This window comes from Trichosurus vulpecula, chromosome 5, assembly GCF_011100635.1.
Source record: "Trichosurus vulpecula isolate mTriVul1 chromosome 5, mTriVul1.pri, whole genome shotgun sequence".
Classification (NCBI taxonomy): Eukaryota; Metazoa; Chordata; class Mammalia; order Diprotodontia; family Phalangeridae; genus Trichosurus; species Trichosurus vulpecula.
In genome coordinates this window covers 284,185,865-284,306,162 of record NC_050577.1, presented here as the reverse complement: position 1 = coordinate 284,306,162, position 120,298 = coordinate 284,185,865, and the positions used below count along the sequence as shown (strand labels likewise).

Sequence of the window (120,298 nt, the reverse complement as noted above, 5' to 3'; positions counted from 1 at the left end):
TCATTCACTTAGTTCAGGGGAAAAAAGCAACACCTTGAACTTCAGAGAAAACACAAATAGAAATTACAAGCAGAAATTATATAAACAGAGCAGAATAACAAATCTTCAGATAGGCTTCTAGCTGTCTGTCCAAGACATTACATACCTAGTTACAAGAGAGAGAAGCACCAACATCTGGGTTTTTCAAAGCCAGGGGGCTCCAATGGCTACCCAGAGTCTCCACACCAACACTCTTCCAATGAGTGAGCCCCTCAAACAAAACTTCTCCTCCTGCAGTTCTGAGAGTTCTAGCTTAATGGCTACCCTCTAGAGAATATTTACCCTTTTTCGGGGCCCAAAGGCTTCAAACTTCTCAAGGCTTTTTATACCTCTTGTGACCTAATTAGCAAAAGAGTGTGGGCCTTCCTACAAACAAATGCAAGCCTCACTCAAAGGCATTTGATTGCCTTAGTGCTGAGAAGCACTCCAAAAGAAAAAACAGCAAGAAGTCCCACTTTGTTTGCCCTTACAGATGTGGGGTTTGAAAAACAGATAGGAGGACAGTGATGAAAATAATGGGGTAATTGGACCACAGATAAAGACCATTTCTTTGGCAGTACCCATGTATGGGCTCCAGTGAGGAAAACTATCCCTTCCTGCCACAGGAACAAACTTATCCTGTAGAACTTCCTTGTACAGACAGAACTATCCTGTAGTGACTCCCACAGTCACTGTATACAACTCAGAGATCACACTATAGATGTCAACTCCCAAGGCTATCTTGTACAAACAGGATGGTCATGACCACTAGTTGACTTACTGATGTAGCAAAAGCACATCCCTTAGAATTTTCACACACACATATCCCCTCCCCAAGGATTTCCAGTAGTGAATTCGGGGTATGATGCCTGCACCCAAGGTACAGAAATTGTATGTTCCTTTAAGAACTGACCACTCCTTGATTCCTTCCCACACCACCTAATTAGCACAGTTGGCACACCATGCTCTGAGCTTTCCACATAAACACATTTTTTGCCTAACTTGTCTAGGTTGTGAGTTCCCTAAGGAGCTCAGCCTACTTTATAGCATCACAATAGTTTTGCCACTTGACTTGAAGATGGGTTGAGTATGTGAATTCTTTCCAGATGACACTGCCTCACATGCTGATATTTGGGAGGTCCGTGCTCTGTATTGGTGATTAAGGTGGGACTTTTTTTTTTTAACTGTTTTCCCTTTTGGAGCACTGAGGTAATCAAGTGCCTTTGATGAGTCTGGTTTTTGTTTCTTTGATTAAATCAGGAGTTTTTGATGACCTACTTATCTCAAGGGAAAGCCGTTAATATAGGTTTGAGTCACATGGCTGTGACACCTGAAAAAGCATCACATGGTTTTGAGTCACATGGTTGTGATGCCCTTTGACCTTGAACAGGGTATATAAACTCAGGGATTAGAGTTTTGTTTGGGGCTCTCATTCACTGGAAGAGTGTTGGTGTAGAGACTGTGGGTAGCTGTTGTTAAAGAGTCCCCCGGCTTTGAAGAAAACCCAGATGTTGGTGCTTCTCTTTTTGGTAACTATGCATGTAATGCCTTGATCAGATAAAGCCTGTCTGTTGAATTGTGTTATTTGCTCTGTTGATATTTTCTGTTTGTAATTTCTATTTGTATTTGCTCTGAAGTTCAGGGTGCTGGCTTTTCCCCCTGAACCAAGTGAATGTATGTTTAACGTATGCTTATTTTAATGTATTAATTAATTTATTATTTACATATGAATAATATGAATATAAACAAGAAAGAAAAATCATAAGGGACTCAATAAGGCTAAACTGCTTAAATTCTCACATGGGAAGATGATACTTGTAACTCCTAATAATGATGAAGTTCTTAGGAGTTACAGAACTCTAGTTCTGTACCTCACAGAGTAATCATGACCAACTGTTCCCACAGGCCCTGTGGGAACACCAACTCTAGACCTAAAAGTGATTATGTCATGGTCCAGCCCAGTACACTGGCCTTTGATTGGCCAATCCTATTCTTTTCAGGACCCAAGAGCCCTTTGCCAGAAGCATGGCCACCACCAAAGAATCAGTGTACATATTTTCTCTGTCACACCGCCGAAGGTTCTCTCACATGCCAGCTATGAATCCTGGGGCTCATCTCTTTGGAAAGACTTGGCAGGAACCCCATTCCCTAGGGGGAATTCCATCTTTTCAGAGAAAATGGTATAGTGACTCTCCACATTGAGGAACTTGCAACTACATGACCCACAATACCGTGCCAAAGGATCCACTCAGCCTAGTTCCTATGGACAGAGACTTCCAAACACATGGCCTCTTCAAGGGCCCAAAGTAAGAGTCTAAATATACAGGATAACCTTTAGCTGACTACAGGGCTCTAGTCTATTCTGGAGTCCACTTGAAAGAGGCATATTTTTAGTTGATTTAGTAAATAATTGGAACATCAGGATACCCAGGTGGGGAATGTGGTTTCTCCAAACCCGTTTTTGTACATCCCCAACCTATAGCCTAGAGCAGGTGCACGTGGAATTGATTTGAGCCTCAATCCTTTCCCAATATGCCTGAACCTCTCATAGAAACCCAAATTGTTAAAAGTGCCGTCATTTTTGTTTTTCAGCAGTTTAGGGAGATCCCAAAAGAACGCAGGTCGACACCTCCAGTCTTACAGAACTGCAGGGTGTTACGAGTTTAACTGACTTGGCAAAGGGTCACACAGTCAGTAACTACAAGAATCAAGATTTCAACCTCTGTCTCTGGGACTCTGCTGCCACAAGAGTAGCTTTCTAAGACCCAGAGGATACAGGAAGGAAGGGACCGGATTTACGATCCCACTTTGCCTTGCGAGACTTTCCTCCCTGCTAGACAAGATGGCGGCTCCCACGTTACGGATGTTCTGTCAGGGGCGGCGATTCAGCGTAGGCAAATGGCTTGAGCCCCGGTCCTCAGGTCAGCGTGAGAGCCACTCAGGGGCGCAGGACCTACTAATGACGCAAAGAAAGCGAGGTTTGTTCAAGGAGATTTTCCCAGCAAAGGGAGTTGACCTGGAGCTGCCGGAGCTTTTGGCCAGCGGAGCGAAGGCTAACACCGCACAAACTGTGTACTGTGGGTTCGACCCCACGGCCGACTCGCTGCACGTGGGGCACCTCCTGACCGTGCTAGGGCTGCTACAGTTCCAGCGCGCGGGTCACCACGTGATCGCTGTAGTTGGCGGTGCCACCGCGCGCCTCGGGGACCCCAGCGGCCGCACCAAAGAGCGCGAGGCGCTGAGCGCAGAGCGCGTTCGGGAGAACGCACGAGCCCTGCGGGATTCACTCGAGCGGCTCTCCGTGCACCACCAGCGTTTTTTCCACGATGGGCGGACCTGGGGCACCTTCACAGTCCTGGACAACGCTGCGTGGTACTCACAGCAGCAGCTAGTGGACTTCCTGGCCGCCGTGGGCGGCTGTTTCCGCATGGGGACGCTGTTGAGCCGTCACAGTGTGCAGTCTCGACTCAAGAGCCCGGAGGGCATGAGCTTGGCCGAATTCTTCTACCAGGTCCTCCAGGCTTACGACTTCTACTACTTGCACCAACGCTACGGGTGCCGCATCCAGCTGGGAGGTTCTGACCAGCTGGGCAACATAGTGTCTGGATACGAATTCATCCACAAGTATGGGCCTCCAATGCTGCAGGTTTCTTTTGGCTCTGTGTGGGAGGTGGGTTGGGCAGAGGCAGCTCAGGCTTAACAGGTTTAAAAACTTTCCCTGTCTCCTTTGAGCCTCGTAAGGATGTAGATGCAAGTATTATCTCCATTTTGCAGGTGAGGAAACTGAGGCCTACAGAGGTTAAGTGACTTGCCCAAAAAATGACTATGGAGTGTCGGAGGCAGTACTCAAACCCACATCTTCTGATTCCAAGACAAGTGCTTTCATACCATACAATGCTGCCTCTGGTAGGTAAAAGGTTTGAGATTAGGAGGATTCCCCAACCTCGGTTTAGATTAGGAAATAAGCGTGATTTAATGTAATTCAATTAAGCCTGTATATTGTGCTTGTGTTAGGCAGTAAAGGACAAGTGGAAAAAATAGTTGTGTCCTTCCTTCCCCTTGCACTGCCTCCAAGTCATTTTTTTTTTGGTTTGTTTTTGGCAGGGCAATTGGGGTTAAGTGACTTGCCCAAGGTCATACAGCTAGTACATGTGTCAAGGGTCTGAGGCCATATTTGAATTCAGGTCCTCCTTACTGCTCTACTCACTGTGCCACCTAGCTGCCCCCACCTCCAAGTCACTGAGGTTGTGTTTGGGCCTAGATAAGTAAATTCGAGGAGGGAAAAAAAGATTGGGGAATTAGCCTCTGAAGAAGAGGGAGACCCTTGAGGGAGGGAGGTGATGAAAAAATACATTTTAAGCATGCGTCATAACCCACAAAAGGTGCTGAAGTGAGAGACAAAATGGTGAGTTTAGGGAATAGTGGATCTGTTTTTCTGGAACATAGTTTGTTAAGCAGAATACTGTGAAGTAAATCTGAAAAAATAGGTTCAAACCAAGCTGTGGAAACCTTTTAAAGTACCAGACTGAGGGGTTTATATTTTATTCCAGAGCCATTGAAATATTTTGGGCAGAGGAGTGACATAATGGAATACCTCCTGCAGAAAAATTATTTTGGCAGCTGTGCTCTAGATGAACGGGAGACGACCAAGACTACAAGCAGACCAGTTGGGCTATTGCAATGGTCTGTCCAGTCTTGGTGCTGAGAGCTTGAACTGGGATGGTGGTGGTGGCTATTTGAATAGAGAAAAAGGTATGGAAGCTAGAAAAGGTGAGGAAGTAGAATCAGTAAGATGTGGCAACTTATTAGCAGTTAGGAGAAGGAAGAGCCAGGATGTTTCTAAAGTTGTGAACCTGCATATCAGGAGGTAATGCTGGTATCTTCTACTGAAAAAGGGAAGTTTGGAGGAGGGGCAGGTTTAAGGGAGAAAATTATGAATTCCGTACAGTTTGAGATGCTGATGGGACAGCTAGGTGGAGATGTCCAGTAGGCAGTTGATGACGTAGGGCAGGATGTCAAAGGAGACATTAGGGCTGGCTAGATATATAAATTTGTGAGTCATCTTCATTTTGTTGTTCAGTCCTGTCTGACTCTTCATGACCCCATTTGGAGTTTTCTTGGCAAAAATAGTAGAGTGATTTTGCCATTTCCATCTCCTCAGAAACTAAAGCAAAAGAAAGGATTTTTATTTTTTTATTGAGGGGATTTGTTCTGTGAAGTTTGGATTCAGTTGCACTTGAGGACCTAGAGGGACACGTGGCCTCGAGGCTGCAGGTTCCCCTCAGTAGTGGTCCAGAGAATGCATTGGCAGATAGGGTAAATGGATGTTCCCTATATATGGCTTCCTGGGCCATATATATAGGAAAGGGAGATGCCCCGATGGTCAGTAATTCCTGCTTCCACCCAAACTATTCCAGTGCTCAAGATAGTAAGCAGCTAAATGTGCAATGAGTGGCAATATTGACAGGTTATCAAAAAATGAAGTAGTTTCTCCTAAGCTGAAAAGAGACTGCATGGTGCAGTGGAAAGAACTTTGGAGCAGAAATTAGGAGATTTGGTACAATATCCTCTGTAACTTGCTTTGCAACCCCGCCCCCATCTGTAAAATTGGAGGATTAAATTACATGATATGTAAGGTCCCTTCCAATTCTTTTAATTCTCTGGGACTCAGAAATTATTGGTGTACCACTTCAAGAAACACAGAAAAAAATATTCTCTATCTAAATCTAAGAAGGGCTACAGGTGTGCTACAGAGCAAAATTATGCCAGAATTAAAGTCAACATGTCTGGCAACTTATATTTCCCTTGACCAGGAACCTTTACTTAAATTTGGCACAGGGTTGCCAATTTGAAGAAAGATTAAAAGAAAAACATTACTCTGATATTTCTTATTTGTTTTGATGACTGTCCTCACTGAACAGAGCAGGAGTCTAAATGATTTCTTACCATGTAGAAAAAGATTACTGTTCTTTTAATGGAGCGCCTTATATGTTTAGATACTTTGGAATTAGATACTCTTTACTCTTCGGATGATCTTTATATTATAAACATTATAAACATTTTTCTTTTTTTTCTTTTTTTCTTTTTTTTTTTGCAGGGGGGAAGGCAGGGCAATTGGGGTAAAGTGACTTGCCCAAGGTCACACAGCTAGTAAATGTGTCAAGTGTCTGAGGTCAGTTTTGAACTCAGGTCCTCCTGACTCCAGGGCTGGTGCTCTACTCACTGCACCACCTAGCTGCCCCTGCACATTATATTTCTAATGATCTTAAGTGGTGTTAAAATATATTTCACAAAGCATAATCGATTTTAATTTTAGAAACATGCTATGCAGTACTTTTAAGAAATGGAAAGGTCGGGAGCAGCTAAGTGGGCCCTGGAGTCAGGAGGACCTGAGTTCAAATCCGGCCTCAGACACTTGACACATGTACTCCCTGTGTGACCTTGGGCAAGTCACTTAACCCCAATTGTCCTGCCCCCCCCCCCCAAAAAAGAAATGGAAAGGTATTAGAAAATCAAAATGTCCACTTAAAATACTGATAGCACTGCTTCTACTACCTACCTCTTAAGGTTTGTTAATAAGGAAAACGCTTTTGTAAACCTTAAAGGACCATAAACATGAGCTATATTTTTTAAAAGGATTTTGAGGTACAAAGGTTTCACAACAGATCATTGGCCTCTTGATAGTAGAGCAGTTGAAGAACTCATACAAGTGCTAGTTGAATAGATAAGTATGGAGGCAGTGTGGAAAGGATGCCATACTAGTAGTTGAGATCTGAGTCCTAGTTTCAGGTCTGTGGCAAAGTTAATCATCAACTTATGTGTGCACCTTTCCAGCTCTAAATAGCTTAAGAGGTGGAATATAAATTGTATGTATTTGCTTATCGCCCTGATTAGTTTTGGTGCTGCTTATGTTTCTAATGTGGCTTTTGGAAGGTATTTCCAATTAAATGAGAAACATAACACTGTTCTTCATAAATAGGGTGACTGGAGAAGATGTATTCGGAATCACTGTTCCTCTGATTACTAGCACAACTGGAGCTAAACTGGGAAAATCTGCTGGCAATGCTGTTTGGCTAAACAGAGACAAAACTTCTCCCTTTGAATTTTATCAGTTTTTTGTCAGACAGCCTGATGACTGTATAGAAAGGTAAGTGGTGGTTTTTGAAAGTTATAATTTGCTACAGAAAAATTACATATCCAAGGTTTAGAAGCCTGTAATTATCAGCTAACTTTTTTTAGCATTAAGTTCCTTTTTCTATATTTAGTCTGTTTCATGTAGTAACTGAATTTCTTTAATCTAAAATGCTTAAGTAAACTTGTATGATTCTCTTATTAATTAGCAGTTATCCCAGAGTATGTCTATTAGACTCAGTGGTTAAAAAAAATCTTTTGCAGCCTCTATTTAAATTGCTGCCCTGTGTATATAAAAATTTACCGCAAGGGTTTTCATGTGTGTATAATGTATGTGTTTATATGTATGATATACATAATATCTCTATTGTTGCAAGTTTTTTCAGTATGACTGGCAACATCCACAGTTTAATTGCATTCATGGTACAATAATGTGATATTTTTCCTACTTATTTTATTTAGAATATTATTAAATATATTAAATAAATATTAAATATATAATATTGTTATAAAGATTTTGTTTATAAGGTGGTACAGTGTGCTGGGCCTGGAGTCAGGAAGGCTTATCTTCCTCAGTTCAGGTCTGACCTCAGACTAGCTATGTGACTAGTTGTGTGACCCTGTTTGCCTCAGTTTCCCTCATCTGAAAAATGGGCTGGAAAAGGAAATGGCAAGCCACTCCCATACCTTTGCCAAGAAAACCCAGTTGGACACAGCTGAAAATTACTTAAACAACAACATTCTTAATTTTGATTATTTTCTTTTGAAAAAGTGTAAGTGTACTTGATACTGCTTTAAGTATGAATGTATTAACATCAACTTCCATAAGCTAATCATTCTCATACAGAGAGTGATTCAGGAAATAGAGACAATAATAAAACCATAAGAACTGTGGAGAGGTTTCCATAAAGAATCTGTGGAGACTGCTTTCAGTTATAGCAATAAACAGTACATTTTATCCACAAACATACATCTATTGCACTGATAACCAAATCTGTTACCATATAATTGAGTTTGAAAATATACAAAAATTTGTTTGTTCTTACATGCCCATATTAACACCTAATCTTAAAAAGTGCACAGTAAAAACAGCTTAAGGGAATTCCTATAAGATCCATGGTATTGTGTATTGTTTTGCATTTTATTGTTGACATCAAATTCTGTATTCACCTTACTGCTTACAAATACATTCTAATTTTTTCAGAGCCATATACATCACTGATTTGCTACTAGGTCTAACAATACTTCAGTTTTGATTTTTTTTTTTTTCCAAAAGGCTGACTCCAGAAATGGACAAGGATTTTCAGCACTTGCAGTTCTGGGCAGCAGCAGCATCAGAAAGGACAGTCACATGACTGACCCAACTATTTGTAAACTATCTACTAAACTGGGGCTGTCTAAAATGCGGCCTGCCTACAAGCATAGAAATTTACATAAATGCTTTAGTAAGCCAAGCTAAGGCAGAGCTCTCACTAAAATGGCAAATCAAAAGGTTGGACAGCCCTGGACTAAACTGTTGACTTTTGTTCTAAAAAGAATTGCCCTTACTAGACCTCTTTAGTGTATCAATTTCTTCCCTTTGTTTAGATAAGGTTTCATTCATTCTGCAAAGGTAATCACTCATCATTACTGAGCTGGTCCTCATACCTCTTCTTAGTAGTTGTCAATTCATCCTGCAGTCTGCTAATGTTCTGACTGGCTACTTTGGTAGCATGATTTAAAAATATCTGTTATGAACTATTATAGTGTTGGACTTACTATTTTTAATACTATGGAAAAGAAAAATTTGCAAATTAGTCTGGAAAACAGTTTTTTGAAAGCAATTTACAACTATACCCAAAAAAGTCTTTAAACTATGCCTGCCCTTTGACCTGGCAATACCATTTCTAAGCCTATGCCCCAGAGAGACTAAATAAAGAGGAAAGGGGCCTATAATATACAAAAATATTTACAGCACTTTTTTTTAATAGTTCCACAGAACTGGAAGCTAAGAGGGTGTCCATCGTTTGGTGAACATATTAGGAATGTAACGATAACTATCTTGACATAAGAAGTGTTGGAAGGACAATTTCACTGAAACCTTAGAAGACTTGTATGAATAAAGGAGAGTGAAGTGACCAGAACAAAAACAATTTATATGATATCAACTGCATTGTAAAAAAGTAAAATTTTGAAAAACTTGAGAACTCACTTCATTGCAGTGACCATAATACAAGAGAACTGGTACCACTGATTTCTCCTGACAGAGAGGTGTTCCACGGCCTCTAGGTGCAGAATAAGACCCCAGTGTTTTTGTACATAGTGGATGCAGAAGTTTACTTTGTTTAACTATGCATGTTATATGATGTTTTTTTCTCTCATTGAGAAAGAGGGAAAGAAATTGATTTTTGTTCATTTTTAAAAATTAACATTAAAATATCATTAAAATAACATTAAAACTATCACAAGATTGCATTACAAAACAAAAAACCTTTTTAAAAAAAGCTATCTGAAACCTAAGTATAATTATTTTGATTTATGGATGGTTAGATCTGGAGTGCTAGATTTAGAATCAGAGGACCAGGGTTCCACCCCAAGCGGCTGTGTAACTTTGAGTAAATCTCCCTCTCTGGGACAGGAGTTTGAATTTTGAAGTCTCTTCTGACTCTTCATCTATGAATCTATCACCTGCCCAATGTGGGATAGATTTTCTAGACATCTTGCCTTCTATCAGAATTACCATTAAATCTGTGGGATAGTGACTTTTTCTTTGTCATCACATACTTCCAAATTTTCATTCTATTTAAGATTATTAGTTTTATAGCAGCTGACATTAGGAAAGAAGGTCTGAGTGCCAGTAGCTATACTAGTTATTTGAAATAAAAGGTTTTAAAAAGAGGAAAATATTTTACATTTTGATGAAGATGTGAAAATCTTACAGGTTTACCTGGACTTCTAACAATAGTTTTGGCACATAGCTTTGAATGGAAAAATGAGTTTCAATGTAAAGATCTTTTTCCAGTCTTATTCTCCAGTCTTGGTAATTAATGCCATGACACTTTCTCCATAGAAAAGTTAGTTGTTTTTACTAGTCTTCTTGCTGTTGTAGCTTCAAGACATATGCTGCACTGTAGAGAACCAGCTGCCAGGCCCCACAGAAATACTTTGCGTATTTTCCGTTGATTAATTCAGTTCTCTAGCAGCAAATGCTGTTGGCATTTTTTTGGTTTTGATTACACTTTTCCTTTGCATTCTTTAGTTCCATATTCTGGGAAGGCTTGAATGATCCCTGAAATGCTTGACTTCCCCACATCAAGTCACTGCTACAGAATTTCTAGTTATGTGTGTTCTTTCAAACTTACTTTAAAGCCTTCAGCATGCTTATTTTCAAAAACAATAGAATTAAATACCCAACAAGAGAGCAGTGAGGTTTATGTATGTGTCATGAAATTGTGTTCAACTGACAAAGAACTAATTGATGGTAGGGAAACTATCTGAGTCCAGTTTTATTGGTCAAGATTAGGTGTTTGAGTGATCCCCTTGTCAGTAGAAAGAGACAAGCATGAAACTTAAGTTATTGTCTCATGTATTTCTCACACCACTGTAATTCTATTACATTCATATGCCAAGTGTTGTTTTTTTTTCCCACTCATTTCCCAAATGACAAGCAGTTTGTTTCCAGTCTTTTGTTGCTATGAGTAGTTTTGTACATATTGGACCTTTATTTCTATTTTGGGTTTTTTTAAAATCAGATCATAAAGTTCTAAAGCTCAAATATTTCACAAAGGCTTTCTAAAATTTTGCTTGATGAAAGTTGTCTTTTAAGGGTCCACATGATTCTGGTCCTTTATAGTTAGACATAGTATCTTGCTCAAAACATTAGAGATTTCTTTGTAGCTTGATATCTGAAGTATAAGGAAGCTGGAAAATATTATGGAAATGTCATGAAAAATACAGAATATCTTACTACTTTTTTTCTCTGAGGTACCTTAAACTCTTCACTTTTCTACCCCTTCCGGAGATTGAACATATAATGCAGATGCATACCAAAGCACCAGAAAAATGGGGACCTCAGATACGACTTGCATCAGAAGTAACAAAGTTTGTTCATGGCCAAGAAGGATTAGAATCTGCCAAAAGGTAATCTTTTCAAAACATCAATACCCAATATAATTATGTAGGAAACCTCAGCCAACCTGGAAGATTGAAGCCACATCAAATTTTAGAAACACCTACATAAAGTAGGACAAGTTTCCTTTTCATTTGAAGACAGGACAAAATACACTTCTTTTAATGAAAAGTCAGAAGAATTGAACTGACTGGCGCTAACAAGCTGTGTGACCTGGACATTTTAAGAATATTACTCAGTTATAAAGTGAGAGTATTGGGTTAAATAATTCCTAAGATCTCTTCCATGTAGAAAACTTTGACTGTTAAAATTGCTGTAGGGCCAGAATGCAAGTTTTATCATTGCAACATTTATTAAAATGTTTGGATAACTTAAAATGTATGTTTTTCAGGTGTACACAAGCCCTTTATCATTGCAGTATAGATGCACTAGAGAATATGTCTGATGAAGAGTTAAAAGAGCTATTTAAAGAAGCTCCATTCTCTGAATTGGTTCTTGATCCTGGAACAAGTGTATTAGATACATGTCGCAAAGCACATGCCATTCCAGATGGCCCAAGAGGGTAAGCTATGTCCAAAGATATAATTCACATCATGATTTTTAGTTAAGCTGGGTTATACTTTGTTATACCTTTACCTCAAAAAAAGTCCTATGCTGAGGCCTCATCCCCAGATCTCTAAAACTGTCAGGAGGATCTGGTAGATTATACCATCTTGGCACTGCTTTCTCAAGATTTTACCTAGTTAAGTGGAGGGAGAAGTTCATCATCAGTAGATCGGCCAGTTGACCATGTCAACCTCATAAAACAAAGAAAAATACAAAATAGCCAATAGTCCCTTCCATTTTTGCATGATGGGACCAGAAGAGGGAAAAATCCTAGTTTTAAGACTGCTGATAAACATCAGCTTAGCTTTTGGTATTTTAAATCAGATCCGTGTTCAGTCAAAATAGGATTTATTCAATTCTTCTGTGCCAGGCACTTTGCCATAAGCAGATAGTCAAACCTATTGAAGGGACTGAGATTAATATTAATATTCTTTAAGTAAATAAACCTAGAAAATGAGGAAATTAATGCAAGGGAAGTTCATACATGAGAAGAGTTCATACTCGGAGTCAAAGAAGAGTTAGCAGAGTTGGTTTTATTGTGTGTCCAAAGGCAAGAAGAAACATCATTTTATGGGACATTTGGTTTTTCATTGCAGTGCTCATCACTGCAATGTTGTAAAAAGCACCACAAAAATAATTTCAGCAATGTGCCAGCATCTGTTGTAGATAATATAGTACAGAAATAACATGAAGGACCAAATAACTATAGGACCATCCAAACTAAATTAACTTATACTTACTTTACTACTGTATGGCTTTAGCACAAAGGTGGGAATAGGCAAAGATAGTGAAAAATACTTTGGAAAGTGTGATTCAAGAAGCAGGAAAGAGACCACAAAGAATCATTCTGATGTATTGTGTACACTTTCTAGAACTAGAAGTTAATGGGTATGATAAATGCTGATTAACATCACAAAATTTAAATGATTTTTGATAGTAAATTGCTCATTTGTCATTTGATAGGAATATCAAATAGTTTTGATAGGAAATTATTCATTTGTAACTTGAGTCATTCTTCTGATACAGCCTTTCACCAGTTTGTTAGACCAAAGATCAGAATTAATACAAAGTCAGAAGAATGAAAATAAAAGGACAATATGGCATACAAAGAAAATAATTCCAACCTGTTACTGATACCAGAATGTCAGAAATGGATGGAAAAAAGGAATTTACATTTTGATAGAGAATTTTAACAACTACAAATGTTACTGCCAAAGGAGATCAAAAACACTATAAACTGCGCTGGTAAACACTTGCAAAGCAAGGAAGTAATTACAGGAGTAAAATTAATCAGATTTGGTGACTGAATGAGCAAAAGACGGTGAAGAGGCAAAGAATATTCTGAGGTTTGTGGCATAGCTAACCAGAATGACGAAAGTATAGAAAACAAGAGAAATCAGAAAATTATTTTATTAAAGAGGAGGAAAGTTCTGTTTTGAACATGTTGAATTTGAAATGTCTAGGTGATCCAGGTAGCAACACTGGAAATAGTATTAGGGCTTGGGAGAGAGAGAGATCAGAAATTGAGATCCCTGGTAACTTTAGTAACATCTTCAGGTCTTTTTTTCTCCCCCTCTAGTGAAATAGCACTGAGAATATTTACTGTATGAACTTACTGTATTTATCTCATCTCTTTTTTCTTGTGCTTAACTTTGGAAACATGCTAATTGAACAATATTGCATGCAGGAGTCAAAAGACGGTGATTGAAGCCTAATTTTTATCCCCTTTGATAAATACTTCAAAACCAGCATGAATGTTATTATAGTATAGTAACAGGTGAAGATAGTTATAATGGTAAAAGTTAGAATTTTAACCCAGGTGTCCGGACTGTCAGGTGCTGCATTTTCTCTTCTACGCTACAGAGGAGACCAAAAAAAAAAAGAAAAAGAAAAGCAAGTGGCATTTCTTCCTACTGTAATGGCTTATTTAAGTGTCCTTTAGGGAAACAAGTGAAATAAGGGCACAACTCTAAGCTGGAGACCTATTAAATATGTAAATATGTCTAAGAGATCTATATTTATATTTGAAATACATCATCTTTTTATACATTTCTGTTTTCAGGTACCAGATGATCACAGACGGAGGAGTCAGTATAAACCACAAGCAAGTAACTAATCCAGAAAGTGTTCTGGTTGTTGGACAACATATCCTTAAAAATGGACTTTCACTACTCAAGATAGGAAAAAGGAATTTCTACATTATAAAGTGGCTTCAACTGTGACTAGGAGAAAAAACAACCTAGCTGATAATAAAAATTTTATTCAAGCAGTCTAAAGATGAGTTGGCTTCAGCATCGTTATTCTTTGAGTAAGTCAGAAGAAAAAATAATTTGATATACTACAATTCTCAGTTTACATATATTGATAAATATTTTATTTCTGTGGAAAAAAACAATTTATAGCAATCTGAGGAAGAGTAATATTATTTACATCAAGAGTAGCAGTGTCAGTGAATTCTATTATTTACTATTTTACCTTTCCTTTCCTGTGCAGACTGCGATGAAGGAAAAGCAAATATAAAGAATTGTTGTTACTCTTTCTAAGATTTCAACCTCAGGGAGAAAAAAATTTTGAAACCAAAAAACCAGTCTGTCATCTTCCTCTTTATGAAGGGGTACACTAATATTTAGAAGGGGTTAATTATATCAATCATAATATTTACTAATGGGCTTTTCAGTTACTGGAGAGAAAAGTTAACATGTTGAATGTCATAAATAATCTGCCTTGAAGACTTAAGAGATTACAGAAGTTTATTGAATAAAGAAATAAACAGTTCCATCATTTTTACTTAAGCCTGTCTTCTCAACAAGTAAAGAATTTTATAATTCAGTTAATTTGAAGTTCAGAGAATCATTCAGAGGTGTTATGAGTCTTAGGATGACTCGTATTATACTAGCCTACTTAGTTTTTATATTTTCAGAAACTTTTGAAAATACATTATTATTTAGACTCACCCTATTTTTTGTCTCAGGCTAATTATTCAAATATAACGGATCTAATTTTGGTAGTAAGAATAAAGTGCCCACGAATGCAGATTACAATTTTTTTTTAAACAATCTTTGATTAAATAAAAAATTTCAGTAGAGGTCAAGTCACTTGACCAGGGTCACACAAGTAGTATCAAAGCCAGAATTTGAACCTAGAGCTTAAGATTCCAAAATAATAATGTTGCTATATATTCGTGGCTAACAATAAGTTAAACTGGGGTTTTGATTAACAAGTACCCAAGGATTAAGACAATGATCTCAATAACTTTTAAACATAACTAAGGAAAGAGTATTTGGGTTTGGGAATCAGTCAAGGGACCTAAATTTGCCACCAAAGTTTTGTGAATTTTTTTTTGTGAATTTGAACAAGTCACTGAACTAGGGTCACCTGTAAAATGAGGGAGGAGCTGCAATAGATGATCTCAATGGTTCCCTCCAGTTCTAAGATTTTATGATTAATACATACCACACTCATTCTTAAATAATGATCAAGAGTAGCACTATAAGAAAACTTCTGCCTCTCAAATTCATTTTTCAAGTCAAGGCCAAAAACCTTGCAACAAATTTAGATGTGACCATAAGCAGCTTTTATAACCCTTCCCTTTGAGAATGAACTTAAAACAAATTTCAGAAGTACTCATTTGTTGACTTAAAGTGCACACTAGTGATTTTATTTATAATAAAAACAGACATTAAGAGAAAGCTAGAATTTTAACCCAGGTGCTTCATTTAACCTTGGTGTTTCATTTGAATGTTTATCACCACCAAATGTAACACTTTCACGCAACACTTAGGAGAAACAGATTATAATCTGTCACTACTACTACTGGTAGCCCCTGATAGCAGGGTTGGGAAGTGAGGCAATGAGAGATTATTAAGTTTCAATTTTAATTGAACATTTAATTGAATATTCCTTGACATATGGAACAAGAGATAAGGGATTTTATATATGTGTGACTTTCCTCAAAACAGGAGGACTAGATATCAAGGTCACATATTTAGAACACTATTAGGCGTGACTGAAATAGTTATTACTAAAATGTTGCCCGAAGCCTTTTGTCTGATACGATGCAAACGTTTCCTAATTTCAGACCTTTTAAGGGTTTCAAGAATTTGATATGTATTTTCAAGCTTAAATTTAGGAACTTCTCTTAGCAGTTATTAGCAAAGAAGATAGATGCTTATATTCAATACTTCCATCTTCTTTCCCTCCCCTCATTTGGGGGAAAAAAAAAAAGGTGATACTTTTCCCCTTGAACACCTTCCCCTCCACCTCCCATGTCATCAAATACATCATATAATTATTTTTAGAAACAGTTCTGCTATTGTTTATTTCACTCAGTTCTTAAAGAACAGAGAGGAATATTTTTGAAGGTAAAATTGTGAATCTTTGAAAAGCCAAAATTTAATATTCACACATTTTTTAAAGAAATGGGACTTAAGCACTTGCATTCCAGAATTGAAAGAGCTCTGTACTCACATATACCCTAGACACATTCCTTAGCATAACTTTTTCCTTTTAGCTTTATTGTTAGCTAATCGAAAGAGAATTAACCATTGGAAAATGAAGTTGAGAAGCTGAAAGACAGTACTTTGAAGAAATGTGGACTCTAAAACTCTATGGCAAACTTAGCAACTTGCATGCCTATCAGAGCCAGATCAACTGATACAGGCAAAGCACATGCTTTATACTCAAACAAAATAGTTTGTTGCTATTTCTTCTCAAAGGCTATGTATGGTAGTTGCTTGAAACTACTTAAGTATTATACAGCTTATAGGCAAACTGGTTTCAGAAACATGGCACTACTAGAACATATATATGTATATACATACATATATATATACATATATATGTATATACATACATATATATATACATATATATGTATATATACATACACACACACATACATACATGGAATATTTCAGGGAACCAGCTATTTATATTTAATATGTGGATTTAATTTGTGTTTCTTCTGCAAAACATTTTTGTCTCAAAACTTTTCACAGCAGATTTACATAGTTAATAGACAAGAATTCATAAATGACACTACAGTGAAGTTTGCAATAATTATTACAAGTCATCAGCATCTTCACCTCTATAAATGCCTGGTACATTTCTTCACCAAAGATGTGTTTCTCGAATTTCAGCAATTATCTGACTGGCTCGCTGTAAGGCCTGCATAATTAAAGAAAAGGAGAAAATAAAATTAAAGCTTTAAAAACACTTCTTTAATTTCTTAAAGTAGGGAGCTGCTAGGTTATATAGGTTTAGTGATATGTTTAGTGGTCCTCAAATAGTAGAGTGAATGTCAGAGCAGCTTGAGAAAGACCTTAGCGTCCAGTACCTTATCTTGCCAGGTCTGATCGTTTGTCCGTTTGCCAAATGTACCAAATGTACCTTTGCCTAAAAGACTTTTAAGGAGAAGTCATACAAGGCAAGCACTCACATGGAGGTCAGAAGAAACACACAAGGACACTCTGAAGAACTTTGGAATCAATGTTGAGACATGGGTGAGACACTGGCGTGGTGTTTTCACATCAAAGGCACCATGCTCTGAGCAAAGCAGAATTTCAGTAGCTCAAAAGAGACATGAGATGCACAAATTCAGAGACCTCTGCACTCCAAATGTTCATACAGACTATTTGTCTATAGACTTTGATAGAGCCTTCTGAGCTCATGTTGGTCTGATTAGCACAGAAAGATACATTCTACCTTGACCCTGATATAGGGATGTCATTATGGTCCTCTTTAAACACAAAGGACAACCACCACCTCAAAAACACCAAAACAAAGAAAGCATCAACCTCACTTAACAAGTCCAAACTAACTGAATAAAGCTTTCTATATGGACCTAGCTAGGCTGGCTCTGGAACTGCAAACATACATTTTGTAGAGATTCATCATCACCATGTGGGGCACAAGGTAATGAGTTCTTCAGATCCCAAAGTGAGTTGATCCATGGAAGTGTGTTTCAATCACTATGTTTCAAACACAATCCCACCATAATGCCCCAATCTACCCCTTCCTTCCCACATGCAAGATTCTAATATCTCTCTTTTTGTACCAGGATCAGAGAAAAATAATTACCCCTTCCATTTCACAGAGCTGGCCAATGAGTTTCACTCACCAACTTCCTCCTCTTGGATAAGAAGTGATTTGTCAGTATTGAAATTCACCAGCTTTGCCAACTACATATTAATGAAACCAACTGAATAATTACTATTATTTACAAGTCCATCCTATCATCACGGGGAAAGCTCTAAAAGTTTTTTATTTTTTTTTTTTTGGCTTGTTGGTTTTTAAGAATGAGAAACTAAATGCTTTTTGGGGAAAAAACTGATAGAAAATTTTGAAAGTCTTTGAAATGTTTTAATCTCTATGTGATCTTTGCTGTTAAAGATCTCTGTATCACTTATATGAACTCTACTAAAAAATCTTCCAAATGAATTTCACTGGGTTTAAAATTAATTTATTAAAAATATTAAAGATGCAACACCTTATTAGTTTTCAAGAACAAATGACTGACCTCATGGAAGAGGGAAATTTACTAGACAAATTCCAATAGAAACAATTGCTGAATGGAATTACTTTGGACCTATGTATATTGGTGAGGCATCTTTTTCAACTATGATAGCCACTGAAACTACGTATCAAAATGGTTTAAAGTTGTTTCAAAATTAATTAGGCATATTGTAGTTTTGCAAACTGACATTACCTTTTTTGATCCTCAAGCCTATGAAGTATATTTTTATCCTTATTTGTACAAATGAGAAAAAGGGATGAAAATATAGATACACTAGGGTGGATACTAAATTTTTTCATTTTTTTATCTGATCCTCTTCCTCAAGTTTACAATTCCAGAGTCATCCTCTATTTTGCCCTATTCAGCTAATCTGTTGGCAAATAATGTCAACAGTATCTATGATAGCTCTACCTTAGTTGAGAGGTGTATGCTCCATGTGGTCCCCTCTAGACTACTCTCCAGTTTCCTTCAAAACTTTTTAGCCAAGACCCACATTCTGTATGAGGTCTTTTCTCATTTTTCACAGCTGCTAGTACCTTTTCCCTCCCCCAATCACCTTGTGTTTGTTCCTGTAAACCCACTGAAGGCAGGAATTTTTATTTTTGTCTTTGTATCTCCAGTGCCTAGACTTGTCAAGTGGCTATATGACAGATTCTTGAAATAATGAGCAAATACTGCCTTTGAATCAAATAACAAAGTACTCTGAGTATAAAGCAAATGCCAGGCAAATGAGACCAACTTGTAGAAACGCTAAGTTATGACTAAATAATTTCTCTAAATAAATTATCAAAATAGCTCAAATAGGAAAAATTGGTAAAAACTAAAAGCTGGCTGGTTTGTACCTTTAACATATCAGCTGCTTCTTTTCTTCGCTGTGCCATATCCTCAGATTCAGTTAGAAGATCATCCAGTAACAGTGATTTGTACAGCTGTCCTACTAACTCACTCTGAAGAGTATCCTTCACGTGATTGACTAAAAAATGCATTACTGCCTTTGGCACACTGAAAATAATGAAAGTTAGTGAAATGTTGGCATTGTTGCCATTTTTTAACCTTAATTTGAGCTTAATTCCAAGTGTTTAGAAAATAGCATACATATTTATGAAGCAATTCTTTAAGCGCTCTGGCCATTTTATTATTTAACTGACCTCTACAAGATTCCTTTAGAGCCATATGCATTCATTCAGCTCTAAGAAATAATTAGGAAGACGAATAGGATTTGTATATGACTTAAGGGATTGTATGGCAATTTTCCAATTCACTGTTTCTTTTATTTGCCTTATTTATTAATGTTTCTTCTTATTCACTCCCAACTGACTCTGATTTACTCATTTGCTTAAATTACAAGTGACCCTGATTTTAACAGGAGAAATATGTAGAACTCAGATCAGTTTAGAGCAGAGGTGTCAAATACGTGGTCCACAACATGGCATGAGTACATTGCAACCCAAACGTAACTGGGAAATATTTAACGATATAAAAATACAATGAAACAAATAATACTATATTTTAAAACTAAGTCAATAATTGGTGAATGAATAAATAAATAAAACTAAGTCAACCTTAAGTAATTCTTATGGATGGATTAGTGGCCCGCATTTCTATTTGTTTGGCACTACTGGTTTAGAAAATTAACATCACCAGAAAGAAAACAAATTTTTTGACTTTATTGTTTTGTAGTACCTACTCTTCTAAAGTTAAGTAGTACCAAAGAAGTAAAAATCAATTCCATTAGTAAGGTTTTAGACTATATGGATTTCATATCCTTGATACTAAGGGCTCTTCTCCATTAATATTAATTATATTACACATTAATATATTAATATTTAGCATACAAGTCAAGCAGTAAAATGTTCCTTTTTTAGTCACATCAAGGGAATTCTAAATTCATAATTATTAGTTGGAATAGAAAAATGAAAGCATTCATCATGGATAGTAGCTTATTTTAATACTAACCTGTCTTGTATATTCTTCCTGACAATAAGAAAATATGATTTGATAAGTCTTTCAATAACCTCACAATCTCGTTGTTCCCGGGCAGACAGTTTACGTGCAACTGGCACAGGCTACAAGGAAAAAGTAGAATTTTAACTTTTTGCCTGATCTCACCTTTTTTAACACTATTCTAAAAGGTCTAAACCTTTTTTTCTAAACAGTTTTGAACCAATAATTTTAAACTTTTTAAAACTAAAATATCAGCTTTTAATTTTTAAGTTTTTTACTAAAATAATTATTTTGTCTTGTATTTGGACTTAATTAAGAATTTTTTTTTAGTAAATTTGTCCATGTGTACTAATGTCTGCCCAGTCCCAATATCCTCACCACATCCAATAAATTCACAGCATGGCCTTTTTGTGGACTGGCTGGCATAATGGGAATTGGTTTGGATTTTTCTTCAGCTAACAGTTCTTCAGCTTTTGAGGTTTTCAGCATTCCTCTCCAGTTGCCTGTTGTTGGTTCTTGAGCACCATCGCCTATACCACCTACAGGTACCATCTGAAAAAAAAATGTGAACACACATACAAAACATCTCACACTCATTAATAAAGGTTATTAAGTAGGCATTAACATTCACTGGCCATCAAATAGAACTCTGCATATCCAAGTCCCAAACATTTTCATTTATCAGACTTTTTATGGAGGCCAGAAAAAACTGGCAGCAGCTCACAACTGTGTAAATAAAGTACTATACATCTGGAATCCGTTTGATCTGACATAGTTCAAAAAAGATTTTATCACAGTGTTTCCAAAATTACAGGGAATCTATCAGTCTCATTCATGGTCCTTAACTTTTAATCCTTAACACTTCAGCATTTGTCAACTCTACAAAAATTGCCAAATCTTACTAAGGGAGATAACAAGGGATAAGTATAATATGAGCAGGAAGACAAATACTCATTATATTACAAAGAGCAACAAGAAAACTACAACTTGATCTTGAATTCTGTGTTAATGCTAACCCATGATAACTTCCTTGGATCTTCTTATGACTACCAGACTGTCCTCCCCAAACCACAAAATTTCCAAGAAAGGGGTAATAAAGCTATTTAACACTTATATTTTCATCAGAAGTCCTAGAGGATTGAATTTTCATAGAATAGAAGAGCAAACAAATGAAATAAACCAATGTACATTCTTACGGTTGCAACTTACATTGAATTTTCCTGTCAACTCAAAGGGAAGAACCATACAAATCACACCTTGGAGGCAGTTCTGCTAGTTATCTAAAATTATACCTAAGGCTTTTCTACGTAGAGTTAACCTGCAAACCGACTGTGACCAGTCCTGTTGCCTTTCTGTGATTTCTTTTCCTTCCAAGGCTGCCTACCCCAAATGTTCATTTTTAATATGATTTTAATATGATTATATATAAAACAATGAGTTTTATTTTGTTCTGAGTAGCTGTTTGTTTCTTTGGGGAGGGGGAAGAGAGTCAACAGAAATATGTCATGAAGCCATATCTCTCAAAGATAGTCCTAGACCCTGTTGAACTAAATTCAACAACAGTGGTAAAGATCAATGACAGCTATATTTGACACAAACAATTTTGCATTTAATATTTCTTAATTTCCACCAAGAGGCTCAACTTTTCAAAAGAAGCAGGCAACAAGCTTCTATTTCCTAAAGCACTAGTTAATATTTATTTAGTAAAATAGCACCTGTCACAAAGGAGCTTAGTCTAAAGAGAAGACAAGGACATGCAAGTAACAAATTGTGTTGAACACAGTGAGATAAATATGGTTGCCATGGAATCATGACATTCATCAACATTTATATTAGAAGACGGCTTGGCATAGCGTAAAGGAAACTACGCTAGGAATAACAAGAGATGAATGATACACTTAGTTTTACTGTTAACTATGGACCTTGAATAAGTTACTTAACTTTTAAGAATATCCATTTTTTCATCAATGGAGTGAGAATAACCACCTGTCTTGCTTAAACAATAAAAATACTGAAATCACAAAATCATCTAAATTTTAGACCTGCAAGGGCCTTTAGTAAAAGGTCACATAGTCCAAACTCCCTCTTTTCAAATTTGAGAAAACTGAAGTCTAGGAGTTAAGTGACTCCATTATAATAAGCAGTAAGTAAATGTAGGCAACACATAAAATTGATTAAAAATTATTTTAAAACTTTTCCATAGCTTTTCTTAAGTTAAATACAAATTTTTAAGAAAAATCAAACATTTAAAAACATAAACCAGAGGATATGAGCTTTTAAGTAGCTAAGTTTGGATATTTAAGTCTTTTTTTCTTCTCTAGATCCCACTTTCAGAATGTTGGGAAGTAGTCCACTCTTCTCAAAGCCTACCTTCTTTCTCCCACTGAGAAAACTCATAGAAGAAAAGACCAGGGGCAAGACTTCCTCTTGGTACTCTGCTCCAGAGTAATGAAACATCAATCAGACACTTAGCACTGTGTATCACTTAGCTGCTCCATCACTCAATTAACCATGGAGTGAACTGCCCCAAGTTAAAAGTTTTTTAAAACCCTCTCAGTAATTAAATTACAAGGCTTACTCCTCAATCTCGCTCACCCCAAAATGTACAATCAATTGATGCGTATTGCTTTTTCTACCTCCACAATATCTCCCTTCTTCACTGCTCACATAAAACCAACTAGGTTCAGGCCCTCATTTCTTCACTCCCTTCCACAAGTTTCCTCATCTCAATCCATTCTTTACACAGATGTCCAAGTGATTTTCCTTAAACACAAGTTTGGCCATGTCACTTCTCGACTCAAACTCCTGTAGTTCTCTATTGCCTCTAGAATCAAATATAAACTGTTCTATTTGGCTTTAAAAAAAAGTCTCCTTTCTACAATTATGAATACAAAGATCTCCCTACATAAAGAACAAAAAGAAGACCACATCTAAAACTGTGTCTCCACTATATATAGGTTGGGATTTTGGGGGTGGAAGAACAATTCAAATTAAACACAGATCCAACACTGCTCCTATTTGTATGAGTCCTGATATAACATTACTCCCCTTTCAGCACTCTGTAATCGAACCAAACTGGCCCTGCTTTTTCTTTATACACCATCAACCTCTAAGTCTTTGCATTGGCTACCTGTCTGTGATATACTGCCCCCTCATGTCTACCTTATAAAATACTTTACTTCTTGAAGGAAGACTCAAATCAATTACTGCCTTCTTACACAAAGCCTCTTCTTATCCCAATTGTTATTGTCTTTCCTCCCCAATATTGTCTTTGATAAGTTCCTTAAGGACAGGGTTTATTTCATTTTTTTTTCTTTTTACCTCTAGCTCCTAGCACAGTAATAAATAATTGCTTGCTGATTGATTGGATGACAAAAAGATGTCTTAACAGCAGAAACAATTAGAAAGGAGATGTACATGCCCGAGACAATTCATGAACTAAATACTACACCAAAAACACAAACAATCACAACATGTAGCTCTAGCGTCCAAAAGTTTTTCTACCTTACTATAGAAATGTCTGTTGTTAAGTGGAAACTCACTAACAATAAGAAGGTAGATAAGATATTAGTGGGTAAGCCATTATTTTCTAATGAGTCTAACATAATAAAGATGTACAAAATATTAAAATCATTTTTAATTGCTTAATTTAGAATTTTAGAAAGTTCTGATTTAAACCACAATAAAATTGCTAATATTGGCTACGTTTTTCAAAAAGGTAGACAACAGGAGTTTGTGACTAACTTAACAACACAATAAAAAGCAACACGTATAGATGTCATTGTATGAACAGATTATTTTTAGGAAGGTGGCTTTGAAAATGTAAAAAAGATTTCAATGAGAACCAAAAGCTACCAAACATTTCCATTCTGAGGCAGGAGACTCACATGTTTAGTTTCTCTTCTGTTTTCCTGCATTAACTGTTAAGAGACATGTTAAACATCCAATTTAACAAGTGAGATTAATAGATTAAATCAACAGATTAAAATTCAAAAACTTAAGGACAAATACATCTTTTATTTATATTATGGACATGTATTTTATTGCAAGCAAGAGTAAGCATGTAAACAAGGAAACCTGCAGAAACTGGTTAGAGTAAAAAATTTCAAAAATTCCTTGTATTAATCAATACTAACTCTAGGTAAACCTATCTTATGTGTAACATTTTATTGCCACGTTATTATGATGAACTGTTTTGAAGGCGATTACTATGTACTAAATGGGAATATGCATGCGTGCTTAGATTAAGAATCAGAACAGACCTTGCCATCAGCCTCAGCAGAAGCAGCAGTAGAAGGCTCCTGGGAGGCAGGTGCCAAAGTACCTGGAACTTTAGAAGACTAAAGAGAGCAAGAAATGCAGGGGAAAAAAAACAAGGATGCTACCATGTTATTCTATAAAAACATACTTTTTATCAAGCCATAGTCCTCTGTAAAAAAGAAGTATGAAAAACAACTGTTTTCAAAGACCCAATACATTTCACCTTTTTCAAAGACAAGCTGTTTTTTGTCATACTATCCAAGGTGTCATCAATGGTTAAAAACATTTCTTTAGGTCACCATATAGCAGTATCAAATTCAGAAAGAATTTTTTGGGGAAGAATTAGAATAGCTTTTTGCTAAGGAGGTCAACACACATTTTCCATACTTGTTTTATGTTACAAGTTCCATAACCAGCAGATATGTGCTCATTTTCTATTTTTTTTTGTCTTCCTTCTCAAATCAAATCTCTAGAAGTTCCCAAAATCACACAAGAGATTAGTGCATTACAGTATTGTGTTAGTCTTCACAAAATTTAAGTAATATCATTGGCAACATGAACAAATTTGGCGTATTTATCTCTTCAGATGTAAAACAGACTTTCATGTTCAGTTTCATGGTTTAATTTAATAAGATCCCTATATAATGAAATTTAGAAGCAGCAATGTTATAGGAGATGAGTGCTGGCTAGAAGTCAGAAAGACCTATCACTGGCTAGATGTGCAACCATGGGTAAGAGACTTAACTTAAGTGCCAGGCAATTCTACAAGGCTGAAAGTTACAGAAGAGGAATAGCCAGCCCATAGTATTCAAATCACAGGTTCAGGGAAAAAAAAAAAGCTTAAGTGTTTAAGGCCTGGCAATATACACAATATATTCAAATACAATCCCTCAGTTATGCTGGTGTACTTAACAGAAGAATCTATTATCAAGAGATAATCATATTTTATAACCTTTTATATCTAAAAAATGTATGTCTACTTCAGTTTTTAAATACAAAAGCAACATAGCTAAACTGAAGCATTACCAAATATTCCAATTGTCTAGGTCAGTGACATATTTGAAAAACAAAATTGTTTTACCTTGTCCCGCGGCATTGTTGAAGGTAACTCTCTTGCTAACCTATTCCTCCTTTGTTCCTATGAATCAAAAAATATATGATTATGCCTTAATGCTGATGCACTGTCTTACTTTTACTTAAGGATTGTTCTGAATTATAGACATATAGTCATAAATGATATTTCAAAATGTTATGATCATGTCATTAGTAAGAAGTAGGTAAGAAATTGCTTTTAGTAGCCATAGGTAATTTGCTGTATAAGCCCTAATAGTTTAACCAGAAATATCATGTTATCCTTTAAACTTATACACAGATATAACTGTGACAACATTTTGAAAAACCAAATCTCTGTCAAGTAGTATCGAATGATAACAAGACTCTTAAAAACTGTTTCCTTTGACTACTTCCCAGGAAAGTAACAACAGTGTCAGGAACTAAGGCTTAGTATAGTGACATAATCAGGCTTATTTAAACAAGATAATCTTTGAAAAACTGACCATTTTTTAGTTCATAATTTAATGGTGAATGTTAGTAATTACAGTAGCAAGGCAGCAAGGCTAGAATTACTATGATGATTTAGAATCAAGTATTAACAGCAAATCTATCAACAGGTAGCATTTTGAATTCTTACTAGTTGTAAATGTGTTTAAAGTAAAATGAAAACTAATGCGAAAGTATGTTTCGTATGAATGTATAAGTAGAGCCTATATCAGACTGCACACTGTCTTGGAGAGAGGGAAGGAGAGAGAAGGGGAAAAAATTAGAAAACTAAAACTAAATATAAATAAATTAAACTAAAAACAAATAAATTTTATAAATAAAGTAAAATGATGACGAACTGTCTTACAAATGAAAGTTTTAATTCAAAGGGTATTTCATTAAAGTACATTTTTAAAAGGTAGAGCAGTAGAGCCTAATGAACAACGATTACATATAATCAGTTGTTCTATGACAGGAAAAAACTACTAAATGATGTTTATAGTCTCATTAGCGCTCAATCAGTAAGCATTTATTATAGGTCTATTATGTGCCCAAACCGTGCTCAGTACTGAAAGGACTAAACTAATTGATCTCTACAGCCCATTACGACTTAATTCTCTAACTTTATAATCACCTACTTATGTCCCAGGTGAGGCAAGACACATCATCTAAACACATGCACATCTGTCCAAATATCTTGCACAATACCAGTTCTGGAAGAGTTGGAGCTGTGCAGTCTAGTCTCTCGACCCTAAAGACCTCCAAGTATAAAGGTCAAAATATTCTATTTTTCTCATGTTAAACTCAATTTTAATTCAACTTCCCCAAATAATCAAGTTAAAATTAATTTCTTTGAGACAAATTAAAATGACAACCAACAAAATTATTTTTTTTTACCTCTATGTTATTGTTCATAAGCCCACAGGCGTCAGCAAAGTCTGGATGTTTGGTGTTGATGTAGGCCAATTCAATTGCAACTAAGTTATGAACCTAAGGGAAAAAAATAAATTTAGGGTATTCATTCTGCAAGATAGTAACCCACTTTTAATTTGAGAAATTACTACTTGTAATATATGCTAAATACCTAATGCCAAAAATTGCCTGAATACAAACAGCGATATTTTGGAGGTAATTGTTACCTCAAATTTCTGTCAGAGATAATGTTACAATTTTTAAATTACTTAACATAATCATCGGCAGAATTGATACAATGTTTTCCATAAAATCTGGTCTCTTTAGTTCCATACTTGCTTATGATATATACAAGGATATGATTTTACTTCTTAGAATTGGTTAATGACAAGTGCCTCACTTCCTTACTCTGAGGGACGTAAATGAATCAGTATTTCTTGCTACAGGCTATAAAGATGCATACATACTTTTTTTTCATAGCTTTAAACACAAGAGGGACAGCTAATTGCACAATGGAGAGTGTACAAGGCTGAAGGCTGGCCTTTGACACTTCCTAGCCATGTGACCCTGAGCAAGTTGCTTAACCTTACTTGCCTCAGTTTCCTCAAAATCTCTAAAATGAAGTAGAGAAGGAAATGGCAAACCTCTCCATTATCTTTGCCAAGAAAACCCTAAATTGGGTCACGAAGAGTAGGACATGACCGAAAAAGAAGACAGGGAATCACAGTCAAGATGGAAGAGAAAAGGCAGGAACTTGCTGGTGATCTCCCCAAAACCCCTCTGACTACCTTTAAACAATGATATATAACAATTCCCAGAGCAGCAGAACCCACAAAAGAATGGGATAAAATAATTTTCCAGCCAAAAATAACTTAGAAGGTCAGCAGGAAACGTCTGGCGCAACTGGGTGAGAGTGGAGCACAGTCGAGCACAAGTTGCACCATCACATACCCAGCCCCAACAAACCAGGAGCAGACCTTGGGAGCCACTGAATCAGCAGGGACAGTGGCAGCAGCAGCTTCTCAAGCTCTCAAGCCACATTACATAAGGGCATCAAACAACTGTTCAGAAGGAGATTACAGGGGTCTCTGCTAGCACAGAAGCAGGATTCTGTTGCCATGCCCATACTCAGATTCGGGTCACAGTCCTGGGTGACAATCCCAGGACGAGGAGGAGCAATAGCACAGCAGACTTTGTGGCCACAGTGACATGGGGGCCCTCATCACAGTTCCAGGATAGAAAAGATTGCTTATGATCCGTCACAGACCAGAGCACAGAGCACCTCCTCCTAAGGTCATGCCACCATGGAAGAGCTGAAAATTTACAGGTCCCTAGAAGTATCTCTGAAAACACCTACGCAAAATTCCTGAAGCCTGAGACAGTATGCCCTCTACCCTGGAAGCAAAGCCTTACTTTAGCAAATAGTCAAAGATCAAGTAATAGGCTGGGAAAATGAGCAAACAGAAAAAAAAAGTTACTATGGTAATAAAGAAGATCAAAACACACACTCAGAAGAGGACAACAAAGTCAAAGCTTCTATATCCAAAGCCTGCAAGAAAAATAGGGATTGGTCTCAGGCCAATGAAAGAACTCAAAAAGGATTTTGAAAATCAAGGAAGAGAGGTAGAGGAACAACTGGGAAGAGAAATGAAAGTGATGAATGAAAATCATGAAAAACGAGTCAACAGCTGGGTAAAAGAGGCACACAAAAAAAAATTGAAGAAAATAACACCTTAAAAAAACTGACTCAACCAAATGGTAAAAGAGGTACAAAAAGCTAATGAGGAGAAGAATGCAAAGAAAGAAAAATGCAAAGAAAGCAAAACTGACTGATCCAACCATTCTGGAGGGTAATTTGGAACTATGCACAAAAGGCTATAAAAATGTATATACCCTTTGATGCAGCAATACCACTTCTAGGGCTGTATCCCAAAAAGATCATAAAAATGGGAAAAGGAATCATGTCTACAAAAATATTTATAGCAGCTCTTTTTGTGGTGGCAAAGGACTGGAAATTGAGGGGATGCCCATCAGTTGGGGAACAGTTGAACAAGTTGTGGTATATGAATGTAATGGTATACTATTGTCCTATAAGAAATGATGAGCAAGGCAGACTTCAGAAAAGCCTGGAAAGACTTGAATGAACTGAAGCTGCATGAAGTGAACAAAACCAGGAGAATATTGTACACAGCAACTGCCATAATGTGTGATGACTATCTTTGATGGGACTTATCTCTTCTTAGCAATGCAAGGATCCAAGACAACTACAAAGGACTCATGATGGAAAATGCTGTCCCCATCCAGAAAATGAACTATGGAGTCTGAATGCAGACTGAAGCATATTATTTGGTGTGTCTCTCTCTTTATTTTTCTTTTTTTGCTTGTTTCTTCTTTCTCGTGATTTCATCCATCGGTTCTAATTCTTCTTTTTAACATGACTAATGTGAAAAGAGGCTTAATATCAAATATATCAAATCACATGCTGTCTTGGGGTTGGGGGAGGGGATAGATGGGGAGAAAATTTGGAACTCAAAATCTCATGGAAGTGAATGTTGAAAAATAAAAAGCAGCTCTATCAAATCTTTGAATACATTAAAGAATAAATAAGCCAAGGCCACTCTCCTGGCCTATAATTGCTAGTATTTTGCTTTCACACCTTAAACCAGTTGAAGTTCCCCTTTCTTCCCAATAACAACTTCATAGATGATTGGAAGTATGACACAGTGGATTGAGAGTCTGGTTCTGAAGACAGGAAGACCTAGGATTAAGTATGTGCCTTTGAAACATACTGGCTGTGTGACCCTGGGCAAGTCTCAGTGTGCCAGGCAATTCTCTAAAATTATAAGTTGCAGAGGAGGAGAGATAAGAGAGAGCTTCCTCACCGGGGAATTCCCATTAACCAATGAAATTACAATGAAATCTGATCTCTATTCCTAACTTTACAGGTAAGTGCCTATCAGAGATCAAATGACTTCATAGCATCTGAATCATTGCTAGGATCTTTCACACGATAAGGAATCATTCCAGTTCCAAAATCACATCTACCCCACCACATAAAAATCCCAAAAACTGGCTACAGAAGCAGAGGGAATAGATAACACAATCCTTCCTCAATAATTACCATCAAGGAACTCTTCCAAAAAGGGGAGAATATCTCTAACATGCAGAAGTAAGCCCTTTTCTATATAAAAAAAGGAAAGCTAGGAAGCCATCTTTAGAGCTGCCACATCACACCAATCTGGACAGAGTTGGTAGCCCAAAGGATCTCACTTTCATCTCTAGCTACATGTAAAGAGTATCTTGTAATGAATCTTTTTTCAACACATAAGGTTGGTGCATGGGTTTCCTTTTCCCCTCTCTAATGTGGTCACAGATTTACCATATAATCACTCATTTAGAGAGGGAAGCTACCAAATAAAGAACTGAAATGAGTAAGAAAAACTTAAGATGCCTCATTTTTAAATTTTTTGGACTCAAGGAATCTTCATTCCAACTACTGCAATGAGTGGACCTAATTTAATCTGAACCTCCAAAGTGTCACTGATCACTTATACTGACTAATGAAATTAACACCATGTAGCTCAGCTCATGCATGCATTGTTTTAAGGTTGAAAAAAATGGAAGTCTATTTTTCTTTTTAAAACTTAATATCTAGTTCCACAGCATATACAATTTTGATATTAAAATTTCAAATGTCTCACTATCCCAGGTCATTTTCTGCTCAGTTCCACAATTTTAATAATGTGTAAATAAGAAAACAAATATTATCTATTTTATTTTATGATGATGTATTTAATTGCAACATTTGACTTTCACACAAAATCTCAGCAATGTGACAGCAATAGATACCAAACAGGGCCAAGAAAATGAAGTGAGTAAAATAGATGTTATATCTTGGTCAGCTAGCTGTGATATTGTTGAAAGATCACTGGACCAGGTGTTAGGAAACCTGAGTTCAAGTCGTGGTTCTGACATTTATTAGCTAAAACATTTCTAAGCCTCTTTTTTGCCCTCTGCAAATTGTGACAATACTTTCATTATCTATTCCAAACAACAAAAACAACAACTCAGTTTTCTTGGATTAGATAATCAAAGTACTATTCTATTTTGTCAAAAAAAAAAGTTTCAGTGAAGAGCAAAGTGTGGTACCCTCTGGATGGGATCTGGGCTGGTTAGAAGGCAAGACGAAGGCTCCTGCCACAGGTTCTATAGAAAGAATAGAACCTTAGGAAAAGAGTTACTCTAATACTTGAGAAAAAAAATGTGCTGATAAAAAAAGGGTTTTCGTCAACAACTTTGAAATACAATTTTAAATCAACAGAAAAACAAGTTGAAGTAGCACTTGAAATTGCTTAAATGCTCCTCTGTAATTAAGATATAGATTATGCATGTAGTATACCTTACTTATTAAAAATTTCATATTTTTCATTAGATAAATAGGACTATGTAAACCATATTGCTGACATTCACAATGTTCAACAAGAACTCAGTTCTCATGAGAAACTATTTCTAGGCTAACGATTACAATGTGAAAAAAATAAATAAATCAGTATTTGATCATCTTGGCTTAAAACTCCTGATTTTGATTAGTTAGTGCTAGTTCTAGCTAAATTCCACATTGTAAATAAGATATTTTGCAAGAAGACAACCACTCAAAAAAGATCTTTAGAAAGACCACTAAATATAACTAGCTAAATAATAGCTCACCATTTCATTTGTGACTGGTAACCTCTTACGAAGAAGACATGTAACTACTTCAACTATGGCATCATGAAGTTTGGGAAACCTCAGCAATTCCTAAAATCAAACAGGGAACAAAAATACAATCATAAATTCCCATGATCTGAAGGAACATCAAATTAGGCACAATATTTTTTTTAAAAAATTTCCAAAAGGCCGGGGGGGTGGGGGAAGAGGCATCTACCTTCTCTCCTATCCCCCCTGACCTCCCACTGAGAAAGCAAGAAAAAAAAAATTCAGATTACAAATGTATATAGTCAAGCAAAACAAATTACCAAATTGGTCATGTCACAAAAATAAGTCTCAATCTGTCAAGAGATGAGTAGCATGTTTTATCACGAATCCTTTGAAATTGTATTTGGTCATTGTGTGAGTGACAGTTCCTAGGACTTTCAAAGCTGATTGCCTTTACAATATTATTTAAATGGTTCTCTTGCATCTGAATATTTCACTTTACACCAATTCAAACAAATGTTCCCATATTCCTCAATTCTTCAAGCGTTCCATGACTCATATACTTGTTCAGCCATTCCTGAATCAATGTGCACCCTCTCAGTTTTCAATTCTTTGCTACCAGAGCTGCTGTAATTTTTTTTTAATTTAAAATTTTTTTTTCTCTCTTAGGGGTATAGACCTAGCAGCAGTTTCATTGAACTAAAGGGGTTTGAACAGTTCAATAGCTTTTTGGGTATGGTTCCAAAGGATGTCGAGGAAGCACTGATCAGTTCACAGATCTACCAACCGTGCATTATTATACCTGTTTTCCCACAGTCCTTCTAGTATATCAGTTTCTTTTTTCTGTCAACTTTGCCAATCTGACAGGTTTGAGGTGGTTGTTTTAATCTACAATTTAATCTGAGATGTTTAACCAACATCTCAGGTGTTTTAATCTACATTTCTCTAATAATTGGTGCTTAAAAGGGGAAAGAGGCCAGCAAACTGTGACTTGCAGACAAGTCCCTGTTTTTGTAGGGCTCTACAGTTAAGAATGGCTTTTACATTTTAAAATAGCTTTATTGTATCAAAAAATGTAAAAATAATTTTTCTTTCAGGGGCCATGCAAAAATAGGCAGAGGGCCAATTCTGGTGCTATAGTGGCCACCTCTGATTTAAGCCATTTTTTTCATACATACCTATTGTACCAATCTGTTCCAACACACTAAATTGTTCTGATGATTAATAGCCTTGAAGTATAGTTTGAAATCTGCACTACTAGCATCCCTTCCTTTACACTTTTTTATCTTGACTTTTTGTTTCTCCAAATGAATTTTATAATTTTTCTAGTTCTATAAAGTAATCCTTTTGCACTTTGATTGGTATGGTACAAGATAAGTAAATTAGTTTAGGCAATATTGCTACTTTCAATATATTGCCTTGGGCTTACCATGAAAAATTAATCTCTCTCCAATTATTTGGATATGTATTTGTGAAAAATTGTTTTATATCTTTATTCACATAGTTTCTGTGTGTTTCTTAGCAAGCAGACTCCTGAGTATTTTATACTATCTGTACTTAAATTTACCATGAAATTCCTCCTCCTATCTCTTCTTTCTGGATTATGGTTTACACAAATGCTAATGATTTATGTGCATTCATTTTATATCCTGAAACCTTGCTCAAATTATTCATTTAGCTTTTCCTGTACATATTTACATGCTGTGCCATTTGGTGCATATGTTTAGAATTTATGTGAATGTATATTTTTACACACACACACATATTACATATATACTTACATATATAAATGTAATTTCTGTTTATAAACTTTAATTCAGTCTATTTTTGCCATTGCCTTGTCTGAAATTATGATTGCTATCTCTATATTTTGTGCTTTAGCTCAGAAACAACAGATTTCTTCAGCCTCTTGTTTTAAGTCTATGTGCAACCTTCTGTTTTAAGTGTTTTTTTTTTCCTTAAACAACATATTGTTTGGATTTCTGCATTACAATCTGTTCTATTATCCTCTTCTATTTTTATGGAGGAGTTCATTTCATTGACAGTTGTGAATGTTAACTGTGCATTTCCCTGCATTGTCTCCTCTTAATATTTTTATTTTCTTCAATTCCTGTCCCCTCTTTAGAGGGAGGGTGACTTGCCTTCTTTAGAAGAGGGGGGTGGTGAGAGACAAGGAGTGAGCTCAGCACCAGTGCTCTACTTTGAGTGTAATCTGCTACTATTCCCCTGCCCCTCTTCTCTTTCTTTCACCCAGAGTCCAATAACAGGATCTTAATCCTCTCTTTTCATTTAATTACCTCTTTGAAATCCAACCTCCTCACTAAGAATTTGTTTTAAGACTAATCCTTCTCTTCATTTGCCCTCCCTTTCATTCCCCACTTCTCCCTTTGTTCTTTTCCTTCCTGTTTCTGTGTTAAGTGAAATGCATTTTTGTATTGAACTCTGTGTATTCTTCTCTCTTTTGACCAGTTCAAATGAGGGTAAGGTACAAGTGTTGTTCATACCCTAACCCCTTCCTCCTTATTTGTTTAGATTTCTACTTGCACATCCCAACTATATAAAATAAGGATGCCCTCATCCTACCTCTCCTCTTTCCTCCCACCCCACGCATTCCTCTTTGCCTCACATTCCACTCTTTTTGTTTTAAAGATCATCAAAACATAACAGAACCACTCCCACATAGGACTGCCTTTATAAGACCCCTGATGATAACAGAGTTCTGAGGTAATAAATGTATCATCTCCCTATATAAAAATCTTTAGAAGTTTATCCTTGTTTATTACTTCATGATTGTTTACTTTTTTTTCTCCCATCTCCTGTGTTTGTATTTCATAATTTATCCACAACTTTGGTCTTTGCAGTCAGGAATGCTTAGAAGTTCTCAATTACAGGGCAGCTAGGTGGCACAGTGAGTAGAACCCTGGAATCAGGAGGACCTGAGTTCAAATCCAGCCTCAGACACTTGACACACTTACTAGCTGTGTGACCTTGTGCAAGTCACTTAACCCCAATTGCCCTGCCTTCCCCCCTCAAATAAAAAAAAGTTCTCAATTTCATTAAAGATCTATTTTTGCCATCTCTCCCCCTGCCACCCCTACCCACCCCCTGCAGAATTATGCTGTTGTGTTGGATTAGTTTTTCTAGGCTAGAAGTCTACTTCCTTTGCCTTCGGTACTTCTCTGTTCCTTGGTGGCTGCTAAAACACATGAGATCTTGATTGTATCCTTGCTATCTGAATTCCTTCTTTCTAGCTGCCAATAGGATTTTTTTATTTGACTAGAAACTGGATTTGTATTGTAATATTTCTGAGAATTTTCATCTTGGAGTTTCTTTCAAGAGGCAGGTCTTTTCTATTTCTACTTTGTCCTCTTGTTGTGAGAGTTCTGGGCAGTTTTATGATTTCTTGGAATATGTCTAGGCTTCCTTTACTATGGCTTTCAGTCCAACGATTCTCAAATGATCTCTCCTTGATCAGTTTTCCAGTCAGTTGTGTTTTTTTTCTATGAGATACCTTGAGTTTTTTTTTTTTTCCAGTCTTTTGACTTTTTAATTTTGTTTTTTGTCTCATGTAGTTGCTACCTTCGACTTGGTCAATTCTAGTTTTCAGGGAGCTTTTTTCTTTTTTTTTTTAAAGATAGAGAAAAATAGTCTACCAAAACTAAATAGCATATAATCTGAGATAGTATTTGTGATGTTTGACAGCCAATGTTTTTCCGGCCCAGCAAATTTCATCTCTTCTAGGTCAAGCTTGATTATCACTCAAAAATTGTTTAGTTTTGATTTTTTTATTTAGCTTAAGTTTTTTTTAACTGTTTTTCCTATTTACATTTTTGTAGTCATTGTGTTCTTCATTCTGTTTCACTTTATTTAAGTTAATAAATCTTCCCATGGTTCTCTGAATTCTTTGTATTGACCTTTATATTCTCCATTACACTCCTATACTCCCACTTACTTAACCATTCCTCAATCAATGGATAACAATAGTTTCCAGTTCTTTGCTACAATAGCTCTAACATATATATAGCACTCTAAGGTTTGTCTTCATAACAGCCTTGAGGGATAGGTACTATTATCATCTTCATTTCATAAATGAGGAAACTAAGGCAGAGAAAAGTTAAGTGACTTGTCCTGTTTCAAACATCGAAGACATGTCTTGGGGGGTGGGGGGGGACAGCTAGGTGGCACAATGGATAGAGTATTGGGATTAGACTCACTCATCTTCCTGAATTCAAATCTGCTCTTAGATACTAACTAGCTGTGTGATGCTGTACAAGTCATTTAAGCCTGTTTGCCTCAGTTTCTCTCATCTCAAAAATGAGCTAGAAAAGGAAACAGCAAACTACTCCTGCATCTTTGCCAAGAAAACTCCAAATGGTGTCATGAAGCGTCGAACACGACTGAAAAATGACTGAACAACTGCCCGAGGCTGCTATGAATTCAGTTCTTCCTGAACAGCTTCTTCACAATTCTATCTAGTTACTACAGTAAGTGCTATTATAAATATTTTCACATATATGGGAACTAACTTTCTGACTGACCTGTGTAGGACACATGTAGCCTTGGGATCTCTCTAGATATGGGATTTTAAATACTTCTTAAAAAATATAATTCTAAACTTCTTTCCAGAAGGGTTGGACCAATTCACAGATTGGTAGATATTTTTCTTATAGTCCTTGTCCTTGTTCCAGACATCTAGTATCCTAATTTTAGTGATTTTGAGCATAATTGAGTCTTTACTAACAATGCCATTTAAATGTATATTTCTTACCTGTGTACTATAGTTGCTACAATGCTGAATAATTCTTTGCATTTCCTCATGAACCAGCTCCACACAACGAAGGCTTGGCTCCTCTAACCGTTTGATTTGTCTCTTCACTAGTAATTCAAAGGAAACCTCAGGCACAAACAAGGCAGGACGTGGCCCCTGAAAAAATTTATTTTAAAATGTAATTTTAATTTGTATCTTATAAGATCTAGTAATTATCATGTGATTATCTCTTTTACCTACAGAAAGGCTAGTTATATTTTTGTGAGTGAATTTTCTTAATATCAAATGAAAGATCAACTATATTATACATAAATATATATATACACATATATATGTATGTACACACACACACACACACTCTTTTTGCCTCATTTTGAAATCACTTTAAGTTTAAAAGAGTACTCACAGTAGCATTTCTAATGGCAGTCAGAATATCAATTGTATTAAGGCCACCCAGAGGGTCAACAGACTCTAATGTTCTCCCAAAGGTTTCATGGAAAATATAACATATTCTAGCACCACCACACCTGGAAAGCCAAGGCAAACAATAGTAGTATTAAAAAAAAAAAAGATTAGACTTCTTGCTTTAAATATTCACTATAATTTCAATGTACCTACAAGCAGCAGGAAAAAAAGCCTCATTTAGAGGTTTTCTATGTTCATATATTAAATTTGTTGTTCAGTCATTTTTCAGTTGTATCCGACTCTTTGTAATCTCATTTGGGGTTTTCTTGGCAAAGATATTGAAGTGGTTTGCCATTTCCTTTTCCAGTTCATTTTACGGATGAAGAAACCAAGGCAAAGAGGGTTAAGTGAGTTGCCACATCTAGAAGTGTCTGAGGCCAGATTTGAATTCAGGAAGATGAGTCTTAACTGACGCCAGGCCTGGCAACCTATCCTTTGCATCACTATAGCTGCCCTCACATATTACATATATCTTAATGGTATGCCATGGAGATCTTTCCCTTATTTCACAGGTAAAGAAATCAAAGGTAGTAAGTCTATACACATCAAAAGGTAGTAGCAGCAGAATAAATCATCAAGTCCCTTTATTTTAATTATGTATCAATTTAAAGTAAACACTGAGGCTTAATTCTGATAAACTATACAGAAAACATTTGCAGAAATACTTATTTGAGAGGCAGCATGTATGTATAACACTGTGGCTGTATGAATAAGGGCAAGTAATTTAGCATCTTAGTGCCCCAACTAACTCTGAGACTATAAATATTACTATCTTCACACTAGAAATATTCTTCATTATTACATAAATTTTTACTTACAGCTCAGAAGTCTCTATGTATTTTGCAGTTCCTTCAATTGTGTTACAATATTCTGTGGCAAATTTAGTAATAAGTTGCAATAAAGTAGCACTCTTGTCATCCACAGGTTCACCATAGCTATTTAGGAGAGACTGGTACTGAGCAGCTAAAACATTTATTCTTGTTTTCAGCTCAGGCAAGCAATCCCTAATGTGGTGCATCAATAACCTAAAGGGAGAGAATGTGAATTATGGAAGGTTATCAATGATCTCACAAGGCATAAAAATTTATATCACTTAAGTCAAAAAGTATATTGAGCACCAAAATTCTTCAAATATGGTAAAATCAAATTAGATGAAATTCTTTAAGCACAAGTCACTGTAATCGTAGTCAAAATACACATGTATATATTTTAAACTGGATTGAGGGAATCTCAAGTACTAAGAATTAGAAAGGTGCCTAGAACAACATCCTCTTGAGTGAGGCTTTGACTCCAGAAATCATTATTCATCACTGTTGTGGGATTAACATCTATTCCATGTGGACTAGGCTAGTTTTCCCTAAAAAGAGACTAGAATCAAGCTCAGAATTAAAGTGATATAAAGGACTATTCTCAATTCATTAATATCACTTCCTGGTCACCCTAAAGCCTAAAAAGTCATTAGCTGGCATAAGTAAAGTGAATGATATCCTACTACTATATTCCTTCTGAATGGGTATATCATCATAGTAATGTGGAGATATGGGTGCCCAAATGAGTCAGCCCAAACGAGCTAATATCTTATTTTAATCCTACACCCAAATCATTTTGACTAATATGAATCAGGCTTGGCCCATATCATTACTATGATATCCCTATAATATCCCAAATAACAGACTTTTAAATTTAAAACATCCCTGAAAAATACTATGTATATAAAACATTACTTATGGTAGAGTTAATGGTAACTTTTAATGGTAGATTTAACAAGCAATATTAAAAACACTGGTAATCTGCCAGAAATTAAACAAAATTGATACTGTAAATACCAGAGGTAGAGCCAAGATGGCAATATGAGCTGCGGTCTACAAATTCCACTTAACAGACCTAGAAAATGCATCAGATCAAACACTGATGGGGAAAACCAGAAAAAGTCATGATTCTTTTGTGCAGCCCAACTCAACACAGGGAGATTGAAAAGGAGGTCTGAGGAAACTGAGGACATGGTTAACCAAGAACACACTGCAGAGAGCACTCCAGTGCCCAGGGAGAGGCTATGTGCTGGAGCAAAAGGAGAAATTAGAATCATACGAAGCAATCCCAGTGCACTGTGACTATACATATTTAGAATAAGTATTATTTTTCTTGTGTTTTGAATTAGAGGAGGGGGGCTGAGTGGAAAAGTTTGGGGAGGAGGGTGAAAAGGTCTACCTTATTTAATCTTTTTTGATTAAAACAAAAATTTTTAAGTAATGCATCAAAAGAGGTGCTTTGAGGCAGAAGCATTACAACACACTCCAATTTTTAAAAATAATGTAAAGTTTAAATGGGGAGTCTAAATTTTGGCATCAAGATTAAAATGACTTGCATCTTTCTGTTGTGCTGACTCAAGGAGTAATTTTGAAACTCCTCAAAGCACAAATATTTACGAATCTACAATAATCTGATTTCTGATTTAAAAAGGTCCAATTTTAACCTTTACACACGTACAAAAAGATGAGCATTTCTATATATACAAAACAGAAAATGAGGAGAGCACATGAAGGTGTGAACCTTTTTCCTAGTTCTTAAAATTAATACAACATGTTACATTCAACACTACTTATCTGTGCTTCTTCCTGAACTTATTTTAAAAAGTGTACAGAGAAAAAAGTATTTCAATAACCCTTTTTTTTAAACTTTCCACCATTTGTTTTTGCATCCTTGCCCCTAACCCCCAACATCCCCATTTAATTAAAAACAGGAAAATCTTTTTCTAATAATAGCTAGCATTTATAAAGTGCTTTAAGCAAAGCACTTTAAAACCCTTTGTTCATTTGATCCTCACAACAAAACCTGATGCTATTATTATCTCCATTTTACAAATGAGGAAACTGAGGCAAGCAGAGGTTAAGTGACTTGCCCCCTATTAGAGAGCTAGTATCTAAGGCACAGTTAAACTCAGATCTTATTCCTGACTCAAGGCCCAGTATTCCAACCACTGACTTGCCTAACTACCTCCAATAAGTAGTCAAACAAAGCAAATCTATATGGTGGCCATTTCCAAATTTGTGTGTCTTCCTATGAAGTTTGAGTTCATCAAATCTGTCAGAAGATGAGCTTCATCAGGGGTCCTCTGATGTAGCTTGTGTGACAGCGTTGATCAGAGTTCTTAAAGCCTTTCAAAGTTGTTTTTCTTTTGTGTTACAGTGTTATTGCCTTGTTACTGCCATTTCTCCTTGATCTGCTCATTTCTACATTAGCCATACTTCCCAAGATTCTCTGAAATTTTCTTCATCATATCTTAATATACACTATTTCATTTTATTCTTATATTGCCATTAATGCAATTCCCCTAATTGATGGGTACTCCCTTAGTTTCTAGTTCTTTTATTTCCTTTTAATCCTCTTTAGGATCAGGAAGCATTATTTTAACTATCCCCCTACATCCTGTTTCCCCATTGGTGTTTCTACACAAAACTCCTCATGTATGTAAATGTGTGTTGTGTATGTATGTGCCCAATCCCCACCCCCACAGCCTTCTTCCATGTTTATATATTCTTCTGTTCATGTTGTTGTTGTTTGTCGTATTTTCAGAGAGGACCAATGACATCACAGGGTAATATCTTAACTTGCATATAAATTGGATTTTAGTGAGGCAGACAGAGCTACACAAAGTCATTAGCCTCACTCTCTCTTCCAGAGTCACTGAAGTCCAGTGGCAAGACAAAAGTCAAGACTACTGGTAATGGCCCAGAATGCAGTGGCAGACCTTGGCCTCGTCAACATGTGACCAAGCTCTAAGTGTTTTAGCTGCCGTCATGTACATTAGAACAAACTGTTCATCTCCCAAATCAACCACGGGAAGTTTTCACATGCTTGGGGTAAAGATTCCCCTAACTTACTGACAGGTTTGAGGTCTATTGGTTACCCTCAACCTGGTTTAGCCTGTCTAGTTTTACCAGGGTGTGGCAACTTCTTGGAGCCATAAGTGAAAGTTGGGCAGTAGGTGGACACCAAAGGTGGATGAACAGCCCAGAAAAGGGCTTGGCAAGCCCTTGCACTAGAGGTGCTAGTTAGTTGTTGTTCCTGGTGCTCGAAGTGGACCAAAATGACATCCAGAGTGAAGGGAATTCAAGAACCTGCTACTACTATTATCGATGAAAAGAAGTCTTGAAATGATTTATTCTGAAAAGGCAAGATACAGGCTTACAAACAAGAAATAGCCTACTCTGCAAAACTACTTGTACATACAACTTAGAGAAGAAAAAATGGAGCCTTGATAAAGGAGGACATTCAAGTATTCCTGATGGAAAGACAAGATGAGCAAGAACTCTGAAATGCAAACATAAGAATCAAGAGAAACCCAGAAAAGTAAAATCATTTGCACGAGCGGAAGGAGCTATATGAGGTAGTGCTAATCTTCTAAGAACAAACAAGTGTCCCTACAGAACCTTAATGTCTTAAAACATAGTTAAAAAGAAAAGGTGACCTCAGGGTGGGTTGATTCTGTTCTTGAGGGCTTTAAGAGAGGACAGAAAAGGGAAGGTAAAAGGAAAAAATAGTGTAGACAGAAGAAGAAAAGGAAGTTATTAATTCTTACAAAAATTCGTACATGAACAGAGAGGTATATGGGGTTTTCAAGGAGAACTAACACTATATACTGTACCTTGACCCCAACATACTTGGTCTGTAGACTGCTTGGAGGGTTGTAAAAATGCTGGAAGAAGAAGGGACCAAGTTGTAAAGACACTTAAATGCCAAACAAGAGAGTTTATTTGATCCTAGATGTAATAGGGATCATAGCAGTTTATTGAGTAGAGTGGTGACATGTGCAGACCTATGCCTTAAGAAGATCACTTTAACAGTAATGTGGGAGATGAAATGGAGTGAAGAATGACTTGAGGCTAGTAATGAGAGAATCAAGAGATAATATTTGTAAAGTGTTTAGCATAGTACTTGGCTGTGGTGATATATAAATGCTAGTTCCAGTAATTAGGAAGGCTAATGTAATAGTCCAAATGAGACACGATGAAGGCCTGGAATATTATGCTGTCTATGTGAGTAGAAAGTATGGAACATAGTAGAGGTTTTGTGAAGGCAGAAACAAAATTTGGCCAATGACTAGATTTGTAAAATGAAGTAGCTGACTGACCTTCAAGGAATGATAGAGTTAGAGTAAGGAGGATAACCCCAAGGGTAACCTGGGTGACTAGGATGATAGTACTCAACAATAAAGTAAAAGTTCTGAAGAGGAGTCGCTTAGGGAGTAAAGAGTAGTTTTGTTTTGGACTTGAGATGCCTACCACATGTCCAGTTCGAAATGTCTAAGAAGAGTTTGATGGTACAGAACTGGAGTTCAGGAGGGGGTTAGGGCAGGATATGCACATGTAGGAATTATTAGCATAAAGATTACAACTGATCCTGTAGGAGCTGATGAGATCATCAAGTGATAAAGTATATGTAGAGAAGGTGGCTCCTAACACAGAACTGGGGTTACCTACAATTTGTGGCTATGAGATGCATGGAGAATCAGGAAAGGAGAACTGAGAAGTGGTCAAAACAAAAAGAGGAAAACCAAATGAGAACAGCAATGCAAAAAAAAAAACAAAACAAAAAACCAAAAAACAAACAAAAACTCCCAAGAAGAGATAGTATCCAAGGAAGAGTATCAGCAGTATCAACTACTACCAAAGAGGTCAATAAGGATGAGAATTTAGAAGAGGTCATTTGATTTGTCAATTCAGAGATCATTAATAACTTTGTGGGAAATACTTTATGATGAGGTCAGAAACCAGAGGGTTAGAAGATAGTGAGAAGGGAAGCAACTGAGTATAGATAATTTTTTCAAGGAGTTTAGCTAAGGAGAAGAAAGATTTAATATGATAGTTAGTGAAAGTTTTTTTTTTAAATGGCAGTGATAAGAATGTAACAGTGAAGGAGCCAGTAGATAAGAAAAGACTGAAAGTTGGGGAACAGGGATGACAAATGGGAGCAATATGCTAGAGGAGATGAAAGGATGGGCCAAGAGCGCATGTTGAAGGGCTGGCCTTGATAAAGAGAAGGGCAACCTCTAGAATGACAAAGAATTAGGCCAGTTTAAATGTGACTTATTGGAAACAAAAGTAATAATTAAATTCAGACAATACAGATGTCTACTTTATGCAAGGAACTATTCTGGAAGATGGGGAGAAAAAGAAAACAATTCCTACTCTCAATGATCCTACAATCTACTAGGAGGATATAAGTAAATATAAGGAAATCTGTGGAAGGAGATAAAATTAACAAGTGAGGAAAGAGAATCAAGGAAGGTTTCCCAAAGGAAGTGGCATCTAAGCTAATTCTTATACTACTACTACTACTACTTCATCATCTTCTACTTCTCCTCCTCCTCCTCCTTCTCCTTTTTGTTATTGCTAATAATAACAATGTTGAAGGAAGATGTGGATTCTAAGAGGAAGAGATGAGGAAGCAGTATATTCCAAGCAAGGGGAGATGGTTTGTGCAAATACAATAAAGGCAGATGGAAAAGACAACGTAAATAGTTTGGTGTTAAGATAGTGTACAAAAAAAAGTAATAATTAGAAAGGCAAGTTACAGGCAAACAATGGAGACCCATAAATGCTATGGTATAACGAAGAAAGAAAGAACACCAAATTTATAGTCAGACAATCTGTGCTTAAATCCTGGCTGTTTCACTTTGGACAAGTCACTTACCTTCAACAGATCTCATTTCTTATTTCTAAAAATAAAATTAATTTTTTCTCACCCCTCAGGGAGAAGATAAATGTGAAGATCTCTTTCTGTACTCCAAGTTGAAAGGGACAAAGACATTAGAGACCTGAAGAGCATGAAAGGAAGGCTCTGATGGAGGGAAAAAAGGATCTGAAATGGAGGGTAAATATAAACCCTGTCAAGAGTTTAGAAAGTGGAACAGTGGCATACAGAAGAAGAAAAGGAAAAGAATAGTTACACTTGTGGCTACGAAACAGATCTCCTGAAGAAGCAGGAACTGGATGCTCTGAGGAAGAAATAGCTGATTGACCTTCAAGGAATGATAAAGTAGAGCCTATTAAGTGAAAGATCATCCAGTAAACGCAAAAAGTCAGACAAAGAAGAGGATAATGGCCTGTCTCCTTGCCCAGAGTTACTATTTAACGAATTGACAACAAACAAGATTAGCTGCTGTCTTTCCACACCTCATGTATTCAAGACATAACAGAGAATCTTCCAAGACTCATTAAAATGTATGCTTACAACTTTCTTTCAGTAAGTTACATAAGCACAAATTATATTTCCAAAATGAACTAAAAATTTTCACCAGATTATGAAGTCTCGGGCAAGAAACTAAAGACCTAGAAAGACATAAGTTTTAGCAAGGCACTAAGAAGAGAAAAATCTATTTGGGAAGTGAACAGCTAGCTGGCTTATAAATGGTATCTGAAAATGAAATTTAGATTTCTAGACTACGGCTTAAAATAAAAGAATTACAGTCTCCCTGGTCAGCGATGGAGTTAATAAAAGTATTTACCTAGTGTCTTGAAAATCTAATTTTAAGAAAGGGGTGGAATTCTAAAAAAAATCAGAGAGACAAAAAATTACCTATGTTTACCTACCAAGCTAGATACCACAAAGAAAAATGAGTTGAGAGTAATACAAGATGCTTGAGAAAGGATGTCTGCAACAGCTCTTGCGCAAAGTTTGACAGATTTTATCAGGAAAGAACAGAAGGATTACTATGTAGCAACAATAACTCAGTTAAGATGATTAAAATGAATTAAAACATGATTAGAAGATGGCAAGCTTTTTCAAATTTCTCCCCTTGTGTTCAAGCATTCAAGCAAGAGAAGGCAAATGGTGAGAGTAACAGAAGGCTGAAGATATACAGGGATATAGCAGTAGGACAAGAGATTTAAGGGAGAAGGAAATTGAACAGTTAAAGTGATGAACTGGTCACAGGTGATGAACTGGGAGAACAATGAGGGATAGGGGACCAGAGGTCACATTAAGAATGAAAATAAGTTTAGGAGGATGGAGGTAGAGTGAGATATGGAAGGACAAGAAATTGTGGTAAGAAAGAAGAATTTCAGAGTTATAGATCATTCTTTTCCACCATTACAGATGATTTTGATACTAAGGTATAATCCCTGTAGGTGGCTAAGTTGGAGTGAAGATAATTGATAACAGGAGTTTAAGAACTTTATGAACTGGGAAGCCAGCATATTTAAAGAAATGGCAGACTGGAATACTGGATCAGGTATTAAACTCTTTGAAAAAAGTGTGATTCCTCCACTGTCTAGTAGACTACTGCAGCAAAAATCTGGCTTACTATTATTTAGAAAGACGGAGTAAAATCTGAAAGGAAGAGAGACTGAAGAACTATAGTAGAGATTCATGTGAAGTTAATACAGGGTAAAGAAGGCAGAATCAAAAATAAAAACAAAGCAAATGCAACAATCTAAATAAAATAGACATAGAGAAACAACAAAGCTTTGATCAAATACAACAGTCAAAGTTAAAAAAGACATATTACTCCTTTTCCATTAATAAATGATACTCTGATTTCTGAGGGAATTTATAAAGGATTTTGTTTGCGTGATTATTGGAAATTATCGGAATGTTAAAACAAACAGTGTACTGAGATGGAATGGCAGCTTGGAATATCTCCTATAAAATCAGCACGAATAATAGGAGAGGGGAAATTTACCTTCCCTTCCACTTAGTATTGTCACCAAAAATTCTACCCTGGACTAAAATTGACATGAAGTGAAAAGCAGAGAATGGGCATTTTTTTCCCCTTATGAAGGAGAAAAGTTCCACAATGGGAGCAACCAATAGAGTAAAGGGACTTGCTGAGGTCATTCATATGTAGGTAAAGTCCTGTGTGTTATGCAAATGAGAAACAAATAACTATTCCAGAACCATCACCATAACAGAGTTTTCGATGTCTCCAGGGTGGTAAATTGAATTACACACGCAGGCCATTCTGCCTGTCATGTCAGACCTACAGTACTCCTGAGCTGGGCTCCCTTTCACAAGGTCTTGGTCATTTAGATCAATTTAAATTTCAAGATACCAATGAACACAACTAAAATATAGCTTACTTCTTTTAAAAAAAAATCCTTTAATCTTATCCATACTTGTCTGCAAAAGAACCACTTCAGATTTCTAAAGCATACATATGGTCTTTGGTGATCAACTACAATCAAAATGTACATATGGAAAGCAAGTGATATTTGGTTAACATTTTACAACCTACCCAACAGCTTATCTTAGCAAGAACAGTTTCAACTCCACAAAATATACTATTAATAAATACCAACGAAATCATGAAATTATGAATGTTCTTTTGGACAGTTATTTTTAATTTGCATTAGTCTCATTCAAGTTGGTAACAGTTGCTAGGTGACCAAATGAAAACCATTTATTTCCAAGCCACTGCATTATGTTATTCATCAATCTTATCTAATTCTAGCCCTTATTTTTTGGCTTAATAAAATTTTAGAATGAATATACCATGCATTAAAATGGATTATGTAATTAAAATCTAAGACCAATAAAACTATAATGTGTTTTGGGAAGGAACATGACAACAAAATGTAAGGGAAATTCCATGATTTATCTCTCCTAATATCTGTCTGATCTGATAGGCATTTTAGGCCACACAATACCAGACTTAGAACTTGAACTGTTCTTACCATGGATAAGATAAAAGAACCTGAATTGAGAAGTCTCCAGATAATTAGAATTGTTCAGACTGTTATTCTCTGCCACAAGCCATCAAAATGGATTTGGGTTCTTCTGAATTCTAACAAACCCCACACTTAGTCTTTAACTGTGGGGGATTTCATAGCTCCCACCTCCTCAGCAGCCACAACTTCTGAATACCTGAAAAATAAAGTTCTTGCTACCAAAGTTCTGGGCACGACAAAATGATTCAACATTGGAAACCAATTGGTTTTTTTGGAAAGTATTTTCAAACTTTATTTACAACTGTCACAGTGACAAAAAGTAGTTTTGGAAGTAGTTTCTCCCCGAGCCTCAAAAAAGAACAGACAGAAGTTACAGAAAGTTAATCAAACAACAGGCATTTGTTACTGAAGGGTTTTTTTTTTATACATTCAGTTCTACACACAAACTACTTCCCCAAAGGGGGGAAAACAACAACAACAACAAATAAAAACCCACAACACAGGGGCCAGATGAAGAGTATAGTCTCTTCCAGGGGTAAATGGGATCAACCCAGTGGGACTGACTCTTCTGAAGATCCTGGCCTATGCTGGCTGTTGGGCCCTCACCTGCTCAGAATTCTAAATGGCAGTAGAGAGTGGTCTCAAGACCAGAAAGATAATAACCCACGAGCCATAAACATATATACACACAAAGTAGGTTTGTTATGCAGAGTACAAAAGCACACTTCATCACACAGTGAGACTAGGACAGATGCTAACAGGTAGCAAATAGGGGAGGGGGGAGAAGGGTGCTGGATACCCACCCAATCAAGGGATTTAAAAAGACAAGGAGTCATTAGATGAGTCCCTAACTCTCCCCTCCACAGGAGTTGAGTGATCATCAAAACTACAGCAGGGTATACATGACGGAGACTCTCTACTACCAAAGCACAACTAGAGAGAAATAGATAGACCTATTACGGGGCACCAGCAAAAACTGCAGGGAGTAGGTCATCTTCTCCTCTCCCCCACCACACCTGCCGGGCTGCTGTTACTGTGGGGAGCTACCTCTCAAACCTGGTCGTATTGATACATAAAAGCAACACCATTGCCCAGTGCTCTCCAGCACTATACTACCCATAAAGTATTAAATACAAATATATTACACTAAGTCCAAGACTAGGGGGCTGAAATAGGACTGATTGGAAACAGGGAGACAATGGTCAAGTGCCTTGGATTCTCTTGTTATACCCAAGGAAAGGCTCAAAATCTGACTCATCACCTGCTGCCTCTCTCTATCTCTGCTGGAAGCCACAAAGGACCTTGCAGCAAGATAGAAATGTTTCTATAATTTGTTCTTTGAACCCTAGACTCCAAAGTGGAGAGCCTCAGCATAGTCAGATCATAAGTGAGCTCCCAATGTTCCTGTGGAAGCTGCCGTTCCACACAAAGGGCCAAGAAGGGTGAGAGGAAGGAGGTGGGAGTGGCAGAACTAGGGAGGTTGAGGGGAGAACTCAAGTCTAAATACAACATACTAGCCTCCTCACAGCAGAGCACTCCAGGGTAGCCTCCTCCCTTCTCCACCACACACACACACACACACACACACACACACACACACACACGCCCTCTACCTCTCCAAAACCTCGGAAAGCTGCAAGGTACCTCATGACACCCTCTAATTTCCAATTTGGTCACAGTACCACTGGCACTACCTTGTGTCACCCCACTCACTCACTCACTCCTACTTTCCTCCTTCCTCCTTCCCCCTTCCCCAACCCATGCTCCTTCCAAGTTGAGGGCTACACTGGCCCTCATGACCAGGAGGAAGACTGAGCTCCCATCCAAAAACAATACCAAGGAAACCTTTGTCTGTCTTCCCCTCCTTCCTCCACTTCTCATAAAGAGGGAGAATATTCTAGGCCGAGCTAATATAACAAAAATGACAATTTTGCCTAAATTAATCTATCTATTCAATGCCACACCAACTGAACTACCAAAAATTATTTTACAGAGCTGGATAAAATAATAAGAAAATTCATCTGGAAGAACAAGAGGTCTAGAATATCTAGGGTATTAATGAAAAGAAATGCTAGGGAAGGTGGCCCAGCCATACCAGATATTAAACTGTACTACAAAGCAGCAGTCATCAAAACCACCTGGTACCGGCTAAGAAACAGAGTCGTGGATCAGAAGAACAGGATAGGTACACAAGATGGAGAGGTCAATGACTATAGCAATCTACTCTTTGATAAACTCAAAGAATCCAGCTTCTGGGCTAAGAATTCACTATTTCACAAAAACTGCTGGGAAAACTGGAAAATGGTAGGGCAGAAACTGGGCATAGACCAATATCTTATACCATATACCAAAATAAAGTCAAAATGTGTTCATGATTTAGGAATAAAGGCTGATACTATAAGTAATTCGGGAGAGCAAGGAATAGTTTACTTAGATTTATGGAAAAGAAAAGAATTCATGACACAAGAGATAAAGAGCATTACAAAATGCAAAATGGATAATTTTGATTATGTTAAATTGAAATGTTTTTGTACAAAAAGCCAATGCAACCAAGATTAGGAGGGAAGCAGAAAATTGGGAGAAAATCTTTACAACTAGTGTTTCTGATAAAGGCCTCATTTCTAAAATATACAGGGAACCGAGCCAAATTTATAGGAATACAAGTCATTCCCCAATTCAGAAATGGTTGAAGGATATAAACAGGCAGTTTTCAGAGGAAGAAATTAAAGATATCTATAGGCATATGAAAAAATGCTCAAAGTCACTACTGATTAGAGAAATGCAAGTCAAAACAACTCTTAGGTACCACATCTCTCTTGTCAGATTGGCTAAAATGACAATTCAGGAAAATGATAAATGCTGGAGAGGACGTGGGAAAATTGGAACATTGTTACACTGCTGGTGGAGTTGTGAACTGATCCAACCACTTTGGAGAGCAATTTGGAACTATGCCCAAAGGGCTATAAAAATGTTCATACCCTTTGACCCAGCAATACCACTTCTAGGGTTGTATCCCAAGGAGATCACACAAGTGGGAAAAGGACCCATATGTACAAAAATATTTATAGCTGCTCTTTTTGTGTTAGCTAAGAATTGGAAATCAAAGGGATGCCCATCAATTGGGGAATGGCTGAAAGAGTTATGGCATATGAAGGTAATGGAATACTATTGTGCTATAAGAAATGGGGATGATACAGACTTCAAAACAGCCTGGAAAAATCAACACGACATAATGCTGAGTGAGCAGAGCAGAGCCAAGAGAACATTATACACAACCACAGATATATGGATTCTGTGAGGACTAACCCTGATAGACTTTCCTCTTCTCAGCAACACAAGGTGCAAAGACAACTCCAAAGGACTCATGATGGAGAATACTATCTACATCCAGAGAAAGAGCTATGAAGTATGAATGCAGATTGAGGCACACTTTATGTTCACCTTTTTTTCCCCTTTTTTTTTCTCTTTTGTTTTTGTTATTTTTTTTTGTTTTGTTTCTTCTTTCTCATGATTCATTCCATTGGTCGTAATTCTTCTTCACAACTTGACTAGTGTGTGAATAAGTTCAATGTGAAGTTATATGTAGAAGATATATCGGATTCCATGCCATCTTGGGGGGCGGGGAGGAGTGAGGGAAGAAAATCTGGAACTCAAAATTATGTAGAACTGAGTGTTGTAAAATAAAAATAAAAAATAAAAATAAAAAAATCTCTAAATGAAAAAAAAAATAGGCTGAAGGCCAACAATAAGTGACCTATAGAGTCAGACTGGCTAAAATCAAACAGGTAGGAGGAGGCAGAAGATTTAGCTCAGAGACTGGCACAGGAGCTTTGGAAGAAAGGGTTTATTCAATTAAAGAAAGAGAACCTAGGTATTCCCAAACCTTGTGCTTGGACTTGGAGAATGATAAGAGATGAGAGGAACACTGTCATGTGCCTTTCATCCTGAGAAGGGCAAGAGACTCATCCTATAGCTCTCTTATCCTCCCCATCCCCCACAAAGGGACATGGGATGCCAGGGGACCTGGAACAAAAAGGGATGGATACTTTGGGAAATGGGCCTAGAAAGTCCTATCCACCACATCCACAAAACAAAAAACAGATAAACACTGGAGAAGTCCTCTATCAGAGGAAGACAGAGATCAATAGTGGGGGGGGGAGGGGAAAGGAGGAGAGAGGGGAGGTGATCAAGGGACTTGCACATATGCTTGCCTCACAACTCTTTTTGCCCTTGCCATTAGAGAGCTCCCAGTGTGGTCTGTTTCCCCTTTTCCCTTGTTAACTCCTAAAAGACACTCTGAACTGACACAAAAGGAGGAAAAGAGAAAAAAAAAGGGAGAGAGATGACAAGTATATCTAGAGCTGTACTTCTGACCAGTACTAGTCCCCTCTGAATGCTTTCTGGCTGTAGATCTTTTGCTAACTGTTCTCTTAAAACCTCTATTTTCTCTTATTTCTGTCAATTTGTTTTCTTGCTTCAGAATGATCATTACTTGCTCTGCCTTTTACCAACTCCCTCTGGAATATCACAACTCCTCAAGACTATGCAGAGTTCAGATAGTGATCTCAAAGCAGCAGACACTTCCCCAACCCCAGTTAGGTGACTTCCTTTCTCAGAAGGCCTTGTTGATCTTTGCATTGAGGACTCAGCTGCTGGATACATTTCTTTTGGGAAAAAATATATATACATATCAAAAAAGAAAAAAAGAAAACCAAGCCAGTGTTCTCATAGGTGCAAAACTGAAGCTGTCATCAGACATTTTCAAAACTACTGTGACTCACTCATTTTTCACCGTCATGGGAAAAAAAAACAGAAACAGATGTATTTTTTTTTGACCCCTTTGGGTACCCTCAATAGATTTGCTGTTCCTTCTTCTCATTCTGTTTCTTTACTGGTTTCTTGCTCATTTTCTTGGACTGAGAACTCCTCTGGGGGCCATCTTAGCTCCCCACTTTCCACTTCTCCCTTTATGAGCTCTACCATTGTGGAAGGCAGGCAGTCTTTCAGTTTGCAGTAGCAATCAAAGCCTGAAGGATCAGTTAAGATCCAATAGGAGATGCCATCCTCCCCGGCATTCAGCCCAATCTTATCCATAGATGGGGTGCTCATCATCATCTCAGTCATGTCGGCTGATCACAGATTATCAGGGCAGTGAATCGGGAAATATACAGACATGAAATCATAAGGGAGGCTGATGTATGCCCTTGAATATTTAAAAAAAACGGTCCCTGGGCCAATGGAAAGAGGACACTGCAGTGGCCCAGCATCTAGCGGTTTCCTCAAGGTTTTGGGAGCAACAGAGGGATTCACCATCCCAGAACACGCCCTCTGGAGGGCAAGAGCTCAGATGCACTGGCTCCCACTGCTTTCAACCACCACCTGGAGGAAAGGCTAGCAAGCAGACGTGCCAATCCCCTTACCAATGAGCTCTCCCCAATATGGTTTTATAATGGACATTAAAGAAGATGCCTATTTTGCCACTACACCCGAAGGACCACTAGGCCTTTTTATTTAACTTACAGCTGAAACTTATGTATTATTTCCCTTTATTAAAATGTGAGCTACTTGAGACCAGTGACTGTCTTTACCTTTTTTATCTTCAGTACTTAATATGATGCTTTTCACATAAGTGATTAAAAAAATCGTTTTTCATTCGCTCACTTTTGTTCATAATGTAAGTTTAGAGTTACATTATCAACAAAATTAAAATTCCAACTATGCTAATGCATAAGTAAAATTAATTGCAAAGTAATAAAACTATAAAATTGCATGTAATTGACACTTAATACTTACTAAATCACTGTTTTAAGTCTCAATTGCTAAAATTTCTGGAAAAGGAAAGAGAATGTTTCATATTTAAAGTAGGAAACGTTACCTATTCAGTGTCCTAGCAAGATATTTTGTTCCATTTCTATTGGCTAATGATGGATATTTCTTTTGAAGAAAAGCATATTCATCACGGATAGAATCAGATACACTCTTCTTATTGTTAATATCCAGCTGGCTCCTAGGGGTTGAAAGTAACAAAATTATTACAATAAAGTGTTGTCAAATTAAATTAGTCTTTTATCTACCATAATTGAATATAGGAGCAAATCATTCTCCCTTGTTCTTCTCAACTTTACCATAGTTTCCTTCCCTCCCCCAAGCCACAACATGAGTAGAATAAAAATAAGTTCACCAAAATATGTGCTATATACATATGACTGCCCCATGAACCTGTTTGTTGAAAACTACTCTTTATTAAATACCAATTACCTACAAAGTATAACATGCAACTCTAACCTACATCAACCTTATGTCATCTGGTTGGGAAAAAAACATAGCAGTATTTAGATGGGGCTGTTGTGATGCAGATTAGAGACTGGAGGGGAGGAGAGGAGGGAGAGGAGCAGTAAGTAGTAGAGAGAAGACAAAAGTTAGGAAGAACTATAGATAGCTGTGATTTGAAAGGACCTTAAAAGACAACTAGTCCAACCCTCTCATGTTACTTTATGAAACAAAATGAGGCCTAGGAGTTAAATAACTGGCCCAATATCACACAGCACTTTGATTCTTAAATGTAATTTTAAAAAACTCTGTAGCTTTAACTTCATTGAATATAAACAAGATTATCTCATATGCTTGAGTCTTGTTGGGTGTGGGAGAAAACCAAGATACTTCACTAAAGCTTTCTGTTCTTGCTTTAAATAAAGAATGACTATATAAGAACATAAAGAACCCTATAAATGTAGGAATAAAAAGATTATGGAGAGATTTTAAATTGAACAAATAACATTAAAGTGGGAATGAAGAGAGTTGGATTTTTAAATGTATCTCAAATAGGTTTCAGAAATAAAGATTTTCAATCTCCTTCGCTGCTAGCTTACCTGTTTACCACTCCAATTATGCCAAGTTTAACTGGAATGACCCTTCCCATCAACACATCCATTGCATCAGTACCAGCATCCATGAGATCTAGTTTAGTAATTACAGCAAGTGTTCTACGACCTAACAAATGTAAATCAGAAATCCATTAATAAGAAACAATCACCAAAGGTTGATATGTCAGTTCAAAACTCAGTCTTAAAAAAACAGGATTCAAAAGCACATGCATTTCTATACACAATTCCAAAATGAGTTTCTTGTTAAAAGTGAGCCATGGAGGGGCAGCTAGGTGGTACAATGAGTAGAGCACCGGCCCTGGAGTCAGGAGGACCTGAGTTCAAATCCGGCCTCAGACACTTGACACACTTACTAGCTATGTGACCTTGGGCAAGTCACTTAACCCCAATTGCCCTGCCAAAAAACAAAATAAATAAATAAATAAATAAATGGAATAAAATAAAATAAAATTTTAAAAAAGTGAGCCATGGAAAGTATCACATTCAATAACAACATTCTTTCAAAACAGGTATAATGCAGCTACAATCACTAAAGAGTATCTTAAGCATATGAGATAATTTTGTTTACATTCAATGAAGTTAAAGATATAAAATTTTTTAAATTTAATTTAAAATTAAATTTTAAAATCTAAATTTTTTAAAATTACATTTAGGAATCAAAGTGCTATTCATTAAGTCCCTTTATTTCTAACACACATTAAGATTCTGTGTATACAAAGATTTTCATTTTCATCAAACCATAGTATGACATATCGCATATCTTTCCCTTTCAAAATTTTCTCTAAATTCTCTTCTCGTGTTATATCAGTTATTAAAAACCTACTAAAAATGAAATGGCTTATTTTCTGATACTAGGATATTGATACCAGCATTTAAAATTGCGAAAAAAGAATACACATTAAAAAAAATTTGCTACTGACCTTCAGAGGGGAAAATCTCTGCTTAGATACACTTAGGGATACAAATACAGTAGAACTCCATATTAGCCTTAGCAAAAGAAGGTAAGGCTACCATTTGCCTTACAGTCATTCTATACCATAGTAAGAGATACAACACTACTATAAGGACATAATATGACTGATAACATTTTAAAAATCCATGACATATCAAGGCACTCGAAAATAGAAGTTTAATGTATTTCAAAGCACACCAAAGTCTAAATGTTTTCTCTGTGCATTCCTCAGAGCAGTTCTCAGAGAATGTTAGAAATTATATGACTGATAATCCAATGTGATGGTTATCAAATTTACCTCAAAGAAATAAGTAGAAAAAACCCCAAAAGTTAAAAATTATATTCTGCATTAGTATTCTTCTTTAAAAATAACAAATAGAAAGCATTTTCATTTAAATATACTACCAAATTTATAATGAGTATCACTAGCATTAGGCAAGAACACAAAAAATCCTTTTCCCCCTCCTCTTTAAAGGCAGATTTTCGGATAGAATATATCTATTCCCTTTTCCCATCAACCAATTATAAACTTTTATTCCTTACCATCTGGATCTACCTCTCTTGAAATTTTGAGAGCCTCTGATGTTGCCATATCTGTATTAGCAGCAGTGACAGCCAGAATAATGGAATTAGGGTTACTAATGAAACGAAGGATGAGTTCTCTGATTTGAAGTTCAATATCCTTCGGTTGATCACCTACAGGTACCTAAATATGTAACAAAAATCAATATCATAAGCATGAATACCAAATTCTAATAATGGAGATTCTAACAGACTAGCCTATGCCATTCTTGGCCATGTATTAAAAAATACAGCTAAAGGATGCAGAATGTGAACACTGTTTATGGGGTTAATCAACAAGACCACTGTATTTTTTACAAGGTAAAAGTGCCAATTAATAGGTAACACCCTACCCACAATGAAGTAAGCAAAATTTTTCCTTACCTTTGTCATGCCTGGCAAATCCACAAGAGTCAGGTTTACAACATTAGGTGAAAAAATTTTAAGATGAATAGGTTCAGGACTGACCCCCTAGAAACAAGTTGTTTAAAATATTACCATTAATTAAAGTTATACAAAATCTATCAAATTAACAATATTGAGAATGATTTGAAACTAATTATTCCATGAATATGGACACTGTGAATAAATCATGTTCCCTGAAGCATAACTACAAATAGCAACAGTCTGATAAAATATTATAATAGTTTAAAGGTCCCGTTGTATAAAAACTGTGTAATAAAGGACTTATAAAGCACTACTATCGTTTTTAATACTCCACTTTCTTCATCTCAATTTGAAAACCTTTTCTTTTCTGATTCTTAAAAGCTAGTTATCAACTTATGTAAATCAATGCAAATTATTTGCTGCTGTACAGAGATAGTGATTCCTCTCCGCCACCAACAGATTTTTGTTGAAACCATGTCTTCCCCACTCCCTGCCTTCCTCTCCCCAACTCACCAAATGTTTTGATTTGGGTCGTCATGAATAAGGGACCAACTGCTCATTCTTGCCTTTGCACATGCCATTTTCATTACCCTAAAATGCCTTCCCTTCCCTATCTTCTTTTTCCTAACCTGTTCCAAAAACTCTTGTCTGTGAAGCATTTCCTGAACAACCTCTTCACTGGAATTCCTATCTGTAAGGTTCTTCCTACCTCTAAATATATGAATCTATTTTAACTTGTATTTATATTTTGCTATTTTTTAAATGGTATAGAAGATAGCTAATTCAAAGGCATGGAGGCAAGAACTGCAGTATCCTGTGTGAGGAACAGAGATAAGTTCAGCCTGGAGAGTGCAGGAGGAAGAATAACTTACAGGCAAGCTAGAAAGACAAACTAGGGTCAAGTTGTGAAGGGCTTTAAAAGCAAAACAGAAGACTTTATATTTGATTCTAAAGGCCACTAGGGTATATTGATCAGGGGAATGGCATAGTCAGATCTGCATTAAGGAAATCATTCTGGCAGCAGTGTAGAGGAAAAATAGGAGTGAGGAGAGATTCGAGGCAGAAAGTATAATTAAGTAGGCTGTTGCAAAATCCAAGCAGGAAGTGATGGCCTGAACTAAAGTGGTGACTGTATGAGTAGAGAGAAGGGTTTGGATATGAGAAATGCTCGGGAAGTAGAAATGGCAAGAGTTGACAACTGATTGGGTATGTAAAGTAAGGAAAGTAACCAGTCAAGGATAACACAATGGTTAGGAACCTGGAAGAATGGAAGATTGGTGATACCTTCGACAGAAACAGGGAACTTTGCAAGAGAGGTGAGTTTCGGGGGAATGATAATGAGCTCTATTTTAAACAAGTTGTATTTAGGCATCTAGTTTGAGAAGCCTAATCTATTGTGATAGTACTGAATAAAGCAGCTAAAGCAAAGTGATAGTGATATATGCATTGCAATATCAGAAATACATCATTTGAAAAAGTAAAATTTTCGATGTTATATGGGCCCATAGAAAAAAATATAGCTGAAATTTGTTTATGAATTTTTTGTATATCTATCAAGGTATAAGCACTTGAAGAAAATGGAATACATTCCCCATGTATACATTGTGGGGGGTTCAATAAATACTTGTTTTCATTACTTCTGTTGATACTATCCATCTCTAAAGAATATTTCAGCCCCAAAAATCCATACCTTATTATTTCCTGAAATCCTCTCTGTTTCATTTTCAATTTCTTGTCGAATTTCATCAAAATCAGTGTACAGCTAAAATAAAGTACTAAAATTAAAAAATTTAAATCTTTACACTTGGATAAAAGACAAACTATGAACTGGGATATTAGGCAAAATTTTGAGGTACAGAAACCAATTAATTTGGCAAACAAGATTATGTAGGAGATAATTATTCCTTTTGTTTAGTGGCTTTAAAAAAGTTAATTCAAAATTATATGCCAAATAACCAACAGTAGGAGCTCAACTGGTCTCTTTTTTCACTATAAAAATAAAAATGTTTCAAGTATTAATAAAATTGTTCCCCAAAACATATTTGTATTTTATGTAATTACCTTATTTTTGGTGTGCAGAAATTTACCCCACTCTTCAGCTTGAATACCTGAAAGCAAATAACCAGTACTTTAGACACTACTAAAAACGTTCTTCTTTAGCTTCAGTTAAATATTCAAAAGAGCTAAATTCATATGTAATTATATCCATCTACACATGTAAGTATATATTACAGCACTTAATTAAAAATAAAATTTGTTCAAGGTTTGAGATAAATTAGCCTGCTGTTTTTTCCTATAACAAAACTGTTTTTGAGTACTACTAACTAGGTTTTGTTTTTTGGGGTTTTTTTTTAATACTGTTTTAGTCTGAACCTATGATCTCATTGCTATAAGGCATTCCCAGTGAGAAAAGTCCCAATGAGAAAAATGATGATCAGTAATTGTTCTGCAACTTAAGAGTCTTGGAAAGTTGCCTGGTTTATTGAGAGGTTAAATGACTTTCCTATAGTCAGTATGTGACATCTCCAGAAGAACTGAGAACTTAAACCTATTATCTTCCTAATTATGAAGTTTGCTCTCTATCTACCATGTCATACAACCCTGATAAAATATGCCTTTTGAAAGTTAAAAGACCTGTCTTTTATTTCAAAATTAGAAACTGTAGATAAAGAAGATATAAAAAATAAACACAGGCCTTCTTGTCTTTTGAAATCTGCATCTGATTAAAAAAATTACTTTCCTTCTCTTTTTAAAGACACTGATAGGAAAATATCAGTTTTTTTTAAAAAAATCTTTAAATACTTTCTCCCATAAAAATATTTAATTTAGTTAAAAGTTGAAAAAAGTAAAGATTCAACTAAGCAAAGAGTATATAATAAACACATAGTTAATAAAGCAAAATCTCAACAACTGAAGTGCATGAACATGTATATTTTTCATCCACATATACAACTCTGGTTTCTGTTAGTCACTCAAAGTTCTGCTTCATTGTATCTTTTTAAGTGAAATTCTTGACATTCTGAAAGCTTCCCTAGTCTCCACCCCACCTACCAATCTCCATGCCAAAACAAAATTACCTCTAAAACAAATTTTCCCCATTTTAAATATGTCTGACAGAAAGCCAGGGGTGTAGATACACAGAGATTGAGGGTAGGGTAGAAATTTAGTAGAAGCAGAAAACAAGAGGCAAGGAATGGACAACTGGTCCACTTCACAGATTCATTATGTTACATAGTATATAGAAAAAAGAACTGTTATTACTCTGAAAATTCTTCCTATGTCATCTCCTGAATTCAGAGATTCTGTTTTTCCGGCATTTTCCAAAACATACTAGGCAATACCTTGGAGATGATATTCTGGAAAGTGACACTGTTGAACTCTTACAGAGTTGGAAGTGATAAACAGTCTTAATTTTTCCAACTTAAGATTGCTTTAAAATGCTACATGTTAATGCAAACATACAAACAGAATTTAATACACTACAAGCATGAACTTTAAAGAGGTCTTTTTATAGTATACCTAAAACCAAAAAACAAATTCATCACAGTAAAGTCACATAAAATAATAAATAATAATTAAGATTTTCTTTGGTAGGAAAAGCAAAGAATAGTAGGGGAAAAAACATGCTCCTCTCATAAGTGAAGTTTTTAACTATTTGAAGCACAAAGGATAGTCCCTTTCCTATAAAGTCACACTAGAGAACTTCAAATAGATGGCTACTTCCACCTCAGGAAAGGAACATATTAATTTACTTTATAATAACAAAGCCCTAGGTTTATTTTTTAACACATTAAACATTACATTCAAGATAAAAAAAAATTCTTAGAGGCTGATGCAAAGCCCAAGTTATAAGAACCACTAAAACCTTAAACTGATAAAGTAGGGGAAAAAACGACTAGGAATGCATACAGGCTGTAAGAATATTTAAGCACACATGCAGGTTTATAATGGAAAAAGAAGGGACAAAAGCAAGTGGATAAAAGAAACCTTTAGAAAGGTGTCTTGGATTTTTCCATGTTGCAGGGTCTGCAGTTAAAAAGAAATAGCACAGAATGGTAAGTTTAGCACTTATTGCTGAAATTTTTATCATTTTATCAGCTGTACAAAAAAGCATAACACATTTAAAATGTGCATATTGTTCAGTCATTCATAAGTACACTCAAGTAGAATGTTTTAACAGAGAGAAAAAAACAGACGTGTGTATATAATACACATACATACATAAGCACATGCATACATCACATATACATATATACAAGTCACTCCCATCGCTCAGTTCTGGGCATTTTCTCTGGCTTTCTCTCATGTGTGAAATGCTCTCCCTCCTCATCTCTGCTTTCTGGCTTCCCTGGCTTCATTTAAGTCCCGACTAAAATTTCATCTTTTATAGGAAGCCTTTTTCCCAACTCCTTTTAATTTTGACACCTTTTCTCTCTTAATTATTTCCTATTTATCTTGTATACACCTTATTCGTTCATATTTGTTTGTTTGTTGTCTCCCACTCCCCCACTCCCCTTGTTAGAGTGTGAGCTCCTTGAGGCAAGGGACTGTCCTTTGACTTTTCATATTCTTAGTGCTTAGGATAGTGCCTGGCACATAGAAGATATATAATAAATGCTTACTGACAACTTTATGTACTTGTGTATACCACTACACTACTACCTCCTTGAGAGCAGACATTGTGACGTACTTTTATCTCCAGTGTTTGACACATAGGCAATAACAAACACTTGCTGATTGATAATAACCAAGTATTTTCTGTTATGTAACTTAGTCAACTTTTAAATTTAATAGACAAAATTATAGAATTTTAGAGGTGGAAAACACTGGTTTAACATCCTCATTTCATTGAGCAAGTAAGTCAACTTAAAGTTGACTTTGTCTAAACATCATATTATTTAGATAACAGCAGAGAGAGCTTTAGAACCCAGGATATCAGGGTTCAGTGGCCATTAGGCTATTTCACGCATGGCTAACTATCATAATGAAGACATTAAAAATCCACAGCTTGTTGATTTAAATTTAGATTATAGGTGTGCTGTAATTTATACATTAAATTTTCTATCAGAGCCTTGATACCCTAGTTGGTATGTATTCGGCAATGGAAGGGAAATATATAAAAGAGAATTTCCAGAATTTAAAGAATCTACAAAAGATATTTAAAAATTTTAACTTATTAGTCTTATTTTCTAATATTATAATCACTTTCTTCACCAACAACTCTCCCTCATAATAGAAAAAAGATAGAGCAACTCTTTTGGAATATATTTACCACATTCCATCCTCAGTTATTGAGTTCAGTTGCCTTTGTGTTATTTTTATTTTGTATTTTTTTATCATTATGTATATTGTCCTCCCAGTTCTACTTACTTAGATGAGTACCAGTTACCCAAGTGTTCTCATGTTTTTCTAAATTCTTTCTATTTTATTTTATTCTATTTTACTCTGTTCTATTATTTTATTCTATTTATTCTATTGTTCTATTTTATCATTCCTTATGACATAATAATATGATGCTTATATGGCACACTTTGTTCAAACAGTCCCTGATAGATACTAACTTTATTTCTATTTTATAAATATTTTGGTATCCATGGGACCTTTTGTCTTTTCTTGACTTCTTTAGTGTATATAACTAAGACTGGGATTGCTGAATCAAAGGATAGCATTTGTTGCATAATTACAAATTATTTCCCAGAATTCCAATTCACAGCTCCACCTACAGTGTACTATACAGAAACAATTCTTGGTTTTATATGTGTCAATTCTCTGTATGTCTTAGAAATCAGATTTGATTAATATATTTTTCCCTATTTTACAACTTCTCTTCTTCCAACCAAACTTATGTCATTTATACTAAGGATTTAAAATGTTATATAATCAAAATTGCCTCTTTTATCTTCTATAACGTTTATCTCATTAGGTTAAGAATTTTCCTCCTCGCCTGTGGAAGGTGGTTACTTCCATTCTCCAAAAAAAATTTTCTGATGTGACTATATTTAAGTGAAGTATACACTTGGCATTTAATGTTTTGCACTCTACTTTCTGCCAAGCTGCTTTCCAATTTTCCTAGCAGTTAATTGAATGGATTCCTTTCCTCCGAAGGTTATGTTCTTGAGTTTATTGACAAGGGCTACTATATTCGTTTGCTTGCTTCTTCTATTCCACTAATCTCTTGTTCTATTCTTTTGGTTAAATAATTGGTTTGATCATTATCATTTAATGCTGCTTAAAAATACAATTTGAAATTGGGTAACGATAGGTTGTCTTTATTCTTAATTTTTTCATTATTTCTCGAGTCTTGACTTTTATTCTTTCCAGATGAATTTTGTTATTTTGTCTTGTTCTACATAAAAGGGTCCTGAAATAATATGATTTTTATACCATTAAATCTAAAAATAAATTTAAGTTCTATTGTCATTTTTATAGTCATAAAGCCTTGTATAATGAAATTCTCCAATTGTATGTGCTCTCTGAGCACAGCAAAGAGTGCTTTGTAATTATATTTATGCAAATCCTAAGTATGTCTACATATGCTAACTCCCAAGTATTTTATACAATAGTTAATTATTTTGAGTGAAATTTCTCTTTTTCTCCTTATTAGTCATATACAGAAATGCTAATGATTTGTGGGTTTGTTTTGTATACTACTACTATTCTAAAATCATTTCAATTAATTTTTTCATTGAATCATTACGGCTGTTTCTTAAGGAACATATCATATTGTTTTTCAGTTTTCTTCTTCACTGTCATCTGGGCTGAGCGCTGGACTTGTAAGGCTATAGTTGGGGCTTGTTGGGGAGAATATTGGTGGGGTGAGACAGTAGGTGTTGGGAAAGGTGAATAACTTGAGCTGGTAGGTGAATACTTGGGGGAGGTACAGGGGAATAAATATGGCAGGTAGATAAAGTTGGAGTATAGACAATTGAGGTTAGCAAGTAGGTAGCGAGGTAGGTGAATATTTCAGAGTGGAGTTGGTAAGTGGTGCTGATTGGCCCCATTTGTACTGACTAAGGTATACTTCAGTGAGACAGGAGAACTATGTCTATAGCTGCAGGGAACTTGAAGCATACGCTGGAAACTGTGGGAAATAGTGAAAACTGAAGAGGAACTAGTTAGGGGAGACAGGATACATAAATAGAAGATATGGGTGATATTGGAATATAGTTGGGGCTGGCAGGCAAGTAGATAAAGGAGGCAGGATTTGTAGCTGGGAGAGGTGGGTGAAGAGAAATTTTTGATTTCTCTGTCTATACTTATTCCATCAAATTCTTTACTCATCTTACCGGTATAAGTAACACTTACAGCATTATGCTACTCTGTTTTATTCAAATTTCACCAGCAAAGCTTCTATTGTTTCTCTCCATTATAAATAATGGTAGCTGTTCATTGTAGCTATATATTAATGAATGGCCCCTTTATTTCAAGACATCTTAGTGTTAGGGTGGTATACATGTGTATGTGTGTACAAACACACACACACACACACACACACACACACACACAATCAGTGAAGGTCCTTTGTGATGATATAACCACAAAATTGCTTTTTTAATATTCTTAATATGTTGCTGATGCCTTGTTACAAATATTTCCGCTAATACATCAATATTCATAAATGGTATTGCTTCATAGTTTTCTTTTTTCTGCTTTCTCCTAGATTTGTGTATGAGGACCATGGATGGAATCTGATAAAATGCCTTCTGTCTCCATTTTTACAAAAAGTCTGTGGAGCACAGGAGATCACTGTTCTAAATTTAAATGTCTGATTCTCATACCCTGTAAACTGCCAAACATGACAAAATAGAGAGATTATGGAAAGAGACACATACTAATAAACTGCTGGTCAAGCTATAAATTGGTCCAACTATCCTGAAAAGTAATTTAGAATTATACTGAGAGCAACTAAAATATTCATATCTTTTGACACAGAGATTCCATCACTAAGCATATGCTTAGCATGAAGGAGGACAATGACAAGAAGAAAAGTTTCATATTCACCAAACTATATATTGGAGCATTTTTTTTGTAGTAGCAATGAAGTAGAAACAAAGCAGTAACCCAGTCTTTAAGGAAGAAAAGTGTTGTATGTGCATGTATTAAAATATTATTGCTCTACAAGAAACAATGAATATGATGACTATGATAAGTAACTATAAAAACTAATGAAAGTGAAGTAAGCAGAACTAGGAGAACACTATATGCAATGACTGCAACAATATAAATAGTAACAATAATTAAAATGGATTGCAGTGGAATTATGAACATGCTTGGCCCCATACCAATAACTATGAAGTTTTTCCTCTTATGTGAACTTTTCAAAAATAAGTTTTTTCTTATATAAAATTCAGCACTTGTGAAATTGGATTTTTTTTTCTTTTAGCCAGCATCCCTCTCCCTAACTTTTTTTTCTTCTAATGGAGAATTCTGGTAAAAGACACAAAAGTTTCCCTCTTACCAACAAATATTGTGCTGAAATATAAATCTCAATCATATTTAAATTTTTTAAAAAGAATGTTCTTTTAACTTCTTGGGACAAGGATGAAAAGAATTAAATAGTACAATAACAAAGGTATCGACCTTGCCGAACTTCTCAAGAGAGGTCTATTAAGTCCCACTGCCTATCCACCCCAACATACACATACACACACACTACAAACACACACACACACACACACACACACACACAAAATCACAATCTCAGAATTGGAAAGAACCTCAGAGGCCACCTACTCCAAGTTGTATGTAACTGAACAGGCATGCCCTCTAATTCCACTTTGGCAAGTTTTTTCCTGACAGCAAACCAAGATGGGTTTCTCTTCACCTTCTAACCACTGCCCCTTGTTCACTCTGCTTCAGAGGTCAAGAAAAATAATCTAGCAATTCCTTCCATATGACAGCCCTTCAAATACTTCTCTTTGTCCAGGCTGAACACCCTTTAATTCCTTTAAATGACCCTCATAGAACATTCTCCAGTTTCCTCACCTCCTCTGTATATGTTTCAGACTGCTTCTTTCACAAAATGCAGCACTAAAAACTAAATATAATGTTTCATATCTGGTCAACCTAGGATAAAATAAAAATGCAATGTAATTTGGACAAGACTCTCAATACAAGCTGACTGCACTAGTTTCTTTGGCTGCCATATGACACAACTGACTGATTTTAATCCTTCAAGTCAACCAAAATCCCCAAATCATTTTCATGGGAACTTTGCCTAATAATTCTTTCCCTGGAGTGTACTTATAAAGATTATTACCTGAAACCAAGTCATTACATTTATATTAGATTACATTAAATGTCATTATTAGATGTATTTTGGACTGCTGAAATCTCTCTGGATCTTAAATCTCAACATCAAAATCACTATCACCTCTCAATTTCATATCATTTACAAATTTGACAAACATGCCATTTATACCTTTACTGACATTATCAATAAAAATGTAAAGTGGTACAGGAACAAGAACGGAGCCCTGGGAATACTCCACTAGTGACAATTCCCTCCAAGTCAATTGTGAGTCATTAACTACCATGTCTGAATTCATTAAACCACACTATCATCTGGCCTACATCTTTCTTTTTTAAGCACAACGTTGCCATGAAACTTCTCCAAACACTGTGGCCATACAGGTTTGACATGTGTATGTACATTGTCCTCTGATCTCAGAGAGACAGAGACAGAGAGAGAGAGAGAGAGAGAGAGAGAGAGAGATCAAGCTAATTTGACATGCTGTCTTCAAGAGAGCAATGTTTCCCTTTATAAATATCCACGAATAATATATGCTATACTCTAAAACTTTGCCAAGAATCAACCTCAAGCTTACAGAATATATACCCTTCCTTTTTTGAAAATCAAGAATCTGCTCATCTCTTCAGTCCCATCCCTAGAACACAGGTAATCCATCTACCAATTATTTCAGTACCTTTATTACTTTATCATCCCCTCCACCTATCTTTTACTTCAACTCCTTATTATCTACTTTGTTGCGAGCCTTTCCAGTCCAAAAGTCATTTTCTTTATTAACAGCTAATATTTGCAAAGCGCTCTACATATTACATCTCAACAATCCTTGGAGGTTGGGGCTATTCTTATCTCCATTTTCTCGATGAAGAAACTGAAGTAGGCAAATATTAAATGCCTTTGCCTCCCCCACACACTAGGCTAGTCAAGCAGCTATGGTTCAGGTTTTCTTGAACACAAGTCCAACATTCCATCTACTATGCCATATAGGTGCCTAAATAGAAAACAGAAGGCACATCTGCCTAGCGTCTTCCATTATTACCATACTGTCATTAAGAACCAGTCTGATCCCTCCATTAATGAAAATAATTTAATAAACACTAAGCACCTACTCCAGCGCAGCCAGGCACTGTGCTGGAGGTATGAAAACATGAACAAAATATTTCCTGCCACCTCAAGGAACTTATATTCCATCAAGGGAAACTGTGTGTATGTGTATTCAACACAAAGTAACAGGAAGGGAAGGGACCTAACAACTGAGGATTAGGAAAGACCACCTGACACTTGACCTTAAAATGAAAGCTAGAGATTTTAAGAACCAGGGTTGAAAAAGGGAATGCATTCTAGGTTCTATCCCCAGTGCCTAGCATAATACCTGGCACATAACAGGTGTTTAATATTTCTTGATTGATTGCTGGCACTCTTACAGGTGGGGGGGTGGGGTGAGAAAATGTGCTATTGTATAATGAGAGGGGTGTCTAACTTTGGACCCAATACCTAACAGGGGAATGCTCAAGCTGAGGATGAGTCACAATGAGGCCTACGGTGAAAATCTAAGTCAAGGTCGTTGCTGACACTACAAGAGAAGCACCAGTTGAGGAAAGAATAGATTCACTTCTTCCAGAGGCTACCTGAAATAGAATGGTAAGTGGTTTACCTTCATATTTTTCTCTCTCCTCCTTCCTCCCACCACCCGACCCCACTTCCTTGGTCAGGCCTGTATATCAAGAAAATAGAACCCACTGGAGTTCTTACCTAATCTTAACTCACACCAGAATAACAAAGGCTTTTCAGTAGTAAATGTTATAGTTAAGCTTCAATGACAGTTAACCTGGTGTTAGCTGGTCTTGAGGAAGACATATTTCATTGTAAACAGAACTAAAGATAGAGTAAATGAGTTTGATACTATTTTTAGAATAAAACTGAAGTCAAATCTGAGGTAGGTAGATTGATTTTACATTATACCTAGTAAGAAGTCAACAGCTGAAATCCACTATTTAAGAAGTTTATAAAATTCATTATTTTACTAATCAGAGCTGTTTTCACAAACTGCTTGCTCAACATTGGTTAAATATTAGGAAATATCTAAAACCTTTCTGGTAAAAGAAAGAATTTTGCTGTACACTTAACATTAAGAAACAGCCTTTGAGGATATGAACAGGCAGTTTTCAGAGGAAGAAATTAAAGATATCTATATGTGGTACTGGAAAAATCAGTTACTGCTAAGGAGAACCCTGCCCCCAGCCCCTAACTAAAATCTCAGTTTGCATAATAAAGAATGGACTCAGACCTTTTGGAGTCTAGCAAACTCCCTGGGGCTCCATGACTCCTCCAAGGAATGTCAATAGATAAGGTTATCCCACTTAATCATAACCTGTCAGAATCTTTTGATCTGTTAGGACCTTTGTTCCTGTTCCCTGGAACCACCCACCACCCTGTGACCTGGCCTGTAAATTTCAAGAGATAATTAACCACTGTACTCTATATTTTCTATATAAGCTACTCCTTAACCCCAATTCGGGGCCATTTTGATTTGGGTGAAAAGCCCAAATGGTCACCGGCTAATAAATTCTCCATTTAAAACTTATACTCTGTGGCGTGTCTCACTCGTTCTCCATATAACATTTTGGAAGCCTAAGCAAGATGAGGCGGTATTTCGTGTTACCGCCCCGGAGACACACACAGGATTTTGGACCTCAGCAGAGTCTCTGCCCCGATCCACCTTCTCTTGTTTCAGAGGGCCAGCTCCTGGGGATTTCTTTTCCTAGGACTCTGGTGTGGGGTGATGGTCTCAGAGAATGGGCTCTTTGCTGAATTGTCCCTTTTTGGTCTATGGAGAATTCTGGTTTTCCGACCTCTAGAGGTAAGGTTTCTGTTCTGGGCTAGCCATCTGGTCTCTGCTAACACAATAACCTAGACGCAGGGATGTGTGCAGAGTGGGGGGGGGGGGGACAGGATGCTGTATTCTTCCTGTTGGGGTGTGGGAAAGATTGGGGGCCATTATCCCTAAGGAGGAAATCTGGTTTATTTTTTCTTTCCTCTGAGGGGACTTGGTTTAGCTTCCAATTCGACCTACACTGTGGTTCTGTTACATTTTAAGTTTGTGTCTGTTTGTGTGTCTATGTCAAAATAATGAAATGTCTATATTTTGTTAAAAATCTGAAATGCAGGCAACCAGAGATTTCAGGCTGCAACTAGGGAAACACAAATACTTTTTTCCTTGTAGTTCCTCGTCTGGCCAAACTTGGAATTACAATGGAAATAGGGTTAAAATTTTGGCAAATTCTGGGTTTTAATTGTTAAAAGTTTGGAAATTGGTAAGTTTGATTTTGGGAGAAAGGATTCCTGAAACTGTAAATTCATTCCAGGAGCTTACTCTTGCTGAAACACCTCCTCCCAATGAATGCCTTCTGGCTAAAAAAACCTCTGTTTATCCCTAAATACGGAATCTGGTTAAAGTTTCAGTTGGACTCTCACGTTTGTCTTTGTCCCTGATCACAGTTAGGGGGGAATCTTTTCCCTTAGATTTAAGTCCAAAAAGGTTTTTAAGGAGTGAGCAAAAGGTGAAGTTTGCTTGAATTACAGTCATTGAGATCTTTCACCATTGTTGTCCTGTCTCTGACTGAGCCAGAGCTGCAGTAAAAGTTAGAGCAGATAAAACAAACTCCTCTCCTCCCAGATCAGATTAGAAGAGAATGCAGGAGAACTGTGGGGAAAACTTAAATCACCCTTCCCCACCTGGAAAAAAGGAGGAGAAGGACAGAAATTCACAGACTGAAAGTCAGTCCTGTGCCCCTGGGCACCTTCATAGCCCATCCTTTTGGCAAAGCTTGGAAATGTCATCTAGGTCCTATGCATCCTGCCCACTCTGTCCCCAGCAGCTGCAAACTGCCCTAGGCTCAGTAACTTCTGCAGTTGTGGTGGAAGGGCGAGGTAGATGGATTTGGACTTTCTGCCTCCCAGAATTGTCACCACTGGGATACCAGCTTCTGCTCTAGGTAACTTCACATTTCTTAGTTCCAATTGCAAAACTATATTTTCATCTGTTTGACCTGTTTCCTGATTTGTAAAGGGAAATAATAATGATGGTTGTTTATATTTTAGACGCAACATTATTATCTCTCTGATTTAATGTAATTGTTAACCTTTGAAGTGCTTTTTTTGAATACCAAAAATAATAAGTTGAATCTCTGGGTATTTACTATACGAAAGCTTTTGATTTGTATGATCATTAAGCTTTGCCCACATAAGGTATTACTGAATTTTGTTTTCCCGGAGATTATGTAAAATCATGATTTGAAGCCATATGCTAATGAATAGGAATAGGAAAATTAGCATATCTAATTTGCTCCTTTGTTCTTAGAAAGGCTGCCAGGCCCAAAGTAATTTACCTATGGCTGAAATCTTTGTTATGGATAATCTTAAGTTCCTCTTTAACTCACCTTTGTCAGTCCTCCTCAGCAAGTGAAAAGGATCCCCCTCTCATGCTGAGGTAGACAGAAGGGAGGGGAAACTAAAATTGTTTTAGCTTGGTCCTTTTGCTTGAAAGGGAAGTGCCTCACCTTTTTTGAATTCCTTAGGCCTTTTGTTAATCAAACCCTTTTGTAAAAACTGAAGTATTAGAGTCAGGGATTAGAATGCATAAGATGAAGCTTGGAGAAAGCGGGGTGCCAAATTCAAACCTGCATGGTTCATAAAAGCAGATAATGATAAGAAATAAAGTTTTTCTTTCTTTTATAAGTTCATTCATGGCCAGGCAAATATTCCTAATACTTGGGCCAGAGGTAGTGGGTGCTGAAGAATATACAGCTAAATAAATAAAGTGTATTAATATATGTTATGCATGTATTTATATATTAATGTATTAATACAGAAATACCAGAAGTAATAGGATCAACAACTCCTATATGTGATAACCTGGAAATGCAAATGTGTCATCTGAAATTTATTGCTTCTGTATTTCTAAAATTATATTGTATTTCTAAAATTCTCTTAGATTGTGTAATTTGAGAAGACCTTTATGTGATTTTAATCTGAGTTAGATATATGTGAATTGGGTGCCTTTAAAGGGTGTGATGAAAATTTGGTAATTTTAAACTGTCATGTTTGGTTTAGAAATGTATTTACCTAGACTGAAATGAGTAGTTCAAATTTTACATACATAATAATGTTTAGGGCATTATTACATTTCTATAGTATAAATTTTGTTAAAGTTGCATTAGGATAAGAAGTTGGACAATTGCTGTAACCTAAGAAATTATGGCTTCCAAGTTTTGTCTGAAAGTTCAATTGAAATTGTTTTTGCTATAAGTCAGGTATTTGTGCAGAGGCCTTTTTGAGTTCTCTTCTGATCTCTGCCAGTTCAGGATACATTGTGAACTGTTAAAGTGTGGTTTCATAGGTAATAATCGTTTACAATGCTAAGTTTTGGACCTTAGAAATTAAAATGTTACCACTAGTGGTTATGAACCAGATTTGATTTGCTTATCCAACTCAGTTATGATCACTAGATTGGTAATTAATTAGATTCTGTTTCAAGTTTTAAATACATGATAATTACTTGTGATGTGCTTATATTTCTAAATTTGTTATATTATGCAAATTGGTTAACATTGCATTACCTATGCTGTTAGAAAATAATTCCTCTTATAATCTGGATGTTGTTAGATTAAGAATTGTACTTAATTAAGAAACTGAGGTTGTTAACCATCTAGTTATAAATTCTTATCAATCTTATGTAAAGCTTTCTGTGTAGAGGAATTCCTATGAAAAATTTTTAAGGTTCTGGTAAACTTTATTATAGTGATAAGGTAAATTTAATTGGGTATGTAATTATAGAAATTACGTGTCCTCTACATCACAACACCTTTTGACTAGGGAACTTCGTTATGTCTAGGAATTCTGTGCTATACTTGAGAATGGGGACATTTTCCACCAACTTAGTTAACAAATTCCAGTTCTTAAGGGTTAATTTGCTTTCAGGACAGAGAAGGAGAAGTCCATCATTCTAAAACCTTCTAAATAATTGTCTACAGAAAAGTTTAGTGAGTATTCCTTTTAACATCAGGATAAATTTTAAACTGTTTTTAAAGAAGGGAAATAATTCTAGAAATGTTTTGAAAAAGGTTTTTGTGATTCTGAGCAAAAGTTAGAGCTTATCAATGTGTATAAGATTTGATTCCTGAAGTGTCTCTTTTCCTCAACCTGTGAGGTTGGTCATTAACCTCTTCGCGTTGTTTAAGTTGGAATGGATTCCAGTATAGACAGTTATGTCAGTAAAAATTATTAACTTATGAGCTGTCTTATCTTATGGTTGAAATGTAAAGGAAGACTGAATAAAGGGTTTGAGAGATTGGAAAGGTAAATAAAGGTTTGATTGGAAATACGAAAGGAAGATAAGAAAGTTTGGGGACAAATGGGAGTTAGCTAAGCCTCTCCTGTCCAAAGAGAATACTAGTTTCAGATGGTTTAAGTAAGTTGAGAAAGAGTGTGAGGAAGTATTTAGAAGATGGAAAAGTTATGTAGCTTGATTTGATAACTATTAGCTCAATGAAATTTGGACAGTCTTATCTGAAGGATATTTATTTGCTATTTAAGATTTTATGGGACTACAATTTAATGTTGTTTTAAGCTCTGATTACAGGAATAGGTCACATGAAGCCAGTAGTAGAATGGCAGGCATTACAAGCTGAGAACTTTAAAGGTGGATGTCTGTGCCTGGGAAACAGTTTTGAAGACGACCTTGGACACGGCCTAGGTAGGATCTTCCTGACTCTATTTCCCAATTCTGCTATTTCCTTTCTGAAAAGGAAAATCCCCACCTGATTACTCCTAAGCCCTGCTTTCAGTGACTATATGATTGGCTATCAGATATGACTCATGCTTGGAATCAAACAGAGCTAAGGAAGTTCTTTCCTTCTGTTATGATATATGACATTGTCCCTCTTTTCTTTCATAGCAAATTTATGTTATCAAGAAGTTTTGTAAGCACAATGCTAAATCTGTTAGGTAATAGATGAATACTGAAATATCTCTGAGTTATTATAATAGGATACAGGAATGAATAGCTTACAATTTTAATCTATGTTCATGGCCAAATAAAACATTGAAATAATACAGAGATAACATCCTCCAAAAGGGGGAAATAATTAGAAAAAGCAATAAGGCAAAGATGTAATGTGATAAATGTCTAATAAAAGGAAAAAGGGATAGTGAATTTTGAAAAAGGCAATAGGATTAGATTGATTCCCCTAAGAATTATATACAGATGTGTATGATTGGCTCCAAAATTTATCAATCCTGGAAATTCAGGCTGATAAGTGTGTTTTGGTAATAAGATCTTAAATTTGGATGTTAGCATAAGTAAATTGTATAAGATAGTAGAACAAGTGAAATTATATCTCCTTTTTAAAGTATCTGTCTGATAATTTTAAAGGAAGATGAGTTCAATTCATGATTGGACCTTCATATTTTAAAGGATTCTTATACTAGGTACAAAATTTAGGATAGAAACAGCAGATGATATATAAACTGAAATACTCTGAAGTTTCAAAAAAGGAGAGCCAAATTCAAGTGACTGTAGTGAGTTATATTAATTTAGAATTGAGAATTTCTAGGTCTGAACCAGAAAAGCAGAACCCTCTTTTACTATCAAGGGACCAGATAACTACAATCAGGCATCTGGGGTTTAAAAGTGCTGCTTTGAATGGACATTGTGAATATGTAACTGTAATCTAAAGTTACTTTGTATACAAAATGTGCAATTGAGTCCTGGCATTAAATCAGAAACATTTTTAGCTTTGTTAAGAATGGTTTGTGGATTATTTTGAAAATGCCATCAAAGAGACATGGCATGGCTAAAAGTTTATGATGTTATTTGTACTGTGCTACTGGGATACAAGGAATTGTTAACAATGATTGCATTATTTTCTATGGTTCATGTTTAAGTTTTCTTGGTTATCTAATGTGTGAACGTAAAACATGTGACATGCAAATTTCCCCCTCTATTGTGAACCTGGTTCACAAATGATCTGTACCTGACTCAATGTAATTGTGCAGTTCTGTGAATTACGGGAAAAACTTCATTGTAATTGTTTAAACTAAGCCCTGTGTGGCTGGGATACCATTTATTGTATTTGTTTGAACTTAGCCCTGCATGGCTGGGACCTATGTTGTACTTTTTTCTCTCAATCATCAAATCATATGTGTTCTGGGAGCTCCTGTTAGGTGGATATCAACTCCTCAATCCTTCTGTCACATCTGAGTACTGCCCCTGCTCCCAAGTGGACATCTGAGCCTATAGGAGACCTTGCCCTGTGGTTAAAGAGCCTGAAAGGCACAGCATCAGATGCAGACAGCTTTCTCACAGGATCCAGAACCTAAGCAAGGACCTGCTTTTTCCCTTTCTGAGTCCTTGCGTTCCCAAGACTGTTTTCCTGTATTTTTAGCTATTATGCTCCCTCTGCTTGTTTGCAATTGGTTTACAATTTCTGCCCATCCCTGGGGATGTCCAAACACAGAAAAAGGAAAAAAACCTGACTCCACCTAGATAAGGATTTTAGAACTTCACCCCTGAGGAAGATAGAGGTTTTTCCATACCTTAACTGGTCTTTAGGCGAAACTTTCAGTTTGCCTTTGACCAAAAGGGGGAAATGTGGAACGTTTTATACCATTTTGTATCATTTTTTATTTCAACCAGACCCAGAGCCTGAATTAATGAGTAACTGGAAGAAGATCCAGGACCTGGGCTTCTTTGTTCCCTAAAGTTTGCTCAGGAAATACCCTTACCTCTGTCAACAAGGCCAGATCAGACTTACCTAAGGAGATTTTTCACCTGTTAGCCATTAAGGGATGAGACCCTAATCCTGAGAGGAGCATCTCACTTAATATTTTACAGGTATATACTTTAACTGACCCTTGTCAACTCTCTTGTCTTTACAAACTTTTCACTTGGTATGTTGATGAAGGGAGAGCACAGGCTTTGGGAGTCCTAACACATTCCTTAGAACCTGACCCCAAGCCAGTTGCCTGTTTTCAAAACAATCAGACTCCATGGCTGCTACAGCCACTCTAACTGAAGACGCTTCTGAATTTCTACCTGAACCCTGTCCTCTATTGTTACTATATGCATGCCTTCAGTTACTTCCCAAACCCCTGCTTTACAAGATGCGTTTAGGGAATTTTTACTGCAGACCTATGCACCTGGGACCAGCCTAAGCTAACACTGAGTGATTTTCAGGGGACCAATGTCCCCCTGGCTCACCACCCAGCTAGCAATTTGGCTGGCCCCCTCATTTTATTGATCCTGGCCGTAACTATAGGTCCCTGATTACTTTATCATATCTCAAACCTAATTCGTTCTCATGCAAATTCTGTCCCTGTCCAGATCAGGTCCTTCCTCTTTCAAAGGTTTGAATAGCTCCATAAAGAGAAGTGGGGAATGTGCTACTGGAAAAATCAGTTATTGCTAAGGAGAGCCCTGCCCCCAGCCCCTAACTAAAACCTCAGTTTGCATAATAAACAATGACTCAGACCTTTTGGAGTCTAGCAAACATCCCTGGGGCTCCATGACTCCTCCAAGGAATGTCAATAGATAAGGTTATCCCACTTAACCTGTCAGAATCTTTTGATCTGTCAGGACCTTTGTTCCTGTTCCCCGGAACCACCCACCACTCTGTGACCTGGCCTGTAAATTTCGAGAGATAATTAACCACTGTACCCTGTATTTTCTATATAAGCTACTCCTTCACCCCAATTCAGGGCCATTTTGATTTGGGTGAAAACCCTGAATGGTCACCGGCTAATAAATTCTCCATTTAAAACTTATACTCTGTGGCATGTCTCACTCACTCTCGGTATAACATTTAGGCATATGAAAAAATGCTCTAAATCACTATTGATTAGAGAAATGCAAATCAAAGCAACTCTTAGGTACCACATCTCTCCTGTCAGATTGGCTAACATGACAAAACAGGAAAATGATAAATGCTGGAGAAGATGTGGGAAAATTGGAACATTGTTACATTGTTGGTAGAGTTGTGAACTGATCCAGCCATTCTGGAGAGCAATTTGGAACTATGCTTAAAAGACTATAAAATAATGTGCATACCCTTTGACCCAGCAATACCACTTCTAGGGCTGTATCACAAAGAGATCACACAAGGGGGAAATGTACCTATATGCACAAAAATATTTATAGCAGCTCTTTTTGTGGTGGCAAAGAAATGGAAATCAAGGGGATGCCCATCAATTGGGGAATGGCTAAACAAATTGTGATATATGAATGTAATGGAATACTACTGGGCTATAAGAAATGAGGAGCAGATGAACTTCATTATAACCTGGAATGACTTATACAAACTGATGCTGAGTGAGGGGAGCAAAACCAGGAGATCATCATACACGATTACAGACACACAGTTATCTGTAAGGACTAACTTTGATAGACCTGACTCCTCTCATCAGTGAAAGGTTCAAAGGCAGCTCCAAAAGACTCATGATGAAAAAAGCTATGCACATCCAGAGAAAGAATTATGGAGTCTGAATGCAGATTGAGGGAAACTTTTTGTTCTCTCTTTTTTTTTTTGCTTCCTTCTTTTTTGGTTTCATTTCTCCTTTCTCATGATTCATTCCATTCCATTCTTCATTACAACTGGACTATTATGTAAATAAGTTCAATGTGAAGGTGCATGTAGTACCTACACTGGGTTACATGCTGTCTTGGGGGTTGGGGTGGGAGGGAGAGAAAATCTGGAACCCAAAAACTTGTGGAACTGAATATTGTAAACTAAAAATAAAAAATAAATTTATTTAAAAAAAAGGGAAACAGCCTTTATTTATTTGCTTTGAAAAGCAAAGGGGAGAGGAAAAGGCAGATTTTTGCTAACCGAATATACATACATACATATATATGTGTATATATATATATATGTTCAACAAAGGCAATAAACATTTCTATTTTAATTGAATTATAAGAATGTTTCTCTTTAGACAGAGTAAAAGTGTCATATTATTAGCAGTATGCACCGATTTGCCAGGAAGGTGCATTTTTGTGGGAAAATAATGGATCCACTAGTACAAATAACTGGTTCTAGATGAGGCTAAGACAAAGGAGACAGGGGGAGAAAAAAAATAATGGAAGAACTGTATATGTTTGGAGGATGTCTTCAGAATTCAAAACACAGTTCTCATAAGGATGAGTTAAGTGGCACACACCAACTCATTCCCTTAATGGGCTGCCCAAGTAGGCATTACAGATGTTTGCATTATAGAGTATCCAATGGGTACAGCACATTAACAAAAACTGACCATGTATCAGACCATAAAAACTTCACAAATTAATGCAAAAAAAGAGAAATGTTAAGTATTATCACTATAACACAATAAAACTGTATTCAATAAGGAATGGATTAAAACCTAATTACAGATTAAATAAATTGATACTAATAAATTAATACTAAAGAATCAGTAGGTCAACCAACAAACCTTAAAAATAACAGACAATTGTTACAATGAGACAACATAATGAAAATTGAGGGGAGATGGCTAAGTAGTCCTTATCAGAAAATTTGTATCTCTAAACACTTTCATCAAAAAAAGAGAAAGGATAGCTCAACTAGCTGAGCATTCAACTAAAAAAATTGGAAAACCAAGACATTTTAAAAAAATCAATTTAATAACAAAATAGAATTTCTGAAAATCAAAAAAGATTAACCTAATTTGATTTTTTAAAACAGGAAAACTAAATTAACAGTTGTCAAAAAGGAAAAAATGGAATTCACAATAAATGAATAGAGGAAATTAGGAGAAACTATTTTGCTTAATTTTATGCCAATAAAAAATGATAGCCTAAATGAAAGGGAAGAATATTTACAAAAACATAAATAACCAGAATAAGAGAAGAAGAATTAAAGTACTTAACTAACCGAATTTCAGAAAAAAAAAACAATGAACAATAAGTGATCTCCCCCCAAAAAATACTGACCAAAGGAATTTTTACAAGCAAATTCTATCAAACATTCAAAGAACAATTTCAATATTATGATAAACTGAATCTGATACAAATATGATCTTGATATCTAAACCAAGAAAGTAAAAACAGATAAAGAAAACTAATGACAAATATCCCTAATGAACACAGATGCAAAAATTTTAAATAAAATATTAGCATAAAGATCACAGTAACATGTCACAAAGGAACTATCTATACTATAACTAGGTTAGTTTTATATCAGAAATACAGGGTTGTTTCAACATTACAAAAACTATCAACACACTAGACCAAACTGATAATAAGAACAAGACTCACATACCATCAAGTTCAAAAAAAGTTTTTAACATGATTCAATAGCCATTCCTGTTAAAAATCACTAGAAAATATAGAAATAAGGACCTTTCCTTAATATAAGTAATATCTATTTAAAACCAAAAGTTATATTATGTACAACTGGGATAAACTAAGGATTTTACAGTGAGATAAGGAATAAAGCAAGCATCACTATTATTACCACTATTATTTGATAAAATTATTGATAAAATGTTTGATAAAGTATTATTGCTACAGCAATAAGAGAAACTGAGGTTATGAATAAGCATAGGCAAAGAGAAACAGATTTTTTTTTTTTGCAGACAATATGATGCCTTACTATTTTAACCCTAGAGGGTCAAGTAAAATTTTAATTAAAACAGTAACTTCAACAGAGTTGCAAGATATAAAAGAAATCCATATTAAATCATTGATATTTCAAGATAATGACACAAAAACCAGTAAAAGTAGACAGGAAGAGATAAAGAGAGAAATTCCATATAAGATAACTGAGAATATATAAAATACTTGGGTGTCTACCGCCCAAGACATATACATAAAGCCAGATAACTACGACTACAAAACACTTCAAGGAAATAATGGCAGGCCTAAATAAATGGAGAAATATTAATTGCTTATTGGTAAGCTAAGCCAATAATTAAAATATGACAATACTACACAAATTAATTTACTTATTCAGTGTCATACAAATCAAACCACCAAAGGATTACTTAAAGAAATAAAAAAGGGGGGCTGGAGCCAAGATGGCGGCTGGAAAGCAGGGACTTGCTTAAGCTCTCCCCCCAATCCCTCCAAACACCTGTAAAAAATGGCTCTCAACAAATTCTAGAGCTGCAGAACCCATGAAATAGCAGAGGGAAGCAAGGCTCCAGCCCAAGAAGGCCTATCACAAGGTGCTGGGAACAGAGCGCAGCCCAGAGTGGGGTGCCAGGACCAACAAGACCAGAAGCCAGGTGGAATGGGCTATAAGGCCCTGAATCATTGAGTTGTGGCAGTTACTGGACTTCTCAATACACAAACACCAAACACAACAGAGCAGGTTAGTGGGAAAAGCTACGAGGACAGAGTGAAAGAAGGTGGTGGGCCCTAGCCCCAGGGGTGGTGGAGGTGGGGCAACTCGGGGGTTGCTTCCAGAGCTCCAGCTGTGGTTGCTTCCCGCCCCAGGCCCACCTGGTGGGAGGAATGAAGTGGCATATCAGAGTGGGAGTGAAGAGCCTGCTTGGATCTGAGTGGCAGTCCTGGGTTCTTGGGGGAGGTGGAGAACTGGCATGGCAGAGCTTGCTGTGTAGAAGTAGCTCTGAAAACAGCAGCGCAGCCCTTAAGGCTTGGGACAAAGCACTCTCTACCCTACAAGGAGTCATACCCTGACAAAAAGCTCAAAGGTCAAGTAGTTGGCTGGGAACATGAATAGGCAGCAAAAACGCTCTCAGACTCAGACTTTGGAATCTTTTTTTGGTGACAAAGAAGATCAAAACATACAGCCAGAAGAAGTCAACAAAGTCAAAGAGCCTACATCAAAAGCCTCCAAGAAAAACAGGAATTGGTCTCAGGCCATGGAAGAGCTCAAAAAGGATTTGGAAAAGCAAGTTAGAGAAGTAGAGGAAAAACTGGGAAGAGAAATGAGAGTGATGCAAGAAAATCATGAAAAGCAAGTCAATGACTTGCTAAAGGAGACCCAAAAAAATACTGAAGAAAATACCACCTTAAAAAATAGACTAACTCAAATGGCAAAAGAGCTCCAAAAAGCCCAATGAGGAGAAGAATGGGTAAGGCAGAATTACCCAAATGGAAATTACCCAAATGGAAAAGGAGGTCCAAAAGACCACTGAAGAAAATACCACCTTAAAAACTAGATTGGAGCAAGTGAAAGCTAGTGACTTTATGAGAAATCAAGATATTATAAAACAGAACCAAAAAGCATGAAAAAAATGGAAGACAATGTGAAATATCTCATTGGAAAAACCACTGATCTGGAGAATAGATCCAGGAGAGAGAATTTAAAAATTATTAGACTACCTCAAAGCCATGATCAAAAAAAAGAGCCTAGACATCATCTTTCAAGAAATTATCAAGGAAAACTGTCCTGATAATCTAGAGCCAGAGGGTAAAATAGAAATTGAAAGAATCTACCAATCTCCTCCTGAAAAAGATCCCAAAAAGAAAACTCCAAGGAATATTGTCACCAAATTCCAGAGTTCCCAGGTCAAGGAGAAAATACTGCAAGCAGCCAGAAAGAAATAATTTGAGTATTGTGGAAACACAATCAGGATAACATAAGACCTAGCTGCTTCCACATTAAGCAATTGAAGGGCTTGGAATATGATATTCCAGAGGTCACAGGAGCTAGGATTAAAACCAAGAATCACCTACCCAGCAAAACTGAGTATCATGCTCCAAGGCAAAATACAGACTTTCAATAAAATAGAGGACTTTCGAGTTTTCTCAAATAAAAAACCAGAGTTGAATAGAAAGTCTGACTTTCAAACACAAGAATCAAGAGAAGCATGTAAAGGTAAAAAAGAAAGAGAAATCGTAAGGGACTTACTGAAGTTGAACTGTTTTGTTTACATTCCTACATGGAAAGATGATGTGTGTAATTCAGGAGACCCTTCTCGGAATTAGGGTAGTTGAAGTGAATATATATATGTGTGTGTGTGTGTATATACGTGTATATATATATATATGTGTGTATATATATATATTTATATATAGACAGAGGGCACAGGGAGAGTCGAATATGAAGGGATGATATCTAAATAATCAAATCAAATTAAGGGATGAGAGAGGAATATATTGAGAGAGTGAGAAAGGGAAAGATAGAATGGGGTAAATTATCTCACATAAAAGTGGCAAGAAAAAGTAGTTCTGTTAGAAGGAAAGAGGGGGCAGGTGAGAGGGAATGAGTGAATCTTGTTCTCGTCGTATTTGACTTGAGGAGGGAATAACATACACACTCAATTGGGTGTCTTACCCCACTGGAAAGTAGGGGGAAGGGGATAAAAAAGTGGGGATGATAGAAGGGAGGGCAGAAGGGGGAGGAAGTAATCAAAGGTAAATACTTTTGAAAAGGGACAGGGTCAAGGGAGAAAACTGAATAAAGGGGGACAGGATAGGATGGAGGGAAATATAGTTAGTCTTTCACAACATGACTCTTATGGAAGTGCTTTGCATAACGATACATGTGTGGCCTATGTTGAACTACTTGCCTTCTTAGGGAGGGTGGGTGGGAGGGGAAGAGGGGAGAGAATTTGGAACTCAAAGTTTTAAAAGCAGATGTTCAAAAAAAAGTTGCTTTTGCATGCAACTGGGAAATAAGATATACAGGCAATGGGGCATAGAAATCTATCTTGCCCTACAAGATAGTAAGGGGAAAGGGGATAGGGGTTGGTAGCAGGGTGATAGAAGGGTGGGTTGACTGGGGAATGGGGCAATCTGAATATATGCCATCTTGGAGTGGGTGGGGGGAGGGTAGAAATGGGGAGAAAATTTGTAACTCAAAATCTTGTGGAAACCAATGCTGAAAACTAAAAAATATTAAATAATAATAGAATTTTTAAAAAAAGAACTAAAAAAAAAAACAAAATTCACTTGGAAGGAATGTCAAGAATCTTAAGGAAAATTATACTAAAAAAAAACTTGGCAAGAAGGGGACCTACTAGTAAAGAAGCAATACACAAAAGAATTTGATACTAGCTCAAAAAATAGAAAAAAAAGAAAAATAGAAGTCATGCTCACTTCAGCAACTGAGTAGACTGGTATGGCCCTTACACAAGAATATACTAAAATTTGTGAAGCTCCCTATTTTTGAAAGGTAGTTGTGTCAGAAATGACAGGTCATTTTTTCATGCTGCACAAGTACATGTGTACTTGACAAATGATCTGTAATTGTAAAGAATTATGAAGGTTCAGGTGCTGCTCATCAAAGATTAGATATCAGCCAAGAAACACTTGGAGATAAATGCTGACTATTCTATTATTAATAAAATGCTGACTATTCTACTAATACTCTACAGCAAAAGCAGAAGCCGAGAAGAGTGAACTATCCATTTTCCTTCTAATCTTTGCTATATTTGTTTTATCTGTACAAAACCTTTTTAATTTGATGTAATCGAAATGTATCTGGGAATTAACTGAGCCTTAGAAGACAGCTGTGTGTCTTAACAATAGGATAACCAGCTTTATATAATAAAATGGTCAGATGTTTCATTGGTTTTTTTCCATTTTACACCTAATTTTGCTATCTCATTTATTTATATTGTTCATTGTGCATAACAGATTTGCAGTTTCATGTATAATAAGCTTTTTTATTGTACTGTGTTATAGAAATACTTGTTTTATTCCATAAATTAAAAATAAAATAAAAAACAAAATAAAATCACATTTTCATAAGGTGGGTGGGACCAAGGTCATCCCATTAAAATGAGTTTTCGGGTGGGGGGGGGGAAGAATGAAATATCTGACTATTTTACTGTATCAAGCTGGTTATCCTATTGTTAAGACTCCACTGCTGTCTTCTAGGTTCAGACAATACTCAAATATATGCCATATATGCTCACAATCAAATGCAGAAAAGCAGAAATATTAAATGCATCTTTTCAGATCATAATACAATAAAAATTACATTTAATAAAGGGCCATGGAAAGATAGATTAAAAATCAATTGAAAATTAAATAAAGAATGGATGGGTCAAGCAGCAAATCATAGAAACAATCAATAATTTCATTAAAGAGGATGAGATAACATACCAAAATTTATGGAATGCAGCCAAAGTAGTACTTAGGAGAAATTTTATATATCACTAAATGCTTACATCAGTAAAACTGAGAAAGGGTAGATCAATGAATTGGGAATACAACTAAAAAAAATAGAAAAAGAACAAATTAAAAATCCCCAATTAAACACCAAATTGGAAATCAAATGAAAGATTAATAAAATTGAAAGAAAGCCATTGAACTAATATGTAAAACTAAGAGCTGGTTTTATTTAAAAAAAAAAAACAATAAAAAAATTGGTGAAAAAAAATTTTTAAAAAAGGGAAGAAAACCAAATTACCAGTTCAAAAAATGAAAAGGGTGAATTCACCACCAATGAAGAGGAAATAAAAACAACTATTAGTTTTTTGCCCTATTATATGCCAATAAATCTCACAATCTAACTGAATTGGATAGTTACAAAAATATAAATTGCCCAGATTAACAGAAGAGAAAATAGAATACTTAAATAACTCCATCTTGGAAAAAGAATTTAAATAAGCCATCAATGAAAATTGAATAAACCATCAACGAAAAAATTCCCAGGACTAGATGATAAATCTACCAAACATTTAAAGAACAATTAATTCCAATACAATATAAACTATTTGGAAAACTAGGCCAAGAAGGAATCCTACCAAATTCCTTTTATGACACAAATATGGTGCTCATAGTTAAACCAGGAAGAGTAAAAACAGAGGAAGAAAACTATAGGCCAATTTCCCTAATCAATATTGATGAAAAAAATTTAAATAAAATAGCAAGGAGATTACAGCAATATATCATAAAGATTATACATTATGACTAGGTAGGATTTATAACAGAAATGTAGTTCATTAGGAAAACCATCAGCACAATTGACCCTAACGAAAACAAAACCAACAAAAATCACATTATCTCAATAAGTGCAGAAAAAACTACTGACAAAATACAATATTCGTTCCTATTAAAACACCAGAAAACAAAGGAATAAATTGAGCTATCTAAAATCATCAACAAGCACTATCTGTAATGGGGATAAGCTTGAAGCCTTTTCAATGAGATAAGTGGTGAAGCAAGGATGCCCATTATCACCACTATTATTCAATATTATACTAGAAATGTCAGCTATAGCGGTAAGAGAAGAAAAAAATAGAATTAGAATAGGCAAGGAAGAAACTAAACTATCACTCTTTATACAGATGATATGAGAGTATCCTCAAGAATCAACTAAAAAACTACTTGAAAAAATTAACAACTTTAGCAAAATCGAGGATATAAAAAATAAACCCACATAAATTATCAGTATTTCTATATATTACCAGCAAACTCCAGCAACAAGAAATAGAAAGAGAAACTACATTTAAAATAATCATAGACAGTATAAAATACTTGCAAGAGAAATGACTTATTTTGGACCCCCTATTTTATTCCAATCAGTATTCAGTGTGATTCCACAGGGGTAATGATTGTTGACAATTATTAGTGATACACTCTTCTAGTAATAAATATTTAGTCAATTTAGTCATCTAACAATAATACAAGAATAACATGTATTAATGCATATTTAACACATAAAATATAGAGATAATTTGATAAGATGGATTCTTTCATATAGTAGACTTCAAACTTTAAGACTTTTATAAATTCACTGTTCACCACTTATTTACTAGTTATAAAGTTTACTTGCCTAACCACAAGAATGCTGATGACGAAAACAAGCATGGGTGGGATGTCTTGATATATAATATGGAAAGTTCCACAAATTGTTTTTGGACCTCCGACCACTTTGTCTTGCCCAGATTGAGGAGGAGGCCATCTATGACCACTTTGTCACTGGAGATGACCTTTGCCTTGCTAATCCGGTGAACATCCAGGCTGATTCATTATTTCTGGCCCTTCTGTGGGATCAAAATCAAGGTCTATCAACCAGTAAGATTCTGTATTTTACTTTGCCTCTTCTGTGTGAGTGTGGGTATCAAACCCTATAAAAGTAAGGTCCTAGGAAAAGGGGGCGTCTCAGATCATAAGGAAGATCTGAGGTCCTGTTCATTGAAGGCGTCCGTTACCTTTACACTAGCTTAGATTTCTGCCTCAGTGGTTTTTCTTGAAGAGTGGATAATTTTGGACCCCACACTTGGAGGTCTACCTGCCAAGACAAACCCAGGAATTATATGAACATAATTATAAAACACTTTTCACACAAATAAAGTCAGATCTCAACAACTGGAAAAATATTAATCGCTCATGGGCAGTCTAAGCCAATATAATAAAATCAGAATGAAATTTTTACCTTAATTTATTTGGTACAATATTAAAGTCTCAAAAACTATTTTACAAAGCAAGAAAAATCAATAAAAAAAATTCATTTGCAAGAACCAAAGGTCAAGAATATCAAAGGAATTCATAGGGAAAAAAAGTGAAGGAAGGTAGCTTAGCCATAACAGATCTCAAACTGTATTACAATGCAGTAATCATCAAAATAATCAGGTACTAACTAAGAAAGAGAGAGTGGTAGATCAGTGGAACAGATTGGGTACACAATATACAGTAGGAAAGCCCATAGTAATCTAGTGTTTAATAAATCCAAAGATCCAAGCTTTGTGGACAACAAGAACTCACTATTTGACAAAAACTGCTGGGAAAACTGGAAAATAGTTTTGCAGAAACTATGTACAGACCAATATCTCACATTGTATACTAAGATAACGCTGAAATAGGTACATGATTTACACATAAAGGGTGATACCATAAGCCAATTAGGGGAGCTAGAACAGTTTACCTGTCTGATCTATGGATAAGGGAAGAATTTATGACCAATCAAGATAAACAGAGCATTACGAAATGTAAAATGGATAATTTTGATTATATTCAATTCAAAAAGGTTTACACAAACAAAGCAAATGCAGCCAAGAAGAGAAGGAAAGCAGAAAATGGGGGGGGGGGGGGGGGGGGGAGTTACAAAAAGTTTCTCTGATAAAGGCCTCACTTATCAAATATATAGAGATTTGAGTGAAATTTATAAGACTACAAGTCATTCCCCAATTGATAAATTGTCAAAAGATATAAACAGGCAGTGTTCAGATGAAATCAAAGCTATCTATAGTGATATGAAAAACCAGTCTAAATCACTATTTATTAGAACAGGGTTTCTTAAACTTTTTTCCCTCACAACCCTTTCTCACCAAATTTTTATGTGATCTCAGGTAGATAGGTATATTAAATATGCATACAAATCAAAATTTACTAACTATAAATCATAAAGAAATTTATTTTAAAACAATTCTTTGGTATACACATAATTTTGCCATTTACTAAAGATGAAAGCATATTTGCATTAGTGAGATGGATGTGCTTGTTTATTTTTACATAAAGAATTAAATTTTGGCAGAATATTTGATACTGCATGACACAGAACATCTTCAATGTTTTTCAGAGTTGTTGATTTTATAATCATCAATGCTGACAATGCTGCTTCACATAAATAGGCAAGTACAAGTACAAGTACAAGGCAAAAGAGCTCCAAAAAGCCAATGAGGAGAAGAATGCCTTGAAAGGCAGAATTAGCCAAATGGAAAAGGAGGTCCAAAAGACCACTGAAGAAAATACTACTTTAAAAATTAGATTGGAGAAAGTGGAAGCTAGTGACTTGATGAGAAATCAGGATATTATAAAACAGAACCAGAGGAATGAAAAAATGGAAGACAATGTGAAATATCTCCTTGGAAAAACCACTGACCTGGAAAATAGATCCAGGAGAGATAATTTAAAAATTATTGGACTACCTGAAAGCCATGATCAAAAAAAGAGCCTAGATACCATCTTTCAGGAAATTATCAAGGAGAACTGCCCTGATATTCTAGAGCCACAGGGCAAAATAGAAATTGAAAGAATCCATCGACCGCCTCCTCAAATAGATCCCAAAAAGAAATCTCCTAGGAATATTGTTGCCAAATTCCAGAGCTCCCAGATCAAGGAGAAAATACTGCAAGCACCCAGAAAGAAACAATTTGAGTATTGTGGAAACACAATCAGAATAACCCAAGATCTGGCAGCTTCTACATTAAGAGATCGAAGGGCTTGGAATATGATATTCCGGAGGTCAATGGAGCTAGGATTAAAACCTAGAATCACCTACCCAGCAAAACTGAGTATCATGCTCCAAGGCAAAATATGGAGTTTCAATAAAATAGAGGACTTTCAAGCTTTCTCAGTGAAAAGACCAGAACTGAATAGAAAATCTGACTTTCAAACACAAGAATCAAGAGAAGCATGAAAAGGTAATCAAGAAACGGAAATTGCAAGGGACTTACTAAAGTTGAACTGTTTTGTTTACATTCCTACATGGAAAGATGATGAGTATGATTCATGAGACCTCAGTATTAGGGTAGTTGAAGGGAATATCCATATATATATATATATATGTATATATATATGTATATGTATGTATGTATATGTATATATGTATATGTATATATGTATATATGTTAATGTATATATAAGTGAATGTGTGTGTATGTATATATCTATGTGCATATGTATGTATATGTGTATATATATATATGTGTTTATGTGTGTATATATGTATATATATATGTAAAAGAGAGAGAGCAGACACAGGGTGAGTTGAAGATGAAGGGAAGATATCTAAAAGAAATAAAATGAAATTAAGGGATGAGAGAGTAACATACTGAGAGAGGGAGATAGGGAGAGATAGAATGGGGTGGATTATCTCGCATAAAGGTGGCAAGAGGAAGCAGTTCTATGGGAGGAGGGGATAGGGCAGGTGAGGGGGGAATGAGTGAACCTTGCTCTCATCAGATTTGGCCTGAGGGGGAATACCATACATACTCAGTTGGGTATCTTACCCCACAGGAAAGAAGAGGGAGGAAGACAAAAAAAAAAAATAAATGGTAGGGGGATGATGGAGGGGAGGGCAGATGGGGGTGGAGATAATCAAAACAAACACTTTGGAAAGGGGACAGGGTCAAGGGAGAAAATTCAATAAAGCGGGATGGGTTGGGAAGGAGCAAAATGTAGTTAGCCTTTCACAACATGAGTATTGTGGAAGGGTTATACATAATAATACATGTGTGGCCTAGGTTGAATTGCTCAACTTCTTAGAGAGGGTGGGTGGGAAGGGAAGAGGGAAGAGAATTTGGAACTCAAAGTTTTAAAATCAGATGTTCAAAAACAAAAAAAGTTTTTGTATGCAACTAAAAAATAAGATACACAGGCAATGGGGCGTAGAAATTTATCTTGCCCTACAAGAAAGGAAGGGAAAAGGGGATGAGAGGGGAGGGGGGTGATAGAGGGGAGGGCTGACTGGGGAACAGGGCAACCAGAATATAAGCCATCTTGGAGTGGGGGGGAGGGTGGAAATGGGGAGAAAATTTGTAATTCAAAATGTTGTGAAAATCAATGCTGAAAACCAAATATGTTAAATAAATAAATTGCATTAAAATAAAAATAAATAAATAAATACATAGTACAAAATGGCAGAAGTATGTTTAGGGCCATTTCAGAAATTGTTGGAAATTCTGTCCTAAATTCCAAACCAAAATTCACTTAATGGGTTTCTACGTAAAGTAAAAACACTGCAATTCATAACACACAATAGTCTCGATTCTGAGACAAGGTGTTTCTGATAGTGTTCGTTGGCATCACATGGCATGACAGCATGCTCAGAGCAAAGTGTACATGTAAGTTCAGAACCATGACTGTGGTGAAGTTGTGCAATACAACATGGGCAAGCAATGCCAAAAACACCTCAGATTCATTACACGTTTGATTTTTTAATTAATTTTTAGTTGTTGTGTGTTCAGAAACAATTAATGACAAATTTTTCAGGACCCCCTCGTTCAGACCCACATGGGGCTGTGACCTACAGTTTAAGAAGTGTTGTCCAATGAAAACAACTCTGAGGTGCCACCTCATATATATCAGATTGGCTAATATGAAAGAAAAGTAAAATGACAAATAACGGATAGGAGGTGGGAAAATCGGGACACTAATGAATTGCTGGTGGAATTGTAAATAAATCCAATCATTCTGGAGAGCAATTTGGAACTATGCCCAAAGGGCTATAAATCTGCACATCCCATCAACACCAAAGAGATTTTTAAAAAGGGGGTGGAGGAGAACCCCTACGTGCAAAAATATTTAAAGCAGCTCTTTTTGGGGTGGCAAAGAATTGGGTAATGGCTGAACAAGTTGTGGTATATGACTGTGATGGAATACCATTGTGTTACAGGAAATGATGATCAGGATGCATTCAGAAAAACCTGGAAAGATTTACACGAACTGATGCAAAGTGAAATTAGCAGACCAAGGAGAACACTGTACAAGTTACAGAAATATCGCATGATGATCAACTGTGAATGACAACAATACAAGGATCTAAGACTATTCTGACAGACTTAAGATGAAAAATGCTTTCCACCTATAAGAGAAAGAACTGATGGAGTCTGAATACAGATCGACAGATACTATTTTTTACTCTTTTTAAAAATTTTCTTTCAAAACGTGACAAGTATGTTTTGCATCACTACATATGTACAACCTATATCAAACTGCCTTCTCAATGAGGGCTAGGGGAGGTAGGGGGAAAATTTAGAACAAAAATGTTTTAGGATGATCTGTCTGGCAGACCTTAAAAATGTATCACCCAAACTATTGGCAGATGGACACCTAACAGCAGAAAAGAACAAATTGGATCAAGAACTGTATAGGCCACAGAAAGCAGCAAGTAACCTTGAAAAAGAAAATACATTTTTAAAGCAAGATAATTAAACAATGCACAAGAATTAAAACCAAAGTTGAGAACAGAATTTAAGGTATCCAACAGTGAATATCTGCAATTACAAACTAAGCACTAGGTATTACAGGTATATGGCAAAATATTGCCGTATGAATATGGCTGTTGCTTTTATTGAAGTCTGAAAGAATAGTCAATTATCTTGTTTACTTTGCAGTTCATTCAGATGTCTCTTCAGAGCCTGTTTGAGCTGAAACTTAAAACTAGCAAATATAAGCAAGTCTCCAGGGGAAAATCATTTCCCTGCATCCTCAAAAACAGGGTGGCAAATTCTCCCCGAGGTAAGAGCCCCTAGTGCTGAACAGGGTCATAAGACAGGAAATAGTTGAGAAACTCCTCTTTCAAAGGAAGGTGAGAGTCTACAGAGTGGTATTCAGGGACTTATGAGGCTGAAAAAGACATAGAAAGAAGAACAGACCACTGGGATTTCCAGAAGCTTAAAGTTATAAATTTTGCTTAATGAGTTGCTTGTTCTTGTTATAAATATGCTATCTACTAGAACTAGAAAGCTGTCTTACTGGTCAAAGCCCAAATAAAACTATATAGTGGTACTTCAAGTACATAGGAAGTCACACAGGAGGTGCAAAGAAACGAAGAGATATAGGGAGGTGAGTCCTACGGGAAAGTATTTGGAGTGTCATTCTCCAAGAAACGAAATATTTCCTGAGGCAGCACACTTCCCAATGGAAAAAGAGTGTACTGAAATGTATGACTTCTACCTTATGTTGGGAGAATGGCAAAGTTAGATTCAAGTTAAATGTGTTTATGCATGGTTGTATGGATCTTCTCTTTATAACGGTCGACACAATGGTGTGCTGTCAGGGACTAACTAATTTGGTTTTGGGAAAGAATTGTGTTTTGGGGGACTGTAGTACCCCCCCCCCCATGGGAATCAGGGATTCATGGTCCTCTGAATTTTGAAATTAAGGACTCATTTTATTATATGTTCATATATTCTATACACATGTGTATATATACATGTCTATGCATGCATGTATGCATGCAAGTATGCACGCACACGATTATAAAGTTTCAACTTATCTATCTTCTTAAGCTTAACCAGGACAAGATCCTCTGTTTCAGCGCCCATATTATAGTTGAGAGCTGTATGAAGTTGGTAAATTTACGCATCAGGATATATTTGTGTGAAAAATCTCTTCCCACCGGAAAGCAAGGGTTAAATTACCTCTACTTTCAGAAAGAAGAATGGGTTGGCAAACCTGTTAGTATATCACAACCCCTAGCCTCAAATGATCGCAAATTTAGAGCTAGAAGGGACCTTTAAGAGGTCAGCTAGCCAGCTCCCAATTTTATTTTAGAGGTAAGGAAACTGAGGTCCAAAGACATAACTTGATTTAATCTTTATAATTCAATTGAAGATCTGGTATGCCTAGGCTACCTTAACTTGCATTTCTTTTCATTAATTCCCTTGATATTCTGGACCTTTTGTTCTTCCAGATGAATTCTGTTATTTTTTCTAGCTCCATAAAATGTTTTGGGTAGTTTGTTTGGTACTGAATGGCACTGAATAAGTCAGTTAATTTAGGTAGAATTCTCATTTTTATTATATGAGCTCAGCCTACCCATGAGCAACTGCTGTTTTTCCAATTACTCAGATCTGACTTTATTTGTGTGAAAAGTGTTTTGTAATTGTGTTCATATAGTTCCTGGATTTGTTTTGGCAGGTAGACTCCCAAATATTTTATAATGTCTACAGTAACTTTAAATGGAATTTCTCTTTCTATCTCTTGCTGTTGGGCTTTGTTCGTTGGTTAGCTGCTGTACTTCATTCTAGAAGAGGACAAATCACTATGACATCCCTATGCTAGAGTCAAGTTTTAATGTGTCTGACTGTGACTGATCAGACCAATACGAGCTCGGGATGCTCTACCATAGGTCTGGCACAAATAGTCTATGTGAACACTTGGGGTGGATACTCCAAACTTGAGCATCCTGCATTTCCTTTGAGCCGTTTCAATTCTGCTTTGCTCATAGAGCACAGCATCTTCTCCTGACCACCATGTGAATACCTGCCCTATGTGAGTTCTCCATAAAATAGTCTTTGTTAGCAATATATAGAAATGCCGATGATTTATCTGGGTTTATTCTATATCCTGCAGCTTTGCTAAAATTGTTTATTATTTCAAGCATTTTTTTTACTTGATTCTCTAGGATTCTCTAAGAATACTTGATTCAATCTTAAAACAGATAGCAAGCAGTAGCAAAGTTCACATTTGAACTTGGGTCCTCCAATTCTTTCTCCACTGTACTATACAACGTCACTGATCATGTTTCATAAATCTTTCATCATTTTTTGCTTCTTTAATGAAAATTTTGAACTTTTCCACAAAATACTCTGTCCTGTCACAGACTGGAGGTGACCTCAGGTTTTCAAAGGCTATGCTAGCAAAGCATAAAATATAGGAAAGTGAGGAAGGTCTCCAACATTTCGAGTCAATCTCAGGTAGCAAAGGAAAAGAATGATAACTTCTACTTACTGATGGATTGGGTTGTGGGAATACTGTGGAGACAGCCTTGCACCTATATGCACCTGGGGGATATTAAAGAACCAGGAATATCAACCTGATTGCTTGAGAAAAATAGTAAATCTCATTCCTGATTTTAGGTCAGATCAATATTTGGGGATAATTAATTAAGGGCACTAACAAGGGAAGGGGAAAAGTGGAGATAAGTGGAGAGCTTTAAGACACAAACTGGAATCTGGATGGAGAGGCCAAGTCCTGAAGCAACAATTCTAGGAGCATAAGCACTACTATATAGTTCAGGAGAATTGAACAGAGATTCATAGATATTTATCTCTGACCCATTTTAGCTGTGTGACCATAAGCAAGTCACAACCTCTAAGCTTCAAGATATCTTTAAAATGAGGGGAGTTGGATTTAATGCCTGGAAATGGTTTCTAGTTCTAACTCTGAGACCAGGACCAAAGGGGGATCCAGCAGTTCAGTTTCTCTGAACCTGCAAGAACTAAAACAGACCTTATCACTTTCTCCATTTTTTGAAAAATTAAAAGAATCACTAATGAAAGTCAAGAATTGATCAGGGAGGCAGAGTCAAGATGGCAGAGTGAGAGAGGTGGCATTTTTGCCTTAGTTTGCTAGCATACTTCCCCCACAATAAGACTGAAAACATACCAAACTGAATTCTGATTAAGAAAGTCAAGACAAAGTCACAATGGGTCATTTTTCTAGCCAAAAGCAACAAAAGCAGTGAAATCTGAAATACTCTAGCCCTCAGGGACAGAACAGGAACTAAGCACCAGGCAGGAAGCTTTGGGACAAGAGATCTCAGAGGACCCCAGGACTGGTGCTGGGAGCAGGAACAGGTACTATCTGGAAGCTCTGTCACCCCCTTATGCAGTTCTAGGTCAAGGATCCAGATTAGAGAGAAGCAGCCATCCTAATTGAATACTAAGTAAAAATTCCAGAAACATAGCTATATGGCTCTAAGCGCAGGAGTTCTAATCTTTAGACCAGCATATAATTCAGCAATGGGCCAGGAGCATTCCAGCACACAAGGACAGAAAGAAAAATGAGGTAGAGCACAAGGGCAGGAAACACTTGAGCAGAAAGAAATAGCAGGGCACCCCTGAATGAGGCTTAGGAACAGAAATGTCTCTATCTCACAGTTCTGTCACCCAAAAGATTCAGGGCGGAAAGGAATAGCTAATATCCAGCCTGGGTTATTGCTGAGTACTGAGCACAAAACAAATTCAAGAAATTCAGCTGTGTGGCTCTTAGAACAATAGCAGAGCAGTGCCTGAGTTTTAACCTTCAGCCCAGCACATAAACCTGCAATGGAAAAACCAAGGCAGGAGACCAAGATCAAAGAGGATCCAGCAGTTCAGTTTCTCTGAACCTGCAAAATATCCCAGAAGGCTAACAGACTAGAAATAAGTCTACTAAAACTCAACCCCACACAAGTGAATAGGCCAAAACTTGGTTCAAGAACTTGCAGAGCTCATTCAAGGAAGGCTGTGAATAGACCCAAACCCAGATCATACCACTTTTGCAAGCACAGAAAACTTGCAGGCACTCAGAATGAGCTTTGAAATGGCAAAAACTCAGGCCAGATATCCTCCCCAGAACTGAGCAGAGCCCAAAACTAACATAAAATCAAGAAGCTGGGAAAATGAACAAACAAAAAAAGAACCCATGCTACTATAGTGACAGAGAAGCTGAAGACACAAAAAAGACAATGACTTGAAAACACCTACAGCAAAAACCTCAAAGAAGGATGCAAACTGGACACAAGCCCAATAAGAATTCCTAGGAGAGTTAAATAAAGCAAGTGATAAAGAGATTAAAAAAATTTTTTTCAACCAAGTAAGAGTGATCAAGGAAAGAACTGGAAAAGGAAATGATGGTTATCCAAAAAAGTTATGTAAAGAGAACTGACAGCTTGGGAAAAGATGTATAAAACCTTACTGATGAAAATAACTCCTTAAAAATTAAAATTGGGCAAGTGGAAGCATGTGACACCAAGAAATAATAAAACAAAGTACAAAGAAAAAAAATAGAAGAAAATACAAACTATCTCACAGGAAAAACAACTGACCTGGAAAACAGATAAAGCAAAGATAATTTAAGAATCACTAGTCTACCTGAAATCCATAAACAAAAAGCCTAGAAATTATACTTCAAAAAATCATAAAGGAAAATTGCCCAGATATCTTAGAACCAGAGGGCAAAATAGAAACAAAGAATACACTGGTTACCTTTTGAAAGAAATCTCCAAAATGAAACATCTCAGGATTATTAGCCAAAATCCAAAATTCCTAGGTGAAGGAACAAATACTACAAGAACTCAGAAAGAATTCAAATGCTAAGTAGCTACTGTCAAGATTCATACAAGATTTATAAATTTATAAACCCATATAAAGAAACAGAGGGCATGATATATTAAATTCTGGTAGGCAAAGGAAGTAGGATTACAATCAAGAATAACCTACCCAGCAAAACTAAATATAATCCTACAGGAAGAAAAATTTTAACTAAGTTTAACTCCTACAGGGAGAAAATTTTGAACCAAGTTTAATTTTAACTTAGTTTAACTTTAAACCAAGTTTGATATACAAACACAGGAGTCAAGAGAAACACAAAAAGGTAAACATGGTTGATAAATAGTAAGGGAATAAACAAGGTCAAATTGTTGAGGTGCTCATGTGGAGTATAACATATTTACACATAAACTCTAAAAACTTTATTATCACCAGGGATCTTAGAGGGAGTCTAGACAGAGAGCATTGTTTAGATGGTCTCAAAGGAAGAATGGAAGTGTGAGGAAAAGAGGGAAATAATGGGTTAAATCATCTCCCATAAATGGGGTGTGCAAGAAAAAGTTAACACAACAGAGTGGGCAGTAGTGGGGAGAAAAGGAGAGCAGGCAACACTTCAATCTTACTTTCAACTGAAGTGGTTCAAGAAGGGAAGAATAAACACACACAAATAGTTGGGTACAGAAATTACCCAACAGGAAAGTAGGAAGGAAAGGGGTTAAGAGAAAGGGGAGCAGGAGAACAAGAGGTAGGATAATTACAAGAAGCAATAGTCAGAAGCAAAACAGTATCTTAAAGAGAGGAGAGGATAAAAAAGAGAAGGATAAGTATAACGGAATAAGACGGAGGGAAATACATAGTTAACAATCATAACTACGAATGTGAATGAGACGAACTCACCCATAAAATGCAAAAGGATAGGAAAACAGAAATCATAATCCAAAAATCGTTCAAGAAACACACTTGAAATAGACACACATAAGGGGCTTGAGCAAAATCATTATCTGAGACATTGCAAAATCAAAAATAGAGTTAGTGAAAAGAGATTTTACATTTTACTAAACACATTTTACTAGTAAAACACATTTTACTAAAAGGTACCATAGACAATAAATTAGTATCAATGCTGAACATACATACACCAAGTGGCATAGCATCTAAATTATTAAAGGAAAAGTTAAATAATTTGTAGAAGGAAATAAACATCAAAGTTATAATAGTGGTGGACCTCAATACACTATTCTCAGATGTACATAAATCAAGCCATAAGATAAACAAGAACGAAGTTAGAGAGATGAACAGAATCTCAGAAAAGACCTCTAGTGAATATTGAATAGAAATATAGATCAATAGAAAAGAGTATATCTATTCTTAGTATGCATGACATCTTTACAAAAAATTGGCCATATATTGGGGCATTAAAAAAACTTATGAACAACTGCAGAAAAGCATAAACATTAAATGCATATTTTTCTGACCATCATGCAATAAAAATTATCATTAGTAAAGGGCCTCTGAAGCATAGTTTTTAAATTTATTTTTAATTTATAGAATAAAACAAGCATTTCCATAACACAATAAAAAAGATGATTGCACATGAAACTACAAATCTATTATGTACAACTTCCCATTCCTGTTAAATATATAATAGTTATCACATAATTTTTTTTTCTTTTTCCTCCTCCCTCCCTCAACCTCAGAAACAGCTACCATTAGATATATATAGATATAGATATAAGTATGTATATATGTATGTAAAATTATTCTATACATACTTCTACTTATCAGTTCTTTTCTCCAGATGCAGATAAGCATCTTTCTTCATAGGTCATTAGAGTTGATTTGGGTATTTATAATGACTTAGTTGCTCAAAGTCATTCGTAAAACAATATTGATGATGGGGCATCTAGGTGGTGCAGTGAGTAGAGCACTGGCCCTGGACTCAGGAAGACCTGAGTTCAAATCTGGCCTCAGACACTTGACACATGTACTAGCTGTGTGGCCTTGGGCAAGTCACTTAACCCCAACTGCCCTGACCAAAAAATGAACAAACAAAAAAAAAACAATACTGTTACTATACACAGTGTTCTCTTGGTTCTATATATTTTGCCCTTCATTATTTCACACACATTTTTCCATGTTTTTCTAAGATCACTGGGTTTATCATTTCTAATAGCAGAGTAGTATTCCATCACAATCAAATACCACAACTTTTTCAGCCATTCTCTAATTGATGAGCCCCCCTGTAATTTCCAGCTCTTTGCTACCACAAAGAGAACAGCTACAAAGGTTTTAGAATGTATAGGTACTTTTCCTTTTTCCCTAATCATCTTTGGAAATTGATCTAATAAGTGGTCTTGCTAGTAGGTCAAAGGGTATAGGCAGTTTAATAACTCTTTGAGCATAATTCCAGATTGCTCTCCAAAATGGTTGGATCAGTTCACAATTCCACCAACAATGCATTAGTGTCCCAATTTTTCCACATCCCCTCCAATATTTGTCACTTTCTCCTTCAATAATCTAGAGCATTTTTCCATATGACTATAAATTGTTTTAATTTCTTCATTGGAATACTACCTGTTTATGTCCTTTGACCATTTATTAACTGGGGAATGACTCATATTCTTATAGATTTGACAAAGAAAACATAGTTGTGAAAGAGTAAATCCACAAATTGGGCATGCAATTTTTTAAAAAAGCCTCCAACTAAACACCAAAATGGAAATCCTAAAAATCAAATGAGATGAAAGTTTTTTTAAAATTTTCAATAAAACTAGGGAAAAACTAACAAAATAGATACTAATTTGATCTTAAAAAAAGAAAGAAGAAAACCAAATGATCAGTATTAAAAATGAAAGTGACGAATTCAAAACCAAAGAAGAGGGAATAAAAGCAATTACTGGGAACTACTTTATCCAATTCTCTGCCAATAAAAATGATAAATCTAAATGAAATGAATATTTGCAAAAAAGATGAATTGCCTAGATTGAAGGAAGACAGGAAAAAATCCAGGGCGAGATATATTTACATGTTACTATTAAACATTTAAAGAACAATTAATTCCAATACTACAAAAATTGTTTAAAAAATAGTTAAAGAATCTTACCAAATTCCTCCTTGGCCACTAATGTGGTCTTTATATCTAAACCAGGGAGTCAAAACTTAAAAAGAGCATTACAGACCAATTTACCTAATAATATTTATGCAATAAAATTTGAATAAAAAATTTAATTCACTTAAAAAAACATTTATTAAACGTGTGCTATATGCCAGGACTGCCCAATGTTGGGAATACAAAAAGGCAAAAGACAGTCTCTGCCACCACAGAGCTTACAATCTAATGGTGGACACAACATTCAAAAAATATATACAAAGCAAACTATATACAGGATAAATAGGAAATAATTAACAGGCAACAGAATTAAGACAAGTTGGGGGAAGCTTCCTATAACAGGCAGGATTTTAGCTTAGACTTAGAGGAAGTGGGGGAACTCAGTAGTCAAAGTGGAGGAGGCATTCCAGGCATGAGAGAAAGCCAGAGAGAATGCCCAGAGCTGAGAGATGGAGTTCTTGTTCATGGAACAGCCAGGAGTTGTGTCACTAGATTAAAGAATACATGTTAAGGAGTAAGGTTTAAAGGTAGGAGGGAAGCTAAGTTGTTAAGGGCTTTGAATGCAGAACAGAACATTTTGTAGGAGAGTGTTAGACTGATAACACAAGGAGGCATTGGAGGTTTCAGACTCCAGCCTCTAACAGGTTCACTCGATCTGGTCAGAGGCAGGACAGCTTCAAAGGGGTTAATAATAAGCTTTATTCTAATCTAGTCTTCTCAGAAGGTTGCTGAGAATCAACTCCTACAGCATTCCCTAATCACCCTTCTCACAGAGACCAGCAAGAAGCGGGGCAACCCCTACGTCTCAACTAAGTCAATCTAGACAAGCACAGCTCATGCACTCCCCTAAATCCCCTCAAGCTGCAATGGGGGCTGGTTGAGGGAGGTACATGCATTCCCCTATGCACTACCCATGACTTCCCCATGAATTCCCCAACTCATTGACCATATAGGGCACTGCACAAAGAAGGCATCTTGCTGACATTAAGTTCACAAGTTAACTTTAGCAATATTGTCATTCTGCACAAGTATAGTAAATATCAATTATGTCACCCCTTACATCTCACGGCATAGCCTCAGTAGGACTGTCTGTCACTATGATTTTAAGAATTACTATATAGGATCCTTGAGACTATTCTGGGAGTTATTACCTAACACCTGGAAACTAGATAGTCCCATGGCCATGTATCCTGAGAAACTAAACTCTAAAAGGATAACAAAATCCTCCCTACTGACAGAGGGGGATGACATGATCTGACTTGCTTTTATGAAATTCACTTTAGTGGCTGAATGAAGAATACTAGCAAAGAGATCACAGCAACATGTCACAAAGATCATATACTATGACCAGGTTGGACTATCAGGAATACAGAGCTGGTTCAATATTAGAACAACTACAAGCATATTTACTAAAATTTATATATATATATAATATATGTGTGTGTATATATGTATGTGTATATATATATGTATGTGTATGAACACACACACACATATATATATTTTCCAGTAGATATAATAAAGTTTTCGACAAAATAAGAACATATATTCCTGTTAGCAGTATTTAAAATCAAGAGCGCAAGCATTATCTGTAATGAAGATAAGATAGAACACTCTCCAATAAGATGAGAGGTGAATAATTATCACCATTATTACTTGGTATTGTACGAGAAATACACTAGAGCAATAACACAAAACAAAGATATTGAAAGAATAAGCATAGACAACAAGGAAACAAAATTATCACTCTTTATACATTGTTATAAAAAACTAGTCCAAATAATTAACAGCTTCTGAAAAATAGCAGAATACAAAATAAACTCATACAAAAATTTGCTTTTCTTTAAATTACCAACAAAACCCAGAAGAGACAGAATGAGAAATTACATTTAAAATAACTACAGGACATATAATATAATTGGGATTCTACTTTCCAAGACACACATAGGAACTGCGTGAACACAATTACAAAACACTCTTTTCACACAAATAAAGACAGATCTAAATAATGGGAGTAATATAAATTGCTCAAGCATAGGCAAACATACACAAAAAAAAGACAATGTAACCTAAATTAATTTACTTATTCAGAACTATACCAATGTAAGAGTGAGGCAATAATAACAATGTAGATGATAATTGTCAAAATGCCTATGTAGTTCTGTATCACAAAGTACATAAGACTCTCCACATAGAAGGTAGAAGAGGTAAACCATTTATTCAGACACCAAAGAACCATATCCCACAAGCCATTTATCCAGCAGTAATGCATTCCACACACAATATAACAACCTGGTGACTCCATCCCAAAACCTCTCCAACCCCCTGCTGGGGTTTTCCCCAACAAACTCACAGTACACCTAAGTCAGCTTGTTCAGTTCTAACAATCACGAGGGAGGCCATTAGCAGCCACAACATCTCTCTCCATGTCTATGTCTCTCTCTCTGTCTCTCTCTCTGCATTTCCTGTGACATAACTTCCTTTTCCTGTCAGGAAACTCCTCCTAACACATGCGGCTTAGGCTTCCTGTGACAAAAGCAGGTCACATGCCCTATTAATGGGTGGGAAAGATCTTCAAATCTAACTGCTACTACAACCAATCCAAGTAACAAAGAACTAATTTCTAGAGCTAGAAAAAAATAACAAAATTCATCTGGAGGAACAAAAGGTTGAGAATATGAAGGGAATCAATGGAAAAGAAAAAATAGAAGGAAGTTACAGAAGTAGTAACAGATCTCAAACTATACTACAAAGCTGTAATAATCATCAAAACGATTTGGTACTGGGTAAGAAATAGAGAGGTTGATCAATGATTAGGTACATAATATACAGAAACAAATGAACCCAAAGACCCGAACTACTGGAGCAAGAATTCACTATTTGACAAAAAAAAAAACTGCTTGGAAAACTAGAAAGTAGTTTGGCAGAAACTAGGCACAGATCCACATCTCACAGAGTATAAACTCAAATGGGCCCACAATTTAGACATAAGAGGTGATCACATAAGCAAATTGGTGGACCATGGATGAAATTACCTGTCAGATCTATGGATAGGGTGAAAAGTTCATGAACAAAAAAGAGATACAGCAGTTAACAGGTAGTAAAATGGATAATTTTGATTACATCAAATTTAAAAATTTTTGTATAAACAAAACCAATGTAGCTAAAATTAGAAAATAAGCAGGAAACTAGGAAAAAAATCTTTCCAGCAAATGTCTTTTATAAAGGTCTCATTTCTAAAACATCTGCAACTGAGTGAAATTTACAATGGGTGGGGGGGCAACTAGGTAGCGAAGTGAGTAGAGCACCAACCCTGGAGTCAGGAGTAGCTGAGTTAAAATCCAGCCTCAGACACTTGACACATTTACTAGCTGTGTGACCTTGAGCAAGTCACTTAACCCCAATTGCCCTGCCTTCCCCCCTGCAAAAAAAAAAAAAAGAAATTTACAATAAGAGCCATTTCCCAGTTGATAAATGGTTAAGGGATATGAAAAAGCAGTTTTTAGAAAAAGAAATCCAAGTTATCAGTAGTCATAAGAAAAATGCTCTAAATCACTAATAATTAGAGAAATGCAAATTTAAAAAACTCTGAGGTAGCTCACACCCATTGGATTGGCTAAGACAACAAAAAAGGAAAATGACAAATGCTGGAGGAGATATAGGAAAATAAGTACGCTAATGAAAACAGGAACACATAGTTGGTAGAGCTGCGAACTAGCTCAACCATTCTGAAAAACAATTTAGAACTACACCCTAAAAGTTCATTAAACTGCACATACCATTTGACCTGGTGATACTGCTACAAGAGAAGGAAAAATCCCCTACGTACAAAAAACAGCTAGTGGTTGGAAAGAATTGAAAACAACTGATGGATGTCCATTAACTGGAAATGGCTGAACAAGTAAGGTTATATAAATGTGATGAAATACTATTATGCTGTAAAAACTGATGAAAGGGATGATCTCAGAAAAACCTAGAAAGATTTGTATGAACTAAGGCAAAGTGAAATGAGAGTAATATCTGGTTTTGCTCTTGCTTCTCCAGCTCTTAGCTTATTGCCTGGTACACAGTAAGTACTTAATAAATTCTTTTTTCTTTTTGGAGGGGGAGAGGCAAGGTAATTGGGGTTAAGTGCCTTGCCCAAGGTCACACAGCTAGTAAGCATCAAGGGTCTGAAGCTAGATTTGAACTCAGGTCCTTCTGACTCCAGGGCCAGTACTCTACTCACTGCGTGACCTAGCTACCCCACTTAATAAATTCTTGCCACCTGATTGAATGAATGAATAAATAAATAAATAGAAGGATTAATCAGTTACTTACCTTTTAGCAGAGTACCTGAGCACATATCCAGTTAGGCTCTCATTACTATAACACACCTCTGGTATGTCATCTACTTCGAGAATTCATCATTCATTTCTTTCTTCTAGCCAAGTGGTCTATATGACATGTCCACCACAATAATTTGAGTTTCTTCCTCCAATAATCTTCACCCATCATGTTTTTCCCCCTACAGTATACATATTTTCCTCACATAAATATATCCTCCTGATATACAAGATTACTCTATTACTTTACCCTTTTTAAACCAAAATTATTTTTTTAATAATTGAGGCATAAAATAAGATATTTGTCACTAGAAGACATCAAAAATAGATGGAAGAGGGATTCACTAGAGATAGTGGGGTCCTCCAGTTAATCCTGTCAACAACATTCTAATCACTACACGCCTCCAAAGTACTAAAGAGACTCCTAAATAGGATCCAAAATTAATCAGGAGTTTACCCTCATTACCCAGACAGGAAAAAATAAGTGTATGAAAAATGTGTATTATTCAGAATATGATGAACAGTTGTATAGAAAGTATACAGAACCAGTCCATCAGTACATATATCTTGGACACTGTCCAAAGATACTAACTTAGAACAAACTGGGCCCAGAATTAAATAGGAATAAGAGAAGAGTTTAAAATGGGTTCAAGAAACAGAGCTGTTTTTTCAAAAACGTCAAACAGAAACCTGAAATAAAAACCCATCTCTTTAATTCCAATATTCTTATACTTAGCCCACATGACTACAAATCTTGGAGTACTTTTAAACTATGAGAAAACAAAAACATGGGTTACCCAAAAGAAAACAGAAAGATGGGCATATAGAGGCTACAGAATATTATCATCAAGGTAGTAAATAAAGATATTGAAGACGGAAAAAGAAGTGTGCCAATTATATTGGAAACATGAAAACAGATGAACTATCCAAATGTTATAATCATACCATACCATATAATATCCAGAGACCTACGGCCCAGAAAGTGGACTGGACCCCGGGGGAGAATATATGGAAAGCCACGGAGAAGAGCCACACAGGATGAAATGGCATTTGAAGGAATTCTCAGATCAAAATTATCATTGAATCATTCAACTATTTCAGTAAAATAAATGATCAAAATACAGAATGACTGGACAAAACCACAAGATAAGGAGGTGGCAAAAGACCTTAGCTCTTCCAATTACAAGACTTGGGTGAAGTTCATCCCAGGGTACAATAAGAACCTAAGGATGTGACAGATCGGCCATGTTCAGTTATCTGAAAACCAGCAGAGGCGCCGCAGGACTGGAGATAGTTCTATGATATTCAGATTTTTAAAAGGGGAAATAAGGTGAATTTCTTCAAACTGTCAGCGACTGAGTTTAAATTTCAATCCTAGCAAAATATGATAATGATATGGTATCAGAGGTATGGTTCTGTAAGTACTTGGAAAAAAGTGATGATCACCTGAGCCAGCAAGGGATCTATCAGAGAACAAAACAAAACAAACGTGACAAGACAATAATTCTATTGTTCTTTGCTACTTTGTATCTCAGCTATTTGTCTTCCACATAATTGCTGGTTAACAAATGGTGGCTGAATTTAAGTCATGCCAGGCTAATCTTATTTACTTTTTTTCACAAGATTACTTGAATTAATATCATATAAACAGTATATACACGAACTTCAGTGAAGCATTTAGCAAAGGCCTATTTAATAAGAGCCCTGAAAACCAGATCAAGATTCAAATCAAATGATTTTACTTTAAAAGAACATTTCTTTATATGCTGCATTGTTAAAACTAGGCTAGAATAATAGGTTCCCAAACTTTTTGGCCTACTGCCCCCTTTAAAAAAAATTATTCAGTGCCCCCTAGAAATCTACTTTCTTTAACTTTTTAATGGTTTGTTTTTTTAAAAAATTTGTTTCATTTCAAACCACCACCCCCCTGGATTGTTCTAGCAACTCCCACAGGGCAGTATCATCCATTTTGGGAACCCATGGATGATAATAAGTGAAATCCACCTGGCAGGATGACTAGAATCAGAGTACTGATTAATGGAGCAACGTTAACCTGATAAGAAGTTGCCTACATCAGGGTCAGTGACCACAGTATCAGTCCTACTCCAATGGCTCTGTTGCACAATTTTTTTTTTTTGCCAGTGGCTTGAATGAAGGCAGAGATGACATACTTAGAAAATTTGTAGGGACACACAAAACTGAAAAAGATAGCTAATAGACTGAAGCAACATGATGTAGTGGAAAGATGGCTGGATTTGGATTTGAATCACAACTCTGCCACTTGACCTTGAACAAGTTTAACTTCAGCAGACCTTAGCTTCTTCATCCGTAAAGTAAAAGAGTTGGACTAGACAACTTCAAGGGCACTTTCAGCTCTCAATCTATGCCCCTACTATGGATGACAAACTCAAGACCCAAAACTCTTGGCAGAATAGTATGGAACAAAAATTAATAAAACTAAATAAAAAAGAGAGTATAGGATAGAGACAGGGCACTAGAGTCAAGAGACTCAGATTGAGATTCTGCTTCAGATGTGATGTGATTACAGACTAGTCACTTCACCTCACTGAGGCTAATTTCCCTCATCTGTAAGACAGAAGACAATAATACTTGCATTATTTCCATCATGGAGTTATGGTTAAAAAAGAAAATTACTTTGCAAATCTTAACACCCTAAGTGTCAGTTATTATGATTACTTTCCTGGATCTTTGGTGCAGTCATTAATTTCTAGTTACCATTAATCAGTAATAAATAACATTATCTTCAATCTATTTCCTTTTAAGGACAAAACTACAAAGGTGAAATCCTAGAATAATTCAAATGTTACAAATGATTAATACTTACCATTTTCATCTCCAGATGTTTTTCCTCTATCTTCTTGTGAAACATGGACCAACTGCAGGATAAGGGGTCTCCTGGTAACAACGCCAGTACCTCTTGGAAGTAGGTCCCTCCCTACAAGGCTTTCTAGTACTGAGCTTTTTCCACTGCTCTGAAAATAAAACATGTAAGAATAGCTGTGAGCTTCTTAAAAAAATTCTTTACAATGCTATAAAACTAATTACAATACAGCACATAAAGAAATGTTGTAAGTAAAATCATTTGATTTGAACATTGATTTGGAAATTACTGTAAATATCATAAAGATATATTTTGTTTCTATGTTCAAGTATTCCTTTACTTGCTCTAAAAAAAAAATAAAACTAGAGGCGGAGCCAGGATGGCAGCTGGAAAGCAAGGGCTTGCGTGAACTCCCCTCCAGGTCCCTCCAAACACCTATAAAAAATGGCTCTGAACAAATTCTAGAGCCGCAAAACCCACAAAATAGCAGAGGGAAGCAAGGCTGCACCCCAGGGCAGCCTGGATGGTTGCTGGGTAAGGTCTATCCCATGGAGCTGGGAGCGGAGCAGAGCCCAGCGTGAGCAGTGCCCAGACCAACCAGACCGGGATCTGGGCAGAACAGGCTCTAGCGCCCTGAATCAGTGAGCTGTGGAAGTTACCAGATTTCTCAATCCACAAACACCAAAGACAACACAGAATGTTAGTGGGAAAAACTGCAAGGCACAGAGTGAAAGGAGTTCGTGGTTTGGCCACCGCCCCAGGGCCAGCGAAGGTGGTGCAGCTAGAGAACTACAGGTGCAGTTGCTTCTGGCCCCAGGCCCACCTGGTGGGAGGAATGAAGTGGCAGATCAGAGCAGGAGTGCAGAGCCTGCTTAAGATCTGATTCATGGTCCAGACTGCCAGTTCTTGGGGGAGGAGGAGCACTGGTGTGGCAGAGCTTGCTGTGAGAAATGCCTCTGAAAACAACAGCACAGCCCCTCAAGGCTGGAACAAAGTACTCTCTACTCTACAAGCAGTCATACCCCAACAAAAAACTCAAGCGTCAAGTAAGTTGGCTGGGAACATGAACAGGCAGCAAAAACACTCTCAGACTCAGACTCAGACTTTGGAATCTTTCTTTGGTGACAAAGAAGACCAAAACATACAGCCAGAAGAAGTCAACAAAGTCAAAGAGCCTACATCAAAAGCCCCCAAGAAAAAGATGAACTGGTCTCAGGCCATGAAAGAGCTCAAAAAGGACTTGGAAAAGCAAGTTAGAAAAGTAGAGGAAAAATTGGGAAGAGAAATGAGAGTGATGTGAGAAAACCATAAAAAAACAAGTCAATGACTTTCTAAAGGAGACCCAAAAAAACACTAACTCAAATGGCAAAAGAGCTCCAAAAAGCCAATGAGGAGAAGAATGCTTTGAAAGTCAGAATAAGTCAAATGGAAAAGGAGGTTTTTAGATAACAGACAGGAGGCACTGGAGGCTTGGACTCCAGCCTCTAACAGGTTGGCTCTTGATTTAGTCAGACAGCAAAGACAGCTTCAAAGGGCTTAATAATAAGCTTTATTCTAGTCTAGTTTTCTCTAACAGTATGGCTGATAACGGAAGCACTACAAACTCCTACAGTATTCCCTAATCATCCTTCTCGCACAGGCCAGTGAAGGTGGTGGGGGGGCAACTACCCCTATGTCTTGATGGGGACAATTGAGACAGGCACAACTTGTGTATTCAACCCTAAAGGGTTCCCCTAAATCCCCTCAAGCCACAATGGGGGCCGGTGGAACAAACACAGATTCCCCCCTCCTGATCCTTGATGGGGCCCCATCAAGGTGCACAGCATCCCAGCTTGTGCATTCAACCACAAAGGTTCCCCAACTCACTTGACCACTGACCACTTATTTTATAGGGTATCAGACAAAGAAGGCATATTGCCAGCAATAGCCTCACAAGTTTACATCACCTCATCCCTATATCTCACTGAGCAGTCGCAGGGGATGTTTACAGTTTCAGCACACATGTTTATATTATTTATCTTTATATAATGCTGCGCAAGCATGGTGGAGATGTTTTGAACCATCAGCCTGGGAACTCATATCTAATTCCTGGGAAACTGAAGTTGTTATGGCCATAGATCCTGGGAAACTGAACTCTAAGAAATAATAACAGAAATCCACTTTGTATACACTAAAATCCACCTTACCTACACTAAAATTCACCTTACTTACAGAGGTCCAAAAGGCCACTGAAGAAAATACTACCTTAAAAATGAGATTGGAGCAAGTGGAAGCTAGTGACTTTATGAGAAATTCAGATATTATAAAACAGAACCAAAGGAATGAAAAACTGGAAGACAATGTGAAATATCTTATTGGAAAAACCACTGACCTGGAAAATAGATCCAGGAGAGATAATTTAAAAATCATTGGACTACCTGAAAGCCATGATCAAAAAGAGAGCCTAGATATCATCTTGCAAGAAATTATCAAGGAAAACTGCCCTAATATTCTAGAGCCAGAGGGTAAAATAGAAATCGAAAGAATCCATCGATCGCCTCCTGAAAAAGATCCCAAAAAGAAAACTCCTAGGAATATTGTCGACAAATTCCAGAATTCCCAGGTCAAGGAGAAAATACTCCAAGCAGCCAAAAAGAAACAATCTGAGCATTGTGGAAACACAATTAGGATAACTTTCTACATTAAGGGGTTGAAGGGCTTGGAATATGATATTCCAGAGGTCACCGGAGCTAGGATTAAAACCAAAAATCACCTACCCAGCAAAACTGAGTATAATGCTCCAAGGCAAAATATGGACTTGGAATAAAATAGAAGACTTTCAGGCTTTCTCAGTGAAAAGACCAAAGCTGAATACAAAATATGACTTTCAAACACAAGAATCAAGAGAAGCATGAAAAGGTAAAGAAGAAAGAGAAATCATAAAGGACTTACTAAAGTTGAACTGTTTTGTTTACATTCCTACAAGGAAAGATGATGTATATAATTCGTGAGACCTCAGTATTAGGGTAGTTGAAGGGAATACATATATATATATATGTATATATACATATATATATATATATATATATATATATATATATGGCACAGGATGAGTTGAATATGAAGGGATGAGATCTAAAAAAATGAAATCAAATTAAGGGATGAGAGAGGAACATATTGAGAGAGGGAGAAAGGGAGAGATAGAATGGGGTAAATTATCTCACATAAAAGTGTCAAGGAAAAGCAGTTCTGTAGGAAGGGAAGAGGGGGCAGGTGAGGGGAAATGAGTGAATCTTGCTCTCATCGGATTTGACTTGAGGAGGGAATACCATACACACTCAATTGGGTATCTTACCCCACAGGAAAGAAGAAGGAAGGAAATAAAAAAAGGGAGGATAATAGAAGGGAGGGCAGATAGGGGGAGCAGGTAATCAAAAACAAACACTTTTGAAAAGGGACAGGGTCAAGGGAGAAAACTGAATAAAGGGGGACAGGATAGGAAGGAGCAAAATATAGTTAGTCTTTTACAACATGAGTATTGTGGAAGGGTTTCGCATAATGATACACATGTGACCTGTGTTGAATTGCTTGCCTTCTTAGAGAGGGTGGGTGGGGAGGGAAGAGGGGAGAGAATTTGGAACTCAAAGTGTTAAAAGCAGAAGTTCAAAAAAAAAAGTTTTTGCATGCAAGTAGGAAATAAGATATACAGGCAATGGGACATAGAAATCTATCTTGCCCTACAAGAAAGTAAGGGAAAAAGGAATGGGGGGTGAGGGGAGTGGGGTGACAGAAAGGAAGGCTGACTAGGGAAAGGGGCAATCAGAATATATGCCATCTTGGAGTGGGGGCTAAGGGTAGAAATGGGGAGAAAATTTGTAATTCAAACTCTTGTGGAAATCAATGCTGAAAACAAAAAATATTAAATAAATAAATAATGATTTTTAAAAATTACATTACATTTAAATTAAAAAAAGAATAAGATTTCCAAATTAAAGTTATCTATAGTCATATGAAAAAATGCTCTAAATCATTACTGATTAGAGAAATGAAAATTAAAAGAACTCTGAGGTACCACATCACACCTATCAGATTGGCTAGCAAAAAGGAAAATAAATGTTGGAGAAGATGTGGAAAAATTGAAACCCTAATGCTTTGCTGGTGGAGTTGTGAACTTATCCTGAAGAGCAATTTGGAACTAAGATCAAAGGGCTATAAAACTATGCATACCCTTTAATCCAGCAACACCACTACAAGGTCTGCATCCCAAACAGATCATAAATAAGGAGAAATAACTCATGTGTAAAAATATTTATAGCAGCTCTTTTTTGTGGTGGCAAAGAAATGGAAATTGAAAGGATGCCCATCAGTTGGGGAATGGGGGAACAAATTGTGATATATGAATGTAATGGAATACGTTCTATATTATGTTCTATAAGAAATGATGAGCAAGTGGATTTCAGAAAAACCTGGAAAGACTTACATGAACTGATGCTGAGTGAAGTGAGCAGAACCAGAACATTGTACACAGTAACAGAAACATTGTGTGATGATCAACTATGATAGATTTAGTTAGTTCTTCTCAGCAATGCAATGATCCAAGACAATTCTAAGGGACTCGTGATGCTGACCACATCCAGAAAAAGAACTATGAGATCTGAACGCAGATCAAAGCATACTATTTTCACTATTTTGGGTTTTTTTTTTCTTTCTCATGGTTTTTCTCTTTTGTTCTGAGTCTTGTTTTACAACATGACTAAGGTGGAAATATGTTTAACATGACTGTGCATATACAACCCACATCAGATTGCTTGCTGTCTTGGGGAGGAAAGAGTAGAGGAAGGAAGAAAATTTGGAGCTCAAAATGTTACAAAGATGAATGCTGAAAACTATCTTTACACGTACTTGGGGGAAAAAAATCAAAAATCAAGTTAAAAAAAAAGAATAGACCTCCTTAAGGCAAGATTACAACAGTGATTAGCACAAGTACTGAACTTCTAAACTTAACTCGGACACAATGAGATTTACAGGAAAGCTGAACTTCCAAACTTAACTCTGAGACAAATGAAACACAACTTATGCAGTTACAAAAAATGTCAGCAGTGATACAGAATCAAATCCATAACAAAATAAAATCAATTACAAAAATGGAGAGCCTATGTATCAGAGGGGCAATAATAACAATATAGATGATAATTGTCAAAATGCCTATGTGGTTCTGTATCTCAAAATATACTCTCCACACATCAGGTAGAAGTAATCCATCTATTCAGACACCGGAGAACCCCATGCCGTAAGCCATCTGCCCGATCCATCACAGCGGCAAAGAATTCGATACATAATAGCACAGCATGGAGCCTCACCATCCCAAAACCTCTCCACCCTCTGCTGGGGCCTTCCTACAAAACAATCAAAACTTACAGTACAGCTATCACAGGTCAGTTCTCTTTCCCTCAGCTATGTCATTAACTTCCCTAACTGCTCTCTCAGCATTTCCTGTGACACAGCTTCCTTTTCCTCTCACTCCTCCCACCACAAGTGACCTAGGCTTCCTGCGATGTAAGCAGGTCACATGGCCTACAAATGGGTGTGAAAGGTCTTCAAATCTAAATTGCTATTACAGCATATAAATTTGATTTTTCTCTGTATCTAAGACATGTAAACAATGAATAAATATGTATAAGACTAATAGCCATTCCCCAGTAGAAAAGTGGTCAAAGGATATGAACAACTCAAAAGAACTGCAAGGTAATCACAACCACATGGAAAAAATGTTTCAAATCACTAGTGATAAGAGAAGTACAAATCAGAATAACCCTGAAGTTTCAACGCATACCTTGTAAATTGGCAGAAATGACCAAAAAATGACAACAGTGTTGGAGGGATTATGGAACGATATGCACACTAATATTTGTTGGAGGAGCTGTAAACCATTTTGTAAAACCATTTTGAAAAGTAAATTGGAATTATGCAAATAAAGTGACTAAAATATCCACACATTTTGAATCAATAACTTTATTATAGGGTTTATATCCCCAGGAAACTATATAGGCATATCTCATTTTATTGCACTTCACTTCATTGTGCTTCACAAATACTGAGTTTTTTAAAAACTGAAGGTTTGTGGTAACCCTATGTTGAGTAAATTTATTAGTGCCATTTTTCCAAGAGCACATGCTCACATGGTATCTCTATGTCACATTTTGGTAATTCTCGCAATATTTCAAACTTTTTCATTATTATTATATCTTGATAGTTATCTGTGATCAGTGACATTACTTTTATAATTATTTCAGGGTGCCATGAACCATACCCATATAAAACGGCGAACTTAATTCATAAATGTTGTGTGTGTTCTGACTGCTCCATTGACTGGCCAGCCCCAGTCTCTCTCCCTCTCCTCTGACCTCCCTCTTCCCTGAAACGCTACAATATTAAAATTAGACCAATTAAGAACCATAATCCTACAAGGGTCTCTAAATGTTCAAGTGAAAGGAAGAGTCAATAGATATAGCAAACTTCATTTATGACTTACTGTAAGAAATTGCCACAGCCACCTCAATCTTTGCAACCACCATCCTGATCAGTCAGCCTCCATCAACAATGAGGTAAGATCCTCCACCAGCAGAAAAAACAATTTGGTGAAGGCTCAGATGATCGTTAGCATTTTTTTTTAGCAACTTTAAAGTATTTTTAAAATAAGGGATGTACATTTTCTAGGCATAATACTATTGTACACTTAATAGACTACAGTATAATGTAAACATTGCTTTTAAAACATAAATTGTAGCTGGGTGTTTGATAAACACAATAAGAAGTTACTGGGGTGGGGAGTGGCAGGACTCACTTTTCTGACAAGAATTTCTAAGAAATTTAGAAAGCAGTTTGGCAAAAACTAGATCTAGACCAACCTCTTATACCAGGGGTGGGAAACCTGCGGCCTTGAGGCCACATGTGGCCCTCTAGGTCCTCAAGTACAGCCCTTTAATGGAATCCGAATTTACAGAACAAATTCCCTTAATAAAAGGATTTCTCAGACTTATATCATATACCAAAATTAGCTTAAAACAGATAAAATGAATATAAATGGTCATGCCATTAAAACAATTATAAGACAACGATATTTTATCCTTCACGATATGTCTGGGGTGGGAAGGATGAAGAATTTACAACAGAAAAGAACTAAGAAAATGTGACCTCCTTCCCCTGGTTTGCCCTAAATGCTTTTTTGCCCTACCTTTTTTAAGTCTTTATTAAAAGGTAGGGAAGAGAAGTAATATCTTTGGAAATGAAGATGAATAAAAATATAAGTATAATCCCAGCTCTTGTAGCCTCTTCTACAAAAGCTGTAACTACTGTTACTATTATGAAAGACAGACAGAATCTTGACATAACAGCAAGTGTACATTGCCATTCTGCTCTTAGTTGACTGTAATGACTGACGAGAAATGGAGTGAAGTACAATAACAGTTCAATGGTCATGCTATGAATAGACAAAAAGTCCATCAAAAGAAGTTTGAAAGCTAATGTAATAAGGCAGAGAAAAGAGAATGAAGAGACCTTTTTATTTATGGAACTCTATATCTTGCAAAGAGAATTCTTGAGAAAAGAATTTAATTGATATCCTTAAAGAAAGTCATGTTTTTAGAAGCAAAGAAGCAGTTAGAGCAATGGTTTGAGGTGACTCTAGCTGTGATATTCTCACAGCTAAAACACTGTAAATATTTATCTATGTCTGTGTCATTACTGGCAATATGAAAAAATTAAATATAGGCAGTAATTAATTGAGCAGATCAGTAGTTCTCATAATATAGAGAAATGAGCCTCTGCTTATACAAAGAGGTTTCTCCAGCTTATTAAAATATTCAGGGATCAGAACTTAAATGATTAATGAGAGATGTTGCAATTTAGTAATTAATGGTGACTCTGGATGTAAGCTACAAGTAGTAAATCCCAAAATACTCAGCCACATAAAATATGTAAAAATAAAAGTGTGACATTTCATGCACTAAAATTCATGTATTTAAAATGTAAATAGCTGCAAAGCAATTTTAATCAACTGCATTGGCATTTAATATCAATTTTATAATAAATCATTTTTATGAGACGTAGCATATAGCTGGCTCCAAGCCAAGTAGACCCAGGTTTAAGTCTCACCTCAATACTGGCTGTGTAACCTTGGGTAAGTCACTAAACCTCTATGGCCCTCAGTTTCATATCTAAAATGAAAATTGTTGGAATACATGACCCTTCCAGCTCTAAATGTATGATCTATGAAATGGAAGCATCAATTATAGACTTTTTCAAGAAGTCACTGGTTTTCACAAAGGTTATTTTTTCCCCTTCTCTCATAGCTCCTCCCAACTTAATGACTAGTTCATGAATCGATTCATCAGGTATACTAGGAGAAATAAACTCCATTAGGTGTAAGATAAATCCTTCTTCTTCTTGAACTATTTATGTTGACACATTATATGCCTGATTCTTTGACTTCTTAAGTTGATATTTCTCCTATAAACACAGAGCTTTAAAGTTGATGGAAAGTTTCTGGTTAGCAGAGGCCTTTTGCAGCCAGGAAACAGTTCCCAATTAATATTGTTCCCTATGATACTATATAACAATAAAGATTCTTAAATATAAACTATAGAATACAAGGATCCTTAAAATCCTGACTTTAAGAAACAATGGTAAACAATATAATTTACTGAAACGTGAAGATGACTTACTCCTTTAATATTTCAAAAGATACTTTAAGAACTCAGTTTCTCAGAATTATCAATACAAGCATTATTACATGTCGTTGTTCACTTATTTCTGACTCTTCATGACCCTGTTTGGGGTTTTCTTGGCAAAGACACTGAAGTGGTTTGTCATTTCCCTCTCCAGTTCATTTACAAATAAAGAAACCGAGGCAAACAGGATTAAGTGACTTGTCCAGGATCACACATCTACTAAGTGGTCTGAGGCCAGATTTGAACTTACAAAGATGAGTCTTCCTGATTCCAGACCCAGCACTCTATCCTCTGTACCACCTAGCTGCCTCAATTATTATGTATCTCACTCTACATATGCAAAATTGAACTTTTTTTGTATTTACCTGACCCACGGATTTTATTTTTGTAGGGAACAGGAGTTCTTACAAAAGGAGGGAGGAAACTCGTTCCCATCAAGATAACTTTGCAAATGTTAGACTACTTGGACAGAGGCACAGAAAGTTTAATGACATGCCCTGGTTCATATAGTCAAGCCAGTATGTGTCAGAAGTAGGACTTGAAAATCAGCTTTTCTTGATCCCAAAGTTGGCCTCACTGACGGGAATATTATGACTACTAATTCTATGATAATAGGGTTGAAAGAACAGTGTTTAAAACTAGGAGGCAAGGTTTCTATTCAAGGTACTACCACTATAATAAATGTCTTTAGCAAGTCATTTAACCTCTCTGAGCTTGTTTCTTTATGAGTAAAATGAAGCAACTTGCACAACTAGGCTCTAAGGTCCCTTTCTAGTCAAACTCTACAATTTAGCCTACAGGTTGTTTAAAAATCCCTTTGCAGATTAGAGGGGGGAAAAATCAGTTATGCTTACTGTGGTTACGATTTTGAAGCAATATTGTCTCAAAAATATGTGTATTTTCTCTTTGTATCAAATCCAACTCCAAATATTCTCTCCTTTTTTTTTGGAGGGGGGAAGGCAGGGCAATTTGGGCTAAGTGACTTGCCCAAGGTCAAACAGGTAAGTGTGTCAAGTGTCTGAAGCAGAATTTGAACTCAGGTTCTCCTGACTCCAGGGCCTGTGCTCTACTCACTGCTCGACCTAGCTGCCCCATCTCCAAACATGATCACAGTGTTCCCTCCTATATAGTATCAGTCAACAAGCATTGATTGCTAGCATTAATGTAAGCTCCTTGAAGACAGGGGATGATTCATTTTTGTCTATCCCACTTCTAAGGCACAGTGCCTGGCACAAAATAAATTCTGGGAGATTGGTACACACCAAACAAACTCAAGGTACCTTCAGAAGAGGGGAGAGGGAACAGCAGGGAAGGTCTTCCTAAAAGCTATGGCTCTTAAGCTGACTCCTGATTGGGGTAAATCAAATCCATGAAAATGGCAAAAAAACCGAAATTACTCTCTATGTACCATGAACCGTTATTAGGAAATGAACATGTAGATAATTTCTAAATTCTCTTCCAGTTTATTACAAAAACCAACATATGACTCTACTTCATCCCTTATTCCAGGAAACTACTAAGGAAAAACAAAGCAAAACAAAACAGAGACTAGTTTACATCTTTCCAGTGTCCCCACTTCACTAGTGCAAACTAGGGAATGTGACCTTCAATAGTCTGAAGCATTGCTTCCACAATTTTGCAAACAGGCCAGTGTAGATTAAAAAGGGTAAATAATTGCCCAGTTTCACAGTGGAAAGAACATTTATGGCAGTCAAGTGTTCTATCAAAGGTAAAAACCACGCCCTTACAGAGGCGATCCCGGGTGATACTCGGAAGCACTACAAGAAGAGGGTAAGGCGGTGTAGGGGGTGTGTAGGGGGAATGTAGGGGGAATGTAAGGGGAATGGGGAAGGGTCCCCTGCGTGCGCGCGAGCGAAGCAGTGGAGGTGGGGGGAGGGGGAAAATATGTCCGTGCGCGTGCGCGTAATTGCTAAGCTTGTCAAGAATCCCGGAAGGTGAAACTTCACAAAACTCGGATGATACCTAAAGCCCTCTCACATTTCGCTCCACCGATCCTTAATTCGCTTTGCAGCCCAGGGGATACACTGAGAGGTGAGAAAAGGAAAACCTAGCACCTCAGACTATCGAACTAACCCAGGTACCAATTGGGAGCTCTAGGACTGCTTCCCCTTCGATGCACTCCGCTTGTCCCTCAGTTGCCCTTGGAAGCCGAAAGCCCTCACCGGGGCACCTTCGCTTCTTCTCCCGCACCACCATAGCACCCCAGGCTAGCGCCACGCCCGAACAGAGGCGACTCCGCCTACCAGGATCCCTCCCAGTTCCCAGTGAAGCCCAAACAACACGATGAAAGAGTAGCTGCAGGGTGCCAAAGGCCAGGCCCTCCAGCCCCACCCAATCCCACCCGGCCCCGCCTAGCCCTGCCTGGATGCCTAGGGGCGGCCAGGCTTGGTTTGGTCGAGCGGCCCAGCCACCACAGGCCCCAGTATTCACCTGGGTTCCAACTACGACGATCTGGGGTAGCTGTATGATGTCGGCGCCCACGGTGTTAAAAACGTCTTGGAGCTTGTTGATAACTGGAATCAGCGCCTCCATGGCTCCTGGAACACAAGGCCCCGGGCCCGCCAGGCAGAGGCAATGAATGAGGCCTGGCTTGGAGTTCACCTCCACCTTCTAGTCCCTTTCCTCCTCCCCCTCTAGCTCCTCCTCCTCTACACCCAGCACCCATTGGACTTGGTCCGCCCCTTACTCTCTCCCAACAAGCTGTGCGCCAAAAAGGGGTGTGGGCAGAGAATGGAGAAGAGAGTCACAAAGCCTGACGGGAATAGTAGTCCTGGAAGAAAGAGCGTGCAGGAGGAGAGAAACTACTAGTCGTGCTGGGTGCTTTACGAGTTTGCATGTTGAAGTGACGGAGCACAAATACCGGTTCTTGGGGTTCGTCTGAAGAGCTGGGAGATCCGTTTTCAGCACAAGGAAACTGATGAAGTATTTCAGTACCTTTAATTTACTAATAAAGACTACTTCAGATTGTTTTAGAGGTTGAGGATGTATGTGCATATATATATACATGACTTATGTATTGTGTATAGACGTGTTTATACACACATATATATTTATATGTAATACATATTTGTGTTACTGCTTTAAAGAGAGGGCCCCCTGATCGTCTCAGGCTAAAACATACCCACTGGAGGATCATGCTGTTAATGGGGCTCCTCTGCCTCCTGCCTGGGACCCATTTGGCACAGAACTGAGAGACTTCATGGCTTTGGAATGCCAAAGCATTAACTTTGTTGGTTTCTTCGGTCTGCAGAGGGTGCTTGTTTCAAAGAAAAATGACCAGTGAGTCAGGAAGAACATAGTCAGTTACAGGCAGAGGGAATTTCTGCTCCAGATGCGTCCTCTACAGTTGTGACCATAGGAAAAGTGAAAAAAAAATGCAGAATTTGGAAACAGAGGACATGGTTTCAAATCCCAGTTCTGCCACTTAATAGCCATGCTAATCGCTTCAGCTCTTTCTGTCTCATTTTCCTCATCTGTAAAAGGAAGGTATATGACTCTACATAATCCTATAATCCTACACTCATGTGTCTGGAACTTCTGGTGAAGAGAGAGGAGAGAGGCTCTTTTCCCCACCTGCTAGAAGTACTTTCACCGCACCCCCTACAACCTCCAGAACATATGACAGCACACAGCAGGACTCGCACTGATTACCTGTATCTAAGTCTAAGTTTAGGCCTCAGACCCTAGCTGCCTCTTCTGGTTTGTTTCTCTTTTCCTGTGTAAAGTTATTCAAGAGGAATCCTGAGATGGATGTTTCCCTCTTTGGAGGCAACCTAATAATTTTGAGAGTTAAAAAGAGTTTCTGAGTCTCTCGTTTGAAGCCAGCTGCAATCAATCAATAATCATTTATTAAGTGCTTATTGTGTCACTAGCCTTAGTGCTGGAGATACAAAAAGAGGGAAATGACAATCCCTACCCTCAGGGAATTTACAATATAATAGGGAAGATGCCATGCAAACAAATATATAGAGAAAAAACAGGAAATAGTTAACAGAGGGAAGGTACTAGAGTTAAGAGAGTTAGAGAAGGTTTCTTGTGAAAGATGGAATTTTAGTTGAGATTTAAAAGAAACCAGGAAGGTCAGTAGGTAGAGCTGAAGACAGAAAGCATACCAGGCATGGAGGACAGCCAGAGAAAATACCCTTAGCCAAGAGATGTGTCTTATTCTTCGAAGAGCCAAGAGGCTAGTATCACTGTATCAAAGAGTACATGGCAGGGAATACGGCATAAGAAGTCTGGAAAGGTAGGAGCAGGTATGTTATACAAGGCATTTTTTATCTGATCCTAATGGTTATCAGTAGCCACTGAGTTTCTTGAGAAGGGGAGAGACATGGTCAGAACAGTGCTTGAGGAAAATCACTTTGATGGCTGAAAGGATGAATTGGATTAGAGAAAGACCTCAAGTCTGAGAGAAATGATTATTAAATAACCAAATATTGGGGAAACCCTGGATTTTTCCAATCCTCATTTGAAGATTAGGTCTGTGTGGGATGAGATACCTTCCAGAATTAAAAAAGTTAATTTATAATAAGGAGCCATCTCAGGGTGGGAACAGAAATAAATTTTATTCAGTTCTCAACAGTAGGGCATCCTCTGCTAGAACAGATCTAGCAGGGGAGGCCAAGTACAAAAGGCAAAGCAACAATGATTATACCTAAGACGAGAGAATTCCTGCCCACCTCTGACCCTTCTCACCATTGACTGAGAGGCAGGCTTACAATCTGAGTGTGAAAAGCTAGACAAAGAACTGGGAAATCAAGGCACAGAAACTCCAAATCCCATTCCCTTAGTTAATGATTACAACTAAGGTGACATCAGAAGGAGAATGGGGGGCAGAGCCAAGATGACAGCTGGAAAGCAGGGACTAGCTTGAGCTCCCCACCAAGTCCCTCCAAAAACCTATAAAAATGGCTCTAAACCAATTCTAGAACTGCAGAACCCACAAAATAGCAAAGAGAAGCAGGGCTCCAGCCCAGGACAGCCTGGATGGTTGCTGGGTGAGGTCTTTTGTGCACAGAGCTGGGAGCGGAGCAGAGCCCAGCATGGGCCTCGCGGACCAACTAGACCAGGAGCGAGGCGGAGTAGGCCCTAGCACCCTGAATCAGTGAGCTGCAGCAGTTACCAGACTTCTCAACCCACAAACACCAAAGACAACAGAGAAGGCTAGTGGGAAAAGCTGCAGGGAGTGGAAGGAGTTCTCGGTTCAGCCATTGGCCCGGGGCAGTGGAGGTGGGGCAGCTACAGAACTACAGCTGCAGTTGCTTCCGGTCCCAGGCCCACCTGGTGGGAGGAATTAAGTGGCTGGAGTGCAGAGACTGCCGAAGATCTAAGTCCAGTTCAGGTTGTGGGTTCTTGGGGAAGGAGGCAGAGCTGGTGTGGCAGAGCTGGCTATAATAGATCTGAAATCAACAGCGCATCCCCCCAAGCTTGGAACATAGTACTCTTTACTCTACAAGCAGTCATACCCCACTGACAAACTCAAGGGTCAAGTAAGTTGGCTGGGAACATGGCCAGGCAGTGAAAACGCACCCAGATTCAGTCTCAGACTTTGCATTCTTTCTTTGCTGACAAAGAAAACCAAAACATACAGCCAGAAGAAGTCAACAAAGTCAAAGAGCCTACAACAAAAGCCTCCAAGAAAAACATGAACTGGTCTCAGGCCATGGAAGAGCTCAAAAAGGATTTGGAAAAGCAAGTTAGGGAAGTAGAGGAAAAATTGGGAAGAGAAATGAGAAGGATGTGAAAAAACCATGAAAAACAAGTCAATCACTTGCTAAAGGAGACCCCAAAAAATACTGAAAAATACACTGAAGAAAACAACACCTTAAAAAATAGACTAACTCAAATGGCAAAAGAGCTCCAAAAAGCCAATGAGGAGAAGAATGCCCTGAAAGGCAGAATTAGCCAAATGGAAAAGGAGGTCCAAAAGACCACTGAAGAAAATATTACCTTAAAAATTAGATTGGAACAAGTGGAAGCTAGTGACTTTATGAGAAATCAAGATATTATAAAACAGAACCAAAGGAATGAAAAACTGGAAGACAATGTGAAATATGTCATTGGAAAAACCACTGACCTGGAAAATAGATCCAGGAGAGATAGTTTAAAAATTATTGGACTACCTGAAAGCCATGATCAGAAAAAGAGCCTAGATATCATCTTTCAAGAAATTATCAAGGAGAACTGCCCTGATATTCGATAGCCACAGGGCAAAATAGAAATTGAAAGAACCCACAGATTGCCTCCTCGAATAGATCCCAAAAAGAAATCTCCTAGGAATATTGTCGCCAAATTCCAGAGCTCCCAGATCAAGGAGAAAATATTGCAAGCAGCCAGAAAGAAACAATTTGAGTATTGTGGAAACACAATCAGGATAATACAAGATCTAGCAGCTTCTACATTAAGAGATCGAAGGTCTTGGAATACAATATCCCAGAGGTCAGTGGAGCTAGGATTAAAACCAAGAATCACCTACCCAGCAAAACTGAGTATCATGCTCCAAGGCAAAATACGGATTTTCAATAAAATAGAGGACTTTCAAGCTTTCTCAGTGAAAAGACCAGAGCTGAATAGAAAATTTGACTTTCAAACACAAGAATCAAGAGAAGCATGAAAAGGTAATCAAGAAAAAGAACAAGAAAAAGAAATTGCAAGGGACTTACTAAAGTTGAACTGTTTTGTTTACATTCCTACATGGAAAGATGATGTGTTTGATTCATGAGACCTCAGTATTAGGGTAGCTGAAGGGAATATGCATATATATATATACAGAGAGAGAGAGAGAGAGAGAGAGGGCACAGGGTGAGTTGAAGATGAAGGGAAGATATCTAAAAGAAATAAAATCAAATTAAGGGATGAGAAAGAAATATATTGAGAGAGAGAGAAAGGGAGAGATAGAATGGGGTAAATTATCTCGCATAAGAGTGGCAAGAAAAAGCAGTTCTGTAGGAAGAGAAGAGAAGGCAGGTGAGGCGGAATGAGTGAATCTTGCTCTCATTAGATTTGACCTGAGGAGGGAATACCATACACACTTAATTGGGTATCTTACCCCACAGGAAAGAAGGAGGAAGAAGATAAGAAAGGGGGAATGATAGAAGGAAGGGCAGATGGGGGAGGAGGTAATCAAAAACAAACACTTTCGAAAAGGGACAGGGTCAAGGGAGAAAATTGGATAAAGGGGGATAGGTTAGGAAGGAGCAAAATATAGTTAGTCTTTCACAGCATGAGTATTGTGGAAGGGTTATGCATAATGATACACATGTGGCCTATGTTGAATTGCTTGACTTCTTAGGGAGGGTGGGTGGGAAGGGAAGAGGGGAGAGAATTTGGAACTCCAAGTTTTAAAAACAGATATTCAAAAACAAAAAAAAAAATTTTGCATGCAAGTAGGAAATAAGATATACAGGCAATGGGGCATTGAAATTTATCTTGCCCTATAAGAAAGGAAGGAAAAGGGGCTGGGAGGTGAGTGGGGTGACAGAAGGGAGGGCTGAATGGGGAACAGGGCAACCAGAATATACGCCATCTTGGAGTCGGGGGAGGGTAGAAATGGGGAGAAAATTTGTAACTCAGACTCTTGTGAAAATCAATGCTGAAAACTAAACATGTTAAATAAAATAAATTAAACAAAAAAAAGGCAAAAAAAAAAAAGAAGACTATGAAGGAATGGACCGAATTGTGATCCAATGCCAAACAAAAGCCTTTAATTTGACAGGGAGTCATTGGAGTTTACTAAGTAGAGGATGACGTACTTCCAAAAGTTACCCTTTATTACAAAGGTTCTATATATCCATATGTTTATCAAGCATTATCATGTCAGTCTTTATTTAGCTCCAACAAAAATATAAAAAACTGAAACACCTTTTATAGCCTGATAGTATGAATTACTATTTTCAAAAGTATATATAGATGCTATCGTAATTAATAAAATGCAAATTCATGAAGACTATTTAGGTCATCATAG

The 120,298-nt window shown here is 36.7% G+C and overlaps 2 protein-coding genes and 1 pseudogene across 9 annotated transcripts; 1 reads left to right on the top strand and 2 right to left on the bottom strand.

Annotated features, from left to right (window-relative positions):
• Positions 1–2,846: 2,846 nt before the first annotated feature.
• Positions 2,847–14,139, top strand: YARS2 (tyrosyl-tRNA synthetase 2). Its single transcript, XM_036759834.1, has 5 exons — positions 2,847–3,642; positions 6,998–7,165; positions 11,113–11,268; positions 11,649–11,819; positions 13,926–14,139. Exons 1-5 carry the CDS (start codon positions 2,861–2,863, stop codon positions 14,083–14,085), a joined length of 1,437 nt encoding a protein of 478 aa, XP_036615729.1. The 5' UTR covers positions 2,847–2,860; the 3' UTR covers positions 14,086–14,139.
• A 2,621-nt stretch (positions 14,140–16,760) lies between these two features.
• DNM1L (dynamin 1 like) lies at positions 16,761–115,041 on the bottom strand. Of its 8 annotated transcripts, none has more exons than XM_036759827.1 (20): positions 114,766–115,029; positions 103,610–103,757; positions 57,474–57,520; positions 57,103–57,174; positions 55,410–55,496; positions 55,008–55,170; positions 53,498–53,618; positions 52,504–52,635; positions 37,779–37,985; positions 36,902–37,022; positions 36,496–36,651; positions 31,740–31,829; positions 27,018–27,110; positions 25,663–25,719; positions 24,584–24,661; positions 24,209–24,241; positions 20,700–20,873; positions 20,334–20,443; positions 19,220–19,379; positions 16,761–17,029 (listed from the first exon to the last, which is right to left on the bottom strand). In XM_036759827.1, the coding sequence occupies exons 1-20, from the start codon at positions 114,865–114,867 to the stop codon at positions 16,973–16,975; spliced, it is 2,208 nt and encodes a 735-aa protein (XP_036615722.1). In that variant the 5' UTR covers positions 114,868–115,029; the 3' UTR covers positions 16,761–16,972. The 8 variants fall into 8 exon arrangements, with proteins under 8 accessions (XP_036615722.1, XP_036615721.1, XP_036615726.1 ...); XM_036759826.1 differs by lacking the exon at positions 114,766–115,029 and adding an exon at positions 114,409–114,538; XM_036759831.1 differs by lacking the exon at positions 24,584–24,661 and having other exon boundaries at positions 114,766–115,041.
• Positions 51,504–51,803, bottom strand: LOC118850434 (annotated as a pseudogene).
• Positions 115,042–120,298: the final 5,257 nt, after the last annotated feature.

Coding starts and splice junctions, on each gene's coding strand:
- DNM1L (XM_036759826.1), bottom strand. CDS start 114,531: ATGGTGGTGCGGGAGAAGAAGCGAAGGTGCCCCGGTGAGGGCTTTCGG. Junction 37,986..52,503: donor CTTGCTAGGACACTGAATAG/GTAACGTTTCCT, acceptor CTCTCCCTTTAG/GTTATTGATGCACCACATTA. Junction 24,662..25,662: donor CAACAATGCCGCGGGACAAG/GTAAAACAATTT, acceptor TGCTCTCTTTAG/TCTTCTAAAGTTCCAGGTAC.
- YARS2 (XM_036759834.1), top strand. CDS start 2,861: ATGGCGGCTCCCACGTTACGGATGTTCTGTCAGGGGCGGCGATTCAGC. Junction 3,643..6,997: donor GGATACGAATTCATCCACAA/GTATGGGCCTCC, acceptor CTTCATAAATAG/GGTGACTGGAGAAGATGTAT. Junction 11,820..13,925: donor ATTCCAGATGGCCCAAGAGG/GTAAGCTATGTC, acceptor TTCTGTTTTCAG/GTACCAGATGATCACAGACG.